This window comes from Pyxicephalus adspersus, chromosome 1, assembly GCF_032062135.1.
Source record: "Pyxicephalus adspersus chromosome 1, UCB_Pads_2.0, whole genome shotgun sequence".
In the NCBI taxonomy this organism is placed as follows: domain Eukaryota; kingdom Metazoa; phylum Chordata; class Amphibia; order Anura; family Pyxicephalidae; genus Pyxicephalus; species Pyxicephalus adspersus.
In genome coordinates, this window is record NC_092858.1 from 166,602,656 (window position 1) to 166,725,710 (window position 123,055).

At 38.9% G+C, this 123,055-nt stretch overlaps 2 protein-coding genes across 2 annotated transcripts in view; one reads left to right on the top strand and one right to left on the bottom strand.

The window, feature by feature from the left end:
- Positions 1-8,828, top strand: part of SIM2 (SIM bHLH transcription factor 2) — an 80,344-nt gene extending 71,516 nt beyond the window's left edge. The window contains exons 10-11 of the mRNA XM_072399531.1: positions 3,970-4,378; positions 6,648-8,828. Coding sequence (XP_072255632.1) covers positions 3,970-4,378; positions 6,648-7,372 — 1,134 coding nt within the window. The 3' untranslated portion in view covers positions 7,373-8,828. The remainder of the gene's footprint in view (positions 1-3,969; positions 4,379-6,647) is intronic.
- Positions 8,829-26,803: 17,975 nt separating this feature from the next.
- On the bottom strand, positions 26,804-120,937 carry HLCS (holocarboxylase synthetase). Its single transcript, XM_072398283.1, has 9 exons — positions 120,721-120,937; positions 115,832-116,754; positions 113,968-114,150; positions 90,402-90,670; positions 37,323-37,390; positions 35,866-36,026; positions 33,326-33,440; positions 31,184-31,397; positions 26,804-27,627 (listed from the first exon to the last, which is right to left on the bottom strand). Exons 1-9 carry the CDS (start codon positions 120,920-120,922, stop codon positions 27,459-27,461), a joined length of 2,304 nt encoding a protein of 767 aa, XP_072254384.1. The 5' UTR covers positions 120,923-120,937; the 3' UTR covers positions 26,804-27,458.
- Between the last annotated feature and the right edge of the window lie 2,118 nt (positions 120,938-123,055).

Sequence of the window (123,055 nt, forward strand, 5' to 3'; positions counted from 1 at the left end):
CTATCTACCCCCGAGGAGCAAGGAATATTGCTCCAAATAAATGATGAGTTCAGCATTATAAGGAAGGATGATATCTTTGAACACTGTACAGTTCTGTAAATTCAACTCTTGATGATATATTTGATTTTTACACAGAGTATCACTGCTGCTATCTAGGGATTGTTTTTGATGTAATATCAGTGATGGAGCCATGAAGAGCTTGCAATAGCTTGCAGGTACTCTTGATATGGGATAGCCAGTAAAATTGTCATGGGTTATTTTAAGTTATTGTATGCAGAAATATTTTGTTCGGATTTCTCGGATTTGCTTTTATAAATTATGTAGGCTCCCACTAATTTTTGCTGGAATTTTTTGATACTATAGGATTTCTCAGCTGTCAGACTATGTTCAGAAACTACCTTGTATTTGCTTCTCTCGAAGACGGATTGAATTACAGGCCCAGTTAGTATGGTTTGTTCTACGACGAGAATTACAGGCAGCATTTCCTGGTCACTGTCTGCTAACCTTACAGCCCACCATGAATTAACAATAGGGCAAAAGTGCCAGAGACATTCAATATGAGCCGTTTTATAGAGCATAGAACATACCTTGCTTGTATATAATGAGATTTGAGGCATTTTATTGGTGGATTATTTACTTGTCACAATATACTGAAAGCTGAGACCCGTTTAAAGAATTTTCTACGTTTTGGTGACTTGGTTATGCATTTGGATTTTATTGTTTCTGATCCATGTACTTACAGCATTAGGCTTGCTTGACACTTTTACTTTTGAACATCTATTTATTTTTCAAGGAATTTTTAGTAAATATATTGTACATAATGATGTCATTTGCTCATTTGTAAAGCTGAAACTTTCTGTTTTTAGAGTGGGGAAAGTTTAGGGTGTTTGTAAAGTTTTTTATCACTATCACCAAGACAAAAAAAAAGGGGGGGAGGGGAATATTTCCCATTACTTGCAAAAAGCAGTAATCCTGAGTCACACTCGGGGTAGCTTTAACCTAAAAAAAAAAACACTTACCTTGCTCTGTTGTCGTCCCTCAGCATCCTGGGAACACGTCCATTTTCTTCGATCTTCAGCCGTGCAATGCAGAGACGATCTGTGGGGTGTATATATATATATATATATATATATATATATATATATATTATACATGCTTCTGTTCACATATATTACATGTTTAACAATTTAAAAAAAAAATTTTAACAGATTTTTGTGTTTTTTTAAAATTTAAAGTTTCTTATTAAATGTATTACATTTGAAAAATATTGAACATATTTTGGTGAGTTATGCCTAAGAATTATAGCCTACAATGTAAAATACATTTCCATGCAAAAAATATGAAACACTTTTTGCATGGAAATTTGTACAGAATTAGAATGTTAGGGAGGCTAGCAAAATGTTTCTAATCCTGAACCAGTTCCGTTTCAAGTTTTTTGGATCACTCAGGTTAACTGAATAAAGTATATCCTCCTCAGCCTTGGAGAGCTTTACCTAATGAAGCCCAGTGAATTTTTCCAGTGGGACACAGATGGATTATGAAAACCTAACACGGGTTCTTATCCTTCTACATTCTATCCAAAACTTTTGAAAAATGTTTTGGCTTTACATAGCATTATGGGCTCTTTCAGTTTTATATTTGTCTAAAGAAAATATCTAAGAGCTGCCATAACTTTACTGAGGACAAGCTATCCAGATGCCCCATTAGATAGCAACTTTCCTGTTCCATCAATTTTATCATCCTATGAGGCCATTCATATTCTAATAACAATTCAAGGAGGAGGGGGTTGTTTTTGGCCCATAAATTCCATTAGATGTCCCATATGACCATATTATGAATGATTATACTTATCTTGGTTTCCACCATTTGTTTGGCATTAGTTCTGCTGTTATATTCTGATATTTGTTTTGTATATATGCTCTTACTGTTGACATCATGAAGGGATACTGCTAGTTCATATCCTTAGTGCTGGTTCTAATGAACCTTGCACTCAATGGTGCATTAATATATGTCTTTGTGTATTCTGGACATTGGGCCAAAAACAAAGTGGTATTGACTGGCTAATATAAGGAAGGTTGTCCTTCTAAACCCAGGACAAGAATTACTAGCTCTGATTTCTACTAGCCACCATTGGTTGTTCTTCTGGTGCAGACCATTTTCTTATGTTTGTGAAGGTTCCCCAGGCAATGGTATATCTTGTAGTAATTAGCCACATTTACCTAGAACAGTTGTAAAATGTTGAAGACATCTTGCTGCCCATCCAAAATGCTTTAAACTTTGATGAGCTGGGAAATCTTTAACATTACAGAACTGGTCCAGTTGAATGTAACCAACCACCACTAACTAGCCTAAAAATATTTCTCCAACACAGAAGCTATAAATCTGAATTCAGACTTTGTATAAAGATTTACAGTAACACTAAATAATTACTAATACCCCTATAGGCCTATCTATAAAGCAGTGAATCTTATTATCATTTATTGTGTGATGGATAATCTTAAAGGTCTATGTGTTTTCAATGGCAGTGATTGATTCTTCACCATATATATTGTAACAGCTGGCCAAATAAATCACAGGGTTTTCCTCCAGGATGACAGGTACATTTGCCCCAGATACAGGTTATACGCAGAGTATTTTTCTGTTTAATTTTCCTATTAACCTTAAGGTGGGGTTTGAAGTACCAGGCTTCTTGGCCAGGTGAGGGAGTTGAAGAGGCCTGGGTATGAGGTGTAACTGTCTCACCTGAAATGCATCCTGGAAATTAGGCCGGGGATATAAACTCCCAGCCTGCCTATTCCTGTGGCTCTTCCTTGGCTGCTGAGCTGGGAGGAGGGCCACTGGGAACTGGGAACTGTGAGTAAAGACACAGACCATCGCAAAAGATATCTGGTTAGGGCCTTAGAGTCCTGAACAACACTAGGTTGGGCTGGACTGCTAGTTAAGGGAACTAACAGTGAGTTAGTGGCCAAGTGGCCAAGCTTTCTCTTTGATGTTTGTTTTATTTTGCCTGTTTTGTGTGTAAATAGTGAAGTAAAATAAACCCTTGGTATGCTTAAAACCTGCTGGCCCTGTTCCCTGCTTTGAAACACCCCCCGTTGCTATGGGCGATCTCACAATATATATTTATATATACACACACACACATTTTATATATAAATCATATACATAAATGTGCTATCATAAAATGGCAAACACTGGTACCCTCATTACCACACACAGAATCATAACCAATATGAATTTGGGAAGCATATCAACATTTCCTAATCCTATATTTATAAATTAAAGGATTATTGGTTTCAGCAAGCTTAAACCTTTATCAGAATGTAATCAGGAACCAGGAAAACCGCTAAGTACACAGATGAAATACATATAATGGATGTTGTGACTGCCAAAGGATTTGCATTGATGCCCATCTTGTTTTGAGTTTTATAGCACTCACAGCACATCATGGATCAGCTTCTTTTCCCTGTGTTTGGCCAATGAAGGAGACAGTTGAGCGGCTCTCTCTCAGCTCTTTTCCTCCTGTATGCATATTTGTTGTCCTTATATTTGCATGCAGAACATCAGTCTGGCCCCTATGTTCCCTCTCCTAGTCTGAATGTCGCTGCATAGAAGAATAAAAGAGAATGATACCAAGTCACATTTTGATCTTTACATAAATTGCAATTAAAATGTATTTTTAATGAATACAATACAAAAAGTTTCATTCATTTGCTATTTTTATATCTGTAATAAATATATATAAAAAATATGTAGCTTTCACAACGTTTGGTGGCACACTAGATCCCAACTCCTCCCATCTTTAATTAAAAGGCTGATTTTGGGAACTCTCTAATGTTTATTACATACTAAAAATGCATGGTAAAGTCAAAAATTTCATCAGTGAAATGAAATATATTTCCCAGAAATATGAGAAACACAAGAAATATTTGTCTTGGTTAATTAATGGATGTGTTTTCTTTCTTCCAGCCATACAATTCCTTTCATGGAGATAAACTGGACTATGCGCAATTTGGGAGCTGGAAAGGAAGTCCATCAATAAATGCCGCCACTAACCAAGAACCCAGCAACCATACGGAAAACGGTGAACTTTTATACCCCGCCCCCTACAGCCTACCATTCCCTTACCACTATGGACACTTTCCAATGGACTCCCATATGTTAGGTGGCAAAAAACAAGTACAAGTGATGCCTTCTAGGTTTGCACAGAGCCAAGGGTCACCATGTGAAGTGGCTAGGTTTTTCTTTGGCGCGATACAAACGGGGGGAGAGTGTCACTGGCATTACTCCAACCCTTTAGTGCCAAATTCACCACCAAAAACTGTTCACGATCAGCCTGCAAGTCAGACGTGTCACAGCCTTTCTCAGAGTTATGATGGTAAGTTATTGTACAGTGGCTAACTAAATATATTTTAAGGGTTAAACTTATTGAATCACTTGTGATGCAGTCATGAGGTTTTTTTTTTAATTCTGTTTCTGCTTTATTGAAGAAGTGATCTGAGAGGCTGTAAAGTCTCTGGGGAGCCCAGGACCACAGCCATCACAGTCAAGGTGGTCAGGCCACTCTGCTTTGGACAGTCCTGGGTCCACAGTTGTCACATGACAGTCTCAAATGCATCTGTTAATGGAAAGTGCAGGGGAGGCATTAGGGGTCTACTGTTACTGATCCTTGGTCGTGCGATTGCAGTGCTATCTCCGGTCCTCTAGCAATAAATGCAATGCAACAGTAGAACATATCCCCACTGAAGTAGTTGAAGGGCAGCTGGAAGCTACATGTTGCATCCAGGAGCCATGGCACAAACCACTGCAAAACAAAATATGGTTCCTAATAGTTCCTGTTGGGGGTACAGTTAATCATGCAGTACTTCACAGCTTCACCTAGAGATCCTGCAATTCCACCTCTCCAAACACCCAGCACCATTCTCAGTGCTGACTATCTACTCTGCACGTCAAACAATATCTACATGTTAATCTTTCGTGTAATTGTTCCACATCAACAAATTTGCAGAATTGTTGTTGTACCGATTACTCACTGTCATATTTCAGTGGAGAAAACTGTCAGATTCCTGGACACGATTCATTACCCAGCAAAGTAGTGGTTTTTGTGACTGGTAGGTTAATATTTGATCAGTGTTACCTCTCAGCTTCCTCCAAACAAACGCAGCAGATAAAGCATCCTCCAGCTAATTTTATAAATGGAAAACCGCTCGGCATCCATCAAACTCTCACTGAGCTGTGACTTGACCAAACACTCCATGATGTAATTATTGATGTGGAGTGTAAATCAGAGCGTGAGTAATGTGATGCAAAGCAGAGCTGTATGATGATGGGGTTATCACAGATTGCTGTATCATGACAGCCTAGAAAACTGCTACAGTGGAAAACTTAAACAAACAGACAAGTGCTGAATGTTATGTTCTAATTAGTCCTGGATTTGCAGGAAGGCCCCCAGGCACCTGGTAAGGGCGGTGACGATTGGGAGGAAGCAGCAAATTGTTCCTTGTTTTATTTTTTTTAATCCTTTCCAAACCTGAGAAGCAAAATGCAATATTTTGCAGCATACCAGACCTTAGGTGAAGTGGTTATTTTCATTTCATTTTTTTGGACCTTCCGAGTACATCCTTCCTGTACTAGTTTGACCACATTCTTTCATTGTTCAGTATATATGGAAGAGCAGTGTTGTCAAACTAGAACAGAAATTTAGAATACTTCTCCTTTCCACAATATAGGGAGGAGATGTCCTGTAGTCCACATATATAGCTGGGAACCATGACACTTATAACGCTCTGCACAGGCAGATTTTCTAATCAGGGTCAATTGGTGTTTTTTGCACTGGAACAAATACATCAAATGCTTTCAGTGTTATAGTTTACAAACTAAGCAAATAATAAACGTTATTTGTTAGAGCCATGTCATGGCTGTTCTATGGAAGCAAACAATTACTACTTCAAATCAATGGTCCCAGCTCTAGAATCACTGGCTACAAATAAAAGAATGATTCATAGCCAAGACCATTTAATTGAATTAAAGAGGAAATATCATTAAAATAAAAAAATACCACTTAATTTACTTCCGCCCTCGATCTTTGGCTGACCTTGAGTCAGTCCCATGCTGTCATGGATTCTTCCTTCATCCCGGCACAGAAGAAGTGCCACCATCTTCTTTTCTCTTCTTCTGCCTACATCACCCAATCTTGCACTGTGGAGGCACAAGATTGGATAACATATGTCTCTGTAAATGTTAAAAAAGGAATGCTGATCTCACTGGGCATGTATGAGGTCGGCTTTTCTTTTCATTGCGAGGAAAAGCCCCTTCTGCGCATGCATAGAAGCAGCAGTCAGAAGCCGTCTGGAAAATGTAATGTAGGTATCCCAGAAAGTGCTGCACTCCCATCTCCCCCCCCCCCTTTTTATAAATGTATTTAGGGACAAAAATAACACATTTTTACTTTATATAAAAGGTTCACCCTTTTATATAAAGTAAAAATTGAGGGGATAGGTCCACTTTAAGAACAACTGTCACAGGTGATTCTGTTGTAATTAATTTGTGTGTGTGACATAGCCCTTAGGGGTTATTATAAACTTGAATAGTTTTTTTTTTTTTGTAGTTTTTAAATTATTAACATTTTTTGTTTATCTAAATCCTAGCAACAAACAAGCGTTACAGCTCTGCGGAAAGCTCATCCGAAGGATTCACAGGTTGTTCTTCATCCTCATCCTCGAGACCCAACCTTCGTTATAAGGATGAGCTATACTGCTCCTCCACCATGAAGACCAGCAAGCTGGAGCACAGAGGCACAGCCGCTTATCACACAGTGAAGGAGGAGAACAAGTTAGACTTTAGTAGATACCAGCAGGAGAAAATGATTGTCAACGAAAAGCACTTTTCGAACTCTCTAAACAGTTCTCTGCTGCCAAAATCCGAATGCCTTCACGCAAAGACTGTAGGACAATTAAGCCACCTGCTCCCTAGGCCGGTGGTCTACGAGCAGACGAGAAGGATCTGTATGAAGGAGCCTAGATATGGGCCTGTCGGTCTGCATCAGACCGGCTATCACGAACTGGAAAATGACAGAACAACACAAAAATATCCCCACCACAACTCTGAACCTGAGCACTTCAAATCCCGTGGCCAAGTCCCATATGTACCTCTTAATTACCACCATGTGTTATCCAAACACGGGACTTGTCAGGCTTCATCGTGCACAGAGCCTGAACACGGGACAGAAAACTATGGCTATTCCTCAGAGGAAATTAACTCATATATTTACAAAAACCAAAGTCCTTCGTCCATGTCTTCTCCCGAAACCCACCGTGAAACTTCACTTCCCCACTATATTGGGACGTCAGTCATTATAACCAATGGAAGGTGACAGCGGTCCTTAGGGTTTTTTTTATTCTTTGATTGGGAAGGAAAAAAAAAAGGAAAAGCAATCTAACTGGAATTATTTACTCGGAAGCATGAGTTAGACCAGTGACCAATCCTTACGAAGCGTAGCCGAAGGTCGTCAAAGGACAGGCGTGCATGTTTTCTTGCCAAGCCAAGTGTAATAGAACCTGAAAGGTCAGGAATACACAACTAGCCTGAGAGCAGCATTGTTACAGATTAATCTCTGGTGTAGACCGTGCCATTTAAGAAGTCATGTGCCAGATCATATTTTCCCCTACTCCACTGCTGGATGAATAGAAAGGCCAGATTCTAAGATGTACACCTTCATACTTCATTACATAGAGGAAAAATTTCCTCCCTCGCCTCAAACAACCCATATTATTTAATCCCCGTTACCCCTGAGGGAATTTCATTTTCGAAGAGTAAATCCAGACGAATGCAAAAACCTAAAATTAGGCTACCCACAGACATAATATAACAGTCTTAAAGGGCAACTAGAATAAATTAAGTTATTACAAATACATCTACTTGGGAACAATTTTTAACGCGACTCACTTTTTTGCCATGTTTTTCACTTTTGTACTTTTAGTAAGAATATACAGAACAGCAGAATAGGCAGCAAGGGTATATGTCAGGTTTTATTATGTGTCACAGTACAGAGCAGTCTAGAGCCATCCCAGTGGCCCACCTACATCCTTATAGTATAGGAGATCAGGCCTGCATCATATAATGCAATGCCTGCTGGCAACCGAGTGCCCGTTAGCAAACCTTGGCATGGCCAATTGAAGGATGGATTTGCCTAATCAAATAATAATTTTTCTAGAGGCCTAAAGTTTTTCTCCATCAGAATGATTTATAGTATAGGGAATCAGGCCTGCATCATATAATCCAATGCCTGCTGGCAACCGGGTGACCTATTAGCAAACTTGGGCATGGCCAATTAAGGAAATGTTCAATATAGCAGTGCCCACAATTCAGATAAGATGCCCCTGATGAAGTGTCTATAGGTGTTACTAGACAGTGGGTGCACAAGGTTCAAGCCACTAAAAGTCCCATTTTATCATTCTGTGTCCCTATTGATTTTCCCTGTAAAAGCATTAGTCTTTATAGCATTGGTTTTCTACTAAAAAAGATTGACATTAAAGCAGGTAGTGCAAGTGATCCTGTATTTTGTTTAACACATGGGAACCACACATGTTACAGTGTGAATGTAGCCTTACATCTTATCTGCTATTGTAAAGCAACCATGTCACTTTGACATGGTGACCAGTTCTGACAAACAGGCCTTACAAGATATCTACTCATAACTAGTGATGAGCGTGCGAGAATAATAAGTTCGATCTCACGGCGAAACGGGCCTTTCTCGCTTACCGAAAATGTAGTTGAGAACGGCCTTCTGATTCGAGCTTTTGCTGAACAGGAGGATTTCCAGAGCTGCATCATGCAGCCCTGCAAATCCTCTGCGATCCCCGGGCACTAGAGGTTAATTAACCTCCAGTGCTCTGGGGATCGAACACTCTTCTCAATGAATACAGCCACAACTGCAATCATTAGGAAGATGCCCAGCACAGGAAAACCTCCTGACATTGTAATATAAGTATCTCTTACAAATGATACAATTGTATCTGTAACAAATGTATCATTTGTAATATATACTTATATTACAATGTCAGTGGGTTAGCCTTTGCTGGGCATCTTCTCAATGATTGCAGCTGTGGCTAATTAACCTCCAGTGCCCCAGGGATCGCAAACAGGGAGATTCCCAGGGCTGAATGCAGCTTTGGGAATCCTCCTGTTTTAATTTCCTCTTACAAAAGTTTCACAAAATCGGGTTGCTGAAATTTCACTGAACCATTGGAAGTTGAAGGACATTTTCGCTAGAATGCCAGAGGCATAACTTTAAATCTTGTAAAAATTTTGTCTGTGCTTAATGGGACCCCCTTCCCCAGGCACTCAATCCCAAGATTCACCTATTTTGCCCACTGCTGAAGAGACCCTGCTATCAGGCCATTTTACCAAAATTTTGTGTAATTGACATATTTTTTGCATGTTATTAACTTGTAGACGTCTTGTGTAGACCAACAAAAGCTTTGAGAAAGTGGCTGTGCCGGTACCAACTTTTGGATGTGATATCAGCAGCCACAACGTTTTGTGCGTTTTTTATAGTATTCCCCTTTGCTTCTCTTCTGGCATCTACAAACAAAGGTCATCTAAGAAGATGGAGGTAGGGACAGAAAAGCTGGGTCAGCATACAGAATATTTAGACATTAGTGGAATAGAAGAGGGCTTGGATCTGCAAGGAGGGTTGTGCTATGGAAATTTGAGCTGATGTTTTTATCACATTCAACAACCTACCATATTCATCCTAATATCAATTTATGGAAAAGAAAAACACTGCAAATAGATATTTAAAATACCTAATTATCTGTTCTTTCACATGCAACTTTTTGAAGGTATAACGTTATAAAAAAGGTGATATCGTTTTTGGACAAGGCCTTGAAACATTACACAATGGGAGCAGTGGTCAAGCACCAAGCCAGTCTTGGGGTTCAGGGGCTACCATGGTGCACAGAGGAGCCTTCAAAAGTATCTTTTCAGCATTGATCTTCAGTATGCCCTACACAATTAAAAAAACTATAAAAAAAGATAAATAGAAGATCTTTTTTTGTAAGGGTTCTTTCCTTCTCTTTTATTATCCTAACTGAAAGTGAAAATCTACCCATGGGGAACAAAAAACAATTAGGTTACCATTCCTAACCAGTCCCCTTTTCTGCCCCCTGAAAATGGCCATAATTGGGCTTTAGGTGAATACTCAATGTCCTTCAGACTTAGATTGTCATAAAAGGGTGCTTAGGATGAATTTAGAATGTGTTTACATGCTGTATGGAGAAATAAAATCAAAGCACAAACCGATCTCATTACCCCATGAACGTTATATTACAAAATTTTCCAAGCTAGTACAATATGCGATAAATTATCAGCTCAGCAGAGGAGTCCCTTGTAATTACTTTAATACATTGTCAATTCTGCTTATTCATGAACGTTGCCTGCAGTTGACTATTAGAGATTAAGCAGAAGACAGGCGAGCGTACGCCTTGTTTTCCCAGATATATTGGGCAATCATTGAAATTAAAACCTACTCACGGAAAGGCCTGCGTGCTAAGAACTCCCATTTACTTGGAGTGGGAGAAGTTAAGGTCGTGAATAATCTTAATGACCTCACCAAGCCGCTCGGCTTTTACCAGACAGTGGGGATTTGTCTCCTCATCCTATAATAACACAATATTTTGTCAGGACAGGAAACACAAGTACCAAAGACATTTTTTCCAAGGACAGATCTCGTCTGTAGAATGAGACTGCAGCTGCTCTCGGTTCAGCAGTGAACAATTAGATTCTTCTGAACAAGGTAGACATTACCTAAAGCAGTAAGAATATGTATTTCTACCAGCAAGGGCTGACTATGCAGCTATTAATGTGCAACAAATTCATTGAGACGTTAGTCTTTATATATACCAATAAACCAAAGTCAAACAAGCTTGTCTTGAGTTTTTTCTTTTGTATTTCTTGTGTATTTTCATGTGTGTTTGAAGATGTTGGTAGAGATATTGACCCTGATTTACTAAAGTTATCCAAGGCTGGAGAGAATACACTTTCATCAGTGAAGCTGGGTAATCCAGCAAACCTGGAAAGGATTTCCTAAAAGTCATTAGCTATTTGTTAGCAAATGTTTTCAATCCTGGACCAGACCCATCCCAGGTTTGCTGGATTACCCAGCTTCACTGACGAAAGTGTATTCTCTCCAGCCTTGGAGAACTTTAATAAATCAGGGCCCATGTCTCCAGACCATTGTTTCCAACAAAGTGTGAATGTTATATAAATTTTGCATGTTACAAAGCCTCTGATGTGTAGGTTTGAGTTTGCTGTTGGGTGCCATCATTTTGGATGTGATGTAATCAGCCCAAACAGACCCAGAATTGTCTTTTAATGCAGACCTAAACACAAAAAACAAAAAGTCACCAGGAGGTTTTACAAACTGATTAAAGAGACATGCAATGTATCATTTTAAAAAAATAAAGCCCTGGCTCCTGGTGGCTTTTTGTTTTAGCTCTACACTGCATGGTGCATGGGCTGTGTAGGGTGGAGCTTGGCTCTGTATGTGGTGGTGCCACACAAAGAGCCAGACCTCGAAAACAATGTTAGATCATCAGTGGCCATTCAATAGCCAAAAAGAATTGCTGTTATTTTGGAAGTCCACTTAGGACCTAGTGGCCAAGGAGGCATGTTCCTCTGATGTGGCAATGACAGGATATAACCTATTCATATATATCCCATACATCCACCAGTTTAGTTCCTCTTTAGGTGACATTCTGGAGTATTTTTTTTTGCTCTTCCTCAGCAGCTACATGACGGTTATAAAAGGAGCTGAGGAGAGGGGCAGAGGAGTTAGGACAACACAGAGTGTAACTGGACACTTCCAGAAGAGGAGAGGGTCATGACGTGCAATAGAAGGAGAGGTGATAAGGAATTGTCCAAAGGCCCATTGCATGTCAATACAAAAAAAAAATATGGATAGAAAAAAATGTTGTAAGTAAAAAATAATATGTTTTCTGTGCTTTTTATCTGTATGTATATCCATACTAAGGTTTGGATCTATTGGAAAATGGTTTAAAATTTGTCATTTTATTGTTTGATTGCAAGATTTCCATTTACCTCCTGTAAATCCAAAAACACAACAGGAAGTAAGGAAAAAAACATTTAGAAAATAACTTTTCTTTTCAATGTGGAGAGGGTGAATCTGAGGGCATGGACATGATTAATGTCCCTGACATAGGGTTGTAGTGTGACTGTCACTGCCTTGCAATTAGCAGACGTGTAGTCATCCTGCCATGTATGCCCCACCAGGTGAATGTTGGGATGCCAATCAGGTCTGAAAGATAATTGCACGGCAGTGATTAACATTGTCATTTTTATGAAAGGACAGGGTGGTTGTGATGGAGGTTCATTCAACAAAAATAAATGGAATCAGGGAAAGCAGCATACAAGCCAACTAAACTTCATACCTCTTTACCATATCACAAACCTATAAGATTGCCACCATTATACTCTTTTCTGCCATCACAAACCCAACATGATCATATCTTAGTTTCACAATAAATTTTTACAAAAATTATTATTTTGTGAGACCCCTCTTGGGCCACACTTGAAGCCCTTTATATCTTTAGTTGACCACCACTGGAATCTAGTATAATTTTCGTATGATTTTTAGCTGGGTAACACACCAAGCTTTTCTTTTCTGTAGAACAAAAAGGATTTCATTCCAGATATCAAAGCTGACTGAAGTATTGCAGTAGTTCTGTAATATATGCGCAATCAAAGCCAAGAACTACAACCCAGGGATGTTTCCACGGCAGTGCCCATCCTTATCTTAAATGCCTGTGAATGTATTTCATGCTTCCATGCTTTATACAAACATCTTAATCTAATCTAAATCAGCGTGCAACATTTGGAGAACTCATACAACTTCCCAGTGCTACAGGGCTTACACGTCATACAGGATAACCTCATGATTAGAAAGATTTATTGAAAGATTTATTGGGGCTGCATTGGGGCCATATATATATATGTTGATGTTTTTATGTTTAAAAAAATGTAGATTATTGTTTTGCAGAGCACATTGTATTCTCTTAGCTCTTCATCAAATTATCAATTGCTTGGTGTATAGGAATTGTATAGGATATATATCTTATAGCAATTTTTTTACCCTCGGGTAGATTGCTTTTTTTAGTTTAAGTTTTTATTTTTAGTCTACAATTTTAAAGGGAATATAGAATATGTTTTTCTAAGTGTTTAGGAATAATGATCTATATCTACTATCTGCAGCAGCCATTCTTATCCAGGGTTCCATGTAGCAGGGTTGCACCAGAGATTGCTTGGGTTTCCTAAAACTATGGTTGATTGACCTCTTATTTGATGATGCCTGTGTAGTTCTTGAGCCAACACCACTTGGTAGAGCCAGATACATGGCTTGAATAATGGTTTGTTATAATATAATATATAATATAATAATGATGTTGTCTATAAAAGTGTTATTCTAGCCACCATTGGGGGCATTCTTTCCATTGGTTGAGACCTGAAAAATTTACTAGGGGTTCCTCCAAGTAAAAAGTTTGGGAAAGGCTGCTCTATACTGACCTGCCCATTTCAGTAGTGTTTCTTATAAAACACACATCAGAAAGTAATTAACTCTGTTACCATCCATATTTATAAAAATGGTGTTCCATGGCAAATGCCTAACTGCTCAAGGTGTTACATAGATACAACAACCCCAAGCTTCCTTCGTTTCCTAAATATTATCCTGGTCAAGGTTTGGCATCTTTGGCACTTTTAATTGCCAGCCTGGGATATAATTCTCATGTATGACCAATGAGGCATGTTGAGATTGTATATCATAAAGGCCTTACTGAAAGCAGGTTGTTTCACTATAAATGTGCTACACTTCTTGTGACTGTCTAATTGTCCCATCAAAATAGAGACACGTGGGATCTGTACATGAGCAAAATTGTCTGATAATAACCAACATAATTGGACTAAGTCAGTTCAACCTCCATCCAGTCTTACATTTTTCATCCGGTATTCTCCATGTCTCTATATCTTATGAGCAAACCACATTCCCCTAAGCACAATATTAATATTTTATATAAAGGACAAGTACTATTCAGCAATGTTATTTCCTTAAGTGTTAAGCCAACATTTGTCCTTCATACTCTACAACAAGGCCTGGAAGCAGATAAACCCAAGAGCAATATTATATTATATTGCAGCTTTCCAGTCCTTAGATGTGGTGGCTGCATTGGGGCCATTTTAGATCTGGGGTGAGCCAGAGCATTCTGCTGCAGGTTCAACCACAGTGCCAACCTCTTCTTTTCAAAGTGAGAATTTAATTACGCCTGGTGCAATTTGCCACTCCTACCTGTTTGCAATTTTCTGGAATTATATACAGGGTATCTTGGCATCCTTTGGAGCTGTAGGGGATAAAGGATCGTCATCACAGCCTGGCCAATCAAGATGGCCAAAAGCCTGACACCCAGACCAGATTCGGGTGAAGATGGCGGTATCTGTGAAGTAAACAGGACAGGAGAGCGGAATTAAAAAACTGCAATTAGGCAGGGAAGGTTATTGTATTGCAGGTAAGATATCACCTGCCCCTTCTGCAATAAAAAACCTGCAATTTTTTATTTTGAAGGTTTGGTGAACTCCAGGCAAATAGACCAGGTACACAAATGCAATAAATATAAATGTTCAGGATTTGTATATTTGCCTGTCCAATATGGAGATTTTCACTGTGCTATCATACTGCACAATCGTGTCCTGTTTTTTTCTGCTGCAGTTAGACAACACTTGTCCCTTCTTCCGTCTGTGATTGGACAGTAAAAAAGTGTCAGGCAGATGAGCACTCAATTCTCCAATCAGCGTGTTCCTTGTTAGCACATGTGCTCTGCTGCACAGCTGATTGGCTCTCCTAGTCGGAGTTTTGCTGTACAGGGTGAAATTAGAAACTTGTACCACTGACATGTGTATATATTATTATGCATTTATTGCATTTGTGCTATTTATATCAGCAGAAAAAAGACTTATGAGATTTTTTTTACATTTATACAATTTATATATCGGTCTGTTGAAAGATGCTTCAGGCATCAAACAGTTTCCTTTTCACATCTTCTGACACATGAAATTCTGTGTTACATTTTTGGAAAGGCAGGTTCAAGTTTCGCTTCCCTGAATTCTATTTTAAGCTTACAGGGAGCATTAGAATAGCTTTTAGCTTTCCAAACAACTTAAGGCACGATTTATCAAAGTCTGATAGGAGGAATGTTGGCTTTGACAGCATGCAAATCAGCGAGGACTCTGTGTTATTAATGAAATCGTAATCATCTGACAGAATACCCACAATGCACTGTGAATAAACACACAGGCCCCGCCCTGCATTTGTCACTCTTGCCTCCAAATCGGAGTCAGCTGAGGACACCTCGGTCATATAAAAAGCACTTTTTTTATACAGCGCTTGTTCAAATATCAGAGGATGAAACACAATGCCGGAAAACTGATGTACAGCACTGGGCAGTTTGAAATGATCTGTCTAATGCTATTCAAATAAATGGGGGAGGATATTTAAAGAGAACCTGTCACCAACTTAAAAAATAAAAGTATGAGAAAAGATATGTTGAGTATAATAAATGATCATTTGCAGTGCCTTTCATTTCCATTAACAATATGTATTTATTAATATTCATTGGCAATGTACTTTTGAACTTTCTGGAAAATTTGACCCTTTCAGGATGGGTCAGTTCTCTAGCCCAATCGTTTTTCTCCTTAAACAATATGGTCCCTGCTTTTTTGGGAGTGTCTACTGTCTGTATGAGCCCAGCTCCTCTGCATGACCTTCGTTCTACCTATGTAACCTGGAGCTTCCTGGGGAGGAACAAAGGGGAATATTATAGAGCAGACGATCTCAACCAAGGTTTGTTGGAATTCTAAGGTTGCTCCAACCGGTGGTCCACGGCTATGTTCAGTGTGCCCACGGGTGCAGAGAAAGACCCTGCTTGGGGGAAGCACCAGCCAGAGCCGCGGACCATGTCCCTCGTCCAGATCCCAGGCTCAGGGAAGTGGGCGGGTTGTGACCCTGGACAGAACCTGCCCACTCCCCCATTGTAGGCTCTGATCTATGATGGGAGAGTGGGCAGGGTTCTGGCATCATGACATCACTTCGAGGGAGGTTTTTCCCTCTTTGAGTGACAGCCGGCATGCGCAGTCTGGAGCCGGTAATTTTAGTGGTCAGCGGGACCGAAAAAGTTGGCCACCACTACTCTAGAGTAATACTTATTTCTTCTTGGGTTTTGCCCAGAAATTCCCACTAACTTTGTAGGGTAATGTCCCTCCAGAGGTTGCTAGGGGTCCCTTGAGCAATAAGCACTTTGTGGCTCTCAGGTCAGTTTATGTGACACCCATTATCTTTTTGGCTATCTGTCTTTGACCAGCTTCCTGGTAACAGCCATGATACAGTAGGCCCAGATCCTACTGATCCTACTGATGACCAGGATATAAAGATTGAGGATACTGCAGATATAGGGGTTATGTGTTAGGATTAAGGTAATTTGTCCTGAGAATACCTGGAGCTTTTCTCTGATTCACTTTCTACATGCTGGTTCCTAATCAGTGATTAAGAAAGTATTAGGGTTACAAATAGGGGGCAGCCCTTGTATTCCCTTAGAATTTAGTAACTGCAGCAGTTCAGGTTACAGATTAAAATTTCTGACTTGGGTATTTGTAAAGAAATTAAACACTATATACATAAAAACATCTATAATTACCTTTCTGATGCTATACTTTTACCTTTGTCACTTTCTTGCTTCCCCTCCCAATCACTGCAGGTATTTCATACTCTTGAATAGGTCACATTTTGGGCAGGGTCCTCTCCCCCTCCTGTGTCACTGTCTGTATCTGTCTGTCATTTGCAACCTCTATTTAATGTACAACGCTATGTAATATGTTGGCGCTATATAAATACTGTTTATTATTATTATTATTATAAATAATAATAATAATAAAATTAACTTCTCCTTACATGCTGTGGTTCCTTTATCTGGCCCATATGCCCTGTAATGATTCCTGGGAATATCAAAATGCTCATGCTTGTTTCTATATGCTCATGCCTAGAATTTCAAATTCCCAATCAGTGAACAATTTTCCATATGCTGATGTTTGGAAAACAGATTCCATCGGTAAATATTCATACATTCTATACAATATGCTGATTGTTTAGCTTGGTTCATGCCTGGTGATGTGGTCAAAGTAAATTTCAGGCTGTGCACCTTGTAAGAACAGGGAACATACAAGGTTGGTTTTAGATAAAATGTGGCTGTGTGCAAATATATAAAAATGCCCCAAAAGCAAAGATTTCTAGCTTCCTTGCACCAGTGGTGGATGTAGCCAACAGCGGGCCACCATGCAGAAATAACTTGGGGGCCCGTGGGGGTCGCTATTGGCTGACGAGGGTGCGGGTACCTTGTGCAATGTCACACTTTGCACCTCCCTATATTTGCCCCTGCTCTGTGCCCATACCATTTTGTTAATTGGGGCCTTGGAGAAGGTGGGGGCATTGTCTCAGTTTACCCAAAACTTGCCCTAGGAACATAGAAGTAATACAATTTGGAAGTTTAACGGACATAGTAAACTAAAACTGCATCATACGCATTAAAAATTAGAAAAAAATTAGCTACATAGACTCTGAAAACATTGTTGCTATGTGAGCAAATGATGGTGCATGGCCCTTCACCTAGGCGGGCACGGGGGTCAATTATACATCTAAGTTGTTGTTTATAACGGATCCTGTTTCTTTTATTTAGTAAATCAGCCTCCGCTGTGTGAATAAACCTGAATATAGAAGCTGCAGCTTGGATATATAGAAAACACAGCCAGCTTGTAACTTGTACAACTGGAATAAAGCCGCTGCCATTAATTACCATGAGATGAGGCAGCAGATTGAATGGAATCCAGCTACGAAGTGTGCGGAAGACAAACAGCAGAATCGGCACTCAGGGATGAGTTATGAAGACTTGGAGGAACTGTGACAGATTTTTGGAAGTAAAAATGGAATTGTTGTCGGTTTTACATCTATCTGAACTCAGAATGTTTATCTTTTTAATGTGCAATAGAAGGTGATTAACAGGAATTTTAGCGCAATAATCCTCTACTTGTGCTAATATTTAATTGGTGGTTTGGATAATGGCAAACCATAGAGGGCTATTCATTGTGATTTCTCCTATTTTATTTAGGTAGGCTAATGATTCAAAAGGCTCTATTTAAAAAACAGGAAGTCAGACATTCCCCCAAACATTCCCTTTGTGGGAATCTTCTAGGTCTTTGTGTTTCAATGGCAGTGATTGATTCCCACCTGGGAATGTTTGAGAGAATGTCAGATTATGTTTTATAAATAGAGCCCAAAGTAAAACTCCAGCTGGTTGGAAATGTAAAAACTAACATAAAAAAAAAAAACAGATAAACTACTTATGTGGTTGCAGATTTTCAAAAGTTCCATACAGATATCAGATGATTGTCACTGAGAACAAATAAGTGCTGTTCTTTTCTATGGAGAGTGGAAGAGGGAAGACGAGCAAGCAGCACCCTGCTAAGCTCACTTCCATGGGAGTGCACAGCGATCATTCCCAATTGGTCATTTATTGATCCCCCAAGGCATGATTGATAAATAGCATTGAGGGAATCTGACGCATGTCAGATTTTGACCTTAGATAAGACAACCTTAATCTGACTGGTGTACAAAGTTTAAAACAAAACTTTCATGACAAAACAAATTTCTTACCATTGCTAAGCTCTTGATCCGTCTACAAACTGAGCCCAGTGATCCCCACATAGGCTTGGCTTCCCTCTTCTTTCTGGCACTCGGCATCGCACTGCGCATGCGTGAGATTTGCATTTTCTTTTTATGTTATAGTAGAGCCCCTGATGTGCAGCCCACAGCCCTTTTATATAATGCTATAATGTGATATTAGGTCAAACATGGGACAAATTTCACTTTAAGGGGGTCATTCATACAAAAGGCAGGTGCATGATGCACAAAGTTGCCCTTTATATATTGTCAGGACCCTCCATAGCAAAGGAATGAACAAAAAACACATACTGGAGTAGTGCTTTATAAATTGTTTGGGGATTAAATTATGTTTAGAACATCGGTGCAATACATGGAAATTTACCTAAGTTTTATCCTTTTAATGTTGCAAGTACAACAAATAACCGTTGATCTGCCAGGAATCCATTGAATGCCTAACTTCTTGTTCGGGGTTAAAACTTTGCTTGTGCTGAACTGCAATTCCACACAGTATTCCATTTCTACAACTATGATGACAACATAATACAGTATTATTATCACAAATGGACAAGAACTGTGCTACAGACAGGATCACAAGGTGAAATTAAGGAAAAGACCTGAAAAAAAACCCTTCAGCAACCACTATCCCTAGAGTTTGTTAAGCTGCAATATATTACATATTTCTTCTTGGGTTTTGCCCAGAAATTCCCACTGACTTTGTAGAAGTCCTGTTGTCTTTGTGTTATAATCAGCTTGGACTCAGCTTGGATTGCATTAATTCTTTCCAAAATTCTGCAGATGAAAAGTCGGTGACATCACTGAGGGACCTTCCTGCGAGTCCTAGGACCTCTCCACACTTCATTATTTTTCATTTGTAAAGGGAAAATTAAATGATAACGTTTTTAAATAAACACGATCCTAAATTGATGACGGCTGTTTCCCATTATTTCCTGAACAAGCGCATAAAAAAAGGAAAAGGGAGTCAGATGCTAGTGCAAATATACTAAGCAAGTCCAGGGTTTATACACTGATACTGGGTTGTCCAGATTGGGTAGAAATATATATGGGGAAAGGTAAAGTGAACCTGTATTCCACCAACAGTATGGAATAAACAGGTTACCTTTATAGCAAGCACAGTATATGTTGTACTTACCTCCTTATCCAACCCCAAATGTTGTACTTACCTCCCTATCCAACCCCAAAGCCATGACAGCACTTGGTGATTGACAATACAGGATTTATTGTATTTCTCTGGTGGAGAAAGCACAGATAGGGTAACATCTGCAAGCTCATTAAATCTGTCATAAAGTCAACCTGCCACATAGATTGTTAAGTACAAAGTAGTGCAAACTTTTTGGGTAGTTGGATTCCACCCAAATAGAATCTTTATGCATGACTGATATAAAAATTACAGTGGGGTCAGGGACGATGGGGCTTATTCTGGCTGTTCTGTGAACCCTAAAATGATATAAATACTTATTATACTGCTGCATCTTTACACGTACTTGCATCTAACATTTTTGTTGTGATGTAGGTTAAAATGTTCTAGGATTGTGTAGCCAAATATTTTCCAAGGAAAGACATTTTTTGTCATAACTAGGAACTCTCAGGATTTTAGTTCTCTTTAACACCAAGTTATTGTCTGCAGTCATGGCCAACAACTACGGAGCCAGTACCATATAGGAAGAGAAAGCCAGGAGGAAGTGCAAGCTTAATTCTTTAATTCTCCAGCAATCCGATGCAAGATCAATAGCTTTGGAGGTGGTAGACTTGACAATTTACTGCTACAAAAGGCCTGGCTTATTAAAGCTCTCCAAGGCTGGAGAGGATAAAATTTTACCAGTGAAGCTGGGTGACCCAGCAAACCTGGAATAGATCTGGCCCAGAATTGAAAACATTTGCTAACAAATAGCAAATGTCGTTTAAGAAATCTATTCCAGGTTTGCTCGATCACCCAGGTTCACTTATTAAAGTGTATCCTCTCCAGTCTTGGAGAGCTTTAATAAATCAGGCCCATACTGACCTGTGTGCTAATGAGGTTCTTTTTCCACTCACGATCAACATAAGATGGGATTTCTTAGATGACCATGAATATAAGGAGGCTCGTTTTCACTTGCCACCAATGCAAGAGGGCCCTTCTTCCCCTACCAGCAAATGTACGAGGGACAGTTTCTGCTAATGCCATAGGTATTCTTTTCATTCATTATCAACGTAAGGGTTCCTTCTTCACTCACCACAACTGTAAGAGGGTCTTCACTTATCACCTAGGTAAAAGAACCCTTATTCACTAAGCCACTAATGTAGAGGTCCTTCTCCACTGACTAGCAACCTACCCTGACATGTCTCCAATGACCACCATATCAAGGGGGGCCTTCTCCACTGACCACCAATGTAAGGCAGCATATCTTCACTGACCACCAACCTAAGGGATCAGCTTTTGCTGATCACTGATGCAAGGTAGGCCATCTTCACTGAACACTAACGCAAGGCAGCACTCCATTCACCACCATTCTAATGGGGCATTCCTTTACTAATGTTCTTCTCCACTGACCACTACCGCAAGGGGTCCTTTCATCACAGACCAGCAGTGTAAGTAGCTCCTTCCCTTCTGACCACTGATCTCTAATATAAAATGATTATGGGCAATATTATTAGTTTAATTTATGATTGTTAATGAAAATATACAACAGGCTATTCAGAGAAGTTTTGCTTAAAAAACAATACTACAATTTACCAAAAATGTTAATGTACCAAGGGCTATTGATGCAATTATTTTTAGCAGGGGTCCCTGAGACCTGAATATTATAGGATTCCTCCATGATAGAAGAGTTGGAAAAGGCTACTCCAGGCTATGCTGGATGTGTAATTCCTGGCAGGTCAGCACTCTCTGAGTTTTGTATTTCTGCTACACTTAGGTCAGCGATACAGATCCCATCTCCTCCTAGCTCCTTTATGGAAGGAGGCTCGCTCCCTTTTTCCCCTTGCTGCTCTGGTTCATTTCCATGATGAGGTGTTAACATGAAGCAGCTGGCGGTAGCAGAAGGTCTGCCGAGATATCGGCTGTATGGCAGGTTGTACATCTGATACAATTTGTTGCATTATTAGATGTAATATCTGTTACTCTGTGTTAGTGACATATACATCATTGCAGTTCTAGAACGTCGATCGACATGAAGTCATGCTGGTGGCATTGTTTTAAAAAAGGAAGACAAAGCTAAAAGCCTGAACGCAAAGGTCATATTTAATCCTGCTACTAAGCAATAAACTCCTGAATAACTCCCTGATTTCAAGTATAGTATACTGAAGCCTATAGGCTTCATTTGAAGGGAGATTTTCAATTTTTGTTTAAACACCCAGATAAAATCTGTCCAGAATGAATTTCATCACTGGTGTGCATCTTCTGACAAATTTTGGAAACAAATTTTGGAATACATTTTTAAAAGACAGGACATGGGAAAATGTCTGCAGCAGGGACACAGACTCTAATAAAAGTCTAATAGGGATCTGCATTACAGGGTTGCCACACTGGCATGAAATGGCATTACTCAAAATGAACATTAGCATATTATGTGTGTGGCCAAAGCACGCTTTAATAAACATAAACCATGGGACCATGGACAGAACCACATACATACAGTACTCAAATATAAACCTAAACCAAGGTACTAATTTTTGCCTGAGAATACAGGAAATCTGCTTTGACTTGAATATAAACCTAGGGCAAAAAATGCATCAGACACTGCTAACATCCAAAAAAGTAATCAAAGAAATGCTAATTAATGAACATGAATAAATATATACATGGTGTGTTATTTTTATTTAAAAACAAAGAAACTGAATTTTTCCCCCCTATTGCAAGATAAAATATTTTGTGCTTATGAGTTACTTATAATGGGTTAATTACTTTTAACTGATCTTTTTGTGTATTACTGATGGCCAACAGTAGCTTTCTCTGTCTCCTCTTGTAAAGGTTGTAAAAAAACTCATGTCTCAGATGGCAAGTTTGTTACACATTTTACATGAGGACAGCGCCATCTACTAATGTGACCCAAATATTAACCAAGATTCTTTTTCTGATGGCATTTTGAGGGCAAGAAATCTCTTTTTTCTTTTTTACCCCTGGGCTAAAATCCAGGCTTGCTCCCTGCACCCCTGGCATGGTGTCCTGGCAGTAGTTTGGATAACACTAGCCAAAGCAGGAATAAATCATATATTGCTTAAAAAAAACCAACATTGCTAGAGCAAAAATAAAACAAATAGGGAGATTTCTTGCCAAAGTTAGAGTTGTGGGCATGTTCACATTATATTTTTTTTACAATGCTATATATATCTTTTAATTAATTATATTTCTGTCTTATGCAACTTTTTTTTTCGATTGTACTGCAACAGTGAATCAAAGAATTTGTTTGTCAAAAGAATGTTACATGTTTAGATTGTTTTGAGATTTTTTTTGTTATTAGATGCAGCTGAAAAGGGAAATTATTTGTTTTCTTGTGTAAACGTTGTTGGCTAAAGGAAGCTGGATTACCATCTTGTACTTTCACAGTCTGATGACATAACCCCTTGCTCTTGTATGATCCCAATTCGACAAATTTCAAACAGAACACAACTCTATTTCAATCTAATATTATTTATTATATATCAGCGCTCATATAAATTCCTAACCTCCCCAAACTCCTAGAAAAAAATATTTGATTTATAGATCCAGAAATCAGAAACAAATGAATATTTTTTTTAATCTTTCATATACAATGAAATTTGTAAATATCTAAGCAGATTGAAATGTGTGTAGCGTATAGAACAACTCCCAGAGGACCTATGAAGTCTGCTGCTATTCATAACCCCATCTAGAGGGAGCGTTTTATAGAAGACTCGGAGCAATAATTCCAGCGGCTTACACAATAGGATATTATATTCTTTCATTTGTGTATTTTTTTTCTAAAGTTATTTGCGTTAAATAAATAAAATGAGATGACCGATTTGAAAGTAATGTATCCTGAACAGAGCGCCAACAACTGCAGCTGCAAAGCACCAGACATCCCTGTATTCCTGTTGTGACTCCATGTAGAACTTAATGGTGTATTATATTTTCATTGCAACAAACGAAAAGTTGACAAGTATTTCTTTTAAAAAGAATGCTAAGTACTATATGCATATAAAAACGAACACCTAAAATGATTTTAGACTATTTGAAATTCTTTGAAAAAAATATTTTTCGGGACCTCCATGTCCCTGTCAAAAAAAATGCAACATTTGTGTTGAGTGCTGAGGCCAGTTCTCTGCTCTTCTTAGTCAATCATGGCAGAACGGAACTTAATCATAAAACATTTTAGGCTTTTTATTGTAATGTAGTTAAAAGCCGTTGAAGGCAAATTTGCTGTTCTTTTGTTAGAACAATGCTGTATCCCTCCCCATTTATTCTGTCCAGTGGTGTTACTTGCGGCAGCAAGGAAAAAGCAGCTTCTTCTGCATCCCTTTAGCCGTCAGCCTGAAATGTACTAATGTATGTCCTCAACATCTGAACACAGCTGAAGGGGAATTTAGGAGCCGATAAGTGCTCCTGTTCACTGCTGGGGCTTTATAGCCTCTCTGCTCCCAGTAATCCATGCCTGATTTAGCAATAATCAGTGGGCCCCTGGTCCTCTGCCAGCCATCCCCAGGGCACCATTCCTTGTGCAAGTCCTGGGGGCAACCGAGAATGACCTACCACTGACTTCCTCACTCATAACCTCATCACACACTGCTCCACGACTTTTCTAGCTGCCCCACTCTATGGAATGGTCTTCCTCGTCCTAATCGGCTTGATCCTACTTTCTGCTCATTTACAAGAGCACTCAAAACTCATCTTTTCAAACTTGCCTACCCATCTCCTTCTCTCTTTTAAAACCATCACTACTTCCCACCATTCCATATACCCCTTCTTATTGTGTGATACTCCCCCACCTCCTAGACTGTATAAAGCCTGTTTATTATAATTATGATAAAATGTGTGCTGCAAGATGCAAACCAGTCTCCCGAGGCTGGCCAAAGTTGAAGACCAAGGCATTAGATTGGGGGACTAATGTCTCATGAGTACTGGTGCTGACCGAGGCCTTACAGCTTTATTTTGAATATTGCAGTTGATTTCCAAGGTATGCCTCTGCTAGTGAGGCATGTGACAATCTAAAGGCATAATAAAAAGATTTTTTGGCATAAATAGCTTTTTTTCACGTGATCATCTATCAATTAAAACTTTATTCCCATTTATCAATAAAATAAGAAAAATTATTTTTTCTTGCTGTACTTAATCAAATACTATCAGCAGTATAATCTGATGAAGCAGATGTTGATCTGTGAAACGCGTCATCAGCCTGTTTCCATTGTTCCAATATTTGCACTAGTATTTAAAAGTTATGTCATACAATCACTAAGAAGTAATGCATCAGCGTTATGGTATGAAAAACATATGTGAATTTTTAGATCTTGTTTTCGTTATAATTGATTGTATAAAAACTTTTGTGGAGTTTGAAAAATTGTATTTAACAAGTGTGTTATTTTATTGATAAATGTGAATAAAGTTTGAAAGATTTTAATTGATAGATGATGGTGGTACATGAAAAAAACCCTTTTGGTGCCAAAAAATCTTGTTGTTATAACCCTGAGGTGAGCATACTGTGTTTCTAGATACTACAACCATCCTCAGGCACTTCCCTGTTTTTCTTAATCTAAAGGCAAACGTAAAGTCCAAACCCTGACTCCCTTCTACAGTTTGCCTTTCCCTTTCTTCCAGGAGGTCCCCAGCACATATTTTAGATTTCTTTTTGCTTTCCTTTTTTAGATGTCTTTAGACCAGTCATAAGAATGTTAAAGAATGGAGATCCAGCCATGTCCTGCACTCAGTTGTGATGACCTGGCTTGAGAACAATGCTGTGGTCTTCAAGCCAGGTCATCACAACTGGGTCAGAGTACTTTCAAAATGGCAGGTTGTGGTGACCCCAGTATGCAATGGTTACTCCCTACCAAAATGGTCCAAGAAAGGAAAACTAGTGAAGTAGAAACTTGGGTATGGGTATCCAAGATACTGATGTGTATTTGTTGGCAAGTTTAGTCCAGCAATTCAAAGTGCCTACTGTAGCCAGAAGAGATAAAACCTGAAGATTATTGACTCTCATGTTGGCCATAATATAAAGATGTAAGAAACAATTGTGCACAAGTTCTCATCAAAGTGCCTAAGCTGTCCCTTGTGCACCACCCAAATGCCTACAGTAGGCATGTGTGTGTCAGTACATGGAACAATGCATGAAGGTGGCCTGGTCTTATGAATAAAGTTTTCTCTTAGGTTGTGTGGATTGCTGGGTTGTGTGTGCCAAGTACCTGGGGAAGAACTAACAGACGAATGATGGGAAGACGTCAGGTGCATGGAGGCAGAGTGATTTATTGGATTGGTTGCTAAATTCTTGTGCCAGATACTACATGCCACCTTGAAAGGTCTTGTGAAGTCTGTGTCTCCATGGATTAGAGCTGTTTTGGAAGCAGAAGGGGAATCTGCATTATTGATTTGACTTTATGGTTTATCAGTGCATTCTGCAATGGTAAACATGTTTCCAAAGCAGATTTCCCAATTCAAATCTCAGCAACATCCCTGAGCATTTATAGCCAACCGGTTAACTTAGTCACTTTATTTTAATCACTATTGTCAATGCAAAAAAGTGATTATCCAAGAACAGGATTGTAGGTGTGAATTTGTGCAAAACCTGCTGTAATTACAAAGTCTAATCCCAAACTCTATGAGGAAAATGTGACACCATCATGTGAACTCATGCAAGCATATCTATCCACTGTCTATTACCAGAATTACGTAGGATAAGTCTTCACATTTGGAGATAAAGGCAGCCAGTATGTGCTTTAGCCTACATGCCTACATGCAACCACACACAATTGAAATAATCAATTTTAAATGCAACTGGTCCTTAAAAACCTTCAGTGTTCACAAGGTAACAAAAACTGAAAAGGAACAAGACTGCTTAGAAAATGCAATACAACCACCAAACATGCAAAAAAAAATATGCTTTATTATTATTACCATTTCAACTTTTTCCAGCTCCTGAGATAAAGATAGAAAACAAACTGGTGCAACCTTTATTCTCCTTTGTTCAGAATACAGTGTTATGTGTTAAACCTATAAGAGTTGCTATCACTATTTTGAATATCTTTAGGTAACTTTTCCTATGCATTCTTGATTTTATGTGTGTCCTGCTGAGTTTGGGTTCATTTTGTACTCAGCTGATCCAATCCTAGTTCCCATGCATAAAACAGAGAATGCACCCATCACCAATCCCTTTCAACACCAATCAGGTGACTAATACTTTAACAGGGGGTCCCATGACTGGCACTGAAAGGTTAGCACTTCTGTTGTCTTGCATGAAAAAAGTTAGATGGGTGCAAGGTGTGTAGGTGATATCACCCCTTTTGGTTGATAAATGTATAATTATGACTTATGTTTCCAATTTGTGGCCAGGCAGGAAAAAATGTCATCACCTGTAAAATCAAAATTGTCTCTGTAATGCTACTTTATTTAGTCATGAAGAAATCCCATAGCCCACCATGTAGTAATAAAAATACTATATTTCAGATAGTGAGAGATAGAAGTGTCAATGGGGAATGTCAATTATAAAGATATTTTAGATTCTGTAAGAAGTGAAGACTTTTAGCGTTTTGGTACAATCAAGTTTCTTGTCATGTCAAAGGAGTTTCCATCGGGGTGGACAGTGATGACGTCCTTTCCTTCTTGAAGTACTTGGAGGAAACCACAGTCGTCTAAGCCAACAATCCAAGCTAAGGGGCCATCTTCACCACCAAGCCGAACCTTCTGCCCGCTGCAACACACACAAAGTCATGTCACATATTACATATGGTACAACATATATAAAACTATGCAACAAAGTAAAGCACAATTATTTGATTGCTGAAAAATAAATGAAGCCAGTGGAGTCCTGTCTTGCTTGTATTTTCTAACCTAGGGTAGATTTTTATATATGCTTGCAAATGCATGCTCTTTTTGAAAATTTTGGAGATATTAGGAAAAATGGTAAATATGTGTTTTAATGGGCAGTATGACCAGGATTATGGAGGGTATGACCACAAGTAGTGTGTAAATGAAAGCTCATGACATGGGGCATTATGTGTGAAGGGACCAATGGTGGCCAGTATGTACCAAAAAGCAGTGCAAAGGGTATGACAGTGGGCAGTACATGCAGAAAAGAAGGAGATGTGGCAGGAGGCTTTATATTGCAGGAATGGGTTGTGCAGAGTATGACAAGTTGTATGTGGAATGGAGTGGGAATAACAGTGTCAATATGCAAAGAAGTTGAAGAAGTTGCAAGAAGAGTTGGGTATTATAGTGGGTAACAGGTGTAGAAGTAGAGGGTATCACAGTGGGAATATAGTCAAAATGGAACGCAGTGGAAGATGTTAAAAACCCAACTGATGTTTATTACCTCTGAATAGCCCTTTTTAGCCATATGTTATAATTTAAAACTTATTTTCTCTTGCAAATACTTTAAATATTTTCTTTCTGCCCTACCATTCCAGTGTTGTTTGCTGGTATAAAAAAGTAACCCCTGATCTCAAGACTCTTTGGGAACACATGTAGTTTAGAGGGGGTTTGTTTAACCAGGGCAATTAGATTACAGAGTGCATGGGACAGTGTAGCCTGACTCCGGTGCCTACTGAGCTAACTTGTATATTTAGATATGCTACAACAGGGGAGTGAAAGGATTCTGATATCAGAGATTCAGAGAACAGATACTGATTGATTCATGTCTGTGAATTTACTTTCTTAAGAAGTTTTGTCATATTGTAAAAGCAATGGCTGTACATTTGCTTTCAACTCCTTTACCTCCTCTTTGCCCATGACTGGCAGGCTTCCCCTACTCAGATTCCCCAATGGCCAGCTTATTTAACTTACTCTGAAAGCCTCCTCAGACGGATGGACTTTTGTTGCTTCAAGCTGGTTTTGCATTAACATGCAAATCTATGGGAATGCAAAATCTACCTGGAGCAGGTCAATGTGGGTTGTGTTGTCCCAGCCCTGGAATACCAAATGGTTTTCAAACTAGATCTATGCAAACAGATATTCTTATAAATGTATCTAAATATTTGTCTAACCCTATAAACAAAAAGGATTCCTAGAAAATGTAATATACATCCATACACTATTATAATAGAGTCTGTATTCACAAATATTCTACATTTTTAGGTTAATAAATAACTAGAACGTTAACCAGTGTGTGTTGGGAAGAATATATAATAGATTAGGTGGTTTATTGCTAAGGGAAGGAACCTGGTTGTGGTGAAACATATGACATCAATGGTAAATACAAACATTCAGCAAGGTCCACAGGCAAATCTGCTTTGTGTGAATGACCAATCATTTATTATATTCCTAGCAACATCATATGCACATGTATTTAGGAGCTTGTATTCATTTAGTTGTTTCTATTTAAAATACTTATAAAAAAATTACTAATTTAATTTACTCTATATGGCCAAAGGTTTGTGAACTTCTAATCTTCTCATCTGTATGGGTTTGCTGGAGATCCATGGTCATTTAGGAGGATCATGCTGAACAAAACAAAGTCTGCATCCTGTGTAAAATAGTATTTTCAAATCATACCCATAAAAAAGTAGATTGTATACTTACCATAACCTGTTTGTCCTTGTCACTGAGAGGGACATCATTGTCTATCTCGACTAATGTTCCTCAACCAGGGTTCCCCCAGTGGTTGTTAGGGGTTCCTTAAGCAATGAGCAATTTGTGACTCTTAGGTCAGTTTTACTGAGACGAATGATCTTCATGGATATCTGTATGGGTGACATTCTTCCCAATGGCTAGCAAGGTAAGAGACATTCTTCCTCCCGACCACCAGGTTAATGCAATGTAAGTTGTGGATATAGTAATTTTAGCAGGGGTGCCCCAAACACCTGAAGTTATCTCAAGAGGTTCCCCTATGTTAAAAAGGTTGAGAAACACTGTTCTGGAGAATATTCCTGGGGAATGAGGAGTATCTCAGTATGAATCTCATAAGAAGAGACTCCAGTACCTTTCGATAGTGTCTTACTACTGTCAATAGTACCAAAATTGGGCTGCTCTGTGTTCCAAAGGATTTCACCAGAAGGAATATGATGTCACGCAAGCCTAGATGGTCCATGCAGAAAACGATAGTAAGGCAAGAATTTTTAAGGTACATTTTGGAAATACAATCGGACAGCAATGATTACAAGAGTGGCTTGGGTATTATAAAAAGACCTTGCATTATAAATATCATTTCATCAGACTAGAGAATCTTGTTCCTCACAGTATGAGAGTTCTTCATGTGCTGTTTTTCAAACTCCAAGCAGGCTTTCATGTGTTTTGCACTGAGCAGAGGCTTCCATCTAGCCACAGTGACATAAAGTCCAGACCAGTGGAGGGCTGAAGTTATGGTTGTCCTGGGACCTAGGACCAATTTTGCCAACCAATGGCTTTTGACAAGATTTTGGAGTGTGTATGGGGATTTGTGCCAGCAAATCATTTGTATGGTGGGGTAATGACAATGGATGAGAGGTCTCACAAATAGCGTTCTAGTTCATCCAATGTATTTCATAGTAATGAGGTGAGGACAGGTTGCTCCTGTTCCTCTGCACCAATCTTACCAACCCAAGTCTTTATGGAGCTAGTTTTTTTTTACCTGTGGCCCTCCCAAAACTGTTAGCACAAGACTGGAAACATACAATTGTCTAGTGCAGCGTTTCCCAAACTTCTTAACATGGAGGAACCCTTGAAAGAAGTTTCAGGTCTTCAGGGAACCCCTACTTATAGTTACTTATAGTTATATTCACAACTCACAGTACATTTGTGTGGGGGTAAATGGGAAGAATGCATCCTTCATGGCCCCTTACAGATAGCCAAAAAGATCATTGGTGTCAGTTAAAGTGACTTGAAAGGAACACATTGCTCAAGGAACCCCTAGCAACCTTTGGAAGAACCTTATTTCTGTAGCAATAAGGGTACTCTTTACTGGAATCATCTGTGGGAGTCCACAGACTGTTGGCTATTGAGCAGGTGCTTTGGTTATATGGCCAAAAACTTTTGGACACATAACGGTGGCATCTTCTGGACAATATTAAGCTTTAGTTACTTGGCGTTTCTCCTTAGAGAAGGCATCGCCTGGCCACGTGACTATACATTAATGCTATGTTTACCCATCACTTGCTGACAATATCCTTATCTTGATGATGGATGCCAGAATTATGAATGACACATGTATAATTCTAAGCTAGCAGTCCCAGACATTAGTCCATACAAGGTTTGTGATAACGTATCTGCATGTTTTGTCACCAGGCTTAAACACATTGAGACACGGGCCCTTAACAATGAAGAAAACCACCTACCTGTGTACCCAGTATTTGTAATACATAGGCAAGACGCCACTTGGTCCAATCAATTGAAAAGTATTAATGAGGGCCTCCAGAGCAGTCACGGTCCTGGCTATCAGCATATCCACCCTAAGAGGTTCAATATTTGTTTTAAAGCGCTTGTTGTGTTCCAAGATGAGATCGTTGATACAGATTGTCGGATTGCTATTACTGACGTTGAACCCACAGCCTGGAAGGAGATTACATTGTTAGTACTTAGAACCATAGCAACAGCAACGTTCAACTACTATTGATGAACTTGCAATTTAAAGTGAAATATTAGTTAATTGTACACATAAACAGCGGTTGACATGTTTTGAATTTTTATTTTCCACTTCTTACTCAATAAAAATAAAAGAATACATCCCTTGGTTCTCATGTGGACAAGAACTGCAATTCCAGTTGATTGTGATCTTAGCTAGAGCCTGGACATTTCTGTAACTCCTGAACTCCTGACTTGTCATACTATAGAATAACAACATATTTTTGTTACTTTTATTATTAGTCCATGAGCTAGAGTCTATAAACTCTACCTAAACTGCAATGAGGTCTTTATAGTCCTGCGATCGTCTCTGAGTCAACATTTAATTGTAGGCAGTAAATGTTCAACTCGCAATGACTGGGGAAGTACTGAGATCTCTGTGAGTTATACTAAGTACCTAGAAATTCAATTTATATAGAAAAATACATCCAATGCCAAGTCCATTTAAAAAAGCCAACAGAGAATACTTAAGATCAGACAAAAGGTGTAACTGTAGTCAAGGAATACCCCAAAACTACCCTGCCCACCCCAAAAACATATTGTGATCTTGTGTTTTGTGTTTATTTGACTAGAAAACCACACCTGACCATAGGGATAAACCCAAAATGGGCTTGACCCGTCTGTATGCCTAAACAGGTTACGATTTGAAGTCCAAGATGAACCAAAGAATGGAAGCAACCAATGACCAACCAACAACACTACTAGGATCTCAAGATCATCCTAGTGATCAAATCCATCATTGTGCAATTTTATTGGTTAGGCCTGATAAGTATAAAGATGCAAAATTCGAATGTGTCAATGTCATAGATTGGTTCTACAAATGGATCTTTACCCAGGGCATGGAAAGGGGACACCAGCGATATATAAAAAATTGGAAATGTTCCAAAGTATTGGGATGACTGAGATTATGTTTAGTGTTGAACAAATTCGTAAAATTGTTCAAATTCTATTATTCCTTGCCAGAGAGAGAAATATATACACATAACAGTTGATAAACTTAAGCTCAGGTGTCCAACTTGCAGCCCTTTACTATTTATTTAGTATTTTTTGAAACTCTTGGTCCCAAGAGTCTGTAATGGGCACAAAAACAATAATTTGTGAAGCAGTAAAAGGAGTGAGCTTTACTAGTTACATGAAACATCCCTTTCTTGTATCTGGAGCTGTATTACCTTCTGAGTCTGATTTATTAAAGCTCCCCAAGGCTGGAGAGGATACACTTTCAGCAGTGAAGCTGGGTGATCCAGCAAACCTGGAATGGATTTCTTCAAAGACATTTACTAGCAAATGCTTTGAATTCTGGACCAGATCCACCCCAGGTTTGCTGGATAACCCAGCTTCTCTGATGAAAGTGTATCATCTCCAGACTTGGAGAGCTTTAATAAATCAGAGCATCTGTCTTTATTCTCCAACCAAACATGCAGCATGTACACAATCTCTTACTATTGATTCTTCTAGTATGTTTGCAGTCTGAAGGTTCTAGCTTCAAATTCTGTATAATATAATGTGTATGTCCTTTGGTGATGTCAGGCATAACAATGTCTCTTATACTTCATAAATTTACAACCACTGTACTAAGTCACAAAGGTATGTATAAGCAAACATCCTGTGTGTTTAAGTTTCCCTAGCACACAGTTAGTTTTTTCTTTTTGTGAGCACAGTTTTACCTTATTTACTTATTTTCTTTGTCCTTTAATAAACTAAACCATAGTGTCACATAAAATAATTTTTACAGTGCTGGAAATGGATTGTGCTTGGATGACTGTTGTAAATTTGCTAGCCAGTAAGTTTTATTTCTTACAATTACAGGTAAATATTGAAATTAATGTGGTAACAGGAGTTTAAAAAGTCAACCATACCGATAAGAATATGAAAGGTATTTCCCATGAGTGTTGAGTTGACCAGAACTCCTCCCAGCTTCATCATGTTACTGTAGTAAATATCGTTTGGCCATTTCACTTTTAATTCAATATCCTGGAAATGAGAAAAAAATTACAAGATGTAAAGGAATTTATTATTTAGGTATTTTTCATGATACAAATTTGGGACTGATCTCAGTGGATCACCAACATGCTCAACATGCCTAGGGTATCACATGCAGTAATTACCTTTTAATAAATAAATCAAATAAATCAATAATAATTCATTAAATCAACCTAATGTAACTAAAACATCAATGCTGCAAGTCTTGTGACCATGACTTAAAGCAAGCATATTGGGGTGCATCTTCTGCAGTGGCCTTTGAGGACCGACGTTGACATCATCGCCTTAAGCCCTGTACAGATCTCTAAAGGACATCAGAGGATTGTTGCTGGAAAGGATCTTTCAGGATCGTTTCCAGTGAAAGATGAATGAACAAGCGCTTTACACACTGCACCATTCTGTTTAATGGGGAGGGAACACATGCTGATCACTCTCCACCAAAAGAGTGATCAGCATGTGTTCCCAGTTGGTCATTCATCAATCCACCATGGTGGTTGAGGGAAAAGCGGGAGACGAGCACGACCATTTATCTTGGGCAATAATCACCTGACGGGTATATAGCTTTAGTGTAGCCCAGAATGTGTAATCCAGAATGCTATTGCAACAGGATCTGCTGCTTCCAAGGAACAGGTACATTTCAACACTTAGGCCCAAAAGGACAAAAACATTTGAATTTAAAGTGTATATCAACCCCAACAATACTTGGATTATCCAATGAAAATAAGTGGAAAAAATGAACTAAATAAACTAATACAGCTACCTTATCTAAGGACTTGTGAGCTTTTTTATGATACACTGTTGTTCTTGAGTATAAAAACTTTAATGCCCACATGTCCGACTCTTTTTTAACATCTACTTGCCAAAAAAATGTGGAATTACACCCCAGACATCAAGCCCGAATAACAGACCATTGTTCCCACCAAATCAATAAGCTTCAGCTATCAAAGCGTCCATTGCAGCTGTAACGACCCTGGTAATTTGTCCCCCCACAAGTACCGGGCCAGTGAAATTAAACTGAGCTTTCTGTACCAGTGCCATGGGCCCGTACCATTGCGGTAGCCTTCAAAAGCCCCTCCATCTGCTTACATTTAGCGGCCGGTCTGCTTACGTTTCACAGAGGGTCCCCTATGGGTGAGACGGAGCTTTGTGTCCCTCACGGCTTACAAAGATTTAAAGGAAAAATGTTTGAGGTTTGGAAACAGCGACAGGAGGCTGAGACAAACTTGCCGGATTACAAGGGAGCACAAAAAAGTAATAGATTGAGAATAGAGTGATGTTCCAGCAAACCAGCCATGAATGGCCCTGACATTTCAACCCTCTGTCCACGATAAGACCCCTAATCCCACCATCGCGCTGATGACTGATGAATAGGAGAAAGTCATGCAGGATGGGAGCCGCGAACAGACTTTGTGGAGTATATAAAAAGTCCCGGTGTAAATGCTCGGAAGTCGTTGGTTTTAGGGAATATAGGAAACATATGCTGGTGTTAGGCACTGCTGTAGAAAAGCAAAGGTTTACAGTTAGTGGTTTTTAGGACAGAAGAGCAGCAGCAGAAAGAGCTACGAGGTGCTGGAAGACAACTGACTGCCGCAATACATCCAGGTAACCTCCCGTTCATGAACGCTCAATAGCTAATCTGCACCACTGACCTCAATTTTAGAGATGTCAACTTGATGATTTCAGGTGGGAAATGATTTTTGTTTTAAAAATGCAAAATAAAAAATGATTATTATAATATTATGCTGATATTGGGAAAGACATAAAATGATTGTTAGTGACCCCATTGGAAAGTTTTTCCTGCACAGAACACAACATTATAATTGTCAGCAGGGATGTACCTCTATAATCACAGGCTGGTCTTAAAATTTGTAGCCCTTTTCAGAGGCTTATTGCTGCCTGTGCTACCTCTGCCATTACTAAGCAGGGGAGGGAGAAAGAATATAATTGTTTAGAGCAGTGGTCACATGGCCTTGGCTGGCTCTATCTGCTGGATTTAGATCCACCCCCGAACAAATGGACTGAGGGGGCAAAGCTGGAAACGAAAGTAAGCTGCAGCTGGCAAACTGGTATGCAAGGGGGTTACAGGGGGACCCATCCAAAGTACACCCCTGATTGTGAGAAGTTCTAAGCCAGCTCCTTTCATTCTTGGAACTTCAATTTTTTCAATCATAGGGCTTAGCATCATATGTCAGCATTACCACAGCTTCATGGTTTCTGGAAGATATATACCACACCCTGCCAGCTCCTCCCATCAACCCCCATTGGATGGAGAAGTACCGATACCTCTAAAATAATGTATATTTTAAAAATGAAAAAAATATACTTAATAATTTTTTTAGCATGTTGATGAAGGGGAAAGGAAGAGTAAGGCAAAACATAAGCAGATTAAAGTTCACCCATAAATCACCATACACACCTCATATCCAGGCATAGACCTCACAGCCTCCACCACAGCCAAAGACATTAGGTGTTGTATGAAGGCAATTCTCTGTCCCAGAGGTGAAGATATAGGGATGGTTACAAGGAGTGTCATTAAAGCGCAACCTTTGGGGCTAAGCCAGACATTTCCACCACGACCTGCAGAGAAAAAAAGCAGATATCTCTTTTGGATACCGGGAGGACCCCCTTGCTGGACAGCCAATAGGAAGAGGCCATTTCATGCAGATGTTGATGTGGACAGCAGATGCGTCGGGATGATAGCGGGGTGCAGCTCCATTGTTCTCCCCCTCCCCTCTCCATAAAGCAGAATGGTGCGGTATGTACAGCGCTCTTACACACTTCTGCAAACATTTCTTTCTCTTTCTGTGCACTGTCCTATTTAATGTAATGAATGGCATCAGAATCATAATGGACAGCAGTGCGGGTGTCTATGCATTGTATAGGGCAAGGCAACCTGGTACAAAATAAATACCCTAAATGTAGACAGACCCTCACAGTTTTTTTTTTAATCTTTTTTACAAAATATATAAATATAACCCCATACCAAACTGTGTGATAAAAGAACCCCAAATGGAATGAAAAAGAAAAAGTTTCCTAAAATAAGTAATAAAATAAAGTAAAAATACGTTAAAATAATTTAAAGCTAAACTCCAGCAAAAAACAAAGTTGAAATACCTATAAGATGGCTGTCAATGTATTTGTGTCTATTCAGTACAATGATTTACACAACCCTAACAGTCAGTTTGACCTGCCCATGAATCTGACTTGAATGGAAAGTGAAAGAAAAGCTCTATATTGAGGTCATCTCTCCACTCTCTCCCTTGTCAGTATGGAGAACACTTAACTGGCTTCTAACAGTGCCCTTCCCTCCTGCAGAGTGCAACTATGCAAGAATAATTAGGAAGACAATGCTAAAAGTCAAAACCAGGTACTATTACTGGATAATTTAAAATATTTATATATATTGCCTGCATATTGTGCTTTGAAATAGCCACTAGCAGTTTCTATCTATTATTATTATTTTAATCTCTTTTAACTGGGTGAAAATACAAAAGCACAAATAAGCACAAGAACAAGTCATTTCATGGCAGAATCAACAAATATTTTTTTTAAATGAAAGCTGCAGAAAAGATTTAAATTTCCATTAACATGGTCAGGATAATATATTATTCTAGTGATAGAGTTTCCATTTACATCATCCATTGGTGATGTTTAATATCTGATTGCAGTTAAGTTTTTAAGACTACAGAATGAATTTAAAGTTGATTTGCTTTAAAAATAAAATGTGCTTTTAAAAATGATGAAGTGTTCTTTGCAAAAAAAAAAAAATCCCAGCTGCACAAAATGTGTACAAGGCTGAAAAACAATCGGTTAACTTCTGAAAACAGTAACTCCCAAACAGCATGTTTTTGTAATTGAAAGAAATCCTCTGACCTTTGCCTTGAGTCTGCTGGGCCGCGATAGCGATTAACCCCATTTCCTTTGCTTCGTGAAACATCAGCCTGAAAGTGATGGGAAAGTGACTGGTCAGTTAGCACAGGAAGCAGAGACAAATAAAAAGTAATTAAGTGTGAAATGAGTAATCAGCATCGCTTTCTACCCAATGATTTTAGCGCAGGAGAGGACGCAGCGTTGCTGCACTGGTGGTGGGGGACAGAGCAAGCCACGGCCGGGGGCTCTAAGGATGCATTGAGTGCAACAACCCGGTCCGACTGGTTAATAGGTGAATTCTGACTGACTGCTGTGGGTTATTGATCTACGTTAATTCACTGCTCTTTCCTGCTGCCATTAAATAAGAAAGAAAGACAGAGCAAGCAGGATAATTCCTTAAAGTTATAGGTTACAGAAGAAGATACACAAGGCTGCTTTACTAAAAGAATGAGAAATGAGAACATTTACTGAGAATCTTTACAAAACACTATAGCTATGTTTACTAAATAAACAATTATATACAAATGAAGTTACAGGCTTTTTACGTGGTTGGTAAACTGCAAATCTGCAAAACAGGAGAAGATAGTGATTTTATTATCATTTTGTTCTTAAAGTAAAATAGTTGTGTGGTGTATAAAATCTTGTCAAGATTCTTGCTGTGTACGTTGACTCATTGGTTCTGATTTATTAAAGCTCTCCAAAACTACAGAAGATACACTTTCATCAGTGAAGCTGGACTAAACACATTTGCTTGTGTAGAAACATATCACAAAAACAACAAAATAGCAGAAATCCATTCCAGGCTTGCTGGATCACCCAGCTTCACCAATAAAACTGTATCCTCTCCAGCCTTGGGGAGCTTTAATAAATCAGGCCCATTATGGCAAACTTACCTGACTGTGAATATAAGGTAAGTGGAACAGAGTATAAAATGTCTAACTAAATATACCATAAAAAACTGAACATAAACTGATAAAAAGCAGATGTCTTCCACAGATTTTTTAAACTAGGTGGGAAGAAGGAGTGGCAGCCCCCCTTTTGTGACCATTCAAAACAGCTGGGTGTTTCCAGAAAAGTGCCGGGTGTTCCACCTAGCTGAAAGGAACTGGAGAGAACACTGAGAATATAAACTGAGGCACCAATTATACAGGAAACTATACTGAATAGAATATAAACTTGGGGGACAAATGTAGTTGCCACTGTTAACATTTTAATTTAAACAATAATCAACATAAATACAAATAAATTTAATGTAAATAAATACATCAATGGCATGTTTTTTAAAAATGTATTTAAAAGGGGAAAAGATTACATGGGTGCAATCCGTTTATCTTTTTTCCCATTTTACAGGTTAAATGTTTTTGTGTACTTTTGGGATGGGTATTAATGGGTCTCTTGCTCCTTTAAGATGTCTTGTGCAATCCTGTTGGCCACCAGTAGATGGGGATGTGTCTGAAAATAAAGCGTGTAACAAACTAAATTAATTTTTTAGACAGCAAAAGTTTGTTATACACTTTAGACAGACCCTTTAGTAGTGTGACCCAAGTACAAGCCAAGAATAAGAATAAAAATCTTGGTTTAATCTCCAGTATTTACAGTACATGTTTATTCCAATATAAATCAGGTGGAAGACTATACATCAAAGCCAACATTTTGGGGAACAAGACTCTCACTTCAACAGGGCAAACAATGTATACAGCTGGATGAAAGGGAAGGTGAAAATAGTATATTACCTATTGAATGATGAAGCGTGGTGATTGTCTGCAGCTGGTCCAGGCTAAACTACGAACCTGTGGTGTTGTGCTACAATCTCAAACTAAGATGACTGTGGAGTGTAAAAGCCACCAGTCAAATATGGGGTCACCAAGCATAAACACCAATGCAACACTTCTAGATAATTACACCAACAGATAATTACACCAACAGGGTTATTTCAAGGATCTAGTATTACCCATCAGCTTTAAAAATATAATGACGGTGCAGTCCTTGTTAATCTGGAAATGTTAGTTGTCTGGCTGTCATGATACAAGCCTTTCTTTTATATACCTTGAAAGCAGATCAGGACTTATCTATGACTTTCCTAATATGTATACATATTCCAAGTGTAATGTATATATAGGATGTATACGCATGTATAGGATGTTTGGCTAACAAGCTAACCAGGCCAGCCAGGCAATTGCTTAAAAAAGTGATGTGAGTGAAGCCTAACCCAGGGTCATTTTTTTTTTACATTTTCTAGTTTTGGACCAACTTGGGGAAGAGTAAGGACCCTTTCAGGACCCCTTGTGTAAACAGTGCAGCTGGCAACTCCCAGCTCCACAGCAAACAAGCAAAAAGGGTCCATGAAAGGGTCCAAAAAAAAAAAAAAGTTGGGATTATCATTGAGCATACGGCAAACTGGTGATATGAGAATTTAATACAACTCTGTGACCTCAGTGGGGACATTTTCCCCATTTTCCAGCCCCATGCATGGAGCTGCAACCTGTTGAAAGGACAAACCAAAAGGTAAGTTTGCCATAATGGGCCTGATTTATTAAAGCTCCCCAAAGCTGGAGAGGATACAGTTTCATTAGTGAAGCTGGGTGATCCAGCAAGCCTGGAATGGATTTCTGCTATCAGTTAGCAAATGTTTTCAGTCCAGCTTCACTGATGAAAGTGTATCTTCTGTAGTTTTGGAGAGCTTTAATAAATCAGGCCCAATGAGTCAACGTACACAGCAAGAATCTTGACAAGATTTTATATACCACACAACTATTTTACTTTAAGAACAAAATTTTAATAAAACTACTATCTGCTCCTGTTTTGATTATGCTGAAAATATAATGCCGACCAGCTATTTAAACCGAACAAGACCCCAATATATGCAGCCAAAACAGGGATCAGTCTGACACATCTAACATAAGCTGAAATTGGTGTTTATTGTAATATAAACTTTAGTGGAAACAGGAGATGGAAACCTTTGGGGAGGGCAATAAAAATAAACAAACATTAACAAATTATGTACATTCAGTGATTAGATCCTTTGAATTTAACAAGTGTGTATATTTCACTTGGCAGACGCACAGCAGGCGGCCGGGTTCCGTAATAATGATAGCGAGGGGCTACAATTGGAAAAACAAGCCTGCAATTCGGGTGATACCAAGATGGAATGGCATAAATATGCGAGTGCAAAATACAAGATAATTGGGCAAAATTTGTCCATGTTTGCTAAATGGTGTCACAGAATCCACGAGAAACCTGCAGGATTCTGCAAAGCGAGAATGCTAGGTTTAACGAGAAGCGGGGTTTCAAAAGGATTTTTTTCCCGAGAGGTCTAATTAGACTTTAATAACATTAACATAAGACTCTGTGATGAATGGCCTACACATGCGGAGACTGACGGTAATGGCTCGTTACACAATAAAAGGTCCTTAAGGGGACGGAGGGGAACATTTATTATCGAAACAGGGAGCCAGTATTAGCAACGTAGCTTGTGCTTAGGACAGCGATTAGTAATTAAAGAAATAGGATCTGTTTGCATGGGGATTGGATCTGGCGAAATGAAATTAAATCTAGCATAAATGATGATTTAAAAAATTTAAAATATATAATAAACTAGCCTTACCGTGACTAAATTTTGCATTTGTTCTTATTGAACACAGGCTTCCGTGTAAAACTACATATTCTGGGGGTTGTAATTTGGGCAGATGGAGTTTAAAGCTAAACTACAGACAAACAGCTGAATACACAGATAAAATACATATAAAGAAGCTGTTTCACCCGCCAAAGGATTTGCAGTTCTGTCCATTCAGTTTTACGATATACAAAGCTCCGCCAAGCAGAACAGGGATGTCTGGCAAAAAAGAAAACCCGCCATGGCTGGGTCATGGAACTTGGCCTTGCTCCTCTCCCAGTCTGCAACTGGACAGTTATGGAAAAACAGAGGACTGATGAGCTCATCTTTTTGGCATTGTGTTCTTTCCTCTTATAATTATGGTCATGTTAGCACATGTGCACTGCAGCACAGCTGATTGGATCCTTGCTTAGATTCTTCCTCTCTTACTATAGGCTAGTACAGGGAATTGTAAGAAGCTAATGCAAAGTCAAACTGCATATCTCGTATATTGCCTTTGCAGGGAATGCAAGAGGGTCATTTTAGAGCAGAACCTGCATTGGTGGGTGGGAGCTTTACCCATATGCAGCATATATTGGGATCCTTGCCAGATATGGCACAAACTTACGTTTTTTAGTTTTGGTTCCCTGCAGTTATTACAAGTACAGGATCCTGTCACCACTGCATCACCCCAAGGCCACTAACTTTGCAAAGTCTTCTGGGTCTACTGGGATCCCCTATGGCCATTGGGCAGCCACTGATGATGTAACTCTGGCACATTGCATTTAGGTCTAGTCTGTTTTAGGGCCAGCTCGCATAGAAGATTACATTAACATTCACTCCACCACAAAGTTGATGCAAGGTTGATGACCTTCACCCTGCTTCCATATGAGAATTGAGAGGAGGGGGAACTTAGGGAAGGTTAATATAAGTTGTACAAGGGACTGGTTTTGGAGTAAACCTGCTGCACTGACAAAACACAAGTTTAATCTAATCTAAAATAGAATCTGGTTGAAACATATATGCTTTTGAGTCCATAAATGACCCAACAAAACGTAACCCCCACCAAGCACCAAGGTTCCCCCCACCAACTTCCAACCAACTGTCAGTGCAGTGGTGATGTTGGAAGGACCTGAAACTCCTGTAAGTGGGTTGAATGAAAAATACTTTTTGGGCACTGTAGCTGTTAAAAAAATAAAAGATCAGCAGCACGGAGAAAGGACATGTAAGTATATAATCTCATGCTTGAGAGGAATTATGTTTTTTATATTAGGGACTGTGTCCCTTTAAACAAAACACATTCTTTGTAACATGAATGAGTTAACCTGTAACAGACACAAGAAATTCCATTTACAAAGACAGTGTGCTAAAGCATGGATCAAGAATAAAATAACAGAAAAGGAAAAAAAGTAGCATTTCTTGGGACATCTTTGATGATTCGAAATACTTGGCAGGGGTTCCCGAGCCATATTAATGAGCTGAGTGGCTGTTTCTTTAGGCCAAGAGGAAACTCAGTAAGGAGGGATGGAAGGCTGGGGAAACGAATGGAGGCAGCCAGATTTATTCCTGCAATCCAAGGTAACTCTGGGGGCATTACAGAACCGGCCCGGGGTTACATCTTTAAAGGGACTCCACTATTATATTTTATTGGTATATATATATATATATATATATATATATATATATATATATATATACACACACACACACACACACACATATTACTATGTATTTAAACCAACATTTTAATGAAGAACCGTACAAATTCTAAATAGTCATGGATGTAACGGTCACAATGTCCCTACTATAGCCATATAGTAATAACACAGTCTAAGGTCAAATTTTGTGGGAAGTCAATTAACCTATCAGTGTGTTTTGGGATGTGAGGGACATCTGGAGTGCCTGGAGGAAAGCAATGCGAACACAGGGAGAAAATTTGAACTCCTAGCAGGTATTGTCCGGGCCAAGATTCAAACCGGAGAATTTAAGAGAATTTAATGCTGCAAAGGCGAGAGTGCTAGCAACTGAGCCACTGTTCCCGTTCCCACATTCACACATATATTGGGTAAGTCGCTCACAGTAGAAGACCAGATGACCCAAAAGTGATATTTTAGTAGTAGATGAAGTGTGGTGGCCACAGCCAGCCCCTGGTTTCCCAGGTTTTAAATACTCAAACATTGAGGGCAACCTGCCATAATTTCCAACCCTGTCCCTGTGCACCTTGGAGTTGTGATATGTTTCTACACAACCTCTGTGTTCCAGCTACTCCACTTTTTATAAAACTAATTTTGAGATTTTTAAGAATTTTAAGACTTTGGAAGGCCCTCATTATGAGCGTAGCAAAAGTGCAGAACTGGGAACTTAAGTGCAAGTTTTCACCAACAGACTTTCTAAGAAATAAAGGAATGTCAGATGGTTCACACTGACCAAAAACTGAAGAATCAGTCTAGGATGGACCTAACAAATCTTAAGAATGTTTCAGTGTTCCTTCATGTTGATGTTGTAGCTCAGATCATGGCAGTGGCATCTGCAGGAGAGCCTGAATACCAGAAAAGGTCATTTAAAGCCTAATATCAGATTTGTTGGTCTTGTTTGATACCTGGGACACTTACGGCTTTTAAAGGGGAAAATAATTGCTTAAAAACACTCAAAGAGGTACCTGCTAGATAATCCCTATAAAAACAGATCAATTGTTCTCTCTTATTGTTAAGAGAACAAAATGTTGAGACTTAGGAGTGCTTATAAGATCTGTGTGCGCACCCTCAGTGCGAAACGCGTTAAGCCTTCTCTGTTGATGTTCAGTTGTCTGTGCCACTTTTTCAGCTATTAAACTCAAATTATAGAGAAAGCATCATGTGCATTTTTTGGTATATATTTTTAGAATTTACCTATATTTTAAGAGTCAGCAGAATGACTAGGCAGCTAAAATTTGCAATGGTCTCCTCCACGTTTTGCTCATTAAAAGTTTAATTTAAACAGTCTGTATCGTATCATATTGAACTTTGCTTTGCAGATGCTTTCCAGAAATCTGTATGTTTTAGGGCAAAGGGAAAAAAAAGAAAATATTATATGTAATCTGCGTGAGAAAATATCTAAACAAGAGAAAAATCTGACAAAAGAAATTTATCAGAACTTTCACAAGTATCCAAGACTGAAACAGCAATATAATCTGCAAATGTCTCACCTTAGCTCAGAGAAGACGTAAAACTCCAGCTATAGATAACAGATCAGATAAAGAAGGTCATGACCCCCTCCATGAGTACATATGAACCTTGGCTATGCATTCTTTATGTATTTGTGAAGTTTAATCTGTGGTGTAAATAGTAGACGTAGGGTCAACACAGAAAATAGCATTTTCACCATGGACTGTGGGAAAAACTGATTCCAGTGTAACCGTCAAGTGGGTTCAATAGGTGTACAGTATATTTATAAAATATATCTTAATATAGCCTGGGGCTTTTCCAGCTTTTATGGCCAAACTTCTCAGATGGTTTTATGTTTCCTGACATGGTGAACATCCAATGATGTGATTTGGTAAAACACAAGGATAAAACAATCCATATATCAAAGGGCCCCCACGGTGGCCATAGTAGGTGGCTTAAAAAAACAACTTTGTTTCCAGCTAACCCTAATGGACCACAAAAAACCTACCTGATGTTTCAAACCAATAGCCTTTGCAAACACAGATATATTGGACTTAAATTATTAAAGCTATCCATGTTTGGAGAAGGTAGACTGTCTTTGGAGAACCTGGGTGATCCAGCAAATCTGCAAAGGATCAAATTCAGGATTGAAAATTGTAGATCACTCAGGTTTACTCATTATGGTCTATCTTCTTCTCAGGCCACTTATGTTGTAAAAAAACAAAAACAAAAGTAGTGCCATCATCACTCTGCTGCACATAATGTGCAGCGAGCAGAGCTGTGGGAGGTACCCGACAGGCCCCACCCATTTCAGGCTACCTGCAGAAAATTACAAAGGGGCGGGGACAAGACTAGCCACCCTACACAAGGAGAAAAAGCAGCAAGGACTAGTCTTAAAACAGGAAGTTTCTTTACAAAGGCAACATATTACACTGGAATAATGCACTGATCTAAAAGAAATACACACCAAGATGTAATTAAGAATGCAGGTGTCTTGCATTTTTTTTTTTAAGTTTGCCTATTCCGGAGATAGCTTTAATTTTTGCTGGAAAGACTTTCCTTTACTTCCTGTCGCAATGACACCTTGCTTTTCATGGTTTCCACAAGACAATAAATAGAAAGCAACTTCCCAATAGGAGGCCTATTCAGCCTAAAAAACAGGCCAAGTGTTCTAACCTTTCCTTGATCTAAAATAAATAAAAAATTGGCTTTATAAAATAGGAAGAGGTGGGCATGCCGTGATATTGTTAAAAAAAGTGATTCAATCCACTGCTCTATTTTTATTAGAACATAAATATCGGGAAAAAAAAAGAAAGAACTTAACCTAGATGATATTATTACGGATGAAATATGGTGCGGTCTGGAGATTCATTTTTCAGTTTGTGGGTTTAATGCCCATGGAAGGTGTTAACAGAAATGGAATGTAGATTTCAGCAGAACACATGAAGTTCCGCCAGCTTCTCCGCCGTGTCAGGCTTTCCCCACCAATCAGTCACACGACTAGTCCTGGACAGGACATTTCTACTGGGGATACAGGGAGATCCAGTGCAGGAACAGTCTGAGCACACCGTCTACCAGCAGCTTAATAAGTCAGCCGGAGAAAGAAATGTGGGATAGAAAAGCTCATAAACATTTCCTTTATCCCTAAGGCCTAGCAACATGGCAAGAAGAGCTTGAAAGAATACTCCACTTTTAAAAATAAAATAATCACGCGTATTTATGTGCTACAAAAGTCACTTTGCAGTATAATGGTATTTAAAATTAAAATAATTTTCATTTTAATCTAAAGCTGCTATTTTTAAAAAAAAATGTTTTATCCTGCTTTTTGATTTTTTTGAGATTTCTTCACTAAAATGAAATTTTAGAGCATTTCCTGCAAAAGGGATTTCATTTTTTTGGGTTCCTTGAGCCATAAGTGATTAGCTACCGCTGACACCAGTGATCTTTTTATGCTATGTCATGCTTGGAGAGATGGGGCCTCTAGGGGGCACTATGGCTTGGACAATAGTAATGTGAGCCCTGAGAAAGGCCAAGGTGCAGAATGTAAGCAGCCAGGTTGCAGTCTTTGGGCACATTAGGGTGGGTAGGACAATGTGCAGTACCAAATGAAAGCCAGGGTTCAGGCAGGCAGCCTACAAGACAGGTCAGGAACAAGCCAGGGGTCAAAGCCAGAAATGCAGGAAAAAGGCACAGGCGAGGGACTGGGTAAGCAATCAATTAACAGACAAGTGTAGAGGAAATGCTCAGCAGAGCCAGGGGGTTTTGGCACTAGTGAAGACTTGTTGCATGAACACTAAGTGCTGTGTCTGAGTCAGCTATATATCCAGGAGTGATTAAGAGGCTATGTCCTGATTGGCCAACAGGAGGGGCTATAGTGATAAAACTTGGAAGAGCAGGCATGCCCAGGAACTGGAACCATCTTTCATGATAACAGATGAATGAATAAGTGATGTACACACAGCTCCCATTCTGTTCTATGAAGGTGGGGGGAGAGTGAGTGGCACCCTGCTCTGCTCTCCTCCATGCATTCCTGCTGCTCCCAATTGGTTGTTCATTGATCCCCCCAGGACAAATCAATGAACAATGTTGGGAAAACTTAGGCAGATACTTACCTATGATCAGCACAACCATTCCTCTCAGGCAAGAATAATTTGACATGTGTATGAAACCTAGGAAACACATACATTGTCCAGTTTATGGAACAAAAAAGAAGGGTAAAAGGAGATAAATATATGACAAAGACATATGAAATATATGACAATCCAAAATCCAAGTTCAGGTGTTTCAACTGAAGGATAATGCTGCAGCATACACCGAGGGCCCCGAGATCAACCCCACTTTGGGATGAACCGGACCAATAATAAGAATGGGAACAACTCCAAAGTCCATTTTTTTTTTTTTTAGAAAAATGATAAAAGCTGAACTTCTAAGATAGATGTTCTAACATTTAATTTACCAACTCATTTTGTATCATAAAAAATTGTTGAGTCACTTTCCTTTAGAAAATACTAATTTCTTTGTATTCTTTTGATTTGTTTCTGTGCTGCTGGTTTCCTTCAGTCTTGTCTATGTTCCAAGGTGTTGGCCTTGTGGTAGTAACTTTAGAACATGTATGCACAAGGACCTATTTTTTAGGCATTATTTTTTGAGTATCCAAAAACATTTTCCTTTATTTGGGAAGGAAGGCGAAAAAAATAAGGAGGGGTTAAAACCTCTAGTTTTTTATCCCCAACTGGGCAATTTTTGACATAACATAATAGACAAAACAGGAAGTAAAGTTATTCTCCTCCTTCTTTAGTTATGACCAGTGACATCATTGGAAGATTTTATTATTAATAAACAGGATATTTATAGCGCCAACATTTTACGCAGCGCTGTACATTAAATAGGAGTTTCAAATGACAGATGGGTACAGACAGTAACACAGGAGGAGGAGAGGACCCTGCCACGAAGAGCTTACAATCTAGGAGGTATTTTATTTTGTTTCTGTTGCGGTGACAAGATCAAAATTTCTATCTTCTCTCATCTTCAGTCTCATTGACAATGTTCACCAGGACAAATGGAGGGGGTAAATTTCTCCAGTGGGAAAAAGACTGCAAAAAAATCCTGAGATTCAACCTTTAAAAAATTGAGGGTTTAGATAATACTAATTGTAGATAAACTACAATTTAAATATTTAAAATATTTTTTAAATATTACCATGGTAAAGATTATGGTTTAAGGGTTTTGTGACTGCATTTTCATACAATTTAATTATAAAATATAAAAGAAACATTCAAATAAGTCACTCGGTGCAATAAAGGGGAGTCTGGAAAAATTTAAGATGGCTTGGTAGGTGCACTTGGGCCTAGTGTCACATGACACTCTAAACGTGTAACTTGTACCGACAATAATAATATATTATGAAATATTTGCAGTTAAAATAAATGGTACAACCATAAAAAAAAATAATCAAGATATTTTTCTTAAGAAACTTTAAAACCCGTACTCGTACCAAGCAGCTCTCAAAACTTTAGCCAGCTATCGGATGTATTAATTTATTACTGCTCGATTAACGATGCTTGTATTTCCCTTGTCAATGAACGGCACTTCCTGTGGTCGGAGACATTCTTTTTTTTTTACTTTTTTCTGCTAAACCAAGAACATAAAAAAGGAGCAGAGCGGTTCCAAAAGAACGTTTTCAAAGCAGCCAAGATGTATAAATCTTGTTCTATTCTGCCAATGGCTCCAAGAGAACGTCTCAAACATGGATGCCAGCACCCGGCCGCTAAAAACGTCTGTCAGCTTCTTCATCAAGTTGCACAGCTCTATTTTTCGGCATTATGAATGCGCATTATTGTTGACCATCCGAACAGACGTAGAGGCCGCGGTTGACGTTTAAGTTGTCTGGGATGGAGGAGATAGTATCACATATTTCTCTCGAGTTTCTTCACTAACCTTCATCCCCAGTAACATGGCTTTTGGCAGAGATACCTCTTTCAACACTGTAATTGAATTTATTCAGAAATAATCACGGTGGCTCGACGTTAGGAAGTGTACTAAAAAAAGATTAAATGTACTTGTTAGGTAAATGTTAACCAATACCCAAAGCCGTATTTAAAGTAGTTTTGGCAAAATTTAGAGTCGTTCAAAAGACTGTCAAGTTCAATTTTTTAAGACTACCATCCGGTTATGTAGACACATAATAAGGGTATTTTAGTTAAGGCTACCCCCACTCCCAAACAGATATTTTGGCTGTAGATGGCTCCTGGAATGTTTGGTCACAAGGCTCAAATAAGACCAATGCCAACTATTGCCCATTGTTGCTCATGAGACAAAATAGGCTCTGTTGGTTCCATTCTTCTTCACCCAAATTATATATATATATATATATATATATATATATATATATCTATTTATGAGAGAGCTTTATGTAAAAATATATTTCATTACAGGAAACTATCTTTATGGGGTTTGTATGTTTTTTCCCACATGGGTTTCAACGGAGCACTCAGGTTTGCTCCCGCATCTCAAAACTATGCAGTTAGGTTAATTGGCATACCCCTAAACTGACCTTAGCCTCTATTAAAGACAAATGACTATTGTAGGGACATTAGATTGTGAGCCTTTTTGAGGGAAAGTTAGTGACATATTTATGGACTTTGTAAAATGCTATTATATGTCAGCGTTACACAAGTGCAAGATATTAATATTATTACCTACTAGTTGCACTAAAATTATTTCTTGGCACCATGGGCTGATTGAGAAAACAGAGCCACTGCAGTCAGAACAGAAATATAATTTTTGGGCATTGAAGGACTCACATTATAGAAGACACAATAAGCTGCCTGACTACACTTTCCTTTTTCTAACAGAGCCCTGAGATAATTGGTACTCCGAGGTATTCAGAACATGTAATACATCCCACTGCCCCGGTACAATTCAGCACTGGGTGCCTAAGTAGCCTACAACAATGCAAAACTGCTGTGGAGATCGCTGAACCCCGTGCTTGTGCAAACACAGAATTAAACTTGAATCTTAAAAAACTGCAAACAGATGGGCTCCTTGTTACAGAAGGGACATCTGCAATTAAACAAAACTTTTGTGCCTGCTTGCCATCGTCTTTTGAATAAGCTGGAGTTATTTTCTAGCAGGCTAATCAAGATGGCCTTTTCCCTAACCTGGAAAAACAAAGGACCTGTGCAACTGTGTGACTGTGTGTGAGTGTGCGTTGCTTGTTCTAACTTTACACAACCTAACTGGATTTTTTTTTGTCTACGTTTTTTTTTGTCTTCATTGGACAGATTTGCCATCACTTCCTGTCCTGACACAAACAGAATTGAATAGAAAGAAAAATCTCTCCAAAATGGACATAATGGGCCTGATTTAATAAAGCTCTCCAAGACTTCAGAAGACTATCATGGGAGAACCTGGGTGATCCTGCAAACTGGGAATAGATCTGGTTCCAGACTTTGCCAACTAATTTAAGAAATCCATTGTTGGATCACCCAGGTTCCCTTATGATAATCTACGTTCTCCAGTCTTGGAAAGCATTGATAAATGAAGCCCAATGAATAATACAACCCTGACAAAGATGTATCTCTTCCCACTCTAACACAAAACAAATAGTTTTAAGTTACTAGTCTTAAAAAATGACTTCCTATATCTAAAACAGCACAGAATAATACCAGGATTGTGCCGATAATTGGACAGACTGTCTGCCGGCCTCCATAGCACATTATCTCTGAATATGTGTAAAAGATTCACCTACAGAGATGTTTTCTTCTTAAAATGATAATGAGCACTGTAATGTAGCTGTCTGTCCCCATGAAATGTGTCAGCAGTAAAGCTGAGATCTAATGCCAGGTCTGGGGTTCACAGTAAAGCTGCGGATTACTACAAGAATCTGTGTCTGCTTGACTCATTCCCCTCCCTCCATCACTTCATCATATGCTAGGCTCTTTGTTTCCTTATGTTGGTGGGAATTGGCTGAAGACAATGGGATTTCTCACATCCAAGAAAACCTGTCTGTGATGGAAAATGCATGGCAAGGTATCCAGAGTGTATAAACTACTGCTGGTGGAGTCTGCTTTACAGCTCAGTTAAGTCCCAGAATAAAACGTCTGATAGGCAATGTAGTGACGACCTGCATTTTCATATTCTTATCCACATTTCTGTAGTGCATGGTGTTTGAATATAGCGAGAACCTAAAAGTACCAAGTTCAGACCCAGTGGACCTAGTAATCAGCACTCAATACCTTGATCAGACATGCCCTCTCTTTTCGTCAATGCAACACTTCACATCTGTGCTAAGGGGTGTGACTGCTACTCAGCTCTGCTAATACAGAGCACTATCACATTGTTGCATGATCTATAAAATTGAAATAAGTGTATGGATTAGAAATAAACTGCTGTGCAGTAGTACTAGCGACAAGGGTACCATTTTAATATTATGGTAATGTGTGTAGTTGCCATTGAAATCAGATGCCAATGTCATCCAGAGAGCAAGGTGGTCACCATGAAAAGAACCTACTCAGATCAGCTTGATGAATCTGAGAAATATTCAAGTAAAAATTGCAGGAAGTTATCAAATGTAAATGAAAGCAGAACTAAACTTAAAATAAAAAAATCTCACCTTTACTCTCGCAGATCTGTCTAGCATTGTTGGTCCTGGTCGTTTTGGCACAGAGGAAGACATGGACGCCACCATCTTCTTCTGGCAACGTCACCCCATCCCCACAGGCACAAAATCGGGTGCCAAAGTCTGATGAAAATGGGGAAAAAAAAGAGTTCCAATCTCACTGTGCATTTGTGAGATCACCATTTTTTCCCGTAGGAAAAAGCCCCTCTGCGCATTCCCAAGATCAGCCGTGACTATGTATCCCAGGAGGCTTTGCTTTCCCATTTATTCTTTACTGTAGCAGTGTAGACAGAAGGAAAGACAAATATTTTAGAGAGAAAAAATGGTAGGAAAAGATAATTTTACTCTATATAGAAGGGCTATCTACCCTTATATATTAAGTAAAACTTTTGGTGATAGGTTTGCTTTAAGATAAAGATAGCACTTCAAAAAGTGTTAGACGCCATTTACATCTGGTTTCTTGTAAAATATTTCTATAGATGGAACTTTTGCAAAGGGATTTATTTCCTTTATATTAAGGTTTCCTACATACAACAATTCACACAATGGACCTGATTTAATAAAGCTCTCCACGACTGCAGAAGATACACTTTTATCAGTGAAGCTGGGTGATCCAGCAAACCTGGAATGGATCTGGTCCAGGATTGAAAACATTTGCAAACAAATAGCAAAGGACTAAGATATCCATTACAGGTTTGCTTGATCATCAAACTTCACTGATTAAAGTTTATCCTCTCCAGCCTTGGGGAGCTTTAATAAATTAGGTCCAATAAGGCTAAATTTAGGTCATTCACACAGCAAAGTGAATTTTCACCTTGCAAAGGATATTACACCTAGATTGATGAATGAAAAAATCTAAAAATCAGGATTTTTGCTTGTACATGATTGGATGACTAATGTCAGAGCAGCTTCATCTTATTAAGCTAGGTGAAATATCACCCACAAGGGCTTAACTCACTTTGGTATGTGAACAACCCTGGTGGCTACCACACTTAACTTTGAAGCATGGATTTACATATTCTCCCCATATTGTGTGGGTTTTCTCCGGGTACTCTCTCTGGTTTACTTCCACATCCCAAAAACATGCAGTTAGGATAAATGCCCCCCCCCCAAAAAAAAAAAATATTTATGACACATGACTTTGGTAGGATATCCCAATGTGAGGGACAACCAGTGATATGACAATGGCCTTTGTACAATGCTATAATATAAACACAAGATCATAATAATAATATACAGCATGATCTGGGAACAAGAAGGGCCGAAGGTCATATTTTCTTTTTAGTTGTAAAAAAGCTATTTTATACTTATTTGTGTTATACATAATGTTTTTATGCAATGTAACTTTCCCATTTTAGTTTTAATAGGCCGCATCTCTCTTCATCTCAGATATTTCATTTATTTTACATTATGGAGAGGGTAGGCAGGAGGATTGAGATTTTGTGGCGGAGAAGGGCAGAGCCCTTTTAAATCTTTAAAAAATGAAAATGCATCTGAGCTTTGCAGAACAAACCCCCGAGGCCATCAGATAAAGACGTTTAAGGATTTTGCAAGTTACAACTGAAGTTGTTCAATCCAACAAAGACACACAGCCGCAAACACACCATCGATGGGGCTTTAAGCTTAGAAAATCCCTGCATTCATATTAGGAATGAAGAAGGCAAACATTCGTTTTTGAGAAGCCTTTTCAATTGGAAAAAAATTCCTTCTGATCTACCTCAAACCACCCAAATAACGCGACCTACGGGATGAACCTATATGTACAAAAGGATTAGAGTATCAACACTCCACTTACATCTCACTTCTGAAAAGAATTTCAATGGAACTTGGAAAATGTAAAATAGAAAAGAATGGGCACAGAAAAAAAAAGTTTGGAGAATAAGAGATAGAAACTTTTTTTTTTATAAATTCAAAGCAGCAAATCTAAAATCTGAAGACACTTTTTGTTTAACCCTCAGTTTCCCAGAACTGTTAGGGGTTGCGCAAAACTAGTTACAGAACAACATTAGGAGTGCAGGAATTTATATCAATTACAGATCTTTACAAGCTGCAACACCATTGTCCCTTTTTAATACTAAATAGGTTTATGCTTTTTTTTCTGAACATTGGGTCCTATGATGATAAGGTCTATTTAATTTTTACATATTGAGTGAGGGGAAGTCTCCAAAAGCAATACAAAGGACTAAAATTATTTATAAAACCCTTTACTAATGTTCTGATTGCTGTTGGTGTCCCAGCTAAAGATTTCATCACTTTCAGTCCCATTAAACCACTGTCAGCTATTTAATGTACAGAGTTGCGTATTGTTGGTGCTATAAAAATTCAGTTTAAAACTATTAATAATAAAAATCATATTATAAAAATTTAGTTCTTAACAAAATATTATCCTAACATTAATATAATATACAAATAACATGCAGATTAATTAATTAAATTGATTGAATAAATAAATTTAAAGATGGTACCCAATCATGTTTTATTTCTAGCAGTGTTAGATATGAACTCTGAAGATTGATGGGTGTTTTTTTTGTTTTTTATTTGCTTCTTAGGTCCTAATAATTATATGCATTGGATATCTAAAGCAGGGTTTCTCCAATTTAATTGTGAAAAGCTCTTCTTATCTCCCTAGCTTGTTTAAGTAAAAGGTTTTTTTTATTATTATAGTATTTTTTTTTATTATTATACATTTTTATGCTAAGTTGCTCTCATTTTCCTTGTTTCGTTAGGAGTCTCAGACAACACAGGTTGGTCACCTGCCAGGAGTACTAGTGGAGCACAAAGCTAGAGGACAAAACACATTGCAGGTTTTCTAGTAACGCATGCAAGGATAGATCTAGATGTAAGTCCCTATTTAATGTACAGCGCTGCGTAATATGTTGGCGCTATATAAATCCTGTTTAATAATAATAATAAGTCAAATCTGAAAAATTCAGAAAATGCCTGGCCTAAGAGTGAAAAAAACAAACAAATTAAATTTAAAATAGTTTTAAACATTTATTTAAAAAATTTGATTGAAAAATAATAATTATAAAATTATATATAGTTATAGTTATAAAAATGTTTTTTTCCAAATATTTCATAATAATTTAGTTGCAGTGACAACAATACAAAAATGTAGAAACACATCATAAACATAATAATTCCTATTTTTATCATGTACAAATGCAAACGTGGATATTTAGCATTAAAAAATAATATAATAATTTTATGTATTTGTTTTAAATATTAATAACTGTGTGTGTCTGTTTTTTGACACACACACAAGAGTTACAATTTTACATTTGTATAATTTTTATACACAGATAGATTTCTTAGAAAAAAAAAAGCTGTCCTATTTTACAATTCTGGTTGAGTTCCTGTCAGTAATAGTAAATTTGGGACCCCCTGCGTAGTGGGAGAATATTGGAAAATGCTGGGGGTTAAAGTTCACTGGTGATCCATTCATTGTGCCGGGAGCAGCATGACCTGCCCGCCAATGCAGCAGGTTAACCGACATCATTGAACACTGCTGCTAATTAAGGGTTCTTGTTTTTCGGCAGGAGCGGCAGATCGCCTTCTGCACTTGTACATGACTGCGGCACAGGGAGTAGAAATTATCTTCTGATCAGCTCAGACAAGAGGACCCAGATGGTCTCCGCCAGGCCTCCTTCAGAATAAATAAGGTTTAATGGAAACTCGAGCAGACATCAGGTAAGGAAAAAAAAAATAAGGTCTGGCACTGACCTCTCTGCCAACGCCACAGTTGCAGCGACTTAATTCTTTTCTAAACGGGATAGAATACTACAGCTGTGACGACTCATCAACCGGCATCCAGAATAAGAATGAATAAATCAGCACTCCACCAATTAAGATCTACAGTCCAGTTAACATCTTCCCGTGTGAAATTATTTATATAAAAAAAAAAATTATTAACTTTAATTTTTTCTACTAACTAAATATGCAAATCAGGTGTCAGCTGAGCAACTTTAAACCTTTACCACTTTCCTTTCCAATCAACACTACAAAATGGGAAAAAGGTTTTGTCCATCTCAACACAAAATATACCTAAAATCGATGAAACTAACTGGATGACATATAGCTTTGTAAAGCACCAAATATCTTTTAACAGTTCACTTTATTTTTTTTTTAGATTTAATACATTAAAAACATTTGTATAAACCTTTGTTTGATCTCCTGATGATGATCCTCTGTAGCCACTTTCTATCTACATCCACTTCAGTGGTAGCTGTATGGTAATTATCTGTGTAGGTTCCCTGAGGGTTACAATAGTGAACCCTGACTTGTGATTTCCTTTAAAATCCTGTGTGACAGTGACATTACAGGAGCACAGTTGAGTAACAAAAAGCAAAGTATTGTTATCCCATACTAGGATATACTAGGATAAGACTAAGTGTCTGAGCAAGAACACTTACCCATCACCAAGTATTCTTGTATTAAAAGTTGAGAATTGTATAATATTGAAAACGACTTTTGAAATAATATATATATATATATATATATATGAGATTTTAGATATTGGGTTTAAATTTACCATATATAGTCAAGTATAAACCAATATTTTTTGACAGAAAAAATGCCAAATGTCCAAAATCAACCTGAGTCTAAGGTCCTGATTTATTAAAGTTCTCCAAGGCTGGAGAGAATACACTTTCACCAGTGAAGCTGGGTGATCCAACAAACCTGGGATGGATCTGGTCCAGGATTCAAAGCATTTGCTAGCAAATAGCAAATTACATTGACGAAATCAATTCCAGGTTTTCTTGATCACCTAGCTTCACTGATGAAAATGTATTCTCTCCAGACTTGGAGAGCTTTATTAAATCAGGTCCTATATTTTTTGGTGAATTTGTCTTTTTTAGTATTTTTTTTAAAGCTATCACCATCAGCATTAGCCAGGCAGAGCAGGTACTGATCCAAGTTCCAATCCAACATTGATATACCGGTTATTAACAGGAATAGTAATTTCACTGGAGCTGCCCAATAAAAGAAGCTTGGCTCCTGTCATTGTGTAGATTCCATTCTTCAATGAGTTGTCCTCAGCTGTCCTCTTACTTGATTGGCTGAGCGGATATAAGCAATGATGATGATACTAATGCCATTTTTGCTGACATTTATTCAGCCAGTCATGTAAGAGGACAGCTGAGGACAACTATTCTCAGGTAATCCTTTGCAGGATTTTTTCTATACAATGACAGGAGCCCAGCTCATGTCATGTGCAGCCAATTCTGGAAGTCCCACGATGACAGCAATCATTCTTCAGTTTCACAGGTATTATTTTACCTGTTAGTGACATGATTAGCAATCCAACTAGGATGGGATCCTGCTCTGTTGAAACATTTTATTTAAATTGTTAGGCAGAAGATCACTCTGCCCAAGTAGGCCCCCATTTACCCTTTAATAGTCTGATATTGTTTTTCACAAAAAATATTGGTTTATACTGGTGCTTTATACATCTATATTATTAATAATAATAATAATAATAATAATAATAATACACTCTAGTACAAATTAAAGGGAAAAGGGTCTGAAAAATGAAAAATAATACAGCCACTACAGCTAAGGACTAGTAAATTGCAATATATTACATTTTTATAACTAGGAAATCTGACTAACCCTCCTCTGGTAGAAATTAATGAAGATTTGCCTTTTATCTCAGCCTTGCTGACTATTACCTGTGAAATGTGATTCTGTTCCCTCGCCTGTCCTCACATCACAGACAGCGATAAGGACACCCAGAATCCTCCTGTCAGCATTTTCCTACAACTCCCTTTACTGGGATTCACAGGGCAATTCACACAAACAAACATTTTTAGCACATCAATAATTATTGAATTATGGAGATAAAGGACTTAAAATGTGACAGATCACAGACAGTGGAGAGGTCAAGATGCCCAAAAGGTGACGGAATCCTGTTAAAATTTCTGCAGCAAAATGGCTATTTCTGTAATTAGCTAGGGCTACACAACTTCCAGAGGGCAGACAGACCCAGAAAACATTAAAGAGGAACTCCATCAAGTGCTAGTGGCATCACATCAAAGAGAACGTGCAAAGTGCATTACCTATAGTGACTGCAGTTAGATCAGCAACGATGCTACATACTGTTGCAGTGTTCTCCCCAGGTTTTTTATTTTAAGTGGGTGGGAAGAAGCTGTAGGCGATGGGCGGTGTGGTCCCTGTATTAAGACCCAATTTTTTAGTAACCACCCAAAAGAGCCGGATAGTGCGCCCAGCTAAAAGGTCTTGGAAGAATGCTGCTGCCATATCAGATATCACGTATCACAAAGTACTACTTACAAGATGTACTTTGGCCATTTTGGGCATGCCGGGATGACGTAAATTTGACAGCTGGGTGGCAATCAGGCATGTAAGAAAAGTTGCAGAAGGCACATCGCCTGTCTCTTTCTGCACATTGCCTATATTCTGCACAATACCCACCTACCTGAATCGCCCATGTTAATAGTAGTTCCAATTTAATACCAAATGCCAATTCAATGGATCAGCTAAGTGGTAGCGTGTCTGATCATGTGTTCAAGCCATTACACTAAAGTTACATTAACTACGAACCCAACATCACAGAAAGCAGGAACACTAAATAAAAACAGAATGGAAAGCTAATAGGATTTACATACATTTTAGGAAGGGACATAAAAAACTGCAAATCTATTGCACTATCAACCTAAAAGTATGTAATAACCACCACTCAGAATCTGAGCTCCAGTGTAAGAAGTTATACAAGAGGCAGAGTTAGGAAGTGGCACTGTGTGGGATATAGAAACCTGTATGCGTTGCATAGAATAATTTCCAGACGGATGGTAAGCATTGCTCCAATGTTAACGTATCCATGACACATCATTTGGGGGCACATATCCATGGTTAGATAAAAGCGCTAATCTAATCTGTGTTGTATATTCTAATCCATTAATTCTGAAGCAGGGTTCCTCCAGAGGTTGCTGGGGGTTCCTTGAGCAATATTATATTATTATTATTATTATTATTAATATTATTATTATTATTATTATTATTAATAACTTTGTGCCTCTAAAGTCAGTCTAGGTGACATCAATGATCTTTTTAGCTATTTGTAAGGTGACATTCCTCCAAATGATGAGAGGCATTCTTCCCATTGACCACCATGACCATATAATAATTATAGAAGGGGTTCCCAGAAGGCATGAAAGTTATTTGATAAGTTGAGGCTGTTCCAAAACTTCTATAGATATCAACAGGCAGGTTTAACCAAAAAGGAGGCTCTTATTAGAGGTTATTTAGGTGTGCTAATGGTTCTCTACATATGTTAGGTATAAAAAGGCAGATGGGAAGACATTAGATAAAGCAGCATTTAAGAATTAAAGGATGCAGCGGTGGCTGATGGTATTTCTGCAAGAAGTCACATAAGGACTGAAAATGTCATTGAAAAGACACTTCAGCATTCAAATTCACGGCTACAACATGTACAGAGCATGGAGTCACTGAACAAAAAAATGCATAACGTGCAAAATTTTAATAGGTGGCATGTAGGGCAACTGCAAGCCACTGCCCCACCACCTGCCAGCCCTTCGGTATATAAATAAATATCTTCACACTGGCGGCTCCCACCCTGAGCTCTGTACCAATCATTGTTATAAAAAAAGGGAACAATGGTGACAATAAAGCAGCCAATAATTCATAAATAGGGCCCATAGTATATAAACTATGTTCCAATTTACTGACTGAAAAAAAAAATTAAACCTACAAAATGAATGTCTTTACCAGGAAGGTACAACAGATATACTTTTCAAACTCGGCCAGATTAATAGATCATCACTGTACAGCCAATCATTTTAAAAGGAAGTATTGGCATTGTGATGCCCAGGCCACAGGAATGTCACTTCCTCAGAGTAAATGGATGGGCTGAAAATAGGTACACCCAACAAAATGGGCCCCTCCGCCATGTATGAGTGACACATACGCTTTTTATTCCCAGCTATGGAAATAAAATTCAGCATTTAAAGAAATAGCTATGCCACATATCAATGCTAATAGATAGAAAGGGATTAACAATTAAGAACGGAAGTACATTATCATTGATCCCCTGCAGAAAGACTGCAGATCAATAAACAAACTAATCTGTAAATGCGCCTCATTGAATAAATCCTGTCAGCCAAAAACTGTTAAAGTGTCATTAGCGGATATCATAGCTTGACGATCAGATATTTTATTTGGTCATAGCTGCTAAAGAAAAAAAATCTTTCAGAAACAGATTAGCAAAGATTTAAAATTTGCAGAAGTTCAATACTGATCTAATGGCATACTCAAAGAAATATTTCAAATTGGCCAATTTAGGTGAGATTTCAGACACAAACACAGGTGCCAGTAACTCCTAGGCAAACCTATAGGCAAATGTAGAGGGGGTGATGGACACAACTTGGGGGAGGCATACATAGATTAATATTTATAGGATTTATATAGCACCAACATATTACGCAGTGCTGTACATTAAATAGGGGTTGCAAATGGCAGACAGGTACAGGCAGTGACACAGGAGGAGGAGAGGACCCTGCCCTGAAGAGCTTACAATCTAGGAGGTGGGGGAAGTATCACACGATAGAAGGGTGTAGATAGATATGAGATAAATATAACAAGGATTCAGATCATGCAATTTAATGCTTTTTAAGTGGAAGGCAGATTAGTTTCAAATCCCAATGTAGCGTTTAAACGTAACCAGGGTAAATTACAGTTAGCCACAGTTCAACTAGCACACCTTCACCTGCAGCATTTGAACAACAAGACCACAGTCCATTTATCATGAGTCAAACAAATGTAGTCTCCGTTCCCTATGCGATTAGCCATATGGCTTCTTTAGTGGAAATTGCAATATGTAATGTCCAAAGGAATCACAGAAGCCTTGACCATGATGATGCATGAAAGATGACCAAGGAAATGCCCATGGTGCACAAGCTGGTCATCAAGCAAGGATAAAGGGTTATATGACAGAAGTACAGGTTGGACCTGAGCTGTGTGGATACTTTCTCAGCACTTTTTTTTAAAGTGCACAGAGCCGTTTACAACTGCCCCAGCCAGTGAAAGCACTTGCATGCTAATGCTGGTTACAGCAAAAGCTGGTAGATATGCAGAAGAAGTCCATCCACCCCAAAGGATTGGTGTTGGTCATGGGATATTTAAAGCCCTGTTTGCCAGCTTACCCCCAACCTCTATCTGGAGCATTCACATTAAAATAAAAAAAATCTCTATACTTTTTCTTAAAAGGTATCATCGCAGGTTGGCATCTCCTTTCGGCCGTTGGCGAATTATAAAGGCTACAGACAATGGCATCGACCATTGACATACTGATGGTCTAGGGTGAATTCTCCTGTAAGTCCAGGGTGGGGGGCAAAGCCATCACATCCTGGCCTCATAGGAAGTAGACTGCACAATGTTGGTCATTATTCAACCCAGAACATGAAAAGAACCACATACGGGCAGCACCATGACTCAGAGGTTAGCACTTTGGCCTTTGCAACACTAGGTACAAGGTTCACATCTAGGCCAGGACACTTGGATTTTGCAGGTTCTCCTTGTGTTTCCGTAGGTTTCCTCTGGGTACTCCAGTTTCCTCCCACATTCCAAAAGCATGCAGTTAGGGTTATTGGCTTACCCCCATGATTGACCTTAGATTGTAGAAGACATATGACTATAATAGGGACATTAGATTGTGAGGCCCTTTGAGGGACAGCTAGTGACATGACTATGGACTTTATAAAGCGCTGCATAATGTTGGCGTTTACTTAAGAGATTTTCTAGGTATGGCAGTCAGCCCTGCATTTTTTTATTTTGGAAGATTTATACCTCAGCTGGACTTTAGCTATAAACATACAGCTGCCTCAAGCAATTCCTTGGGGGCGGTATTATAAGAGGTAAGCAGTAGATATTGGTCAGGGTTTTCAAGCCTGTAGGCAGCATTTGAATTATCCAGTGGTATTTGTGTCTGATGCCTATTGGAACCTTGGAGAATATACGTAAAAAAAGAAAAAAATTAACTAACCTTAACCTTCCGGCTCTGTGCTGCAAAGATCTTATGCAAATACCAACTACAACCTCAGTACTTTCCCTATATATATATATATATATATATATATATATATATATATATATATATATATATATATATATATATATTCAGGCACTTTCCCTATATAACGTTTTTCTGCTATATGAGAGGGAAGGTGAAACAAACATGTGTTTTACTTACCCCAAAGAAATGGTATTATCAACTGGGGTTCACTTGTTTCATTCAGATTACTTTAATTAGTAGAAGTCTACAGAATGATATTCTAAGTCTATTCACTGCATGTGGGCTATAAATGACGTACATAACGAGACTAGAAGAGAGCTTTGCATTATATTTTTGTGAATTTATCAAAAGGGTAAAAATTGATATTGATCCAACTATTTAAATAGAAAATAAAAGACGTATAATGTCCTATGGTAAAAAAAATAGGCAAACTATCATCAATTTGACCAATACATAATGACTTGGTCAAAATTTGGTCTGGTATCCAGGCTTTAGTGACCTCTTACCATAAAAGGGTTACAGGTTAGGTTTAAATTAGGGTTAAGGGTCAGGAAGAAGCCACTACATCTTAGGTGTAATGTATTTTTGAGTCTGACAAGCTGATAATAGATGTACTAGATAACAGGTAAAATGTGTTTGTGTGCTAAATTTTGAATCCAACTTTTCACCCTTAAGGTATAATCCGTTGCAGGTGATTTTTAAACAAACGGCCCCTACAAGTAAATTTTCACTGCTCTCCTGAAAAGAGCTGCAATATTAAAAGCAAACAATGCAATTACATATGCTAAATCCAATGCCTAATGAGGTCAGGCCAGACTGAGCCGGGCCTAAGCGATGGTAATTTTGGAAACATTGAGAGGTTTGTTTCCTTGCTGAGCCACAATCTCAGCGCGAGAAGGAATGTCAACTGCAATCACGGGGACACAGGCAAGTGAAATAATGGGTGTCAGTGTGTTCTGTGTGGCTTGTGCGATCACGACTTACCATCGTGAAACTCAATACGGGCAATCAGGCTTTTTAATATGGCACACTCCCGGCTCCTGGCTAATCCTTGCAATGTGAGGATTTCTTTTTTTTTTTTTGGAGTAGCAAACAAATATAAATTGGAAGATAAATGTTTGCCTGTTTCCTGAAATTAGGCAAAGGGAGCTAAAACAATATGGAGACAGCGGGTGTTCGTGGAGGAATGACAGAGTGGAGAATGACTCCTCTTGGCAAAATGCAGCCCCAGAGGTGAAAGAAGCGACTTTAACATAGGAATCTTTTTGCTGTGTAGACTTTGAAAATTGGGCAGCAAATAAAGAATGGTTATAGTTTTACTTTTCAGTTTTGGACATTGGTGAAGGGACAAAACCCTCTGCCATAGTTTAATCACTGTCTGTACCAGTGATAGCTGCACCCCTTACAACATGGCCTGCTGCCACAGGGACAGAAAGTGGCATCAAATCTTTATTAAAGGTGGTGACCAAAGACTGAAAGAAGACCTCGACATAAAAAGGTACTCTTCCCAAGTCTACAGACAACAAAGAAGATGTTTTGTTAGGCTCTAAAGGCACAGATGGAATGTGCATACTGTTTTTCCCGCTACAAAATTTGTATATCTGTATACTCTCATAATATATAGTATAGTCGTATATCGTATAGTCTTGTAATTATTCCACTCCTGAAACAGTGCATAGCTTAAATGTGACACCTCTATTCAAAGGGTACAATTATGCAGCTTGTGTCACATCCTCCCTTCCTCCCCGCTAAAGGGAAGCATCTCCAAAATGATCAATCCTCTCCATACTCGGCCTCTTTATTACTAAACAGGATTTATATAGCGCCAACATATTACGCAGCGCTGTACAATGAATAGGGGTTGCAAATGACAGACAAATACAGACAATGACACAGGAGGAGGGGACCCTGCCCCAAAGAGCTTACAATCTAGGAGGTGGGGGAAGTAAACGGTTTCAAAAGACAGAAGAAGATGGGTAGGGAAGTTTGAAAAGATGGGTTTTGAGTGCTCTTTTAAATGAGCAGAAACTAGGAGCAAGCCAAATAGGATGAGGAAGACCATTCCAGATAGTTGGGGCAGCTCTAGAAAAGTCTTGGAGCCGTGTGTGTGAGGAAGTTATGAGTGAGGAAGTCAGTAGTAGGTAATTGGAGGAGCAGGGAGGAGTGTTTTTTTTACCAGGTCAGAATATAAGTGGTACAAGAACTGTGAAGGGATTTGAAGGCAAAACGCAGAAGCTTAAATTTGATTCTAAGGTGAAATGGAAGCCAATGAACAGAACTACAAAGATGCAGCAGACGAAGAGCGGTGGGAAGGATGGATGAGTCTGGTTGCAGCATTCATAATAGATTGTAGAGGGGAGAGTCGGGTTAGTAGAATACCAGAGAGGAGGAGGTTACAGTAGTCCAGACAAGAGATAAGAGCGTGTACAAGGAGTTTTATGGTTGCTGGGGAGATGTTGCGTAGGTGAAAGTGACAGGACCTGGAAATGTTCTGAATATGGGGGGTAAATGAGAAGGCCGAATCAAAGGTGACGCTAGGACAACATACCTGAGGGGAGGGACAGTGTGTTCTTCCTGGAATTCAGTAAATTCATTCTTGTACACTCAGTCTCTGACGAATTTCTCCCTGTACTTTCACTCACTGGCAAGTTCCTCCCTGCAGTCTGCCCTTTATGGCAAGTTCCTCACTGTACTCTCCCGCTCTCCCCCAACCAACTGCAAAGCACATTGTGTTAGAAAAAGGAGCCTGTTTTTTCATGTTAGGGCGTGTTGGAAGACCATTCACTTGAATGGTTCAGTTGAACGTCCTATTGAACTTACATGACTGCACAGCATAAATCTAAATAGCCACTTAGGGTTATATAACGTCATCTAATGCAGGTACCTGTTACCACATTTTTTTGACAATTTAAGGATGTCAGATTTTTTACCCAGCCATTGCTGTTGTACACCAGCCCTACACGCCTCTATGTTGGTAATTCAGGAACCTTAGCTACCTGCATGTAAAGCAACATATTAATTTTCAAACACACCCACTGCAGCCTCCATGTTTCTCTTTTACATGCATCAGTTATGTTATATCACAGCTCAGTACCATATTCCTCACAACCACATTCCAACATGTCTTGAAAGTTTGATTCTGACTGGTGATCCATCAAGTTGGGAGACGGGAAGTCTTACAGCCCAGCCTTCATGCAGCAGACACACCTGTGAGAAGCTCTGCAAATACGGAGTGCAGTGGATTCCAAGTAAATAGATGTTCATGTAGATGTAAATTGAGTGAACTTGTAGACTTGTAGTATCATCAGTATTTCATTCATTGATTTTGCTGGGTGCCTGAAACCAGCCAGTTACAATGTGCAATGCCGACATTTTTGTTCCTCCAGTTTTTACAAGTAATCATTTACTTAAGATTATTCCATAGGGTGCACAATCCTGAGAATGACTTGGAAGAGGGTTTAAAAAAACAACACCAGCCATCATTCCTTGAAATATTCGGCAGGCTGGAAGTGCCGTGTGGGTGGAAACGTTACAATATTGCTGATAAAAGACAATCTTTTCCAAAAGAAAAGCATTGCACTGTTCAGCTGTGAGTAATTACAGTAAACCCAGCACACATTGCCTTGGTAACATGCACATAGTGATAATATTTATATTCTTGCATAATACATAAAATTACTTCTCTGCAGAGGACAAAGGCTCCTTGGCCTAAATGCAACTCTGTCTGTTTTGTAGGATACAGAACTTCAGAGAAATTTCCAAACTACTTACCTCTGTACTGCAAGGCCTAAATGATCATCCTTGTACCACTAAAAAGCAATTGTAGTCTCCTGATCCCTCTTCCCCCCGATGATCTGGGTCATAGGCATGTCTATTTCATATCTATTGCTCGTACTTACGGCAATTAATACAGAACGGGAGCACAGAGCCTACTGGGATACCCATGTTACGCATCCCAGGAGGCTTCCGGCTGCTTCTTCTTTTGCGCAGGATTTATGCCTGGTCCAGCCAATCAACGTGGCCAGAGATCACAAGTAGGAAGAAAAGAAGGAAGAAGATGGTGGGAACAGGTGGGTATCACAAGGCTTAGCTCCACTTCAATTTTTTCAGGGCTAATGGAGGTAATGGATCATTTTCAATTTAGTATTGAAACTTAAAATTCCCCATGTATTCCAAGGTTAAAATTTTCACTGTTGATCTGATTTCTGATGCTACAAAATTATTCAATCCCAAAAGAAATCAGCAGCTGTCCAGCTCCAAGGAACTGATTTTCCATTCAGATGTAGACAGATCAGACATAAAAAAGTAATGTGAGTAGGACTGATCGGTCAAATCTGATTGGAATTTCCATCTGAGAAAGATGATTGGAAAGGTAAAAAATCGTATACGTATGGGCAGTGTTTTGAGACTTCCGACTGATTAGTAAGCACAAAATTGGCAACAGATGTGCACTAGGTCATAGGGAATAAGTATATATTTTGTTGTGCCTTAAATTCCTTTATCACATAGGAAGGAAAATGCTGAGGACAAGTAGGACACAACTGTATGCTAAATTACCTGCAGTTATCACAAAATGAACAGCTCACGCCAATCTAACAACAAAAATGGTCAAATATCTCTTTGATAGAAAAAAAATATTCTGAGCAAGAAGTGCCCAAAATGTGCACAAGCCTTAGGAAGCTGGAAACCTTGATGCTGTTTTGTAGGAATGTCAATTGCTATTACAGTTCACTGATTGCAAATGTTCCGGATGAGCAGAAATGTCTAAACATCCATCTTCTGGTTTATGTTCAGCTTTCTATTATTCAATCTGCAAAGCTTTGAGGCCACAACTGTATCACAGGATTCCTGATGTCAAAAATACAGATGGGATGCCACAAAATATTGTTTGCGATGTACTGCCCACAGGGTATGGCATGTGCTGTAAATCTCATACCATTGACGTGTGCCCCAAGAGAACCCCTTCCTACCTTTAAGCCCCCACTAGAATTACATTACAAATTTCTCATGTCTTCTGGATGTCACATGTGCAGGGTCCTCTAAGGTATTTCTTCCAACAGTACAGGGTCTTGGATGTTACAAAGACCAGAGCTGGAATATTAAAAACAGTCCCACTTTCTGAATGGAAGCACTATGAGTGCAGGGTACGGTGCTGCAAGATGTTGCCTTAGTCTTTTGGGATTAGTGAAGCATTGGACCCAAATCTGTCAATCTAAAATACTGCATGCAAAAAGAGCTGGCTGAAAAAGTGAAGATCGATTAAAAAAAATAAATAAAAGGTACAGGGAGTCCTCTAAAAATGCAGTGACTGGCTCCAGCAGTGGGACCTGAAAAAAGGTTTGGGGCAAAGGTACAGCAGTGTGGCTTGTAGAAGGCAGGGTATAGCTCCAGTAGTAGGATAGCACAAGGTTGGAGTTTAGCTTTAAGATAGGGGCACAGTTTAATTACAGCAGTCAGGCTAGTTGACGGTCATTACATGAGGATCAGCCCAGCATACACGTGAAGCATACAAAAAGGCAAAGCCCAGCTAAAACAGTAGGGCAGACAGTAACTTTTAGCAGTCAAGCTGTAGGGCCTTTCGTAGGGCAGAGCTCATTTCGAGCAATTAGGCACATTGAGGGGCATTGCTTAGTTCCAGCTATAGGACCTGTACAACAGCAGGACTTGGTGCCAGGATTGTGGGTGGTAAAAGGTCAAGGATAGTTGCAGCAATGGATCCTTTTAAAAGGCACAACTTCCTGCATTTGGGCCTGTTGGGGAGTAGAGAATAGCTTAGTTTTACCAGTGAGAAGTTTCTAGAAATCTAAGCCTAGCTTTTTTTAGAAAGACCTGCTAAAGTTCAGGGCTTAGCTTCTGCACTTAAGGATTTTGGGGTGTGGAGTTCTATATATAGAGGATATTTAAATCCTCTGCAGTACGGCTTACAGAAAGTAGGGCCTAGCTGTACCAGTGAGGCCAGTAGAAAGTCGGGCTTAGTTGAAGCAATGGTGCCTTTATTGGGCAGTGCTTAGCTAGCTGTTGTGAATTCCTTCAGGGGGCAGGGCCCAGCATTAAGGCCTATGAAAGAGGAAGATCTCAGCTTCAGCAGTAGTTCCTTTCAATGGGAAAGGCCAGTCAAGGGGAAGGGCTTAGATTTCCTAGTGTGGTCTGTTGAGGGGCAAGGCTTAGCCTCACCTGTTGAACCCTTTAAGAAGCAGGTTTTGGCTTCTTCATTGCAACCTTTCACAGAGCAAGGCTTAGCAATGCCTTTTGGCCCACCCCAGGGCACAGATTAGCTGCAGCAGTAGGGCCTGTTGAGGCCAGGACTTAGCTGCACTAGTGGAGCCTGCTAAGCTTGGGTTTAGTTTCATCAATAGGATCAGATGACGGGTAGCTCTGCCAATGGGGCCTACTAGGCAACAACAGTGGAGCCTGTTGGGGAGCAGAGCGTAGCTTCAGCAACCTGGCCTATCAAGGGGTACAGATGATTAACAGCAGTGGGACCTTTGGAAGGGCAGGGCTTAGCTTCAGTAGTAGCGCAGAGCTTTGAGCCAGTAACAGTTAGGGCTCCTCCTTAAGGTGTTTGTGTGGCAGGGCTTTCCTTCACTGGTGGACCTGCAAGGTGTAGGGCTTAGCTTACCTGGTGGGCCCTCAAGGTAAAGGCGTGAGGGCTCGAGACTAGACTTTTGAAGTAGGATTTATTGGGGGAGCAGGGCTTGGCTCCACCAGTGAGGACTGTAGAAGGGACAAGGCTTGGCTACATCAGTTGCGCTACTAGAGGTGGCACAGCTTGGTTCCACCCACTGGGTTGTTAGATGAAAAAAGCTTGGCTCCACCAGTTTGGCCAGCATATGGTCAGGGATTGGCTCCATCAATTGGGTCTGTGAATTAACAGGGTTTTTCTCCAGCATCTATATAATCAGGTCAGTAAAGCACCCACAGTAATACATTGGAATCAAGATAAAGGAGTTGTACAGTGGAGGCTTCTGTGACTAGCAAATGTAATAAAAGCCTTTTTTTGGTACCTCTACTTGGGCGGGATGTTTCCTATTTTGAAATTGATGACATGTTCATTTTAGGCTGACATTTCTCAAAAGCAGGTTAGCAACAAGTTAACCCCAACTTGATGCTATGGGGATCTGTGCCGCTGAGCATTTACACATCAACTCCTCGGGCAGAAAAACATCTACTGCTCTGATCAGCACAACAGATGTTCCCCGCTCTCCCCAGCAAGACGGCCGTCATCTGCTTACAATTTCAAGGCAATTGTAAATACACCACAGAAGGTCAATTGGTCCAATTAATGTCTATGTGTAAATCTACTGCAAGCTTTCATTTTTGCTCTTGTTTTTACACACTTGATATTTCTACAGGAAACAGGCTTCAATAGAGGCCCGTGTCAATTTGCATTGTAGCTTTTACAATAATAAACACTGATCACACAGGCCTCCCTCATCAACACCACAACTGGACCACTGGTGAGCGCTAACATGAGAAAGCAAGATGTGAGAAGGAATGCAAAGTCACACCATGCTAATTTCTAAATTATTTCACCATACAGGAGGTAATTCATGTATCTTCTTAAAAATGGGTCTGGATATATTGTAGCCATACATATTTTTATTTTAGATCAAATGATAAAGGGCACCTGTTATGTGAAAATAGGGGTCTGTCATTGTTGATCTCTTTCCAAAAATGCTAATTGTCCCAACATCTAAAGATTTCTAGTGTTATAGTCACATAAGTCAATGATATGAAGTACAAACCAGGGAAATCAGAAGTAACTCAGAATCCACTATGCAACCACTACAGCATATATTGTTTGGGTCAGTGACTCTAGACTAAAACTAGAGGTTTATGAAGACAGAACGGGAACAAGCAATTTTGGCAGCTCCTGTATTGCTTCCATTAATGTTTTCCTATATTGCGGAAAAAACAGTGATTCTATTTTCCCTGCGTGTATATCATTTTATGAAAATGCCCAAAATGTTTGTTCCTAGCAACTATGTAAACTATACCCACTTGCATGAGGATATCCCAGGATCCTAATACTGTTGCTTTTGTAACTGGTTTATTATCCAAGATTAGGTTAGGTTAGAAACCCCTTCTTTGATATTCTGGCCATTCACATGACAACTTTCAGTGAATTTTACCGTTATGCCCCAATATGCAAAATCATTGAGAAAATATTAAGTTATTGAGAAAGTTTAAAGTGAATTGTGTAATCATCCACATATTTTTATTACAATATAAACAATGCAATTTGGTCATTCCCATTAAGAGCTCCATGGGAAATAAGACCATATGTCTATATCAGGGGTCGGCAAACTCCGGCCTTTAGGCCAGATATGGCCTAGCTGGTATTTCGTTCCGGCTTAACGCCCCCTGGCTGATCAGGCCTAATGCCAGCAGATCGGCAAGGGGGTGTTAGGAACTACCGGAGCGGGAGCCGCTGGAGCTCCATAGCTGCCGAAGCTCTGGTGCCACCCTCTTTCAGTGGCTCCCCTATTTACCGGGGCCGGAATTGATACTTCTGCCGCTGCCGTAAATAGGGAAGGCTCCCTGAAGGGAAATCCCTCTCCGCTGCAATGCATACGGAGGAGAGGGATTTCACTTCAGGGGGTGTTCCCTGGTGGTGGGCGGAGCCATTCGGGCTGGTCCGGCCTAGTGTGCTCCTACTTAGCCTATAAATGGCCGAGTGGCCATAAAACTTTGCCGACCCCTGGTCTATACAGAGGAATACCTAATAGGTAAATGCACAACAAATGCGGGAGTATAATGTCTTGTTTTTCTGACACGTTTCACCTACAGGCTTCCTCAGGGGGCTTGTAGAGAACCATAGGCATAGTAGTTGACAGGGATTATTAAAGAAAATTCCTTGTAGGTAAAATCAAGTTAATCTCCCCAATACCTTAAAGTCACAGTGAAAGGTATGCAGAATTTATATAGGTTCCGTGGATGCTGTGTCATAGTCTGGCAATTTATTGAAGGTTTCAATACAGGTATTCAAAAAATTGAATTAGGAAAGAAGAAAATTAACAATTTTGTGGAAAAATTTAGGAATTTTCCATCAAGGCAATGTCTGTTTAGTCTCTTCTGATTGAAATCTCCATTCTATGTCCTAGGTTGCTTTGTGATTTTTACAAAACTTGGACCTGAAGGCTTGATTGTTTTTTTTCAGTTTTCAACATTTCAACATATAGTCTATTTATAATCTCTGTGATTACACAGGATACATATTGTGATTACAGGAATGGATACATATTTGCTGCATCGTTAGAAAGACTTGAGCACCAGCATAGTAGCTGCAGCACAAAGATCTGCAATATAATAAGCTAAACCTCTTTTGTTTTGTATAAAGCAGATCACATAATCTGGTCACATAGTCTCACCCCAACTGTTATACAAATGTTACTGATAGTGGAGGTTGGTCAGAACAAAGGAAAGCCTTGCGAAAATTTTGACTCCCCAAAACAGAAAGATCTGTGGGCCCCAAGCCCATGTAGTCAGGACAAGAAGAAATAAAGGGAGAGCAGAGGTGGAAGCTGCACAATTATTAAAAGTCCTTGTCATACTTATTTAAGAAGAAGAGAGGATAAAAATCCTCCCCGAGGAAGAAGCTACATGTAACAGAGGGCCCAAAGCACAAACAGACAAAACTCGGGAGTCCTAGCTGTTACCGAAGATCTGTCATCATAAATAAAAATAGCCTGTAAACACACATATCCATTACCCTGACAACATTCCAAATCTCCTCTTTTATTTTTAATGTAGAAAAATATTTGGTACGTGGCAAAATTTTAACAAAAGGTACTTTACATTTAGATTTTTGCTTCCATATCCAATACTAGTATAGATAGGTTTTGACAAATGAGAAAAAAAACCCTTTGAGGTAAACTTTTGGCCACACTACAGACATTCAAGCATTTACATATCTATCACAAACAGAATTTTGAACCCTTACTGATCCTTGAAGAATGAGGTGTTGTGGAGTAATTCATCCTCAAAATTCACAGTAGAGGTACTGAAGTTCTCTAAGCAGATTGGCTATCCCTACTCCAGCATTAACTAAGCAGCCTAACTACCCAAACCTCCCTTCTTCTAGAGTAATTCAGCAGTTTATGTTCAACTAAATCCTTTGTCCAGGAATAACTCAGCAGCTTTGCTCTTCCTGCCTTTCCAGTAATGACCCAGTAGTCACTCCCACATCCAGCAATTAAAAATTGTAGCTTAGCATCCCCGGGACCCACTAGACATCTCTGACCTTCCTGCCCCATTCCACTCCCTTTACAATACCTTGGAAGCAGCTTTTCTCTCCTTACTGTAAACAGAGTCCTATTGAGCTGGGCATACCACCCGGCATTTTTCAGTAACCACCCGGCTGTTTTTGGGTTGTTACTCAAAAGTTGGCTTAAAATACAGGGACAATTGACTTGTGGGGCGCATTACAAAGACAATGAAAAAATGGGACATACTAAGAGGGTGGGCATTAAAATGTTGGGTATATATGGGGGGGGCCGTAAAAACCTGACAGTGTTTTAGGGGTCACTTGATTCCTATCGCAACAACAACAGGGAACGCTAAAATTGTCATGTTTTCCATCACATTTTTGACCAACCCCCTACAGATTCTTCTCATCCAGCTTAGGAAAAACCTTGGGAGAACATAGGGAACTCAAGGATAGATTAAAGCAGAATGAATCCCTAGAAAACATAGCAGCTTTGTCTGCACCCTCACCCTCCATCCCTACCATTAACATTAGGGCATTGCAATGGGCACAAGGACGCCTCACCATCTGCAATATCTGCACTGGAATAACCAACCTCATCAGACACCAAGCAAATCCTCTATTATGAAGTAATGGTAAAAAGCTCCGACTAGTTGCCTATCATGTATAATGTGCCACAAGGTTGTAACTGCCCATTGATTAATAAGAAGTCATAAGGCACCTGCTGAAGCTGCCATGTGGATGATCAAAAGACAAAGTAGGAAAGTAAGTTACATGCTCTCCATACCCAGTAGTACTGAATGTTTTCCCTCCTGTAGGACGAAGTGCAAGGTTGCTAAGGGCAGTATGTGCTGCTGAGAGGCATTAAACTGAACCAGTTGCTTTTCTTTGCATGGACAAAGCACAGGTTTTCTTCAAAAAGAGTAAACTTTTTATAGCCTAAGAAAACCCCACAACCAGATTGATAAACATAAAAGACCCAAAACTACACATCATGGCATGACTACAAACTGGCTCATTTTGCTCTTGTAGATCCTCAGCCCAAAGAGGGCTGCAGGTTTCTCATTCCTGCCCTAGATGCAGCAGAAATTTAAAGGGGCGCAGCATTCCAATTACTTCACATCAGTCCATAACTAGGCTGAATCACATCACATAATAAATCTCACGACTGCAATTTCCCGTTTACAAAATGGATACGTTCTGCGTGACTGGGAAAACGGAGGACAATTTCACAGCTAACAGCAACGCTGATCTTTATCAGCCTATGAACTATCATTACATGTTGGCTGAAAAGCAGAATCAAAATTCCAAGCTTTAGATCTGCTACAGAGAAAAGGCATCTGACGGAGATCAGCAGTCTTAGGGTAAAATCTCTCTAAATCCCAGCAAGCACGGTAGCTGCGCTGAGCAGAGACAAACGGGAGTTGCAAGTGGACAGCAGGCAAGTAATGAAGATGCATAGGGGAGGAGGCGAGAGTACTATAAACCTGGGTGGCCTTAATTGGACAATATTTATTTATCTGCAGAGCAGAAACTGCTTGCAGTCATATGATCTGTTCATAGTAGACCTAGTTACAATCACCAATCAAGTCCACCAATCAAGTCCTTAGCACACCGATGGGTCATGTGCCAAGTATTAGTAAGTTTTGTTTAAGCAAGGGAGAACAATCCCTTGCTTAAAAGTTAACAACCTGTTGTGTTGTGCCGATATATGATTGTGTGACTACTTCCTCAAATCCCTATAAACTTCCATAGGGTGGTCAATAAACTCTATATTATGAAATCAATACACAAAATAAATATGAAATACAGAGCTTACATTTTTATGGTCTTCCTATTAATGGGACTCCTATTTTTCTTGTATGCATTTGCACATTTGTATTCATTTGGCTTCTACAGAAAACCACATATTTGTCCTAAAAACATTACTAATATTAAATGCATTCTTCATCTGTGTATCTGGAAAATATCTACCATAGCTTTAAAAAAAAAAAAAACACACAGATAGAAGCAAGTTAACAGCAATAATACAGTAACACGCTGCCTTAAAACACTCTCTGACTTGCTACATAAGAGATTTCCATCAGTCAGCAGCTGGTTGGTCTCACCAGCCGGTGCAGACTGTATCCATACACCTCCCGTAACGAGGTGGGTATGAGCCACGCATGAGCTGGTTAGGTGGCTAATGTACTGTGAAGTTAAAAACACAGAACACTTACTTTCTGGGAGTATATAAAAATAAAGACATAAAATACTATACAAGTAGGATTTCAGTAAAAGCCTAGGAAAAAAAAAAAAAAAAGATATGAATATTTGCAACTGAAGTTCCTATCATTACCAAAAATATATGCTATACAATTCGTTTGATGTTTAGATTATGAATATAAGAATATTACATTTAAATTATTTACATAAATATTGTTGTTGCATTTACTTTTTAGGTTGCATTTACTATGCAAGTATAATAAGGGTATAAGTATTTATAAGTATTATATTAGGGTTGCATTTGAGAATACTAAAAGCTACTAATAAAAATGTGTGTGTGTATATATATATATATATATATATATATATATACACACACATACACACCATTTATTAAATTTGCAATTTCAATATAAGTACCCACTAAAAAAATTTGTATTTAATAATAGTATAAAATATACTATATCCACTATAGATACTCATATTTATAAAGATTGTATTCATAGACATAAAAAATACCACTACTATAAATGAATATAAAAAATGATAATAGTACAAATGATAATAAATATGCATTATCATATATCATCATATATTCATATAATATCATATCATATAATATTTTACATATCATATGTATATCATGTATATCTGTATATCATATATATAATATATATAATAAAAATTCAAATAATAATAGCAATTATTATAATTATAACAAAGTAACTTCTAAACTATTTATTATTTATAGACCAATCATAAATCTGTTTTGCTTTTCTAAAATTATTTGCAAAAAATATCATTGAATTAATTCTATTAGCTCTATTCTTATACGAACAGTAGTCACCATTCGTCATAGCAGGAGTAACGTCATCGGGTTATAGGAAAGGAAAACACATCTTAATGTACTGCCCATATTAGTCTGTTTATTAAAGTGTTTATCTTCCCTCCATATATTAGCACAGCATGAAGAGTATAACTTTGGATTTATTAAAAGCCAGAGGAAACATCAACTTGAGGGTTTGACATTAAAAAATGCTTCATTGGAGAAATCCTGCAAATATCCAGGATTACTGTGTTTTACAAGCCGTGTCAAATTTGTACGTAGTACATCTGGTTTCGGGAGATAGAATAGGAGGCGTAGAAGAAGGTTCGACTAAAGAAATTTTTTTTCCCTGTGTTAAAATAAACAGCTAAAATAATCAGCACCTTTGGTGAGGTGGTTAGGTCCATGCAGCAGAGGGCAATTAGAGGCACACAGACCCCCGCTGATTACAAGTTAGCACTTCATCAAAAAGTAGCCCAAATTACTGATTTAGGGTAGAAAAAGTTCAGAAACAAAAACAGCAAGTTTACATTTAAAAGGCTCTGTATGCAGAGATTACCACCCTCCATAAACATCCTTTTCTATATTGAGGAACTATGATGTATTTTATTACAAAAATTTATTGCTCTATTGTTAAACAGAAAATATATTTTGTAAGTCTCATGTTTTAAATCTCATATTTAATAGCAGACATTTTAATGTTCTCTTTAGTTACAATTTGCATGTAATTGAATGTAATTTTGCTTCTTCCGTAAGAAGTATGGTATACTCACCTGATCGACAGTCCAGGTCTCCCTACTTCACCTCTACTCTCCAGCACCACCGTGACCTCCACCAGTGGGCACCGGATTCTATAGTTGTTTAATTAAAAACAAAAACCAGGCAAGTAGTCATCTGCATGTACATTATACCAACCCTCAGAATTAGAGGAGATAAATCCTATAAAATAAGGCAAAATAAGTAATATGTAAGCAATCAAAATGAGGCCCAAAATGTGGCCCAAACGAGGGAGCGCAATTGCCATTTTAATGTTGGGACCTTATAATGATTAATGATAATAAGTTAATGGGCCTGATTTAATAAAGGCTGGAGAGAATACACTTACATTGGTCAAACTGGGTGATCCAGCAAACCTGGAATGGATCTGGTCCAGGATTGAAAACATTTGCTAACAAATAGGAAATCACTTTCAATAAATCCATTCCAGGTTTGCTGGATCCAGGGTGTCCTGACCTTAATCCAACTGAAATGATGTGGAAAGAATAATGCAAATGGGATATGTGGGGAAACCAAACAACATCCAAAAACTGAATCTGTTCTTTATGGAGGAATGGGATATAGTTTCTGTCGATGTGCAGGTCTGATCAACAGTTACTGTAAATGTTAAGTTGCAGTTACTAATGCAAAAGGGGGGGTCACACCAAATACTGAGAAAACAATTCACTTACTTTTGTCACACACGTTATTGGATAATTTTTTTCAATACATACATGCCAACATATATACATACCAAATATAATAATTTTTGTTTCATTTGTTTAACTAGGTTTAACTACTTTTAGGACTTATTTAAAAACAAGATGATGTTTTATATAAAATTCATATAACAAATAACATAAAATGTTAAAGGATTCACAAAGGTATATACACACGGTATTCACACTGGTTCACACTGTATATATTCCCAACAAACCTCCAAGAATCCAACAAGCTTGGACAACTGTCGCCAACATTCACCAAGGTTAAAGTGGACTTAAACTGAAAGAAGTTAAGATTTGCTATGTTAAAGGAACGTCAAAAAATTGTAATTGTGGTTAAGAAGTGTTCATAAATTTACCCGTTAGTCTTAAAAATACTAAGTTTTTTTTAATTATTGATGTTTAAACCTTTTCCCAAATGAAGAATGATATAAGAATGTGTCGTGCAAACTTAGCCAAACTCAAAATACATTGAAACATTCCACAGAATGGACCGATCAACATTCGATGTAGTGCTAATTTCCATAGTGGATGAGCCAATATTGATATTAAAGCAACCATTTGAATCTCCGCCATTTGCCCAAAAGCAAGTTTTACAATGAGCCAAAGAACATTCAGCTTTGCCGCAACTTTTTTACATTGTGCCAAGAATGCGTAAAATTCACATATGAATGCTGACTAGTTCAGACAGAACAAATGAAAAAGAAATTTTGCTGGAAAATATCTAAGCATTATTTTTTCTATATAAATAGACCCCTAATTATCCAACATTTGAGACTGGGAAGGGAACTCCAAAACGCGCTCATCAGTTGGCCTCCAAGTACCAAGATTTAGGTATCATGGACAAACCAAACCAGTCAGCAGGGATTTCCATGCTTTATTCCTATGCTCTTTTCCTACAACAGATGCGGAGTGCAGGGGCCTGGATTCTGCACATTCCTCCAGCATTGATCCTTGAGAACCTGATATGGTCTGTGCTGTTAAAATTATTCTCAATCACATGCATTCAAAATGACATCAGCTACCACACAGGATTTTTAATACACACAAAGCAGGTGGCCAGCAGCAGTTCTCTCCCTCCTGTTCCACCTCACATCTGGTATTGTAATCTACCATAGGTGCCGGGTCTGATGTTATTAATTTTTTTCCTCTTATAATAGAAAACATGGCTTTTATGCTTTAAAAAAGTCTAAAGTAGAACAGACATTTGCAATTGAGTTTTAAAACTCAAATGAGGCCATCAAATTATGAATAGAAATATGTAGAATCGAGGATTAAACATTCTATGAACATAAAATCTATTTTAGACATACACATTTAATTGCACATTTATAAATCTTTTTATTTAGTTTTACTGGTTGCACCAGGGGAGTGACAACACTTACATAGTTATTATATAGAGTCCTAGGATTTTGGAAAACGTCCCATAATGTCCACGTCCTGCATACTGTCACATGGGATACAGGACACTGCTAAATGTCAGTGGAAGCAAAGTGCTGAAACACTTCGGGTTCCAGAAACCAGTAATATAACTGAGCCCATTATTATGTATTTAAGGTGGCAATGTAACTGAGCAATCAATTTCTAATGGTCTGATGAGGGTAAATCAGATAGCAGAAACTCCATATACTTCGATGGGAGAGAGAGAATAATCTTTCAATAATCTCTCATTTTAGAGATTTAGGAACACCCTTGTGGTATGTGTTTTAGAAACCTAATAAAGAATTTCTTACAAACGAACAAGTTTTGCACAGGGATGTTTTCCTCATCTCAGAGATGAACTAATCTCCTACGTAGCTCAGGTTTAATACATAGCTGCGGCCAAATTATGGACATTTAACTATTAGCATATTCCTAACAAAAAGCAAATATGTTCTAAAACAAGTTATCAGTGACCTCTGTATCTATAGGTACAATGGAGTAATTCATCTTCAATGTTCTGAGAAATAATACTTTCCCTTTTGTTTTCCTTTTTTGTTCCCCATTTTTTTCATTGAGTTGGGAGCCCATCATTCTTGTAACGCAAACACTGAGAGGGTAGACAGAAATAAGCGGAAGAGCAAAGTGTGGAGACCCAACTGGAATACCTTCACTGATTCTCTGTAAATTTTAAAGATTAATTGCTCCACAGTGTCTGCATTTTAATAGGCCAGTGAGGTCTTGTTTTAAACCTTATTTACACTATTTACATCAATAAATGGCAGGTACCATGAGACTCCCCTGACCGATCACTAATCAACTAGGAATGATCAACACCAAATCTAAATTTTCCAGCATTCGAAAAAAAAAAGCCACAGATGTATGGACTCAGATAGCCTTTGTTAAATTAGGCATGTTCAATGGCTACATCTACTTTAGTTTGTAATGTATGCAATCAAAATGTCAGTGGCCTTTCATTCTATTCCAATAAATAATTTTGATGAATAAAAACACAAAAAGTAAAAGATGAAAAATGTGAGCCTCTAAGCTATAAAAAATATAGTTGAAAAAGTATCTGGATCTCTTACGGATGTTGGCTACAAGAACATGCAAGATGGCGTCAACAGGTAATGGTTTATTACCAAAAAGAAAAACGTTTGAATGCCGCTAAAATATCAGATTGATCACTTGGCCCAGCAAGGTACAGTTATACATATGGAAATTTAAATCATTTTGCAAGAGGGAAACATTGTGGTTAGTTTTGGGTCACATGGAATATAAAACATACTGACATAAACTTCAATAAAAAAAGAAAATTTAAGGCACAAAATTGTGTAAAACTAACCCTGGTAAATAATGGGGTAAAAAAAAACTATTTTGCAGTAGCCCAATTAGCTTTACTCTGGTTGTTTTCAACTCCATTTCAGATTTTCAGTTTTTAAGCCTTAGACTGTGTTCAGCATGGTGGTTACTATAATACCATTCCCATAAAATGCATACTTGGGTGAGATGGTATATGTAGCAGCCTATTGAAAATAAATGTTGGTGAGCGGTTCGGTAGGACGGGCTTCCATCCCCTGTAAAATGTACAAACACTAATTCTTACCAGCATACCAGCATACCAGCGTACCAGCATAGTGGTGCGGGCAGCCAAATGGCTAGCAAGGTGCTAGCCACCGGGTGCTGCACAGGAAACGACTGCTCCCATAGCATATCCGAACACATCCCTAAGTAGCCCGGTGTCATTCTACTTCCCCTTTAAGACCATGTAAAACCATTTTCAATAATCACGACTTTCCATGCACTTATCTCTTCATCCTACTTTACTAAAGCCCTATTCCGGGGTGCCCAACAGGCGGATCGCGATCTACCGGTAGATCGCAAAGACAACGCGAGTAGATCGCGGAGCCCTGCCTTTCCAATTAATAACTCCTGTACGCAGTAGAGTTTAAGTCCATGTTTTTATTTGTTGGTAGATCATTAGGACTTGGTCATTTTAAAAGTAGCCCACAAGCCAAAAAAGTGTGGGCACCCCTGCCCGATTCCAAAATGAATGATGCCTTGTGTTATTTACCTTTTCCCTATGAGCCCAGGCTATTGGGAACAAACCTTGTGAGGTGAGTACCATTCTCTGCAGTGCTGAGAGATGCACCTACATTCTAAAAGAAGAAAAAAGGACATTGCTTGTCACATCACGTGACATAGATGTACGGGTTTAATACCAAATCGTAAAAATATATTTACTTGTTGTTTTCATTTTTCACAAAACTCAATAACATATTGATCAAGTATAAATCAATTTGGGGGTAAAAAAAGAATATCAGAATAATTTATTGGCCTTAACACCCCAAAAAAAAGAATTCTAGAAACAGCATTGGGATTATACTGAATACCTTTATATATATCTCGGAAAAAAAAAAATAACTACTATTAAGTTTATTATATGCAAATGTTAAAAACAGGTGAGTCACTTGTAAAAGACAAAAGTTCATCTGTGGGTGCAAGAAGAAGAAACAGCTTTGTGCTTCAAGTTTTGCCTGCGTGGGAAAAGCACAGGTTAATGTGACTCACTTATATAAAAGACAATTCATCAAGCAATCCTTTGTCCTTTCTTTACAAAAGTAGAAATGTACTTCATTCCAGCCCCTGGAACAAAATGATGAAGGAAATATCATATTCATGTCTGAATCCAACATATTTGATTTATAAAGAATATTTGTCATTCACTGGGCAAAGCAACAGGTTCACCTTTTTGCCAGCCTACACAGATACTATAAATTATCTTCCTAACACTGCCACTCTATTCAGGTGTGGGTGCAAGGAGAAGCAGCAAGTTTGCCCTTTGGTAGCAAAGCACAGTTTTAATTTAAATCTATCAATATGTGGTGCTAGTGGTTCGTTATGAGTTTTGTAAAGTAAATGTTTTTATTTTTTAATAATATTTATTGTTTAATAAATTGTGTTTTTTTTTTCTTACAGCAGCATGCTGTGTTAACAGAGGAAAAAGAATAAACTGAGCTTAGGCAGGCCAAATCAAGTGGTCCCATAACTTGTTGTATATGTATAATGTCAGAGCCTTTTTGTAGACATTTGACTAAAGACAGACAGTTTTGGGGACTTTCTTTTACTTGTGTTATTGGGAAAATGTGGGGAAAAAATCTAAAAGTTTGGGGATTCATAAAATAAACTACTGCATATACTCAAATATAAACCAAGATGAATATCTGAAAGTAAAAAAATAGGTACCAAGGTACCCATATTTGCCTAAAAATACACGAAACTATCTGACTTAGGTATTAACCTAGGGTACTGATAACTTGGAAAAAAGTAAGTACCAGAAGTGGTGATAACATTTTTGCAAATAAATACATCCATTGTGTGTTATTTTCAAAACATTTATTTAAAGGTTAAAGTATTTTGTACTTTTGAGTTAGTTATGATGGGTCACTTGCTCTTAAATGATCTTTAGTGTATTTCTGTTGGTCAGCAGTGGATGGTGCTATGTCCTAATAAAAAGGGTGTAACGAACGCTTATGTCAATGATGAGAGTTTGTTATACACATTACATGAAGACACAGCTCCATCTAGTGGTGTGAACTGATTGTTAATAAAGATTGTTTTTATAAAATAATTTTAAATCGAAAAATATGGGTTCATATTCAAATGTTATCAAAACCCATTTTGCTCATCCCTATAAATACAGAATGGAAACTACACAGTTTATAGACTGTATGGCCAACCTATTTTACCAAAAATCTAACTAGCTAGTGACTACTGGTTAATATAAATAATGATACAAGATACAATGTACTCCTTAATATGGAACACAATTTAAAAAGATCACAATGTTTTATAAAAGGTAACAAAAATTGTAGTAGTTTTCTCTTGGATTTTAATAATAGCATACCAGAACTACAACAAATGTAAAAACAAAACTTTTTTCTTTTTTTTTTTTGTAACAGGGAGTAGAAAGGAAACAAGTTTTACAGCAGTCCTATAGATTCCAAATCAGTGTCAAGGGGAAATGTAGTGTTCCCTTTACAATTAAAAGGACACTTGAGCCTCAAGGATATGAGGTGTTATGACTGAAAACTTCATGTGAATACAAAATAAGATTGTTAAAATATTTGCACTCCTGGCATAATTGGAAGAAAATTAGGCCACTGGGACCAGGGCCAACTAGAGGGGGAGAGGTTCTGATATTTTTAACGCATTTATGGGAGGCCAGAGTCACTTAATTCCAAGGAGGGAGCTGGATTTTCAAGACAATCATTTGATTATCTGAAAACAAAATTAACCCGTGGCCTCTGACTTCTGGCGGATTATAAGTCAAAGCCAAATTAACCTGTTCCAAGTAAAATGAGTTACTTGCTGCTGTGACCCTGACTACCTAAATCAGATTTTTTTTGTGGGGGTTGTCAACACAAAATAAGATTGAACATACCTCCAGCAATGTGTAAAGGGAAAAAAAACACTTAAAAAATGTTTTTTACACATGTTTTAGCAGGGATCTACAGGTTTTTGTAACCTGTTAAGCCAAGCTGTGCATCTATGCATGGAAAAGTTTGTGGACAATTGGCAATTACACAGATCAGGTAGCTATCACAGGTTCATTATATGGTGCCACATTCCAAATAGTCACAACTTGGAAAACTTTAGGAAACGTGACTTTTGGGGTACATAGTACTATTAAAAAGTACTTCTTTGCAATTATAAAAAACTAAAAAAATACAATAAAGTCTGACAACATGTTGCACTTTAGAGTTGAGTATCCTGTATATACGCGTTTCGCTAAAAAAAAAGCTTCTTTAGGAGAAGCATGTCATTTTGTACAGTATAATCAATAATTGCCAATGCAATTGTGGAGGGAAAAAACGCCTGTTTCTTTACTCTTGAAGTATGGGTCACTTGGAACCTTTGATTGAAACAACATCACACAGGACTTGAGGTCCCCTAACTCTTCTTTGGTGAATATTGGTTACGGCGACGTCCTCTCCTAGCCTTTTACAATGCCACTTCGAGTGTGGCTCATGGTTACCATTTTGGGTACTAAAAATTAACCCCGAGCAACAGGTCAATTTAACCCCAAAAATTTAGAGATGCGTTCACCTACATTTCATGGGCAAAAATCAGTCAGTGTTTTAGGTCTACTAAATTTTGACCTGCCCAGTCTTCTCCTGATTTCAGGTCTTCAGCCATCTTGATTGGCTAGGTTGAAGTTATGTAACTATTGAAGTTATGTAATGATTTGCAATGGCTAGGTATGTTGGGGTATATTGAGTTGAGCATACACATTCAAACCTATTTTTAAAAAATATACTATTTTCAAGGTGGGGGCTGTAATATATTTCAATGAAATTGCTGACATATTCTTATGATATGGCTATATAGCAACTCAGGTCTTAATTGACTGAATATGAAGCACAATCTTTTCTTCTACATAGACCTCAGCTTGAAAGGTATGCATACAATTTTATAATACCCCCGAAAAAAAATCATACAGAAAATGTATTATGCAGTGAATATAGTGAAGAGTTAACCAAGTCTCGCTGGCAGCAAGCTTAGTGGAATGTTCTTGGGTAAGTCTCGTCTGCCTTTATAACTGAAGAAGCCTTGGCATGTCAATGAAGGCATTAAGTGGTGTACTTTAACTTCATTAGTTATGCAGTCAGCCCCGAGGCGAGGGGTTATGGGTCTTGCCAATTGCAGTTACACCAGGCTTCCAGCCTAGCTATCTCTAAACCAGCTGAAATGAAGGGAAAGCATTCAAACAGCAGCACAGCAGTTGTTCAACACATTATGCATTCATTGTGAGGTGCAAAAACCAGACTGCTATGGCTCCCACCTGCAGAGCCAAAATGCAATAAATATGCAAGGGTGTATGCATAGCTCTGTTATGCATATTGAGACTACAGTGTCTGTTCATCCATATCTATCCTATCTGCATTTAAAAGATGTAAGCAAGAGAAAAATAAATATACACAATTTGTATATACCTACAAGTATAATGTGTATACACAATCATACACAGGGGTATACATCAGGGGTTTATGGGAGATACTCCTGTTTCAGACCCAGAAAAAGGTTCACAGACCACAAAGCTGGTAGATGGCAAAAACAGGAATACCCTCCTCTGCCTGGGGTTAGAGTGGTGCAGTGATTGGCTTATGCCCCATACAAAGCACAAAGTTGGTAGATGGCAAAGATCAAAACACCCAGCCCTGCCTGGAGTCAGTTTTGGAGCAGGTTAGCTTATACCCCATAAAAAAGTCAGATCATCAGATGATTGTTGCCGGAAACAATCTTTCGTGATAAACGACGTTGGGGGACTGTTGCACACGTCAGATCTTCGCCCCAAGATGAGCCCAACTGTTTGTTTTGGGCACATAGCTCTAATTTAAAAGGCTGCGGGATTTGCTGTAATGTTGACTACCCACGTCCTCCAGACAAAATACAAAAACACAGGTTAAAAAAGTTTCAGGCAGCTTTAAAAATATTGACTATCGTAAAGTCAAACTTGACCTCTCTCCTTCCACTCCCACACCAAATAGGCTATTGGGTTTAATGGACAGCCTCACTATGCAATATGGAGGTTTAGGTGGTGGGGCCAAGCTAGATCTTTATCGGAAAATTTTACAATTGGATATCAATTGAGCTCCTTTTATCTCCGGATCTATTGATCCTCAATGCATGTGGTTTTCACTAAAGGTTGATTATGCATTGTTACCTTTAGTATAAAACTTTATTCTAAAAAAAACATGTGATTCCAATATAGTAAGATCACTGTGCTATGTCATGCTAAAATCCAGTATGAGATGGACACCTGGAGTTTTACACCACCTGCCTGGCAATCCTTTACCACTGACGTTTATTTTCCTGTGTTGTTGGATATTACATTGCTAAGTTTGCTGACTATACTGTACTATCATTGATTTCTCCTGAAGCAGCTTTATCAGCAAAACGCGTTGAGGAACATACATTTTTTGTAAAACAGGGAAGTTTGACATTGCATGATTGTGTGTTTTTTATATTTTATTAAGTCTTAAATAAAGTGGATGTTTTTAACTTTATATTGTAATTTAAAGTCCCACTGATTTATATAGTGTTGTTGCATGATTAGAGGATATAGTACCATACAAAGACCCAGTAACTCTGTGGTTGTAACCTGTAAGTTTGATCAGCAGACTTGAATATTACAAATATTGTCATGCATGGAGATAGACATGACCAATAGGGGGGGCTACAGCTTGCACGGAGGTGGTGTGAGCCCTGAGAAGGGTCAAGGCACAGAGTCTAAGCAGTAACCGGGTTTTCTACAAAGCCTGTGATTATGAGGATGTTGCGCCGCTGGTTACTGCCAGGTTGCAGTCCTTGGGCACACCAAGGTGGGCAAAAGATGGTACCAAATAACAAAGCTTAAGAATAGTCAAGGAAAGCTGGGGTCAAGGCAGGCAGCAAGCGAAGGAGGTCAGGTCACCCACCAGGGGTCAATTGCCAGGGATCCAGGAGACAGACACCAGTGACACAGGGGTCACTGCGGGCACAGGGAACACAGGAGACACTGGAAGCAATAGGAGGCAGGGATATCAACGGACAGACAGGAACACTGGAACAGCACAAGGAAGTTGGCTGGGAACCAACAGACTGGGCAACAAGGGGTTAACGCAGGAGCTGAACAGAGGAAACATTGACGTAAGCACCAGGTAAACCGGAAAAAGCTCACAGAACTAGGGGCTCGGCACAATGGGGACACGTTGCACGAACACAGAGTGCAGTGTGTGAGCTAGCTAAAAAGCCAGGGCTGGTCAAGAAGCTATTTTCTAGTTGGCCAGCAGATTGGACAGAATTAATAAAGCTTGGAAACAGAGGCACGCCCACCATTGGAACTGCCCGCATGCGCAGGAGAGCGGCGTCTGCGCTTTAGTAAGGAAGAGGTAAGTGTGACAAAGAATATTATTTAATAATTATTTGGGGGGGGGGGGGGGGTTAGACAAGTATAACAAACAGAGGGCAAGGTAATGCATATAAAATACAAGGATCGATAATAATACATTTTTATAATTTCAATAGAATGGCCAGTTAAGTGCCAATTTTAGTCCACCTTCCCTTTATTTTTCTCCATTCACCAATTATCCCAATAAAGGACTGGAAAAAAAGGAATAGAAAGAATGAGAGAAAAAAAATATCCTTCTATCACTGTGACCAAGTGATCAGTTACCAAAATTAAAAAATGTCTCAAAGAATCCCCTGAGGAAGCCAATCGTCGAAACGCGTCGTGACTAATGGTCTGTCCACCACTAATATTGTACATCAAAAATTGTCTATTATTTTACTATACTTTTCGCAATCAAAATGATCTGGCTGCATGTTATATTCTGTCCTCGCACTTGTTTACTGTACTAATTTGAAGTAAACTAATTTACACGCCACAAAAAGCCCTTCTTTCTCTCAGTCTTTCTATTTATGTGAATTGTCGTAATGGGGTTGGCCTAAGGCTAAAGCCTCAGAGGAATGTGAGCAGCTGGCCAAAGCATCAACACGCTAGTACCCACCTAACACCGATATAACAATATTTAGGTGGACCTGTCCTTTAACTGTCCTTGCAATAACACATGTGAATTACAGCACCTAATCTTTCCTCTTTAGCATTTTCGCTCTTACAGTATGGATTCCTGCTCCACATACCCGTCGCTTTTATCTCCCGATGCTAGGGAAACACAACACCAAGACAATGACAAATTGCCGCGTTCCAACATAAAGAGCAATTAGGAGCGTGCCATGTTTGAATTAGTCATCAGTTTAGTGACCGCTCATAATGAAGTGTCAAACTGCAAGGGACAGCCAAGAAAGAACGTTCTTTTTTGGACCTCTGGATTCCCGCGGCACTACACGTCATGACATAACCTAGGAAATAAAAAAAAAAGCCCGTCTCCACCAAATATATTTATAAATCTATATAATATATACATACGCAGGAAGCAAAAATCAGTGTGTGGGGAGAGTAAAAATGGGATGGAACTAATTTAATGGCTCGGTGACCTCAGAGCGGAGAAACAGCAGAGTCTAATAAGAGTTTGTATGTGTATGTTTTCCACCCCGGCTGGTGAAGTGCCAGTCAAGGCTTCGAGCCTAACAACAGGTGGAAGCGATTAGCCCTGTCATAGAAAGTTTGAAAAATGGATTCTAGGCCCAGGCTGACTAAATTGAATTTGACAGTGTTGTCCTAAAGATTCTGAGGAGGAGGGTGAAAAAAATCTATAGTTTAAATTGGAATCCCTTGATTATTCATTAGATCTCCAGATGGCCTGTGTTGATGTTTTACATATTAATATATATGTTGTGTTATTGTTGGCAGCGGGTAGCTTGTTCTGCGGTCAGGGCTTGCGCAGGCTTCTAAGTGTCCTCATTAGCGCCGTAGTTAGAACAAAAAATAAAAGACAGAGAGAGGAAGGGTGGACTCTAAGGTCTGGAGAGCTTTGCTCCCGTGATGAATACATTAGACGGTCAGTAAGTTACATTTTTCTCTCTCAATGAAGATATTTTACTGGATGTTGTGTAAAAGCCTAAAAAAGAGAGGGTTGGATGAATAATGAACTTTGTCTGGTCTTAGAGTTTTATAAAGAGGCTAAGCTAAAAAATAAAGTAGATCTTACATCACAGGTGTTAAACACAAGGCCCGCAGGCCCAATATGCGGTGGCTGTGCCGCATCCAACCGTCTGATATTTGCAGGCAGGAGGACCCAGTCCCAGTTCTCCAGGTATGGAATCTCCGTTGGATGCTACATTGGGAATGTCTCTAGATTCAAAGACAGGGGCCTCCACCTCGGCACATTCAGGAGGCTCCATTCTCCTCACATAGACAGGCTTGGATAGGTCAGGTACACCGACCTCAGATAAAGCAATTAAGAACAAAAAAGCAATCACTTTGGACCTTTGGACTTTTTGGACCCATGTCCAACAAGAGAAAAGTTGATGACAATTTATTGAAAGATGGGAAAGCCAATATATGTTCATGCTTCACGAAGACAAGTGCGTTCTTAATTTCAAATTATGAATAATGCACAAAGATGGCGCGTGTTATCTTGTCTCAGGGTGAGGAAGGATCTATACTTCTACTAAGACTATGTATTTTAAAACCAAGTTTGGCCCACAACTTAGCCTGTGTTTTAGATTTCGGCCCCTTATGTGATCTGAGTTTGACACCACTAACATACATCAAAAAATAACATATGAAGAATTAATTCTACACTGCTCCATTGGTTTGGTGCAGTTTGTGCATGGTGACACACACTACAAACCTGCACTTTGGCAAAGCTCAATGCTGACATTAAATAACAGGAATTTTAAGGCATTAAACAATTAGCTATACATAGGTTATTACTAAAACCAAGTATTTATTGTACATGAATTAAAACTATTTTCAAAATTACAATATATCAATAAATACTTTTATCGCAGTAGTCTTAATCAATTATACTTGTCTGACGCGTTTCGTGGAAACATATACCGCTTCATCAGGAACATATCTTTCAAATATGAGACCTACAGTACAGTACAGTACAGTACAGTACAATACAAAGCTCTATGATGATGAGACTGGTCACGTCATGTGTTTTAAATAAAACTCTCTCAGCTCCAGATGCACGAAAGAGAATTGAAGTCTTTTTATTCTTCAGATGTTGGAGGAAAAGAATATGTTGGCCATTGTTGCCTTTGCAGCGCTGGGTCCGAGGTCAGGCAGGACAATATCTGAGTTTGTATGTTCTCCCTGTGTAAGTGTAGGTTTCCTCCAAGCACTCCGGTTTCCTCCCACATTCCAAAAACATGCAGTTAGGTTAATTGGCTTCCCCCTCAAAAAAAAATATCCTAGGGTTGTGTTAATGACATATGACTATGGGACGGACATTAGATTGTAAGCCCCATTGAGGGACAGCTAGTGACATGACTATGGACTTTTTAAAGCGCTGCGTAATATGTTGGCACTAAAAAAATACAAGTTAAAAATAATAATAGTTTCCTAAGCTTTTTAAAACTACTTTAATATAACAGGTCCAGAAAACCCTTTTACATAAAGCATGCAAGGCTAATCTGGATCAGAGTGTGATATTCATGACTCCCGAAGGTTTTTATATTAGTTGAAAATTGGATATTGGTTACTTTTTTTGTGATGTGATCATAATGGAAGGGCAACTTTATATGGCTGTAAGAGGAGAAATCCTAAGACCCTTTACTTTATATCCGCCCATGCTGGAGCTATGAGTCTTGCAGCAGCTAGAGGATGGGCTGAAATAGCAAATCAGGAAGATAGACTAACATAGAAGAACTAGGGTGACCCAGAAGACCTGAAATGGATCTGTTATAATAATTTGCTATTTGGTAAATGTTTTCAATGCTGAACCAGATCTATTACAGGTTTGCTAGATCACTCAGGTTCTCCTATGATAGTTTATCTTACCAAGTCTTGAAGATCTTTATAAAATCAGGCCCAGTGTTGATTGCTGCTGACGAAATATAGAAAGCCAAGCTTCATGTGAGTTTTATAGCGGTGGATGTACTACAGAAGATGAGGTGAAGATTTGAAGCTAAGGGCTAATTAACACTGAAGTGTTGCATCAGCACACACAGAAAAACAGGGCAGCTCAATAATTTAATGGGCTGCCCAATGCACCAATGTCAGACCTGCTATATTTTTAAGATTGCATTGCAATGTACTGCATAGTTGTGTGTTGTTGTATGTTGTACTGCGCCAAGATGTAAATGCAATAAGATGAGCTGGGGTGGCATTCACAAAATACTCATACCTCAATAATTTAATGGGACCTTAATGCTATATTTTTGTGAGTAGTTTACTTCCAAAATAAATACTGATGATCTTCAACAATCAAATTGTCATAGCACCTTTGTCGCAGGGGACTTAAAGACCCTTATGCATAAATGATGAGTTCTTATTGAATGCTCCTATTGGACAAGTTCATTAAGATTGGGCAGCAAGATTTAACATCTGTTAGCAAGATACAAAAACTCCATTCAACAAGATTTTTTGGCATATATTTTTTTTTCTGATTATCACCTACACTACCTAGAGCACCTATCTACAGTATCTATTCACCCATACAGTATATGTGAATGTAGCAATCTTTATATTTTACATGATCAGAGACGCTGAGGACCTTTTATGATGGCTTAGTGTTTCTCTAGGGAATTCAGGACAAAGAAAATATGAAGGAAAAAAAATACAGTGTGGCCCATAAGGCGATTGTCTGCCAGGATCAGTCTTCTGCATTCATTAACACAACTAAGACACGGCCTGCCTATCCAATCCATTACCCCCCACCCCCCCGGACCCAGTGACATTTCTCCAACACACAGTAATACGCTGCCAAGACAGGAGTATATTTTGTAAAGCCTGTTAGCAACTCTGCCGCTCGTACATCAGCTGGACAAACGATAGCCAGAGTAAAAGGCTGCTGAACATAAATTACCAGTGCAGTTTACAGTATATAAAAGGAAATTCATGGATAAATGTATAAAAGTTCAAATGATAAGCGTAACAAGAGATAAAGGAGATATTGTGGAGAGGGATATTTTATATCCAATGCACTTCCCAAAACAGAAACTCAATAGAAAGATGTTACCAGCTGCCAGTGCTAATATGGAAAAATAAGCTAAATAACAATGTAAAACAAAAAGGCAAAAAGAGTTAATTCTGAGCAAATCTAGGAAATGTTTCTAAAAGCATTTCTAACTATTTTTTGATCAATCAGAAGTTTAGGGCTAATGTGCCTTGATGGAAATAAAGAATTTGGCTCAGAACAAGACATGACCTAATTATAAATAATGGCTGCTACCAGCAATACTGTACTGTACCTAATGATAAGAAATGCGAACAATAAACCAACCAGTGGGCATGCTGCAATGATTGATCCATGATACCCAAGAACAACTCTTTAGGTGATCAGTTACTAAAATTTTCCAAACTTTAATAAAACCTTGTTATGTGTTAAATCAGCAGCTGCACTGAGGAGCCGTCTTAGGACTTACCCATCCAGAAGGTTAAACGTGGTGGTGGTGACCTCAGAAAACAGCACCATTTTTCCAAGTGTTTCAGTACGAAGGTTCTCTCTGTACTTCTCCAGGCTAAAGCCCTCACAGATGAAGTCTTCCTCCTCTGTAATTAATGGTGCCAGAGATGGAGTGACATCAATGTCATACTGCGGGGACTCAAACAGCTTCAAAGACAACTTGCTGGATTTGATCAACCCGTTCTTTACCCTTGATTTAATCCATTGGAGAACATCGGGGTATTTATCCTGCAGGGAGAGACGCCAGTATTAAATGATGTCTATGACTAGCAAATGGCAGCCAAGATGATATCGAGTTTATTAGGAACATCATCATGTGAAAAAGTAAGTACATCTCATGGAAATTATGCATTTTTAAGCAAAACTGAAGAAAATTTGCCCTTCATTCAAATAGAACACACAGATAAAGGTGATAATCACTGGGTGAACATCCTACATTTACCACCACTTCAAAATCATGAAATATCTGGGGCCAATAATAAGAACCTCCACAGCCTGAAAATAGGAAAAGTAATGCAGCCACCACATTGTAAGCCAATAAATATTTTTTTCCTATAAAATATTGATTTTTGTTCTTCAGTTTAGATATGAGGAACATGGGAAACGTGGCGGGAAATTTATTTACTGCCAACTTGTTCTTGCCTGAATAAGACTCCAAATTCTTAACCTAAAATCTGTGGACTCCATATCTCTTCATGTGTGAATATTTTGTGTCAAATTGTATCCATTTTTGAAAGTTTAAAACAAAAAGGATTATACTTTTCACAAAGTGATGTGGTTGTAATTGATATAACTGGAGAGGATACACTTTCATCAGTGAATCTGGGTGATCCAAAAAATTTGGAATGGATCTGGTCCAGGATTGAAAACATTTGCTAAAAAATAGCAGATGATTTTACGAAATCTATTCCAAGTTTGCTGGATCACCCAGCTTAACTAATGAAAGTGTATCCTCACCAGCCTTGCATAGCTTTATTAAATCCAAGAAAAATAAAATGGTCGATAAATACCACTAAAAAGTTTAATTATACAATTAATTCAATAACACATTATGTGCCCAACTTTTTTCAAAAAAAATGTTATATTAACCAAAATCTTTATCATATAAACCCCTCCCCTAAACCATCCAGTCGATCTGTATTCAATCAGGAAAGCCCTTATACAAAATTTCTGTCCAGCTAACTTCCTGTGTGCCAGGCTATTATAAGGTGTTATAGGTATTATTATACAGCTGTTTTGGGAAATCTCCCCAATGGTAACATGGACATTACAAACCTGGGACACTACCCAAAATCGAAATCAGTGTAGTGCTATATATATATATATATATATATATATATATATATATATATATATATATATATAGAGAGAGAGAGAGAGAGAGAACAGTTTAGTACAGTTAATTTTACACTTGATCAGTCAAATGAATTTGAAATATTTGCATGTAAGTATTTGTATTCTTCTTTTGCACCAATATATGAAGCTCTAATGTCCTTTTCACAATTATTAGTTATATATCATTCTCAGTTTTGCTGAAAGTAATCCAATATTCATGAATAAGTACCAGGGTGACTCATCCATTTTCATTGGTTCAGTGTTTCATTAAGACAAACAAAGCCTCAAAGCCCGGTACTCTGCTATGCTGCTTGTATAGCTAATCCATAGTGCTTTAGGGATCCTTTGTAGTTACATTAAATATACAAAAAAATGTTTTAAATTTTAAACCTAAAACATAAAGTACAATAAAATTGACCAGAGAATATTATAGTTTTCCATTAACAGCCATACAGATATTGGGTTACAAAAGATTCCTCTGGTCATCACAAAACAGCTATTGTTAAGGTGAATGATCCTCCTGGAAACACCCTGGTGCTGAATGATTGACACAGTTAGATAGGATGCTATTCTGCATGCTGGAACCTGAAGCCACTCCGAAAAGCATGACCTGGAAGCAGAATGGTCTAGAAACAGCTTGTAAATTCAGTATGTCAATCCCACCAGTACAGATAACAAAGCAGGTATGTCACTGGCAGCAAACCAAAGCAAAGTCTGCATCACATCAGCCTCTGTCAAACTTCCATCAGCCTGCGGTTCATCCCAGTCCCACACGGAAACCTTTACAGAACTTTTAACTACATTCTCTCTGTGTGTCATTGTATCAAATGAATTACAATATCTCCCAGGAAACAGCACCTGGATTTACTTTACCATTGCAAAATAATAATGGAGTTTAAAGGGAAAGTTATTTCAGTCTTTGTTTTAGATAAATTGTGCATGCAAAAGAACATTATTCCTATTCTCATTATACTCAGCTAATCCAACAATCTTATGACACTGCAGGCCCGGAGTCTTTCTTCTTCTTTCATGTCCCTGCCTAGGTGTTGTGGACATTCGGTTTGGTTGTCCAGTAATAAGAGTCATCCCAGCATAAAACAAAGGGGTAACATCAGAAGGGGATAAAAGGCCAGTGGGTATGGACTACAGTGCTGGATCCCTGGTAGTGACTCTTGGAAGCGGTGTCAGTGATGGACATGGATGGAGGACTTCAAGGTTCAGAAGGTATTTATTTTAATTTTAACTGCTGAATTAATGCTGGTGTGGGTATCATGTCTGGGCCTTAAGGGATTAACACTGCAATAAAGACTGTGCACACATGAAATAAACTTTATTTTCAAGGGTACAACCACAGATCATAAGGCCCCCATAGCAAAAATGTTAATGCGGCCCATTCCCCCCAACGGAAAACTTCATGGTCACGGCAGATAATAGTCATTGTAAATGATTGATTAAAGATCAATCGTTCGATAATCGTTAAAAACAAATATACACACACATATTATATGTACATAATACATATATTATATATATGTTTGTGTGTATTATTATAATTCATCATTATTTTCACTGTCCAGAGTTCTCTGTCCTTCCTCTTCTGCATCACTTTCCAGCGTCGTTCTCTGTCCTTTCCCTTCTGATTAACTTTCTAGCGCTGTTCTCTGTCCTTCCTCTTCTGCATCACTTTCCAGCACTATTCCCTGTCCTTCTCCTTCTGCGTCACTTTCCAGTGTCGTTCTCTGTCCTTCTGCTTCTTCCGTGAGAACACAAGGAAAGGTATAATGCAAAAAGAAGTAATTGAAGTGTTCAGGATGAACATGATCGTTCATGAGCACGTTCTTTTTGTATCTCTCAGGGCCGTGATTTCCTTTATGCCATTTCCTCCTATATACCTCACTTCCTGCAACTTTCAATTGATCGCATCTAGTGTGAGTACATTATTGGTGGATTATCTTTGAATGATTGTATCGTTACAGCATGTAGAGAATCATGCACTATACGATCATTCAAAATAAGTGACCAGTGCAGATATAAGTGGTCAGCGTGCAGCAGTGCAAAGAATTCAATTCAATATTCTATGTGATTACATAACTGTTGATCCTCCTGCACACAACCACTATAATGCAAATTTCTTTAAACTCTGGCATTTTCTGCAGCTCCACAGATCTCAAAAGATACTCTAGGTGTTTTAAAGACTGAGGAAGATCATATTAGGTGTACAGGGTTCATTTTTAGAGAAGTTGGACTGTAACAGACAATCACAGAACAACAAATCTACACTGCCAAGACAGGTAAACAAATTCTACTAACCACACACATCAGGCACAGGAAGCAATTCTGCAGACTTTGCATCACCAGCCTCCCTTATGGGGTCCTCTACCACTCCCCGGCCCCATTGCAGCCATGCAGGCTACCAAGGCTTTTATTATGCCACTATATGCTTTGTCTTTAAAGTGTTAACCAAAGCCAGGTTATTTACATACCAATTTTTATATACAAACAGGATTTTTTTTCCCTACTGAACCAGGCTTTATAATGATTTTTTTGTCTTCCTCTAAATTAATTATGTCCATAGGGTTTTTATCTGGGATATGTTTATTTCCCTAGTGGTTGAACTTTTTTCAACTTAACTATGTAACAGAAGCAATACATTTTCCTACATAAAATCTTTGCATGGTAGAGAAAGAACATATTTGCTACCCATTCTATCACCTATTCTATTCATGCTCTTTTGCTGAGCTACGGTGGTTGTTTTGTGCCAAGGTCAGTTCTTTGTGCTGTGGTTCCATCTACCAGATATCATAAAAAGACACATAGAAAGGAAGTAAAATTATATGCAGAATATTTCAGAAGTTGCCACTGCAACTCTGGAACAGAAAGTCTCTTTAGGCAAACACACACGGAGAGGTGGTGCAGCAGGCCAGCAAGCTGCAATATAAGGATTTTGGAGCGGAGTGGCTGCATTCTCATGATATTGAGGAGCCGGCCAGTTCAGATTAGGAGCCAAGCAGGAATTAAGAAGATTCAATTTGCACCATTAGAAAAGCCCTGGTATTTGTCCAGTCTTAATTCAGATCTACATAACACCATATTTGCTTCAAAGCAGAAACCTGCAACAGAGGACAAAAACTCTGTGATTACTTTCTGAAGTGTTTAAGTCTTTTGACAACTACAGATTATCTTGTTTTAGCAGCAGAAAATGCAAAGGACAGAGATTGTGGAGCTGCTACAATCACTGATAGAGATTTGTTCTGGTGACATGTCATAAACAGCGCAAATATGCCCGGAAGGAACGCAAAGGTTATCACTAAGCATTGTATCATGTATACCAGGGGTGCCCAAGAGGTGGATCGCGATCCACCAGTAGATTGAAAAGGTACCGTGAGTAGATTGAGGAGCCCTGCCTTTCAAAATAAACTCTACTGTGCACAGAGTTATTAAGTCCATGTTTTTATTGTTGGTAGATCATTTTGACTTAGTCGTTTTAAAAGTAGACTGCAGGCCAAAAAAAAGTGTGGGCATCCCTGATGTATAAACTGCAATTCTGTGGTGCAGTGCAATTTATGTTTAAGGATAACCTAATGTACCTTCATGGAACATTTGCGCTGCAGAAAAATGAAAAGAATGAGAATGCACAAATGTTAATATGCAGTGCATTGCATTAATATTATTAACTTCTATTTATATATATTATATTTCTATTTTACTTTGCATGCCCTTTGGTGTGGAGGTATCCATTCAAGTAAATAGACTGTCTAATGTAATGTAAACAAAAAAAATAGACTGTCATTTACCAACAAAAAAAGCAGGAATATCCAATAAAACAGTGAACCCAATTTTTGTGGCTAGGGTTCTTTGATGTCTAGATGCTCAAATCAAATTAAGTAGTGGCAATATGGTATACTTCTAAAGCCGTAAATGTAATAATTACTATACATCTACCGCAGGTGAATCTTTAAAAAAATTTAAAAGAATATTATAACTAACAATTTATATTTATGTAAAACTTATATAATTATATATTTTATCTCTTTAGAAATTGCAACCTTCTAAGGTACCGTAGTCTTCGGGTTACATACAAGATAGGGACTGTAGGTTTGTTCTGAAGTTGAATTTGTATGCAAGTCGAAACACGTACATTATTTTAATCAATGCAATTAGGACAGATGTTTGTCTTAACATAATATTAGGCAGCGTGGTGTCAGTTATGTATAAAATCCTCACTGTGAGTTAATCACAAACAAACCAAAAAAACCTTATGAAGCATAGACATTTAATAACTTCTAGGGTAAATGGTGCTTTGATATGCAAAAAGAAACAATTACAGAGTTTGTCTTGGTCATTAAGAATGTTACAGATCAGCTCAGCTCCTAGGATCGGCCACAACCTCAACTGTGTTAAGCAAAAGACAAAAGGTTGTGGCCACCCTCTCCCCCATTAAGCATCCATCCTGCACACGAGTGAGCAGGGAAGCCCTGTTCATATCTAGGAGTCGTTCGTATGTCAGATGTCCTTAAGTCGGGGACTACCTGTATACATTTTAAGGGTCACAGTTTTTCCTGACATCATCTTCCACTGCATACATGTAACTGTAAAGAACATTTACCTAGAAGGGAAACTAGCCAAAGGCTGTAGACAAGGGTCGATTTTCCCTCAATTGGGCAGTCCTTGCATCATTTCATGGAATCATCCATAAACGTATTCTTTAATTCTTAACTCAATAGACCACAAGTAATAAATATCAAGTGTAGAAGTAAAAGAACCTTAGTCAGTCAGGTTGAAAACTTTCCAATCATAAAAAGTATTTGGTGTTTTTATTTTTAAATCTCCTGATTTTTAGAGCATGCACACATACACTTATATACCAGTGTGATTGATTAAGTGAAAATGAAGTGATGGATTTGGATTTCGATTCATAACAAAGAATCAATGGTTAAAGAATTGACTGTGCATTGATTGTAGTGTGCTGTAGGATGATTGATTTTTCAATTGACGGTTGCCATCTATGGTAAAGGAGATAGGAAAATTGAAAATCGATTAAATAAAAGTCGATTTACGTATGGCAAGATTTATTCCTATAAGAAAATAGTCTAAAAGCATTCATTCAGAAGAGAAAATACATGAAATATGTTTAGCTGAGCAGCTGCAACAGTCACAGCTTTTTTCTGTACATACAAATCCAGCTCTTGTTAACAGAGTGTATCATGTACATGTAGTTCTGTTAGACAGCTGGAGATGCAAAAATTTTTTTATGAATGGACATTTATCACAAACTGATTTTTTCCAATGTTGACCAATATATAGTTCTCACCAGCCCTTTTTAGCCAGGCGCACCACCCAGCACTTCTCAACCACCCGGCCTGTCATCAGGCAACTGCTTAGGCTGGGCTTTGTGTAGAAAGAGCTGTCCTCGAGTATTGGCAGCTTGCCAGCTGGGGTGTAAAAGAAAAGTTGATGAAAAAACAGTGCATCCAAATAGGGGAGGGCATTAAAAAAGTTGAAAACAAAGTATTGGGGGCGGGGGGTATAAAGGGGCACAACTATAGTGGTTACTGGACACTTAGGAACAGACTAGGAACTGAGAACACTGTAGCAATTTCTGAATTGTCTCAATTTGATCTCCAACATCCACACCCTGCACCACATGTGACACCTCCTGGAGGACCACCTTGGCTTTCCGTTTTGGAGGTCGTCCCCTAAACTACAGACACAAATTTTCCACTCTCAGACTTTTTCCAAATTCTCAGCTACAAATAACAAAGTATTACAGACATGTTCAGGAATGAGGATGGGAATATTTTAACAGCTACCGATATTCGGGTCATCAAATGTTCTTTTAAATATTATTTGTCAGGGGCACTTCATGTAAATGTCTTTAACCGCCAAGACTCCGGGGAGCCTTTTATGGGAAGAAGCTTACCATCAAATAGCAGTGATTTGCACGGCTCGACCGCACAAACCATGTACTCTAGACTAAAATAATACAGACAGGACGGCCTGTTCATGGGATCCTCAGAAAGACTTAATAATAACAACAGATCTGCTCAGTCCAATCATCTTATAGCCATTTCATGTTAGAAGTACGGAAAGAGCACGGAGCTACTTAGGCTTGAGGAGTCTAAGTATGAAAAATAAATAGTGTTCAACCCAGGAAAAAAAATTCTGGTAGTAAAGAATAACACCAGGCTGGGTAAATCCCATACCAGTATGTCTTAAAAAATAAGGCCTTAAGATGCCCATAGACAAAAATGTGGCTGTTCATCAATCTGATTACACAACCTAGACAGTTATGCAGTACGAGGGCCGCTCTGACTAAATACAAACTGCATTCTTTAGATTGGCCCTTGCATCACATATTTTTGACTTACCACATTTTTGATCCTTGATGAAGATTTTTGGTATGAGAGATTATTTCCTAAAACAAACAACTTTTATCCGCTGAAAAAAAATGCTTAAAGTGAACATTGAACATCGGTGAAATAGGCAGATGGGTACTGCAGAAAGGTACAGGTGATGTTCCTATGGCAAACTCTGTTTGATGGCCGCCCAGCTGTCAAATTATAATATATAGTGAAGTGTTCTCCCCAGCCCGTAGACGGGCGCACCACCCAGCACTTCTTACTAGCCACCCAGCTGTCATTAGGCAACTGCTTTGGCTGTGCTTTGTGTAGCGAGGGCTGTCCCTGAGTATTGGAAGCTTGCCAGGTGGGGCGTAATAAAAATAACAGTGGATACTAAGGGGGAAGGCATTAAAAAAGTTGAAAACAAAGTATTAGGGGGGGGGGGCAGTAAAATGGGGCCACAATTACAGGGGTAAGTGGACAAATATGGAACAAACAACTAAGAAGAGAGAACACTGTGGTGATTTCTGAATTGTCTTAATATGATCTCCAACATCCATGCCCTGCACCACATGTAACACTTCCTGGAGAACCACCTTGGCCTTCCATTTTAGAGGTTGTCCCCAAAACAAATTTTGCTGTGCGGGAGTTCCAGCTGAGCCAAAGATCATCTCCAGAAAGAAAAGAAGAAGGAAGATAGAGGTGCCATGTGATAAAACGGGCATAGGTAAGTAAAGGGGGTTTAGTTCTACTTTAAATTAAAAAAAAGTTCCAGGTAATATCAAATGAAAGCTTACAGGCACAGCAAATGCATCCTATATCAACCTATGGCCAGATTATGACTCTTCCATGAAAGACGCCATGCTCCATGGGACAAACTATTTTGGAGACAGGAACAGGAGAGTGCACCAATTCTGGTAACTCCCCTACAAAATAATGCCTTGTACTCGAATAGTCACCATGAGAGCTGGTTAAAAAGAAGGGGTAATGGAAGAGAATCATATGAAAAAATAATTTGCTTTATTATCTCAGCACTGTAAGTAACTGTTGCTCCTATTTCTCTTGATAAAGCGTGCTGTGAAACGCGTCGAGTTTAGAGCTTCTGAAAACAATAGAGAACTTAAAGAATTGTGATTGAACAATACAAAAAGTTTATTTAATTGCTTTATTAGTCAAAAAATAAAATATTGTTTTATTTTACTATTTGTGTGTATTACAGATTTTAGTTGTCCGCAAATGCCTGGTTTAAGGGAGAACTGAAATAAAAGTTGTATGTAGACAATCCTTTTATATAAAGTAAAAATTGCCTTCCTTTTTTCTTTTCCCCTCTGTCTTGATCTCCCCGGCCTGGATGTATATGTCACAAATCCGAGGAGGCTCTGGCTGCTACTTCTGCAAGCATGCCCTATCTCAACCATGTGCAGGAGCATTTTCTTCTTCATTTCAAAAATGCCAATCGCACCCATGCGCAGTAAGATCGGCACTACTTTTTTTCCCATCTACATCACCTGATCTTGCGCCTGTGCAGTGCAAGATCAGGTGATGTACGAAGAAGAAGGAAAGAGACTGAAGAAGATCTCTTTCGCGTGTGGAAGAGGCCCAGCAGACCCACCTACTATAGGCTGCTGGGGATACAGGAAGGGGGTTGATGCAAGACCAGTAACCCTGCAAAAGGAGCAAGCACAGAAGTGACTGGTCTTTATTATAGGAATGGCTCAGTGGTTAGCACTCTAGCCTTTGCAGTGCTAGGTCTCAGGTTGGAATCTCAGCCAGTCTCAGACACTATCTGCATGGAGTTTGAAGGTTCTACCTGTGTTTGGGTCGGTTTCCTTCTGGTACCCTGGTTTCCTCCCACATTGCAAAAACATGCAGTTGAGGAAATCCGATTACCCCCAATATTGGCTTCAGATTGTATTAGGGACAAATGACTGAGGTAGGAACATTAGATTGTAAGCTCCTTTGAAGCACCGCTAGTGACATGACTATGGACTCTGGACTATGGACTGTAAAGCGCTGCGTTGACGCTATATAAATACTGGGTAATAATATTATTAATAATAATAATATTAATAATAATAACTGCAATCCAGCTAACCCATTTTGTGTAACAGTTAATGCTAGGCATACACTTTGCAATTTATTTTAATAAATAAAATTTAGGACTGAATAGAAACATCAAATTAACTAAAATCTATTCGACAAAAAGGAAACAAAAAATTTCCATCAAATATGTCAGTTGCCAAGACCCTAAAAAATTCAGCAAATAATTACAAGAAAAATGACAAGAGAAAATGGCTTTTTGGCAACAAAATCTATTAAAACTATGAGCTTTCTTGATTGCTCTCTTGTAAGCTCCTTGGGGCAGGGTCCTCTCCTCCTCCTGTGTCACTGTCTGTCTGTGTCTGCCATTTGTAACCCCTATTTAATGTACAGCGCTGCATAATATGTTGGTGCTATATAAATACTGTTTATTATTAGTAATAACATTGGTTGGGAAAGTTGTTCTTTTTATTGATCAAGCTCCCTCAGGGGCAGCAATTGGTGGGGTTCCATGAAAAAAGAAAAACATGCAAGTTTCCATTTAAATTATTTTGTGAATGAGCCCTATAAAAACGGCCTCCCAATTTACTTTGCTTAAAGCATATTATTGCCAAAATGTAAGTTCAATGCTAATTATGTTATTATCAGGAGCCCCCGCAATAAAGAATCAGTTGGATCTATTTGGACAGGTGCTTGCCCATAGATAAATATTAGCAATGTCAAGTGGCTGTGCAGGAAAAATAGAAAATTCTGAGATATTCCAGCAGACCAGAGCAAATATTATTGTTTACACATAAGAATGCCTTGACAGCCCCGTGACCACACACAGGTGATGATCGCATTGGGGATGCTTATAAAGAAATGCAAACTTGCAATGCCTCACATTCATGTCCCTGCTTGTGTTAGTAACATATTTACAGAATGCGCCTGCACAGTGCTTTGTGGATTATGCAAAACCACAAATGAAGAACAATGACCCACAAGGTATCACTGTAGGGCCCATTGTCATCACAAAGTAGTGGTCAATGCACCGGCATTAGAGCCATTACAATGCACAGGTTGGGTTTAACTTGTTGTAAGTCAATACAAATTCCTCTTTTGATATTGTGTATATGTGACTTGGACCCAAGCTGAGGTCAGGCGGTAAAGACTTTGGAATTGGATAACTGGATAAAGCATTGGGACTTAGTGTCGGTAGGGGATGGGGCTTGTTCTGGCGGCAAACATTGAATTCTCCTATGTACTTCCATTGGGCTAGGATTTAAATGGGATCTATGGGAAAACAGCTACCGATCTGAAGAGGGTGGCTCAGTGGTTAGCACTCTGGCCTTTGCAGCGCTGGGTCCCAGGTTCAAATCCCATCCAGGACACTATCTGCATGGAGTTTGTAGGTTCTCCCCGTGTTTGTGTGGGTTTACTCTGGGTACTCTGGTTTCCTCCCACATCCCAAAAACATGCAGTTAGGTTATTTGGCTTCCCCCCAAAATTGATCTGACTGTATTAAAGACATATGACATTAGTTTGTGAGCCCTTTTGAGGGACAGCTAGTGACATGACTATGGACTTTATATAGCGCCGACATATTACACAGCGCTGTACAATACCGTATAATAATAAGAAGAATGTAAGTTAATTAAACCGCATGGTTATCCACACCCAGACACTCGCTTTCAATCACTAGTAATGGTTTGGACAAAAATTTGCTCTATGCAGTTACAACTTTTGCATTTGTTTTGCACTGGTACCAATAGATCATTGGATATCTGTTTTGCGGTTGTATTCCAAGCCGCCAAAAAACATTTTTCAATTATTTTTTGTAAAATATTTAAAAGCTGTGCCAATAAATCTCTGGAGCAGTAGATCACCCGCAGATGTTGCATGAAGCGTGTCAAAAACCACACTGCAACCACACCTCTACAAAACAGGATTTCAATTTGCCCCGATTCATATTAATGATAACCGAAGCTTTGCAACAGAAATTGGTTGACCTGCCGCAGTTCTGATGTAAAAGAGGGTCCTGTGCTTCATGGACCTTAATTATTTTGGGACAGGTTCACTTTAAAGGAGGTTTGTATCTTAGTTTCCAATTGTTCAGTTAAATGCAAACTGCAGACATAAGTAACAAGTTGAGATCTTTAAAAGTCAATGAATGATTGTTAGACTTAGCCTGGGATTCCTGATCTATTCTCAATCTACAGCGACCTCTAGTGGTCAGATTCCATTCTTCTCTGAGCTGCACAATTCAGAACACATCAAATCTTTAGGACAAGAAAAAAGAAAAGACAAATGTTTTTTTGCATTTGCTTCCAGGAAAAATGAAGCAACGCACAAAGCAAACGTGAAAACAAAAAAGACTACATACATGTTTTAAAAAAAAACACAATGCATAACAAGTTGTATGTTAATAAATTCTTCAGTAACCACAAAAGGCTATGAATCCATGTTGAATACATAAGATGCCTTTGGAAACCAAGTTATTGCTTAGTGCTGATATCACTGTGGTCCACATAACCTGTTCATGGAATATTATTGTGGGAGGGAACTAGAAGCCCCACCCACTAGACTTCCTGTAGAAAACTATATGAGGGGGCGGATACAAGACCAGTCAGCCTGCACAAGCAGACAGAGAAGAAGTGACTGGTCTTTATTACAGAGAACAAGGGTATGAGGCTAAAGATACAACCTGATAGCCAACAACCATTCCTCATAAAGTGTTAATCAATAGTTTGCAACAAACAGTCAATGTATATCTAATAATATAGAGGCAACTTGAAGTATAAATTCTCTTTCCAATTACCCAAAACAGAAGATTATGCTTTTCCTTACCCATCTTTACCCAGGGTTCGCCCCATACCCCTTGTGATAGAAAACAGAACATGGAGGATGCCAACACCTCACTAGACCTGAACCACATCTACTTATTCAGTGAAGTGAATATAATTGACAGCACATCAATGTGTGGACTATGGGACTGATTTATGAAAGCTCTCCAAGACTGGAGAAGATACACTTTCATCAGTGAACCTGGGTAATCCAGCAGTCATTTGCTATTTATTTCCATTCCTGGACCAGATCCATCCAGGATAGCTGGATCACCCAGGTACACTAATGAAAGTGGATCTTCTTCAGTCTTGGAGAGCTTTAATAAATCAGGCCCAACGTGTGGACTTTGCATTTGTGTAAAACATTGATCCTTCAACATTGCATCTTTACTTTAAAGAGTGAGTACACCTAAACCTACCGAATACGATTTGACAAACTCCGAACACGTACAGGGTGAATAGCGTGCCAGTGCCAAACAGTTATGTTATTTTCCTATCGCACTTCCTGGACACAGCTCGGGAATTTTTATATTTTAACATATTTCTGTTTCTAAAATACAAAATGCTTAACACGTGGTTGGAACTTGGAACATAAAACGGTGTTAAAATAATATTTCTCAGCGGTTTCCTCATAAAATCACCATACGAGCTGCAGATATAATTAATACCCAGACAGTTCCTGACACTTCGCATGTTTGGATTTTATTTAACAAAAGAAGTTTGTGTTAAAAATATAAAAGTAAAAAAATGCAGCTAACAAAAACAAATGTGCATTTAATTAATACAACTTTTGATCCGTCTTTAATTTCTGAGAAGAAAATAACTGGCAAAGTGGGCGGCTTGTGGATTTAATTTTCAGAGAGCCAAAAACATTAATAGTCAATATTATTTTAGATTTATAAATGGTTTTAGAATTTTTACTAGGCATAAAAAATCTTTATTTGACAATAAATATTTAATGCAGGTCATATAAATATTTATGTAATAAGATAGATTATGTACCAGAAACATTAAGGTCATCATTTTCTTTTATAGCCATGTTGCAGGGGATATTTATAAGTCCAGTTCTTACTGCAGTACTCACCTCTAATGTAAAGCTGTCATCCACAGTACCTCTTCTTCACCACTAGATGTCCTCAGTCATCTGGGTTAAATAACACCTACTGTCACTAAAGACTGAGGAGTTACTGTGAGTGCAGAGTAGCATAGCTCGTTCTCAGAGTACTCATTGCATACTCAAAAAGTGGTGATGAGCTCCTCACACCAGAACTACTCTCTGCATCTTCAAGGACCACCCACCTTTGGTAGAGGACCAAAAAGACCTTGACCAAAAAGATATCAGGAAAGGACATGTAAACAAAAAAAGCCATGTAAGTAGCCTTTCAAAAAGGACTTAGGTGTCCACTTGCCAGGTTCAAACACTGTTACATAAGGTGAAACACATATTCAACCATGAGTTACCCTCCAACACCATCCAACAGTAAGGTGGTTAGAAAAGTCTCTTATTTTGGGCAATAACTGGGCAAAGTGATAAAAAAAATTTTATATGTGGATTTAATAATACAGATAGTCCCCAGGTTACATACGAGATAGAGACTATAGGTTTGTTCCTAAGTTGAATTTGTATGTAAGTCGGAACAGGTACATTATTTTAATAAATGCAGTTAGGACAGATGTTTGTCTCAGCATGTTATTAGGCAGTGTGGTGTCAGTTACTGTATAAAATCATCACTGTGAGTTAAATCACAAACAAAGCAAAATAACAAAGCAAAAAAAAAAAAACTTTATGGAGCCTAGACATTCATTAATTTCTGGAGCAAGCTGTGCTTTGATATGCAAAAAGAAGCAACTGCAGCGTTTATCTTGGTCATTAAAGAGTTACAAGAGGCTACAGAAAGAGCTCACCCCCCTAAGATCACCCACAACCACAGCTGTATTTAGCAAATTATTTCTTGTGCAAGTCATGCAAACCACCCCCTCCCCGCATCTCGCACCCCCTCCCCCTCAGCCTCCATCTTGCACATGAGCAAACAGGGAAGCCCTGTTCGTCTCTAGGAGTCGTCCATATGTCGGATGTCCTTAACCCGAGGACTACCTATACTCTGTTTTACTCTAGAGTGTAGTACTTGGACTTCACCACAAGATGTCCTCAGTCTTCTGGGAAGAATAACATTCAGCATCAGTTGACCTTGAAGAATGACCACACACAGGGTGTCGGCCAACATGGGCCCACCCCTGAGGGGCACCACAAAAACAGACTATGTTCTTGTAAAGTTGATGCAGAGTAATGGAGATGCCATCACATCAGTCTCACTGCATCATCCAAAACTTCCTACCACTATCAAAAGAGGAGCTTGTGAATCATGTGATTGGCCAAAAATGTTGACAAAAAGGTATGGATAAAAAACAAAAAAACAAAATACAGATTTTCCAAGAGATGCTACATAGAGCCCCGAGCTAGGCTATTATTCTCATACCCACTTGCAGTTTATTGTACAATCCTATAAAAAAAATTGTAAGTACTGGGTCAGGTTAAGAAATTTGCCCATAATATTTGCAGGAAGACCTGAAAACCTGCTGGCCCCTTCATCATATGTATAGCCCGGGGGATAATTTGATCTGGAAGCAATCTGCATAACAGCTCCCGCCACCTTCAGTGTGTTTATTGTAGGAAAGTGGAGGGGTCCACTTATGCTGTATCTGGGAGAAAACAGATCTGTACAATTCTAAAAGTCCACTCTCATAAGAAAACATATCGGGACCGGAGGGCCAATATGTATATTTACTCAGAGAACATGTTCTGATTCACGGGAAGCATTGCACAAAAAAAGTGCAGGAGTGAAAGAGTTACCCAATCCAACCAAACAATTTTGTGCCAATAAAATGGACAAATATATTGCACTCTAACAATATGATCGCTATTGTTTCTAATAGTCTGTTGTGCTGGGAACTGCTGGATTACACACAAATTGGATCCATTGGTAGGTCATCACAATCACACAAGTAGAACTATGACCCTTTGTTAGGAATAACTGTGTACTCCAGCACCTTATTATAAATGCATTAGCACACAGTTTTATCTTTGCAGGTTCCAAAAATTCCTGCCCTGATCCAATCACCAAAATAGGTTATCGGTGATGGGGTGGCAACAGTGCTGCACTGCTCCTGAATTAAGTGCACAGTTGTCACTCTCAAGGATTAGTCGGATTGCAGTGAAGTGGAATGAGAAAAGGTTGCAGGTGGAAGCTGCATTCTTACTGCTGATTCACAAGACTGTAGCTTGTCAATCAACCCCTGGCAACACCTAGACCTGTCCACCGCTTTCTAGACTGGCCGTACTGCCTCTGTCGCCAAAACTGTCCTACGGTGTACTGCAAATGAAGGATTTCGCTCAGATGGGGTAAGGGAAAATTTTATTTTGTCTATCAGAATTTTTTGGTCAATCAATATTCAGTGGAAAAAGACGCCTTTAGTTTGGTGGTAAGTAGAGAAGAGAATTCCTACGTTTCTGGTTAGTGAAAATGGGGCCCCCTATATCGGTTGTTAGTAAAGAACGACCCCCTGCCAGGGCACAGGTGTCCTGCTATCCGGGCCGCCAGGGCACAGGTGTCCTGCTACCTGGGCCGCCAGGGCACAGGTGTCCTGCTATCCGGGCCGCCAGGGCACAGGTGTCCTGCTACCTGGGCCCCTGGGCCTCCAGGGTAGAGGTGTCCTGCTACCTGGGCCCCAGGGTAGAGGTGTCCTGCTACCTGGGCCTCCAGGGTAGAGGTGTCCTTCTACCAGGAAGGTCAGGAACAGGTATCCTTCTACCTGGACCGTCAGTAAAGAGGAATCCATATAGGTAACTAACGAACTTTGTATTTCATACTGCTATTACATCTTGTAATCATTATGCAAAATCCTCTATACCATTGTACCTGTAGGTATGCACTTCATATTTAAATACACTTTATACCTTCATCCTTTCTGGATCACCCACCTGTTTGCATGACACAGCCACAAATGATGATGGCCCCTTATAAATCATTATTAATAAGCGGAACCCATTAGGAGTAATTGCTGCCCTTGTCCTCTGTGTGTTTGTCCTCAGCCGCCAATGTCAGCAGTTAAAACTCTTGACATCTGTGTTAAGCGATAGGCATGGACACACACACATTATTACTGGAGGGGATTAAACCTTTGACACAACGTTCACTGTCCACACAGCCTGATTTCCAAAAGCTATCCAAACATAGCCAGAAAGTCAAGAAGCCCAAATCCAACAAGTGTAAAAATGTGTTGTTTGAGAAGGAATCTGTAGAATGTTTGCTCTGTGTTTCCCAGCTGCCCTTTTCCGTCGCCTTTTAATACCAATATCAGCAAAAGCCAAGTTATTTAGCTATATATCCCATGCCAAACACACAGCATATGGAGCAAGGACAATGCACTGAATTCTTGCATGGCTGAAGGACAAAAGAGAAGAAGAAATGCTTGTAAAAAATGCACAATACATGTCATACGCATAAAAGACAAAGCAACAGGTTCTCTTAGCAGGCAATCCACTTGTACTAACCTTTACCATGCACTGTTCATCAGCACTGGGTCAAGTGTAAGCTCCATATACTTACATATGGTTTATGACCTTTCTGTTCAATGCTGGAAATTGGCTGCCTGGGCGCTGGCACCACATCCTGGAAGTAATGGAAGAAGTCACATTCTCCCCCATATCTAAATGGTGCTGAATAAGCAAGGTGATAATTTTTCCATTTGCACCGATAGGAAGTACCAACTTGTGCAATGGCTAACTTTATCAAGGCATTGCCATACTGCACCACTCCACTTTCTTCTACTTATAATCTGATAATCCTGGAACACACCTGCTGGTGATACTGGAACACTGTCCTTCCTTCCCAATGCCTGAACCAAGAAGTTTTCCACACCCACCCATCAAATGTAACTGTGAGACAGCAAACCTAGAAAAGAAGGTTAGGGATTACCTGCACTTGTATTGTCCATCCAGCCACCAAGAAGAAAAGGCCTTAGTGTGAATCTGTCACCGAAAACAACTCACCAGGGGCAGAATTGCCGAAAGGTTACTAATTCCCCTAAAGAAGTCACTCTCTTGCAGATTAATCAACGATCACAGAAGAACCAATCACCAGGACTGCCTGTAGGCTTCCTGCAGTTGAGCCTTCCCCTTTGCTGTCTTACTACGAACAATGTAAAGAGTCAGCCATCTTGGTAGAAACAGGACTTGGTGGTGCCTCATGCCACATATGGCTGGTGGGGTAATCAGAAAGTAGCAGGATAGGTGGAGGACCCATTGGAATGAAGCAGAAGCAGGGAGATCCTTGCACTGTAGATCCTTAGGTGTACCATCCTCTCCAGCAAGGAAAACAGAGGGACAAGCAGTGACATCACCAAATCTCCTAGGGTTCGCAGTCTGAAGCCACAGTGCCCGGGACCTTACACTAAGGATTTAAAGCTACAGGGCTGCAGCAGTATGGTCTACACAAAGAAAACGCATTGCTATTAATCAGAACTAATTCAGGACAAAAGGTAAATCTTCTAGAATATTCCCTATTGGATAGCAAATCATCATTTAATTAGTTTGGGTCCATTGTAAGGTTGGGTTTACACTTTTCTGACACATCGCTGCTGTACTGAATTGTAAAATTGTTGAATTGTGTACATACATTCATATGCCCATCTTTTATGGGTCCCAGAGAAGTGGACTTTTATTCTGCTCACCACTGCAGATGAAGCAGAAATGAATAGTCTTGGTTCTCCAATTTAAACCAGCATTTCTGCTGCAACAGACACATACCCTATTCTTATCCCTGGCCAATAAATCATTTGGCAGTGTAATACCAAACATTCATTATTACTCCAGTTATATCTTAACCATTGAAACCCAGATGTCTAAAATGAATTAGTATTAGGTAATGAGATAATTTTTTTTCACAAATAAATATATACACATACACACCAACATATTCTCAAGCTCAAACTCCTATATTGTTTTTTTTAACACTAGAACTGTATCAAACAGTTACAGGATAGAAAAGAGACACACTGCCATCTACAGGCTGCAGCACACTCTGCAGGTTGAAACAACTGTTTTCCAAATTAATCCTTTAGCTTTCATGTGAACACTATGTAATTTATCACAGTAATGACATGATTCAGAAAACATTCTGATTGATTTCAAATTATTTGGGGGATGGGGGGGGCAGAAGTTGCCAATAACGAGATAATAAATTATGGAGCTTTATTGAACACAGTTACTGACAGGTCCACTAAGTGTGGAAAAATCTACATTTATTTTCACTCCTGTACAAGTTCTTTATACCTATAATTGAATGTGAAAACAAAAACATCCAATTAAAAAGGAAACTTGGCTGGGTACAGAAGCCAAATTCCCTGCAGCACATTGAATAAAGATGTTGTAAGTGTGAGCAGATTTCCTCTGAACGCCGGTGTCACACATGACACACAATACCCCCCCATCCTCTTCTTCTTCCGCACCCTCGTTAGTATTTTGCCCAGAGACATCTGCGCAAACAATAGCCGAACGTGTTAATGAGCGGCGTGACTCTTTTTGACACCCGCCACAAAAGCCTTTTTGTCTCTCTCTGCGTCCGTGAAACCCAACAAACTTTTCACCTATTTACAACCTGGAACGGCCAATGGGAACACTTATAGACTGCGTCAATTACCTACATAAAAAAGATGGCGTCTTCCTCAGCCTGCCAAGGCAGGAAGATATATTGGTCCCCCTGCAGAAGTTAAAGACTGCTGGGGGGGAGTTTTACAGGGCCAACGATCTGGAATCCTAAGTTCAGGTGTAGCGGATTTTAACAACTCGCTGTGTGCGCTGTCCATGGAATTTAATAGCCAAACCTAACTTGGAAGACCTCGGTAATTGAGGTTTAATAAGGACTTGTGAAGTCATTGGTGAATCCCAAAATTACTCATAGGGGTCTCCTAGATTGTAAGCTCTCCTGGGCAGGGTCCTCTCCTCCTCTTGTATCCATGTCTGTATCTGTCTGTCATTTGCAACCCCTATTTAATGTACAGCGCTGAGTAACATAAATACTGCTTAATATAAAATTTATTATTAGTAATATTAATAATAATAATAATAATATTAATAATAAATACTCAACATATTTGCAGCAGAGATGTGCAATTCTGAGGGGAAAATCTGCCCTCTGGTGGTAGAAATAGGTAACAGCAAGGCAAGTGCACTATCTGCATCATTACTGGGCAAATCCTGGTTGATCATTTCAAGTGCTTCAATATTGGTCCTGCAAATTCTAATTGCTGCCCTGGTGAAAGCACAACTCCGGCTTTATCTTGCATCTTGAAAAGCTGTACTGGCTCCTCATGCACTGAAATAGCTAACTCTGATTTCACTGCACACTGAGCTTCTCACATTGTGCATTAGAATCTGCAGCAAGTTTTGAAGACCCACTGATAACATCTAAAACAAGATATGGATGGGCAAAGATGTTTTAAGAGGCCAAGAAAGTAATGAAGATATGCATTTATCAGCTGCATTACATACACAGGGGTCTATTTATAAAGCAATGATCAGATATTCACTGAAAGATATACATATATATATATATATATATATATATATATATTTACACACACACACTCAGCCGTATTCTCCCCCCATCCTTTCAGCCATCTGTTCTCAGGTTATAAAGAACATTATAGAGCCAATTCTTGCTCTCGCTAAGACCCCGTCACCGGCGGTATTAGTTTCAGCCGTACCCATCCTGTTTTACAGGTTCACTTTTCATGGACGCCGGTTACGAGTCTCTTTAGGCCGTTACTTGCTTAACAATTACGCGATTTTACAACGTTTTTGGTAGCCAGGAAAGGTCCGGTTACGGGGAGATGGGGAATAGGAAAAGTGGAAGGAAAACTTTCTCAGATGATTTGATACACAATAAATTTCCCTGCGTAGACTTTTAACTAGACAAATGTTAATCTATGATTTAATGGCCTCTTTGAAACCATAAGATCGGGGGCTTCGTGTGCATTACCAATAGGGAGAGAAGAGCGAGGTACCAGCAGGGGGCACCATAAAACATAATAATGCAGCAGGGAAGGAATTCTGCAAGTCTCAGCTTATTATTAAATTATTATCAATATACAAGATTTATAAAGCGCCAACATATTACACAGCACTGTACAATAAAATAGGGGTTGCAAATGACAGACACTCCTGTTCTCCTCTTGTGTCACTGTCTGTCCTTTGCAACCCCTTTTTAATGTACAGCGCTGTGTAATATGTTAGCGCTATATGAAACCTCACAAATGTCTTTTCTTTTCCCAACAGGAAAAATTTGCATGGGTTTTAATGGTGCCAAATATCAACACTAACAACACAATTTATGTTAAAAAGCAATTTGTTGCAATTAATTAAACAATATTATAAAAACATATCACAAAACAATAAATACTTGCAAAATGCAAATAATGACAATTCAGTAATCACATAATTTGTAATAATACACAATAACTTTTACAGTCCTTAAGGCGTTTCACCAATAGGCTTCATCAGAAGGACAGAACGTTATTAGTACCGCATCTATTTGTTCAGATAGTGGTTGATGATTAGGTTGGTATTATGTCATTCAAGCATTGATGTTGGAAAGCAAGTTTATTTGTTTGAAATCCATAACACTGACTTTTTTTGTGCAGTTAAGAGTGATATGCCCCCATAGTGTTGTAGGTAATCTCTTTTATTGCATCGCAGTGTATACAATCAAATAAAATATCCCCTTTAGTAGAATTGTCTTTAGATTTAGAACAAAATAGAGCATGTTTTTGTTTTTTAGTTGTTAATTCTACTGGGGTCACTCTTCCACTGCTTCCTGTCTTTTGACAACCGAATTCTTACCACCGCACTAATATACTGTGATCTGTGGATATAATAATTATAGAAGGGGATTCCTAAAGATCTGAAAGTGATTTTAGGGGTTCCCCCATGTAAAAAAGGTTGAGAAAGACAGATTTAGTTACTTTAATGTAGGAGTACGGCACAGTAGAGATCAGAAGCCCCATTCACTTCAATTGAGTAACTGATCATCAAATTTAGAAATGGTGTATTAATATTATTATTATTAATATTAATAATAATAATAATAATAATAAACAGGATTTATATAGCCCCAACGTATTATGCAGCGCTGTACAATTAAATAGGTTTATCCATTCTATTTACCTCCGGAGTGCTTATTTTCATTCCTTTCAAATATTCCCTACTGATCTCCATTGTGGCCTGCGGTGCTCATCACTATAAATGGGCGAATGCCATCAATTATGTGCTAATCACGCTGAACCCCTTTTTATAAATGCAGCGGAAGGAACACAACCATCCGTCAATATTACTAATCACCTGTGCATTTATGAGCAATACTAAGGTGACAACACCCAGCATTGTCCCCCCGTACAGAAGTGTTTTAGGACCATAGAACATCTTACCTTCTATGTTATAGAAGAGAAGGAGAAGTGTTCTGTAGTCCTAGCACCTCCTCCATAGATACACACAGTGACAGGGTTTTGTCAGCTTAGGACAGGACGCGTGTTACTTGCAGGGTCACCAGGAGAAAGGAAACAAAGAAATCTTAGAAATAAAAAATCACGCAGCCACTGCATGTGGAACTAAAGTGCTACGTCCATACCTTGGGATTAGGCAGGGTTTTATTGAAAAAAAGGGACGAGTAATGTCCGTTCCTCAATAAGCATTCTTACCTGCCTGATCGTTCTGTAAATATAGTTGAGCTGCACATGTGTAGCTGCAATACCTGGCGCATTCTGGCTTCACTAGCGACTGCCAGAACCGACTGAGCTCCAGAGAGCCTGCAGGGGATTTATGTTATCCTGACCAATACAGATGGCCGAAGACCAAAACAAGGAAGAGAAAAAGGAAGATAGTGGTGCCTATGACAAAAGTGGGACAGATGAGCATGGAAAATGGTTTAGTTCTGCTTTAAAGACTGGAAAGCTGCAAAACATTACATTTTTATTTTTAGCTTTAATGCAATTTTGGTTTTTACAGTCCTATTGTGGGATACTTCCCCCACCTCCTAGATTGTAAGCTCTTCAAGGCAGGGTCCTCTACTGCTCCTGAGTCCCTGACTGTGTCTATCTATCATTTGCAACCCCTATTAAATATACAACACTGCATAATATGGGGGCGCTATATAAATACTGTTGTTTATTTTTATTATTATTATCATTATCATTATTATTATTATTATTATTATTATGAATTATAATTAAATGAAATAAGGGCAGTAGCCTATAATCAAGGAAAAAACACCATCACACACAGAGGTATAATATCTATGCTTGATAGAAATTTTTTTGACCACCTTTCATACCTCCATACAATGATCCATAGGTAGAGATGGAAACACCTGAGTGCCGGGTGTGCAGTCATTTTGAATCTCTCAGCACCACCTTGTGGCTTATGGCAAAATTGCAATTTAATATTTTACTATATTTTGTAAATAAATTCTGCTATTGGCATGCCATGCTTTAACTATTACTTTTGGTAATAATATGGCTAGCCAATTACCTGGGGCAAAAACAGGGAACAAACGGCTGGTATATTCTTTTGCTAGTAAACAATACAAATGTCTCTACACTGCAGTGAGGTCTGCAAGATGGTAATAAGGGAAATGGCAAACACTGATTATTCCAAGAGAATTCCTATTGTAACTTGCACCACATGCACACAGTTAGATGCTGCCTTAAGTGTAGGTCACTGATAAAAGAAATAGGTAGCTATTTCTTTATACCTTTTTGACCAGTAGAATTTACACAGTTGACTCAAGTAATGTTAATACTATCCAACCAGATCCTCTTATACCATTTCCAGTGCAATATAGAAAAAGGATAGGGAGAATTATGATTGTATCTGATTTAACAACCACTGTTTATGGAGGTTGACGTCCAGATATTAATGACAACCCGAGCTCACCTTCTGTGCACATAGCAGGTAGACAGGTGTGAGAGACGGGGAGGAGATGACCCCACACTCCAGTCCAAGACTGATGAGGATCTGTGTCAGTACTTCATGCCTCTGGGGGTTACTGAGCTTCAACAAGTCAAAGGTCACTTTATCATGTTCCATTAGAGACTCAGGAGACATTTCCAGCCTGACCTGTAAAACAAACAGTGTACGGAGCATCAGTGATACTGTACTAAGAATTGTTAGTTCCACCTAAATCCTAATACTTCTCTTTAATCTGGAGCTGACCCACAGATATTTTGGCTACTAGATATCACCAGTGTTTTGGGTTAAATGACAGTCAGGGTCATATACCCCATTTCCTCCAGTCCAGGCTGTCATAGACCCGCCTCCTGTAAAGATGTGACCACAACATTACACATCATGGATGCTCCAGCGACCAGGGCCACAGTATACTAGGTGTCTATACAATTAGAGCATTCCCATACTTTTCTAAACACCTCATTTAAATCAGACCTAAACTATTATTATTATTATCCAGTATTTATATAGCGCCATCATATTACACAGCGCTGTACAAAGTCCAAAGTCCTGCCACTAGCTGTCCCTCAAAGGGGCTCACAATCTTATGTCCCTACCATAGTCATATGTCTTTTAAGACAGTCTAAGGTCAATTTTTTGGGGAAAGCCAATTAACCTGTGTGTTTTTTTTGGGATGTGGGAGGAAACTGGTCTTCCTGGGGAAAAACCCACGTAAACACAGGGAGAACCTACAAAATCCATGCAGATGGAGTCGTGGCCAAGTTTCCAGCACTGCAAAGGCCAGAGCACTTACCACTGAGCCACCGTGCTTTAAATAAAAGGGTAGACAACCCTTTTAATCTTTTTTTTTTTTTTAATTTAACACCATTCCCAAAGCCCCACCCATTCTGAATAGGAGCACAAAGCATGCGCAGAAGGGGAGTTTTCCTACATTGAGGGACAAGAGATGCTGATCTCACACATTTTTTCTTTGTTTTACTCCTTACAGCAGCTACGTCCCCTGATCTCGCACCTGCACAGTGTGAGAATGGGTGACGTAGCCAAAAGATAGAGCAAGATGGCGTTGCCTGGCGTGGACAAAGGAGAATTTCAGTATGGAGCGAGACCTGATCGAGGACTTCTCGAGCACGATCGAGGGATCTGCTAAATTAAGTGTATGTTAATTTTTATTTAAAGTTTAGTTCCACTTTAACTTAAGGTCCAGCACTGACCATCTTATCTTTTCGATGGATTACCAGCTTGGTTGAACAGAATTACAACTTGACTGGTTATAAAACCTAATTTTTTTAAAGGGTTGGCCTACCCAAAACTGATATTTAAGATTTCAGTAGATGCTGGAGAATTAGACAACCTGACATTTTGTTACAACATTGGAGACTCCATTGGTGAGGCACTATTGGGTCTACACATCTCTTGCCTATACCGGGGGTTTCCATTCCCACCCCTAGATTTTCTTAATGTTACATTATGGTGAGTGCTACAGGATGTTCAGGTAAAACATGCAAAGGTGGGAGTAGTCAAGGCTACAAGCTAGATAGAAGTTGGGCAATATGGAAAATCAGACATTAGCTCAGCCCAATATCCCTCTATATCCAGATTATCACTTCTTGTGGCATTGACTCTTGTGCAGCTGGTAAATCTAAATGGAATGTTGTTGACTTCCTAAAAGTTTAACAGTCAGTGCACCCTGTTAACATTCATGCTGTGTCTGTTCATAAAGAGGTATCCACTGCCTGGTGTATGAAGCTGGCCCCCCTTATCGTAATAAAGGAATCAAAATAGATCTTAAAGCTTAACATATAAACTGGAAGAGCCAAAGGTGAAGAAATACCTGGCAAAGGATGGCTTCGCCGCCATTGTCTCCATATTCTTGACGCACCATCATCAAATCCTGGCTTTCATTGTTTAGGCGACCCCATTGATTGCTTTGATTACATGACTCTATGAAGCCCTCTTCATACACAAGCCCGCTCACCATAACATTGAGATGAATCTCGTTGCCACTGGGCCCATCAAAAACCAGATCTTGAACTGAGCCCAGAAGTTCAGATTTCTTCTTCAGCTCCACATTGCCAAATGTAAAAGTGGAGGCTAATCCCAGGATCTTCCCACCTTTCTCCAAATAGGAAATAAAAAGTTTATGAACATTGGCAGGTATTGGTTTTTCACCCACTAGAACCAAAAGCAAGCAATTGTCCACCCATGGGGCTGTGAGAGCCTGGTCCTCAGGGAGAGGGTACACAACATAGCGGCAAGCATCAAAGCATTGGAGAAGAACGGATTTTACTTGTTCAACCCGTTCTGGAGATGAAGGGTCACCATAGATGAGAACGTTGGGTGGTTTTCCACTGACATTGAGATTTGAGGTCTCCTTCGGATGACCCACATCAGATTGGTCCTCCAAGCTGGAGAAGTCATCAGGCAGGTCTGGAATGTTTTCTGCAGAGGCAAATTTGACCGATTCTATTGTGCAGTTCTCCAGTTCAAGGCACTCATGGCAGCTGGATAGGTGAAGATGAAGATGTTCACCACTAGCTTCTTCCTTCTGTCCCAGACCCGATCTTCTATTTAAATTGGGGTTTTCATTGCCATTATCAGAGTTCTCCATCTCGGTGCTTTCAGACACCCCCATGTCCTTTCCAACTGTCTTATCAGAAGTGAGATTCAGCTCAAGGGCAGCTTTTCTCTGAGCCAAAAATAAATTATTGTCTTGTGAGTCTTCTTTAGCAGCAGATGTCTTCCTTAAATGCACAGCTAAAGGATGAAAAAACCATTTATTACAGAGCAATAAAATACAAAAATGCAAACGCAGTTAACATTTATTCAAACCTATACCCTTTTTTTCTCCTTTTTTTATTTGTAAAGTTTTTAACTTAAGGGAGTAGAATAATATTAAAAGCAGACATTTGTTTGCCATCGTTGTCCCATGAATAGAATAAACATAATTTCCTGTCCCATAGGCAATAAAGGAAGTTAGAGAAATCTTTTTTAACAGCCATCTTGTTACCAGGCAGTGCTGCATATTTTGCAGAGGAATTCCCCTGGGCTTCCCCCTTCTGTATCTATCTGGCGGTGGCTAATGTTAGGAAATACAAGAAGGAGGACATCATTTGGAACTGATGTATCCAGAGTTTATGGTCTGAAGGCTACATCATTAGATAGCTTTTATGATATTTTGGATGAATATGGATGACAATGTGTGGTCTGATGAAGCAGACTAACCCGTGAAACGCGTCGCCACTATACTGGATAGTTGAGTCCAATTGTAATACTCTATGTTCAGGAGTTGGCCTTGAATAATTATGTACCTATTTAAAATATAACTTGATGGAAATGTTGTCATTGTTTGAAATGTATTATTAAATTCATGTTTTAAACATTTTAATATGGATTAGGTTTCTTAAACTACTTGTTTCTGTATGGGAAAAAGTTGTGATGAATGGAATTTAGTGGAAGTAGTGGGACCATGTATTATTAATACTAATTTATGAGTGTGTACAAGGGATAAGCATAAAAATCTTTATATCCCATACTTATCATTTACTCTATTGTAACCATTCCGCTTGTAGATATTAGTATGTGTCCTGCAGCCAATGAGCAGATTCGTTCCTGGTCATGATCCCTTCTTAAGCTAGGTACACACTTGAAATAAATATCGTTAGAAAACGAACGACTAACGATTATGCACGAATATTTTGAACGATCGTATTGTGCACAATTCTGTACATGTTGTAACAATACGGTTGTTCAAATATAATCCATCAATAGTGTACACGTGCTAGATACGATCGTTTCAAACAATAAATATTGCAAGTGTGTACGCAGTTTTACCATTGGTTGATAGTCTTATTTAAACCTCTCTAGTCCTAGGCGCAATTCGCTGGATCTTAGCTTGTTACCTGCTACTTGCTCAGCTTTTTTCTGCCCCTTTGACTTCTTGGATACCAACCCCGGCTTGACTGCGACCTAGATCTTTGTTCTTTTGTTGCTCTGACTTTGGCCTGTTCTGACAACTATTGCCTGCTACCTGCCCTGACTTCAGATCGTCTTGACCATTAATATTGCCTACCATCTGACCTGACCCTGCATCACCTCAACCACAATCTTTACCTTTTGTGTGTTTTGACCTCGGTTCTAGGTGCAAACTACTGCAGTCTCAAACTTGGCTAGGGGGCATTTACACCTGCTGCCGTTACCAAATCTACATGGTACTAGTTCACTGGCTGTCCCTACACAAAACCATCTGTTCCCTTTTCACCCCTATTTGGTATTTTCTTGGCACCAGCTAGAAGGGGTAGCCCTAATACATCTATATTGCCTCTATTCCTGTTCTTGTGACAACTCTAAATTCTGGCTTTCCCTTGGCTTTCTTTTCCTGTGGGTATGGGCACCAGCACAAATAGTGAGAGTGCATCTCCCCAGCAGACATTGGATTTCTTAGGAAAATCCTTTCTCTCTTTAAGCGTTTCTTATCTGTATTAGCACTCTGGCCTTTGCAGCGCTAGGTCCCAGGTTCGAATCTCGGCCAGGACACTATCTGCATGGAGTTTGTATGTTCTTCTTGTGTCTGTGTGGGTTTGCCCCGGGTGCTCCGGTTTCCTCCCACATTCTAAAAACATGTCGTTACGTTATTTGTGTTCCCCCCAAATTGACCTTAGACTGTGGTAATGACATATTACTATGGTAGGGACATTAGATTGTGACATGACTATGGACTATGTAAAGCACTGCCTAATATGTCAGCGCTATAATAATACTGGATAATAAAAATAAAAATCTGGATATCCTGCCACTTACAGCACTACCTGTTTTAGGCTAATGATACTAGGCCAATGCTAGTATACCTTACAACTAGAAGCAGCATCAGTTTCCATGTATGCTCTTTCGGTTGTGCTTTGAGTTGTTTATCAAGTCCATTGGAGACATGTGCAGACCAGCTGTGCAGCCAAAGGCCAACACAAGGAGCTTGAATCACATGCTGATAACACTAATGATACTTGCAAGCCAAATGCTTAGCAATGTCAGCCTGAAACAGAAAGTGCTATTGTTAGCAAGATAAAAAACATTGCATCATACTCACATAACTTGCTTGTGTAAATCCTCATCACGAGGCATGATGCCAAACACATAAACAGATAGAGGGTTTACATACACCTCCTTAATGGAAGCAATGCCCTGTCCTAACTTCTAAAACCCAGAAGATCCCAGAAGGCTTGATGTGTATTGATCCTTACTGCCTCATCACCAGTACCTGCACACTTCACATTAGAACACTATTACAATATAATGGAAGCTCATGAACTTAAGACAGGTCCACTTGACAATAGAATAGAAAAAAAAAACAATGTAACAGCTGTGATTACACCAACTTACCAGAAAACCTTCCAGGGCTTCATACAGTTCTTCATACTAAATATGGAGGAAAACGGTCCCAAAACACTTAATGCTTAATCATCTGATGGAAATATTTCTAGAGAAGTGGAATCCCGACTATAAGATTAACACACAAAGAGGAACTGTGCCTCTGTAAATGGAGCGCTTACACTAATTATAATCATCTGATTTCATGGCACTAAAATGAATCAGAGTTTTATGAAATCAAAAAAGCTGTGCTTTTTCAGATTCCAGCACAAGTCAGATCCGTCACAGATGAATTGTGATTGCTTGTTTTACATACCTGTTTTTGTCATGCATAGGGCAGAATTTTCCCCATGTCTCCCTCCACAGTTCTTCCGCCACTTACCATTCTGACCTGGTAGAAAAAAAAATACTCCAAAGCTGCTCTCTTCCCTCCTCCAATGACCTACTATTGACTTCCTCACTCAGAACCTCATCACATGCGCGGCTCTAAGGCTACACGTGCAATAATTATCTTTTGAAAACGAACGATCAACGATAATTCGCGATTATTTTGAATGATCGTATTGTGTACAATTCTGTACATGCTGTAACGATACGATCGTTCAAATAAAATTTAACAATTATGTACACACTAGATACGATCGTTGTTTGTAAAACGATCGTTGGAACGATGAAAGAAGTGAAATGTACAGGAGAAAGTGTATCACAGAACAATGCATGATCACTGAATAACCGTACACATAGATTACGAACGATCGTCACCCAATCAGATTCACAGGGACGGTCGTTGGCGAGATACCTCGTTCGTCGGCGCCGTTTAGCACTTTTTTTGTTAACAATTATCGAACGATCTTTCGTTGATCGTTCCTTTCCAACAATTATTGCACATGTGTATGCAGCCTAAGACTTTCCTAGAGTTGCCCCGACTCTCTGGAATGGTCTTCCTCATCCTATTCGGCTTGCTCCTACTCCTGTTCCTTCAAAAGTCCTCTTGTGTCACTGTCAGTATCGGTCGGTCATTTACTACCCCTGTTTAATGTACAGCGCTGCAGATTATGTTGCCACTATATAAATCCTGTTTATTAATAATGATAATAAAAATAATAATAATATTAATAATAAAGACAACCTGTCACCAATCTAAAAAACTGAAAGAATTGCAAAACGAGGAAGGAACCCATTCAAACACAACGAGAACACCCCGGCCCCGGATCCTGTCCTGGCACCGGATCCTGGAACCCTTATATAGAACACAGAAATAGGATATGGAGTGTCAAACCTGGTTCATTCATGTACATACACTACAAGTAGAGAATACAATTTTTCACGGACCATTCAGAAAGCAAAGTGAAAACTTACAGGTAATCTTCTGCGGTAGAAGACCATTGTCCATTTGCAAGCGATCTTCCATGAATGCTATTCCAAGCTCGCTGAAGTTATCAACGCTGGCTTCTGCCAGTAACCTGGAAGAGTCTCCATGACACAAAGCCAGAGGGAGACAATATTCAGACAGATTCTGAACCTGGAAAAAAGAAAAAAAGAGAGAATTCACTATACTCATTACAAGGCCTTGTTAACATTAACATTGTTTACTGATACATGTGGAGAATCATCTTATATTGTTACATGTCAAAATAATATTTCTTGTACAATTGCAAGCTGGGGTTTATTTACTAAGGAAGGATAGGATAGATACTTAATGAATTTTGTAAAACTGTGCTGACTGCAATCAACCAATCATGTGTGGAACAATTCCTTTCAAACTTTGAATGCAATGGAACCTTTATTGTGCCCTGCAAGCACACTAAAACACATTAAAGTACACTATTTTAAAACTAAGGAGTAATCTTTGAGATTCCTATAGGATGTAATATGTATACCCCAGGCATTGCTGTTGTGCACCAGTTATTCTCAGTTCCTTTTGTTGGTAACTGGTGATACTGGAAACGGTTCTTTAATTTCTCTTACACATTTATACATAATGTCTCATATACGGAAATTCTGAATTGAAAATGTTAGTATTAAAAGATTAAACACCCAAAGAGAGCATTTTTTTTCACACAAAGTTGTTATACTTGGTTTCCCTGTGCTAAAATTTATTTCCGTTTTGTTTGATAATGGGAGTAAGGAAAATATATCGGGTTATATGTCCTTTATCTTAATTTGATGTACACAGTTTGATTGATGCTTGGACATTCTCATGACATTGTATCTTGTACAATGTGTTTCTATACCTTTGGTGGACCCTCATTTCTCATGTCGTCACCCCCCCCCCCCTTCCCCTATTGTGTTGGTAAATTGTTATAGTAAAACTTCAATAAAAACTTTGAAATAAAATATATTTAATCAGATTCCTGCCTTGGAAATTCTAATGTGAATGGAGAAGTGGAAGGCAAAAACCTTAGTCTATAGGACGTTCACCTCTACTACTGACCTACTAACTCTGTGAGGTGGTTTGTATAAGCTGGAAAATCAGTGCATACTATAGAACTCCCCATATGGCCAGAAGATATATATTGGAGTTTGCATTGTAAGAGAGAAGCACAGTGAATTCCAATATATAGATTTGTCATTCTACTGAAATTCAATAGAAACTTTAACATCCATGAGATGGGAATTCCAATGCATCTCTTCCTTCTGCGGAGATAGTATTCCCCGGATTGTGTCGCCATTCCGCAGCCAAGTGCATGATCCATAACCAATAATGTCAGGACATAAGTTGCAGAACAACCAAAACAAGGAGAAGGAAACTTGATCAAAGTCTTCTCATGTCATGCTGAAGACCAGGTACAAGACGAGCTTCCCGAGCAGTCAGGCTGAAAGTAAACAGCACAATCTCTTCCTGTGACTCGATAGCGATATAAGCAGGTAGTCAGATCAAAGCAGAGGAAGCCAGCCTGGCTCTAAACAAGAGCATTTCCCACAATGGGCTCCTTTCAAAGGCCATTATGTCTGGATAGAGGGCTCTTCTCTTCTAACGAATGAGCGTTCTACATACAGCACCGTTCTGCTCTATGGAGAGAAGGGAAGAATGAGGTAGCAGCACCCCGCTGCGCTCTCTCCCCTTCACTTTCATTATGATCGTTCATCGTTTGTGGATTTGTCAGGACAGACAACGAGCGCTGTCCTTTCTGCAATAAACATAGCTACCTGATTGCATATTTTTACATACACTCACCTGCCTAGTTCTGTCATGGGCACGTGTCATCATCTACTTTACTGATCTTCAGCCATCTTGATTGACCAGACTGGGATCATGTATCTCATTTTATTTCTGGCAGCCCAAGAGGAAGATTGGATACCCACCATCATGATATACTGAGCTGTGCATGCGCAGAAGGGACATGGCCTGCCCTTTCTGCAATAAAGACCTGTCTGCTTGCAACTTCTGCTTTACCTAAAGAGTTTTAATGGTAAATTTAAAGATGAACTCCAGGCACCCCTTTAATTTTGCACAGTTGTACAGAATCCTCCCCTGAACTGAAATCACTTTTAATGATTTCACCGCACACTGTGAGCTTCCCACAAGGTGTATTAGAAGTTGCAGCAAGCCAGAGAGAGACTGCTTAGTTTTCTTGCTGCAGGACGTCCAGCGTCATATAACCTTTTCCTCCCCTGCCTGGCTATCCCTGACCCCTTTCATTTATTAGTTTTCAATTTCTTAAATCATGGAGGCTCAGCATCCTTTATGGGC

Coding starts and splice junctions, on each gene's coding strand:
- HLCS (XM_072398283.1), bottom strand. CDS start 120,922: ATGAGTATAGTGAATTCTCTCTTTTTTTCTTTTTTCCAGGTTCAGAAT. Junction 90,671..113,967: donor ACCTGCTATGTGCACAGAAG/GTGAGCTCGGGT, acceptor CTCTCCCTGCAG/GATAAATACCCCGATGTTCT. Junction 36,027..37,322: donor CCAGCAGACTCAAGGCAAAG/GTCAGAGGATTT, acceptor TTTTCTCTGCAG/GTCGTGGTGGAAATGTCTGG.